The sequence below is a fragment of the Agelaius phoeniceus genome, chromosome 15, assembly GCF_051311805.1.
Source record: "Agelaius phoeniceus isolate bAgePho1 chromosome 15, bAgePho1.hap1, whole genome shotgun sequence".
NCBI lineage: Eukaryota > Metazoa > Chordata > Aves > Passeriformes > Icteridae > Agelaius > Agelaius phoeniceus.
Window position 1 is genome coordinate 17,196,713 of NC_135279.1, and position 136,622 is coordinate 17,333,334.

At 52.1% G+C, this 136,622-nt stretch overlaps 10 protein-coding genes across 16 annotated transcripts in view; 6 read left to right on the forward strand and 4 right to left on the reverse strand.

Annotated features, from left to right (window-relative positions):
• The first annotated feature begins 19,171 nt into the window (after positions 1–19,171).
• Positions 19,172–37,426, forward strand: DELE1 (DAP3 binding cell death enhancer 1). Its single transcript, XM_054643153.2, has 11 exons — positions 19,172–19,293; positions 19,378–19,474; positions 19,590–19,710; positions 20,032–20,175; positions 26,478–26,533; positions 28,246–28,339; positions 29,055–29,197; positions 30,006–30,164; positions 30,994–31,086; positions 34,364–34,520; positions 35,376–37,426. The coding sequence occupies exons 1-11, from the start codon at positions 19,187–19,189 to the stop codon at positions 35,630–35,632; spliced, it is 1,428 nt and encodes a 475-aa protein (XP_054499128.2). The 5' UTR covers positions 19,172–19,186; the 3' UTR covers positions 35,633–37,426.
• Positions 37,427–38,297: 871 nt separating this feature from the next.
• PCDH12 (protocadherin 12) lies at positions 38,298–48,497 on the reverse strand. The gene is made up of 4 exons (XM_054643083.2): positions 45,633–48,497; positions 45,113–45,207; positions 43,824–44,011; positions 38,298–39,090 (listed from the first exon to the last, which is right to left on the reverse strand). Exons 1-4 carry the CDS (start codon positions 48,495–48,497, stop codon positions 38,726–38,728), a joined length of 3,513 nt encoding a protein of 1,170 aa, XP_054499058.2. The 3' UTR covers positions 38,298–38,725.
• Positions 48,498–55,666: 7,169 nt separating this feature from the next.
• Positions 55,667–56,826, reverse strand: SMIM33 (small integral membrane protein 33). The gene is made up of 2 exons (XM_077186612.1): positions 56,748–56,826; positions 55,667–56,305 (listed from the first exon to the last, which is right to left on the reverse strand). The coding sequence occupies exon 2, from the start codon at positions 56,287–56,289 to the stop codon at positions 55,906–55,908; it is 384 nt and encodes a 127-aa protein (XP_077042727.1). The 5' UTR covers positions 56,290–56,305; positions 56,748–56,826; the 3' UTR covers positions 55,667–55,905.
• Positions 56,827–59,000: 2,174 nt separating this feature from the next.
• Positions 59,001–77,847, forward strand: ECSCR (endothelial cell surface expressed chemotaxis and apoptosis regulator). 2 transcript variants are annotated; one of them, XM_077186424.1, is made up of 11 exons: positions 59,001–59,131; positions 68,319–68,360; positions 68,891–68,941; positions 70,268–70,384; positions 70,854–70,907; positions 72,730–72,798; positions 73,330–73,431; positions 74,213–74,311; positions 74,870–74,906; positions 76,018–76,117; positions 76,656–77,847. In XM_077186424.1, the coding sequence occupies exons 1-11, from the start codon at positions 59,080–59,082 to the stop codon at positions 76,662–76,664; spliced, it is 732 nt and encodes a 243-aa protein (XP_077042539.1). In that variant the 5' UTR covers positions 59,001–59,079; the 3' UTR covers positions 76,665–77,847. The 2 variants fall into 2 exon arrangements, with proteins under 2 accessions (XP_077042539.1, XP_077042538.1); XM_077186423.1 differs by lacking the exon at positions 76,656–77,847 and having other exon boundaries at positions 76,018–76,144.
• Positions 77,848–79,054: 1,207 nt separating this feature from the next.
• Positions 79,055–93,534, forward strand: DNAJC18 (DnaJ heat shock protein family (Hsp40) member C18). Its single transcript, XM_054643043.2, has 7 exons — positions 79,055–79,209; positions 79,330–79,475; positions 80,791–80,976; positions 83,670–83,782; positions 85,560–85,669; positions 87,337–87,509; positions 90,997–93,534. Exons 1-7 carry the CDS (start codon positions 79,172–79,174, stop codon positions 91,119–91,121), a joined length of 891 nt encoding a protein of 296 aa, XP_054499018.1. The 5' UTR covers positions 79,055–79,171; the 3' UTR covers positions 91,122–93,534.
• Positions 93,535–93,625: 91 nt separating this feature from the next.
• Positions 93,626–101,573, forward strand: PROB1 (proline rich basic protein 1). Its single transcript, XM_077186606.1, has 5 exons — positions 93,626–93,789; positions 94,599–94,737; positions 95,162–95,192; positions 97,153–99,801; positions 99,943–101,573. Exons 1-5 carry the CDS (start codon positions 93,626–93,628, stop codon positions 101,571–101,573), a joined length of 4,614 nt encoding a protein of 1,537 aa, XP_077042721.1.
• Positions 101,574–102,492: 919 nt separating this feature from the next.
• Positions 102,493–103,922, forward strand: MZB1 (marginal zone B and B1 cell specific protein). Its single transcript, XM_054642925.2, has 4 exons — positions 102,493–102,742; positions 103,026–103,132; positions 103,301–103,405; positions 103,482–103,922. The coding sequence occupies exons 1-4, from the start codon at positions 102,551–102,553 to the stop codon at positions 103,654–103,656; spliced, it is 579 nt and encodes a 192-aa protein (XP_054498900.2). The 5' UTR covers positions 102,493–102,550; the 3' UTR covers positions 103,657–103,922.
• On the forward strand, positions 103,916–109,115 carry SLC23A1 (solute carrier family 23 member 1). Its single transcript, XM_054642924.2, is given in 18 exon segments — positions 103,916–103,971; positions 103,974–104,039; positions 104,042–104,062; positions 104,065–104,111; positions 104,584–104,655; positions 104,843–104,947; positions 105,037–105,194; positions 105,265–105,353; positions 105,430–105,497; positions 106,315–106,496; positions 107,064–107,184; positions 107,288–107,444; positions 107,622–107,769; positions 107,889–107,994; positions 108,078–108,207; positions 108,370–108,513; positions 108,650–108,745; positions 108,859–109,115. Coding segments are annotated over 18 exon segments (2,004 nt in total). The 5' UTR covers position 103,916; the 3' UTR covers positions 109,098–109,115.
• A 2,258-nt stretch (positions 109,116–111,373) lies between these two features.
• Positions 111,374–119,821, reverse strand: PAIP2 (poly(A) binding protein interacting protein 2). Of its 2 annotated transcripts, XM_077186339.1 has the most exons (5): positions 119,665–119,752; positions 118,145–118,318; positions 116,097–116,262; positions 113,709–113,888; positions 111,374–112,509 (listed from the first exon to the last, which is right to left on the reverse strand). In XM_077186339.1, the coding sequence occupies exons 3-5, from the start codon at positions 116,232–116,234 to the stop codon at positions 112,444–112,446; spliced, it is 384 nt and encodes a 127-aa protein (XP_077042454.1). In that variant the 5' UTR covers positions 116,235–116,262; positions 118,145–118,318; positions 119,665–119,752; the 3' UTR covers positions 111,374–112,443. The 2 variants fall into 2 exon arrangements, with proteins under 2 accessions (XP_077042454.1, XP_054498630.1); XM_054642655.2 differs by lacking the exon at positions 118,145–118,318 and having other exon boundaries at positions 119,665–119,821.
• A 2,475-nt stretch (positions 119,822–122,296) lies between these two features.
• MATR3 (matrin 3) overlaps positions 122,297–136,622 on the reverse strand; it is a 26,013-nt gene continuing 11,687 nt past the window's right edge. For 4 of the 5 annotated variants that reach the window (XM_077186493.1, XM_077186491.1, XM_077186490.1 and 1 more), the window contains 13 exons: positions 134,837–134,898; positions 134,274–134,315; positions 133,923–134,026; positions 132,691–132,743; positions 132,086–132,211; positions 131,352–131,477; positions 130,997–131,167; positions 129,660–129,791; positions 128,412–128,455; positions 127,552–127,942; positions 125,565–125,958; positions 124,859–124,980; positions 122,297–123,359 (listed from right to left, as the gene is read on the reverse strand). In XM_077186493.1, the coding sequence (XP_077042608.1) occupies positions 123,309–123,359; positions 124,859–124,980; positions 125,565–125,958; positions 127,552–127,942; positions 128,412–128,455; positions 129,660–129,791; positions 130,997–131,167; positions 131,352–131,477; positions 132,086–132,211; positions 132,691–132,743; positions 133,923–134,026; positions 134,274–134,315; positions 134,837–134,898 (1,818 nt within the window). In that variant the 3' untranslated portion in view covers positions 122,297–123,308. The remainder of the gene's footprint in view (positions 123,360–124,858; positions 124,981–125,564; positions 125,959–127,551; positions 127,943–128,411; positions 128,456–129,659; positions 129,792–130,996; positions 131,168–131,351; positions 131,478–132,085; positions 132,212–132,690; positions 132,744–133,922; positions 134,027–134,273; positions 134,316–134,836; positions 134,899–136,622) is intronic. The other variant, XM_077186492.1, reaches the window with a different exon arrangement.

Here is a 136,622-nt window from a genome sequence, read left to right on the forward strand (position 1 = left end):
CAACAGATGCACCAATTGTAAGAAAACTTTCTTCCCTAGACTTGTTTACCTACTTCAAATTACATCAGTGGCTTCAAGTGTATTTTTGACCCGTGAGTGGTTAATGACATCAATCTCTCCAATACATATTCATCCCTTTCTAAAGACCCTCTCGTTATTTCTCCCATGTAGCTTTCCTCTTTCTAGTGCTCGCTGAGCCCCAGCAGCCTCGTGGTGAGATCTTCATTAGCATTCAAATAAAAATTCATTGTTTGCCTGTGTAGTGGGGAGAGGAACCATCACAAGTGTTTACATTCCGAGCCGCGTTCCATTTGCTCCTGACAGAACACAACAAAGCACAGCAAAGGCTGCGCTGGGTCAGGGAAGGTTCCCCTGCTCCAGCAGCAGCTTTCCAATGCAGATGCTCAGGGAAGGGGTGTAAGAGCACACCAGGAATGCGGCAGCGCTTTCCTGGAATGTTATTGTGTTTCCCAACAATGTGTGTCTTGGGACTTTGCGAGTCACAATCCTTGGTTTTACTGCTGAACAGGTTCTGCTTTAACTTCCCTCCATTAACTTCTGCGGCTACCCCCGGAGCACAAGTAAACTCCGAGCATCCGTAATATCCCGAGGCAGGGGATTTTACAGCTCCATCACAAGGTTTGTCAAGAACCATCAACCACATTATGCTGATTTTCAGTTGTTGCTTTGCAAGAGACACTGAAGGGGCTCCTCAGTTGGGAGAGAGCAGGAGGATGTGAGTGAGACTTGTAAAATGATGGTGAGGCCACTCCTGTCCCGTATCCAGGTCTGGGCACCAACCTGTGAGAGAGCCCTGGAGGGGCTGGAGCGTGTCCAGGGCAGGGAACAGAGCTGGGAAGGGGCTGGAGCCCCAGGAGAGGCTGAGAGAGCTGGGCAGGGGCTCAGCCTGCAGCAAAGGAGGCTCAGGGGGCCCTTGTGGCTCTGCCCAGCTCCTGCCAGGAGGGCACAGCCGGGGGGGCCGGGCTGTGCTCCAGGGAACAGGGACAGGAGCAGAGGGAACGGCCTCAGGCTGGGCCAGGGCAGCTCAGGGTGGGCACCAGGAGGAATTTCCCCATGGAAAGGGGGCTCAGGGATTGGGAGGGGCTGCCCAGGGGGTTTGGAGTCCCAATCCCTGGAGGTGCCCAGGAAGGGCTGGAGGTGGCACTCAGAGCTCTGAGCTGGGGACAGGGTGGGGATCAGGCACAGTTTGGACTCAATCTTGGAGGGAGGCCTCTTCCAACCTCAACAGTTCTGGGATTCTCTGGTCATGTCTAGGACAGGTGGACAGTGCAGGCAGAGGAACCATGGTCTCACCCATGAAATCATTTTTTGTGTAGTTCTGAGCAGGTCCTTTAGTGCCCTTTCAGAACCTTTTCACAAACTTGTGAATTGTGGTTACTCAGTAGAAAAAAATTCCCAAATACACTGGGGCTTATCCATTTATTCTGGTTTTTTCCTTATCATTTCTCCTGCCTTGCTCAGCACAGCCTCCACCGTGCCCATCTGCAGTTCTGCATTCACTCCTGGGGACCTTCTCCAGGATTGTTGTGACATCTCCCAACTTCCATCCCTCCTGCAGGGAAACTGATTTAAGTGACAGGTTACACACTATTGTAGCTCTATAATTGCATATTTGTTTTCCTCCAGAGCTCTTGAGTGATTACCAGATGGTCTTGGTAATTTCTGACTCTTCATCTTATCAATTAGTCCTAAAATGAATTTTATTGTCATTTAATTTGAGACGGTTCCTTACACTTGTCCCCATAAGTTTGGTTCTCATGGGAGAACAACCTCCCTCAACTACAGACAGCACCAACACAAACTCACTTTGCTTTCCTCTCCTACAGGAAATGCTATTAGAGACTGCTCATCTGTTTACCCAACCTCTGGAAAAATAGGATTTGGGCAATTTTGAATATATTTTTACAATATTTTTATGATTTCTTTAGTGAGTTTGCACCTTAAGATTTTCCCTTGCCTGCCCTACAGGTTTAGCTTCACAGTTAATGGGTTTTGGTGGGGTTTTTTTTGTTTGTTTTTTTTTTTTTCTTCCCATAGTTTCTTTATTTGCTCAGAAACCCCTGGTTTTGAATACTCTCTTTCCACTCTGCTGTTAGAATATTGCCTTTTTGGTCCCTGGTAGAATTATTTCACTTAGTGATATATTGCTCTGAGCTTCAGATGGGGTGGGTTTATCTCCTTTCTCATCTCCTGCATCCTTAGAGCAGCTGCTTTTAATTTCCTTTTAGGAAGCTCCTGCACTTTTGAATAGGTCTCATTTTTAAGTTAGGTGGCACTGTGAGGGAGTTGGGGTGGAAATCAAATATTCCTCAGATAACATCACAAATCCCTCTGGAAAAAGAGAGGGGGATCCACCAGGGCTTCCAAAGGAGGGAGCTGGGCAGGAGAGGATGCTGGGCAGCAGATCAGGGAAGGGAAGGATGGGGAGGACTCTGCCCTGGCACTGCAGGGACCTGGTGCTGGGAGAGGTGGACAAAGGAGCTCCCAGCACCAACATCCAAAAGGGCCTGGTGAAAGACAGGGAGGGAACTCAGAGAAGCAATTCCCAAAGGAAAACCCCTGTTCAAAAGCAGGGATGCCCCTGTGCCAGCAGGATGCTGTGAGCTCCATGTTGAGCTGGAAGGATCTCCTGTAGCTCCAGGCTCCCTGCACTCACACAGAGGTGTCACAGAGAGGGACAGAGCTGTCACATGTGGCCTTTCCTCAGCATTCCAGGTCTGGCTTTAACAGCAGGATCTGGGGGGGGGCTGTGGGAAGCTTGGGGTGAGAGCCTGTGTGCACCCCCCACCCCAGCACTCAGGAATTAGGGTTCACAGGAACTCAGAGCTGCTGCAAAAGCACCCCTGGATCTTTTCTGGGTGATTGGCATCCAGCTGCCCTGGAAAAAGCCAATCTCCCAGCAGCACAAGAGGGGATGCAGCCTGGGCCATGCCCTGCTCTCCTGGTGCCTGGATGTGACAGCAGCTGGCCACACTCAGAGCACCTGGGATCCTGATCCTGGCACTTCTGGAGTGTTTGATGCCGTGTGGGGAGGAAGTGTGTGTATATTTAAATGGAAATACAAGAAAAGATGTGTCCAGGCAGTTTTGCCCAGCCAGGCTCCCCCCTCCTGCAGACCAGGCTCCAAGCTGCAGTGGCCATGGAATAGCAAGCAGGCAGCTGGCAGATCCCACAAACAAACCTGCCAGATGTTCAGCCCCACAAGGGAGCCACTCTCCTGTCCTGCTGCAGGGACTGTGCTGTGCCTCCTGGTGGGTTGGCTCCTTGCAAAGAACACTGGAACAGGGCTGGCTTGACAGCTCCTCAAAATTGGTGCTACCACAGGTTTGTGGAGTGAGCAAACATCAACAAGGAATAAATCAGAGCTGGGAGAAATGCTGCTCTCCACTCTCCCTCCAGCGTGGCTTGTTTACACTCTGCACTGCAATCTGAAAAATGCCATCTCTAATGAATACTAAATAGTGGGAGGCTTCTCCTCAGCAGCCTGGTGCTGAGGCTGATTGCTGTGCAGGAGAATGTGCTGCTGAGAGTGGGGGCTTGGCTGTGGCTCTGTTTCATGCAGTCATAGAAACTGTCAAGCTCAGGTGCCTCTGTGATCTGCAGACAGCCTCTCTCCCTGCACCCTTTCCTGGCTACCCATTTATTTTTAAAACGTTCCATTGTTACTGTCTCTCAGGTCTTGCAGCCAATTTTCATGTCATTATTATTTCTGTCGCTTTAAAATTTATCTACTTATGCAATTTTAATCCTTTTTTTCCCCCCCTAAACCAATTCACAGTAATATGTTAACAGCTGCCTTGTAGTGGAAGTCACTGGGAGTTAACACTCCTGAGCCCTCTCTGTAAGAACTGACTCACCTCAGTGTTATAAATCTGTTCTACACTGCCTTGTACCCCTCTTCTCAGAACATTCACATGGATCTGCTTTGTCACCAGCAACATTCCCGACCCTGCCTGTGCAGGGGACATTAAAAAACCAGAATAGCAGCAAGCAAGAACACTTCTGCACACACAAATGGCATCTAAAGTACTTCTGCAGCTCCTGAAGCTGTGAGGATGGGGAAGCAGACGGGGATCTCTATTGCAGAAGATGGGGGATACAAAAGAAAGCATCATAACAGAGCCCCTGCTCACATTTCAGTATTCCTGCATGGAATATATCTGTCTCTGTTTGGGGAGTTTGATGACACTTTTGGGTTTTCTTCTCCACCAACAATTCCATCTTCCCTGGGAGGGTGGGCAGGCACTGAGGGTGCCCAGAGCAGCTGTGGCTGCCCCTGGATCCCTGGCAGTGCCCAAGGCCAGGCTGGACATTGGGGCTTGGGGCAGCCTGGGACAGTGGGAGGTGTCCCTGCCATGGCAGGGGTGGCACTGGGTGAGGTCCCTTCCACCCCAAACCAGTCTGGCATTCTGGGCTTATTCCAAGCAAGTCAAGGCATTCCCATGGTGATAATTCCACATAACAAAAATGCAGAGCAGAAAAGGCACTGACCCAAAGGCTTGTTAATGCACACATAGCTAAGAGTTTGTTGGGTGATATTTTTTGTAAAATATCAAATTCAGGCAAAATCAGTGTTTCTGGTTAACAGCAAATCGTTCATCCCAACTGCAATGGTTATTCTTTCTTCCTGCACTCATCTGCTGGAGTGTTCACATAAATATGCATGCACTTCCCACCCACACAGTATCAAACACTCCACAAGTGCTCCAGAGCCCAGGATAATCCGTTGTTTTGGAGGGATCAAACCTGCAGCCACGTGTGTGCAGTGAGCAGGAGATTCTAAAGCCCAGCACAGGGGCACTTCTCACTGAGCTGTGCAAAGGTCACCCTGTGCTGTGATTAAGCTCCTGTCAACACTGAGCCTGTAGGAGAGTTCAGAAAACACTCTGCAAACAGGAGCCAGGCTCTCTGGGTTAAAAGGTTATGAAATTTAGTTTAATCTCTAGTTCTGTTTTCTTAGATGTTCACTACCAATCTATTATAAAAAAAGTCAGTGCACCCCAAAATTGGGTTTCATAACTTCTTCTTTCACAAATTCTTCTTTTACATGATCCTGGCCATATTAATTGTAGAGTCCCAGACCGGTTTGGGTTCAAGGAGCCTTAAAAATCACCTCATTCCTCCCCCTACCCTGGGCAGGAAAACCTTCCACTGTCCCAGGCTGCTCCAAGTCCCAATGTCCAGCCTGGCCTTGAGCACTGCCAGGGATCCAGGGGCAGCCACAGCTGCTCTGGGAAATCCATTCCAGGGTCTCACCACCCTCACAGGGAAGAATTTCTTCCAAATTCCTAATCTACCAGACAATTTCTACAAGGCTGCTCAGACTTGCAGTTCAAACTGTTCAGAATTCTCTCAAGACTCCCTTGAAATCTCTTTTTTAAGTCATGCTGATTTGCATCATCATTTCTCAGACTGAAATGAAATAATTTCTTTTTGTCAAAACATTCCTTCCACCACTCTCTTGAAAACCACTTGTGACTCTGTGAATTATCACAGGAATTTCACATTTGGCACAGCATTTCTCCCAGTGAGAGGTTTGGATCTGTTGCCTTCCCAACTGTCCACAAAGTTCTCACACTTTCAAACACTGGGAGCTGTCCACAAATCAAACAGGACAAGTAAGATATCAAAAGATTTAACACCCAGGAAAAGTAAAACAGCAGAATAATCAGAATGTTTTCCAAGTGTGCAGAAACTAACAGGGAGATGAGTCCTTGTCTACATGAATCCCTCAGGAACAAAACAAGCTGATGCAATCCAATTCTGCTCTCCAGTGGATGAGACTTGTGGATAAGGAAGAAGCAGCAGATCCCACACACCTGAGGCTCCTGACACTGTCCCACGTGACATCCACAAGTGATGAATGCCTTGGCTGGGGTCCTGACACAAATCTGGTTGGAATCTGCAGTCTGAGAGCAGTTTCCAATGGCTCACTGTGAAATGCAAAGGACAAATTGAATGGTTACTCAGCTGCTCAGAAGATCCATTCAATATTTTATTGATAGCCTCGATGAGGGAATGGACTGTGTGTTTATTAAATCTGCCAAGATTAAATCTGTGAAGAGAGGCTGCAAATACATGGGGGAGAGCAGTATTAAAAACTTTTGACAACTTGGACAAGTCTATAAATACAGAAGGCATCTCTCTGGTAAAAAGCAGAGTGGTTTCACTTGGGCAGGAGTAAAGTGCACAAATACAGGACAGACACCAGCTGGCAGAAAGCAGTCTGGAAGAACAAACAAACTGAAGGTTCTGCTGGATCACAGGCTGTCCAGGGTTATTATCCTGAGCAGAGAGAGAGGTTATTATCCTGAGCAGGTCTATAAGCAGAATTACCTGCCAGACATCTCCCAGGTCTTCTGCTGTCCTCTGAAAGAGCTGAGTGCAGAGGCATGGCCAGGTTTGGGTGCTGCTCCTCAGGAAAGGCTGACAGGCACAGCAGCAGGACAAGGAAAACACAGCCTGAATCCAGAGACTGAGAACAGGAGGTGCTCAACAGAGAGCAGAGCATGGAGAGGGGCAGGAACTGCCCTGACAGAGCAGGGCTGGTGCTGGAACAGCCCTGACAGAGCAGGTTTGGGGCAGGAACTGCCCTGACAGAGCAGGGTTGGGGCAGGAACAGCCCTGGCAGAGCAGAGCTGGTGCGGGAACAGCCCTGACAGTGAAGGGTTGGGGCAGGAACTGCCCTGACAGAGCAGGGTTGGGGCAGGAACAGCCCTGGCAGAGCAGAGCTGGTGCGGGAACAGCCCTGACAGTGAAGGGTTGGGGCAGGAACTGCCCTGACAGAGCAGGGCTGGGGCAGGAACTGCCCTGACAGAGCAGAGCTGGTGCAGGAACTGCCCTGACAGAGCAGGGCTGGTGCAGGAACTGCCCTGACAGTGAAGGATTGGGGCAGGAACTGCCCTGACAGAGCAGGGTTGGGGCAGGAACAGCCCTGACAGTGAAGGATTGGTGCAGGAACATCCCTGACAGAGCAGGGTTGGGGCACAAACAGCCCTGACAGTGAAGGATTGGTGCAGGAACAGCCCTGACAGAGCAGGGTTGGGGCACAAACAGCCCTGACAGTGAAGGACTGGTGCAGGAACAGCCCTGACAGAGCAGGGTTGGGGCAGGAACTGCCCTGACAGAGCAGGGCTGGGGCAGGAACAGCCCCGTGCCAGGTCCCAGTCTGCTAAAAATGCAACTGAAACAACTGCTGAGCACAAACAGCTCTGATCTGCTGTGGAAGGAGGAGATGGACTGAGTGATCAGCTGAGAGCTCATCCAGCTTCACTTTCCAAGGGTTCTGTGCCCAGCTGAGGCTGAACAGAGTTTGTCTGTCCCCAGTTTGCCCAGATGTACTCCAGCAGCTTCACACAGCATTTGTATCATTTCTGCATTAACATCATCATTAAGGTTAGTGGTTTATGCTCATCTTACCATCTTAGGACTCCCTGTCTCACAAACACCTTATCAAAATGCTATTTGCCAGACCAGCATGACTCACAGCTCATCCATCAAAAGCCATTTTAATAATTAGTCCTCAAATACTAATTCAATAAAATCTTTGGACCTTGATTTTCCTTCCCAAGCAGTGCAATGAGCAAAAGGGCTTGTCATCCTTGGCACTGCTTCTCTCAGACTCACAGGATGCAGATCAGAGCTGCTGGTGCCAGCCTCCCATCCCACTGACAGCCTTTTAGAAACAACTACAAATTTAGCAGACATTGTAGGCACTTGGGTGTCTCAGCTGCAGATTGTCACAGAGACACCAGGTCACTGCTGCTGCCTCCAGCACCCAGACCAATCCCTGGCACAAAGGCAGGACCAGCTCTCCCTGTGTCCATTCTGACATCAGAAAAACCTTCAAGCACTTTAATCTTCCCCTGATTACCCATTTCAGTGATTCTACATCCTACATCAGCCATGTATCCCTGTTGTGAGTGCAGTTCAGCCTGTTTTCTCCAGCCATTTTCCCATGGGAAGCAGTTTTAGCTGCATTGGCCAGGCTGACTAACACAAGACCTTCTGAGCCAGATGAATTCTCAGGGTGTCAGGGAAAGCAGTCCTGCTTTATCAAACAATTATAATCAATTACCAATATTGATCAGAAGTAGCTACAGCTGAGCATCCTGCAGGATCCATTGAACTAAATGGCTATGCTGGAGGAAGAGCAAAGATCCCTGTGAAATTGTGCAGGTTCTGAGATTTATGAAAGCACAGCTCGATTTCATTGGCATTCCATCAGTTAAATCAACATTATATAAACCCTTATATATAGGGGCTCTTATATAAAAGAAATCATGCAAGTCACAGACCTCGTTAGCTCTGTGTACCCTTCTACCACTGCTAAATTGAGTTGATATGTCAGAGAGTAGAAACCCAAAAGATTCCTGATTTATCATCTTAATTCTTTACATCTCCTCTCAAGAATTCACAGTGCTGTCATTCTCTCCTCCATTCCCATTACCTTCTTTGTAACATATTGGCCTTCTTACTTTTACTGAATAATTCCTGGTCTATTATATCTATAATTATACTAATAATTAAGCATGCCTTTTCATCAGCTAGCAGCTAATTACTTCTGTTCCTACCCAGCTTGCTCAGAAAACAGTCAATTCATCTGTATCCCCATCACTCTCACCGTTGCTAAGCACTCAGTGCCACTCAGCAGTGCCACTGTCACGGTGTGGGGTGGCTCAAGGTGCTCTGCAGCCCCTGGTGCTGCTGCCTTTCCCCCTCCCAGGGTTCTTCACCTGAGAGAAGGCTTTCCCCACCTGCCTGGCACTGCTGCTGAGCCCAAACAGCTCTGGAGCTGCCCACGAGCAGCTCCTGCTTTCTGCAAGGAGCAATCACTGCAGAGACAAAAAGAATTGGATTCCAAATCATCCTGTACCAGCCTGTGGGTCAGAGCATACCCAAGGCTCTGTTAGATGGGAACTGAAGTCATGAAGTCTAAACTCTTGATTATTTGGACTTCTGTGAAGCTTTTGGGATACTCAGAGGAATGGAGCAGTTCTCCAATGAGGAAAGGCTGAGGGATTGCTCAGCCTGGAGAGGAGAAGCTTTGGGGTGACCTCAGTGTGGCCTTGCAGTACCTGAAGGAGCTACAGGAAAAATGAAGAGAGGCAATTCCCAGGGGATGGAGGGACAGGACACAGGGAATGGCTCCCAGTGCCAGGGGGCAGGGCTGGATGGGATATTGAGAATTAGGAATTGTTCCCTGTGAGGGTGGGCAGGCCCTGGCACAGGGTGCCCAGAGCAGCTGGGGCTGCCCCTGGATCCCTGGCAGTGCCCAAGGCCAGGCTGGACATTGGGGCTGGGAGCACCTGGGACAGTGGGAGGTGTCCCTGCCATGGCAGGGGCTGGAATGGGATGGGCTTTAGGGTCCCTTCAACCTAAAGCAGTTTGGGATTCCATGGTTCTGTGATTCTCTGGTGTGAAGAATCTCTTGTTCTCACCCTGATCATTCCTGATCTGCTGGTGTGACAACTGGACATTGTCACTGTGCCTCTGCTCCTTACTCTGCCTCCCACCAACACCCTGCCCCAAATCACACCAGTTAGTATCAAACTTCAGTGATGTGATGATAAATCAGCTCAGATTGGTTTTATTTCCCCAATTTTCTGTCATTTGGTCCATTGTAGGTTCCAGACAGAAGTGGATGTTCCAGGGCAGGAATTTTCACCATCACCAGCTTTGGCAAGCTGCTTCCTTGCTTGCTCCTCAGGTAATGAAATCAGGGAAATTACCATTAGTGAAATGTTAATGGCTGGTATTTCCAGCTTTCCCAGAGACTGGGTTAGGCTAAACCCTTAATCCTTTTATCTGACTCATGACTGCATCCTCTGAAATGAAGCAATGCTGGCAAATGAAGTGGTTGTGCCTGATTCCAGCAAAAGGAAAATTGGAAAATGAGGGAATTTGTTACAGAAAACACTCAGAGTGGCAGCCAGAAAGGTAAAATGTTTTCAGATGGCAGGTAGACTATTTTAGGATTTTATATTGGAGGCTCAAAGCAAATGCATATAACCTGTCAAAAAAAAAAGACTTGAGAGGAAAACAAAAAGCTTGCATCATAAAACAGCAGGATCAGGGAGGCTCTTGGAAGTTAAAAGGTATCCTGCAAAAAGCTGAAGTTGTGTCTGAAAAAGGAAATCTAAAAAGAACATAAATTCTGGCAGACTAAATGTAAAAGTACAATAACATAGATGGAAGAAAGAGTTTAGAAGCAGTTTGCTAAAGAAATAGAAAGAATGTTATAAATCCTTCTTGAACACGTCAGGAACAAGGAGCTTGCAAGAGCCACCCAGGTGTGGAAGAAGCACTCGGAAAACACGATGCAATCACAAAAAATCCCAAAAAATCCCAAAAAATTCTTGGGGTTTTTTTCAAACCTCTGTTCACCTGGAGAATCCTGGAAACTCTACAACCAGGATCTTGTTTATAAGGCCTTCACAGAAGGCTTGTCTTAATTTAAGGGTGTTAAGTGGAGATTATAAAGCAGATAAAAAGAATAACAGCATTTCACTGGGTGCCCAATGGAATTCACCCAAGGTTTTTATAGAATGTTAAATATGAATCATCACTGAGCTAATACCCTGAGTACGTAACCTTTTGCTGAAAATTGCTGTGATTATCAAAGGACTGGAAGGTAACTAATAAGAAATCAGGCTTTTAAAATAAATCCAGTGACGATTCAAGAAGCCTCAGACCACTAAGCCCAATGTCCATATGGGTCATGTTGGCTGAAGCTCCAGTAAAGAACAGAATTAGTGAATACATGAATAAAAGTAACATGTTAAGGAAAAGTAAACATGACTTTTGTAAAAGGAATCCAAGCCTTCTAAATCTGCTGGAATTCTTTGAAGGAGTCAAAAGCATGTAAATAGCAGAGCTCCAGCTGAGAATTTTTTCCCTGCATTTCCAACTCACCCCAAGCTTCCAGAAACCTCATGCATAGAAGGTCTCATCAAAGACTTTTAAATAAACTAAAACAGCCAGGGACTACAGGTAAGGACCTCACAGAGTTACAATTTAGCATTGGAAAAAGAAGATTATCCTAAAGGATGAGTTTTCACAGTGGAAGATGATCAGCAGTGGAGTCCCATGGGGATTAAGGTCTACGGTGTTCAATGTGCTCAGAAATGATTTGACAAGTTGGGGGAAAAGTGAAGAAGTTTTCTGATAAAAACTAAATTAATTAGGATAATATTTACTGCAAAAAGTTCAAGATGCCACGACACTGAGCAAGCCTCATGACAAAGTGGAAGATAAATTTCAGCCCTGACAACTATAATCTGGTTATCCACAAAAAGCAACACTTTACATGCAGAGTGATGGGCTCTGAGCTAGTTTGCACAATTTAGGAAATGCATCTCAACATTATAACAGCTGTTCTATGAATATATGACCCCATTGCTCAAGAGCAGGCAAAAAAAAATCCCAAAGTTTCCAATTCCTAGGAGAGAAAAGTACAGCCCTGCCCCTGTTTGCATCCACCATAGCTCTGCTTCTCCAACAGCCAGCATGTCTCTGGTACCCTCACCTGAGACAAAAAGAAACTGTAACAGCAAAAAGAAAAGCTACATGGCAGGATGACAAACATGGGGAGTACCAAAGTGCTTTCATGTGAGACACAGAGTTAGCTTGAATGAGAGGCTGAGCAGGAAGGGCTGGCTTGGCATTTGTCGTTGCCAATTGTGCCGAGCAGGCCAGGTGCCAGCGAGGGGAGATGGACACCGAACACGAGCTCTGTCGTGTGCCGCTTTGTTCAGCTGCTGAAGCCTTCATATCCTGTCAGGCAACAGCTCTCAGGGCTCTGGCAGGACTGTGACAGCTCCGTTTCCTACATAATCCCAGCGTCTTTCAGGGAGATGTAAGGGGAAAGGAGGAATGAAAGGCTTGCAGTGCTTTTTGTGCCCATTACCTTGAAATCGTTGCTCATTAGAGGTCTCCACTTCCTTTCCCAGTTGTCCTCCCCCACCACAATTTCAGAATTAAAATAAATAAAAGTAACAAGCCCCCCACACACACTTAGGCTGCATTTACTAACATCTGCCTATGGTGACCCAGCTGTTTCTTGCCAGCCCCTTCAGGGATGTGTTTTAACACGGCTCCTCTCACCTTTTCACACTTCCCTCATTTCCCAGCTCCTCTGAGCACTGTGGGTTCAGGCTGTTAACTCAGCTCTGCCTTTCAGTCACTTGTGCACTGACTTGTACCAGTTGGTCCCAAACCTGGTAACAACCTCCAACTCCTGGCAAGCCATTAATAATACACCAGCAATCATTTTAATTGTAGATGGGTGTCTGGAATTTTGGAGCTGCACGCAGAGTTCCTTCTCCCCACAATATTATTGTCCCATTGTGCATTTTGGAGTTTAGCTCTCATTAAAAGTAATAGAGGGAAATAGTCTGTGGCAAAGTGAATGTGTTTGTTTTCACAGTTCACCTCCTGCTCCTCTGCACTCAAACACACTCTCGCTCAGTGACAAGACCACAGCTGCTGCCATCGTTTACTTACCTGAGGAGTGCAATATTTAGCTGGAGGGACACTGGAGTTTTCTGTTTGTTAGTTATCAGGTCAACAACTCTCACCTTATCACTTCAGTTTCCATTCTGTTGATAAAACCTGTCAGCCTTCCTTGAGTGGTTCCAGGCCCTCAGAAGAAATCACATTAAATTGGCACAACCAAGTAAATCTGTAAGAGATGTGCTCCTGCCTAACCAAAGGGAAGGGGGGAGGGCTTGGATTTCTTTCCCTCTTCCTCCTTGCACGGTTCCAATGTCCGAGTGCTTGGAGCTGTGTTGAAATCCTCCCTGAGGATTCAGCAGTTCAAGTCAGATCAGGTCTTTGACTATGGCCCAGAGGAGATGTCTGCAGAGCCGAAACTGATATGTTTAAGTGCAAGAGACAATAATCATTTCTTCAAGTAGAAACTAAAAATACCCACAAGAAAGTGGAATTCATAATGGAGATTTTAAAGATCTGTGACACACCAGAGCCTGCACAGGGGTTTTAATGAGAGAGAGGTCAATTTAATTGGTCAGGGCCAGCAGTGCTCGGCTGGGTGAGGGGCTCTGAGGTCTCACACTCGCGGTGAACGCCCGGAGCGTCACTGGACGAGCCAGTGTGACAGCACAGCCGTGTCACAGCCAGGGACAGCCTCTGTCACCAACATCACACGGCCCAGCCACGAGGACAGGGCACTAAAAAGGGGAGGCAGAAGCTGACAATGAACGTTCCTAAAGGTAATTGCAGGACTGACCATCTCCATGTGCCGTTTGTTTCATTATAGCTCTGGGAACGCAGCTAAAGCAGCCCGTTAAGTTTTAAAGTCTGTTAGGGCTGACTTAACAAGGACTTGCTGAGCACCTCAGTCTGAATTCACACCCCTCCCCTGTGCAAACTCTCCTGGAGTGTTTGTGGAAACCCAGAAATAACTTCCATGGACGATTCAATTACAGACAATCACCACCCAGAGCTCCCTGTCCTCGTGGCACGGCTCATCAATCAGGTTTGCTGTCACCGTGTCTCTTCTCATAGCAGTCACCAGAAGGCTCTGAGCTCCCTCTGAATCCATGTGACATTTACTGTCAGGGGCTGTCAACACCAAGAGATTCTCCCAGGGCCTCCGAGTTCATCACAAAGCAACGAGATCTATGCCCAAAGCTGCTCCCAGTCCCAGCTCTGGATTACAGTGACTGACTGAGGGGCTTTGCAGCACGCCAGGAACAGGGAAGCAGCAGAATGAGCCACAGCTTATGCCCAAACACCTTTATTTCTTATTCTCTTCTCTTTTCTTATTGTACAACTGCTTAAGAGAGGTCTCAGGCGTGTGATTAATTAGCCTTCCTCAAAAATATCCCTTATAAACTTATTAAGAGAAAGCTGAGATTGTTTACTTGGAAATTTTGCCTTCCCATCTTTAACATTGATCCTGCCTTCACTCTCTGTTTAACAACATACTGACCTAGTGGAAAAAATTTATAAAACTTAATAAATTGCAGTTGGCATTATTGACAGAGTGTGTATATGCACATTTGGGTTTGTATGAATGTATTATAAGAAATCTAATAAAGTAAAACAAACACATTTGCTTTGTCTGTGAGCTGTGAAACGAGATATCCCCTGTAATTACACTGTTTGAAGTATATTTGGTCAAAGGGGGATGGCGAGATTTTTGGTCATAAATTTCTGGGTTTAGTTTAAAATAACAACTATTATCTATCAAAGCTTACATGGTCCACTAAGTTACTTCGCTCAAGATGCAGAAAAATAAAAATGCAGATGAAACCTTAAGTTAGCAGGAGGCCACTATAAGACAAGAGGAACTAACTCCAGAGAATAAAGTTCCAAATGTGGTGCCAAATGTGCCTCAAAAAAATAATCAAAACCTTGGAAATACATTCATTTTTTTCTGCACTTTGAGGGGGAATGGGGATTAGTGACTGTTCAAACCAGTGACTGAAAGAGTGATTTCAACTGCAAAGGTTTTTAAAAGAACTCACAATGTGTATAACCTTCTAGAACTTCCATGTCTATTTTTAGCCTGCTTTCCACAACCAGCCTGGTTCCCTCTTCCAACCAAAATAAATATATTTCTTAAGGAGCACAGTATTTATTTCCCTCAGGAGCAAAGTATTTATTTTCCTAAAATTATCATGATAACAAGCAGAGTTTTCTCAGCCCCTTCTGGTACACTCTGTGTGCTGCTAACCCTCTGCTGACCAGCAGCTGAGCCCAGCAATCCAGGCTGCTTTCAATCCAATTTATAGCACCTTTACCCATCCACACCTTACAACTAGGCTGGTAAAATGACACCTTTGTGGTAGAGTCCAGTAAACAACACCCATTGCTCTCCCCTTATGCTCTGAGCCAATCCCATCACTGAGGCAATCAGGTTCCTTTGCCATCATTGTCCTTAAATCCATCCTGTCTGTTCCCCATCACCATCTTGCTTGAAACAGTTTCCAGAAGAAAGCTCCCCATCACCTTCTCAAGAGTCAGGTTAAATCAAATGTTTTACAATTGTCCAATCCTCCTTCTTACCCTTCTTATAAAATCCTAGAATGGTTTGTTTTGGAAGGGATCTTAAAGATCACCCAGTGCCACCCTGCCTTGGGCAGGGATACCTTCCACTGTCCCCGGCTGCTCCAAGCCCAATGTCCAACCTGGCCTGGGACACTGCCAGCCAGGGTTCAGGGGCAGCCACAGCTTCTCCAGGGCCTCACTCCCCTCCCAGGGAAGAATTCTTCACTGAGTGTTTGCTGCTTGCCCTTTCTCAGTCAGCAGAATCTCTCCTGATTGCTGTGACCTTGCCAAGGGGCCCTGCAATGACATTGGCCACGTCCCCCACCGCCCCTGGGTGCACAGAACAAAATCCCAGCACCAGCAGGCAGAAAAGCTGCAGTAAGACACTGCACCTGCAGCAGCTCCTCAGGGCTGGTCACCTCCTGCTCCTCAATGTCCTTTCCACTCTGCCTTCAAGGACACAGACTGGCTGAGCTGGGCAACCCCAGCAGCAGAACCTCAGGTGGAAGAGCCTGAACATTCTCCTGCCTCAGCCTGGGCCACTCTCTCTTCAGCATTTCCTCCTTCAGCCACGTTCCTGCAGAGCAGCCCCAGCTCTGAGCTTTGCCAGCTCAGCCTTGCCTGGCTCTGCACAGGTCCCTCCAGAATCCAGAGTGGGTCAGGCTGAGGGACCCCAGGGCTCACCTGGTGTCACCTCCCTGCTCCAGCAGGGCCATCCCAGAGCTCAGGGCACAGCAGGGTGTGCTCACAGCTCTGCCATGGCCCCAGGCAGGGACACTGCACAGCCTCTGCACCCTCTGCTCAGGGCTGGCACTGCCCAGGGCAGCAGCTCTGCCTCCTGGGCAGGGGCAGCTCCTGGGCTCAGGCCCTGCCCGTGGCTCTGGGGCCATGGCTGGGCCTGGAGCAGAGCCTGGGGCTGCCCTGAGCCCTGCACACAGGGACAGACTGGGGACACAGGGACAGACTGGGACAGACTGGGATAGACTGGGATAGACTGGGACACAGGGACAGACTGGGACAGACTGGGGACACAGGGACAGACTGGGGACACAGGGACAGACTGGGACAGACTGGGGACACAGGGGCAGACACACAGGGACACCCAGGGACACACAAGGACACCCAATGACACCCAGGGACAGCCAGGGCTGAGGCCCCTCTCTCTCCCTGGGGCTCCTCTCCAGCTGAGCAGCCCCAGCTCCCTCAGCCTTTCCTGGGCACTGAGATGCTCCAGGCCCTTGCTCAGCTCCAGGAGCTCCTGTCCCTGCTGTGCTGAGGATCCAGAGCTGGACACAGCAGCCAGAGGTGTCCCCAGGGCTGGGCACAGGGGCAGGATCACCCCAGAGGTGTCCCCAGGGCTGGGCACAGGGGAAGGATCCCTGCCTGACCTGCTGGAAAAGCACCCCAGGATCCCACTGGCCTCCTTGGCTCCTCCTTGCTCCTTCCCTGCAGAGCTGCTTCCTCATCCCTCAGCATCCCCTCACCTTCATCCCCTGACCTTCAGCTGGTGATTTTCCTTCTCCAGGGTCAGACACCAACCCACAACTGCACCATGAACACTGCAGCTCCTGTGGAATCCCCACAACAGGAGTCCAAACAGAGCAGCTCTGCTCATGCCTTGCCAGGCACAGAAAATCAGAGTATCCCTCACCACCTGGCTGGGAACTTGAAAGGAAACCAGGACCAAAGCATTAAAAATTCAGTGATCAGCTGAGAAGATTGTGGATGAACCAATACCAACAAATGCAGGTTCAGTTTTTGGAGCATTAATTAGTGGTATCAACCTGATGAGCAAGAAAATTAAGGCAAGATTATAGAGTGGAGATGCTGATATTTCTATTTTGCATGTAATTTTCATCCCCAAACAAACTGTAGTAGCTTAGCAAACACCAGTCTACTAACATGAGACAATTACAGACACATTTAGTGAAACAGGCAACTAAATGACTTTGTAATTACACTATTAAGCCAAATCTGGGGTGAAAAGGATAAAGGATTTGTGTCCCATATGACACTACCAAAAAAAAAAAAAAGGCTGTGGAACACCAAGAGAAATTTGGTAATTTAGAGCAAGTGTTTAGGTTGATGAAGGAGAGCAATTAGGGATCTTCCATAGTTGGAATTAAACCTGCAGCCATTCAAGCATAAACCACAGCTAATACTGAACAAGAATTCTGAGCTCATAACAGGAATTACCAGCACAGAAAACATCACATTCCAGAAAGAGGGACCAAGCTGGAATGACCAAGAATTTCTGTGCCTATGGAACAAATAAATAAATGAAAGTGTTTAGCTGGAATGAGCAGGGCAATATTCTTACTCCTGGTGGAAACCCAGAGTGAGGAGGACATGAAGCTGTTTTTTTCTCAAGCTGGCACGGTATGGTCTCTGTTGGGTACAGCTCTGGGTAAGGAAAAGTCACTTTATCCAGTGTTGTGGTGTGATGTAATAGCCTGTCTCCTTTATCCCGGTTCTTTCCCAGGTGTGCCAATACCCTCTCCCTTCCCTTCTCCTCCCCTGCCTCCTGCTGAGAGCTGTCCCTCAATCTCGGTGTGCCAGCAAGGGCGTTGTGTGATTGATTGGTGAAGTTCAAAAGCTGCCTCTCAGCCCTGGGGACATTGGGCCATCCAGGTGTCATTTGTCCCCTGAGACTTCCCCCCCTTACCTGGTTGGTGGCTCCCTACCCCTTCTCTCCCCCTCTCCCTGGGGTTAAAACAATCCAGTTTATAGTACACTTCAGCACTCCCCACTATTGAGGTGGTTCCTATATTTTGTCACCCCCAGGGCTCAGGGAGCACTCACACACACCCCAAAGCTGCAGGAACAACCTGGGTATGACAAGCCTGGGGTGTGTCCCTATCCATGCTCTCCTGGAAGGAGTTACCCCCACCCCACACAACAGCAGATCCCCAGGGACTCCCCTGATAGCCTAAAACAGGTTCTGTCCTCTGTGCAAGAGGCTGATCCACACGGAGCCGAGGCATTTGATTTATTTAGTTTACATTTTAGCAAACAAAGGCATCAGTGTTCACTGGCTACATGTCACCTAGTTCTCCTACTAATTAGTATTCTATCTTCTGTTGGTTAATGAGTCTCTCGCTTCTCATGCTAATTAGTCCCAGGCTCAGTCCTTCTCCTCTTTTGGGTCAGTTGTTTCTTGGGCCATGGGTCAGTGGTTGTGACCTGCCCCTGCTGGAATTACCTTCTACCCAATCGGAGCTGACTTCAGCCCAGCAGCTGAGTTGGCTTTATCACAATCTTCCTTATCTTGTGAGTTCTGCCAAATGTCCTTGTGTCTATAAATTCTGCCTTGTGTCCACCATCAGTGGTACATCCTTCTTTACAAGCTTCCTCAACCTCCCTGGGGTCATTGAAATGTGTCCAGCCCTAAACCTTAGCAAGGCAACTCCAAGTAATTTGTCCTTCTAACACTTGGACATCACTTAGAGCTTGTTAGGTGCTATTTGTTCCAGGGATTAAATCTCCTTGCTTGTTTATACGGCTTGAAAGCGTACAAAGATCAAGCACCAAAGAACATCCTTCCTTAATTTTAATTTATTCCGCATTCTGCAACAAAAAGGCAGCACCCTGTTCCATAACCCCCTTCTCATTCGGTGTTACACTCTGGACAAATTGTTAACTATGTCTGACTCTTGAAATGTCAGCGTCATTTGCAAGGTGACCCTACCAAGTAATCGGTCTTTGGAACACCTGGACATCACTTAGCGCTCGCGAGCTGCTCTTTCACTGACACAATCACCCTTCTTGCTGATTAGGCTGCAAAGCACACAGAGATCAAACCCCGGTGAACACATTTTCTTCAGAAATGTTTTACACATTCCCCATTTTGCGGAGCGGCAGCCCCCGCGCCCTCAGCGGCCTCCCGGCCGGGCGGCGCTCTGTGCGCGCTCCATGGCGCCGGGGCCGCTCTACCCGCGCTCTATGGTGCTGCCGCCGCTCTGTCCTCGCTCCGTGCTGCCCGTGCCGCTGTATCCCCTCTCCGCGGCGATGCTGCTGCTCCGCCCGCCCTCCCCGTAGCCGCCCGTGTTCCCTCTGTCCCCTGCGTGCCCGCCGTGCCCGCAGCCCCGGCCCGCCCTGCCCGGCCGCCCGCCCGTCTCTGTGGCCCGCGCGTTCCGGCGGGGCGGGCGGGATGTGGCGGCTGCTGCTGCTGCTGGGCCGGGGCCGCTGCGCGCCCACCCCCGCCCGCCCCGCCTGTGCCCCGGGGCTGGGCGGCGGCCGCGGCCGCAGCCCCGAGCGGTGAGTGCGGCTCGGGGGTCCCCCGCCCCGGGGCCGGCGGCGCGGCGCGGCCTCACGGCGCCCGTGTGTGTGCGGTTGTTGCAGGGCGCCCGCGTGTCAGGATGGCCCGGAGCGAGGAGGACGGCCGCAGCCGCTGCCCGGCCTGGTGCCCCGCTACTCCGTGCGGGAGGCCGTCACCTGGGTGAGGAGCAGCGCGGGGACACCTCGGGGGATCCCGAGCAGAGCCGGGAGGAAGGGGCCGGGCGGGAGCGGGAGAAGCAGCGGGGCAGTTCCCTGACCGTGTCCGCTCTCCGCAGGGAGCTGTGGGCGCGCTGCTGCTGCAGCTGCTCCGGCAGATCGCGGGGCTCCGCTCGCTGCAGGACGCCCGGACAGAGCGAAGGCCTCCCTGGCGCTCCTCGCTGCCCTCCCAGCCCGCAGGTCAGCGGCTGGGCCCGGGAGGGCGGCGGGGGGCGGCCGGATGGGATTCCTGCCTCGGGCTGGGATTCCTGCCTCGGGCTGTGCTCAGTGAGGCTGGGAGAGGCTGAGGGCCGCTCTCGGGCCCTGGGGAGAGTATCAGGAGAATCTCTGATTCTTTTAATGGTTTGGTGTAATCCCACTCTATGTGCCCTTACCTTTGTTTTCCGTTCTGGATTCTGCTGCACGAACTTTCCTCCTGCTACTCTGTGTGGTCAGAGGACACTGAGTACATGCACAGCCCGGTGTTGTCACCTGGAGCAGACACTGTGCTCTGTGTTACAGGGGTGACTGAAGCCTCAACCAGCGGTCCTGGCGAGCAGCTGGGCTCCCAGATCCTGCAGAAAGCAAGTCCAGAGGCTGTAGCAGAGAATTCATCCTCAGGCATCCCCTCGGGGCAAGGAGAGAGGCAGCCCTGGGCAGAAGCAGGTATGTGCCATGTGCTGCGGGACAGGATACTCTTGGCAGAGGGACCTGGGAGCTCCTCCAAGGCAAGCTCGGAGCCAAGGAGTGTGTAGTCATTTATCGACATTACAGGAGGCAGGTGAGAGTGGAAAGGCAAATTTTAGAGAGATGAATCAGAGTCCAGAGACAGGAAGAAAAAACCTCCTGAAGGCAGAGACAAGGCTGTGCTGTAACTGCAGGTGACAACAGCTTTCCCAACAGTGCTCTGCCTTAGCAGACTGATTGCAGCATCCAGTCCTGTTCTTTTACTGTGGACAGATGTTTGCAGCCAGAAGGATTCAGGAGGATGCTGCGCCATTGATCTGGGAGAGTGGCGTACATGGTGTGAAACTGGAGGAATTATTCTCTTCCTGCAAGATGAGGTTGCATTTCTGAGCTCTTATGCCATAGATAAGACAGTGGAAGGAGGTATCAAAGACATTATTAAAATGAGTTTTATAAAAATAGAAAGATAGACTCCAACAAAATTGAAGTCTCGCCCAGGAAAGCGTGTCCTACATAGGGAATTTAAAGTCACACCAAGGAAGATCAGATGAGGCCTACAGCTCTCTAGATATAGAAACATTGATAATGGCCTCAGGAAGGCTGTTGGAAGCAGGAAGCCTGCTGGAACAGGTGGCAAGGGGACAACATTCAGTAGTGGTGTAGAAGAGGCACATCAGGAAACCAACCACAGATGTTGGCTAAATCACAGGATCACAGACTGGTTTGGGTTAAAAGGGACCTGAAAGCTCTTCTTGTTCCCTGCCATGGGCAGAGACACCTTTCATTATCCCAGGCTGTTCCAAGCCCTGTCCAGCCTGGCCTTGGACACTTCCATGGATCCAGGGGCAGCCACAGCTTCTCTGTGCCAGAGCCTCAGCACCCTCACAGGGAAGAATTTAAATAATGAAGGTGCTGCAGAAAAGGTTGGAGCTGTTTCCCATTTTCTGCTTGCTTTCAAAATTTTGGCTTCCTTCGGTGCTGATTTCAGCTACTGCCCATCACTGCTTATCAAACCTTCTCCTGCCAGAGGTTACCATTCCCATCAGTTGGCAAATGGAGCATTTTGTTTCCGTGTCTCCTAATTAACTCCAGGAAAACAGCCAGGTTAATTTACCTAAACTGCCAATTAGACTGTTTAACCCATCTGCTTTAGCCTGGAGCATATTAAGAAGCACTCCAGCACTGGCAAGTGACTGGACATGGACCTCTGGGAGGAGTGGTGGGAAGAAGTGGAGACAGCAGTGCCTGCAGTTGGCACAGCTGAACGTCCTGGAGTGCCTGTGTGTCTGACAAACAGCTCCTACTGAGAGTCAACAGGAAGAGCTTTTGGGCAAACTGATGAATTGAACAGTGACAAGTCACTAAGGCCACGTGGTCTTTGTTCAGATGTTCTTCAGAAGCTGGGAGATGACTGAGCCTCCGAGGACAATCTGTAATCCCATGCTCAAACCTGCTCCGTGGCCAGGGGAATGAGCACTCACAGATTGCACAGCTTGGCTTTTAAAAAGGGGTGGGTGGCTGTTAGTTTAAGGCACAAAACTGCAAAAAAGGTGATTCTAATTTGATAGAAACTCTGTTACAGGATAGAGGTGTCAGATGCTGGGATGAGTGGGCTGTATCAAAGGTCTTGGAAGGATTTAGGAAGCCATTTCTCAGGCCAGCTTGCTCCCTTGCAGAGACTTGAGAGTTGTAAATCTATTAAGACTTCTTTGGAGAAGTCAACAGGCATGTGGAGCAAGATAATCCAGCTTTTAGCTTTCTGAAAATCATCCAGACAGGACCTAAACCAAAGCTATCTAAAGAATTAAAGCTGGTATGAGGGAATATGGAGGGGTTACACTTGGGCTGGTAACGCCTTAAAGCACAAGAAAGTTTTCACAGTGGAGAGCCATTACTGTAGGATTCCCCTGTCCTTTGTTAAACCAGTTCTGCTCAGCACAGTCAGCAGTGATTTGGAAAAAAGAGGCGATGAACGAGGCAGCAGAAGCAGCAAATGGTACAAAATTCTTCAGGACAGGCAAATCTGAAAGTCACAGGCAAAGGTTGCACAGAACCAAAGCCAGGGTAATCCCCAGGTGGGTTAAACAAGTGTGCACAGGGGAGTGTGGCTGTAAATACACACACAGAGTGAGGAGTGTCAAATTAATAATTGTCTTGCAGAGGGAACATTTAAAGTCACTGTGGATGTGCTTTTGATAAGGTTAAGTCAGTGCTCGGCAGCAGTGAGGCCAATTAAATGTTAATTATGGTGAAGGAAGGAGCTGAGGACAAGGCAGTGCTGTGGGTTCATGTGAGTCTGGGATGCAGCCATGTCTTGAGCACTTAAGGAAAAGACAGTGCCTGAAAAACAGGGACAAAACTGCAGAGAAAAGATGACAGACAATTACATCCAAACACAGACTGACTCTTCAGCTTATAAAAAAGAAGTGGCAGAGAATGTGCTGGTGCTCTGTGAAACCAAAAGTGTTGAGAGAAAGTGAATAGGGACAGGCTTTTTCGTAATGCTGATATTAAAAGGCAGCACAGAAGGGTCAGGTGGCAAGTTTGGAAAAAAGCAAAAGGCATTTTGTGTTTGGCCAGTGCCCAGGTAAATTGTGGAACTCGCTGCTACGGGCCAGAAATACAAGTGGGTTCCAAGAAGTGATTAGGTAAAATTACACATTGAAATGAGACTTAATTGGTCCAGCCAAGCCTCCTGCTCAGATCACAGAACAGCTGATTGCTGGAAAGTTCTGCCAGGGAGAGCGTGACTTTATAATCCCTGCTCCTCACCCTTTCTGCCCAAGCATCTCCAACTGTCACTTGTCAGAGATAATATATGTCAGGAATAATTTGATTTTGCTCCGTACATAAGTCCTCGGGTTACATTCCACATTTTGTTGTGCCTCCATTTTGTGGGAATTTATGGAGAAAAGTCAGAGGGAAGAGATTTGGTAATCTGCACTGAAGAGCCTGAAAAAATGCAGGGTTTTGTCATGTGAGAAGTCCTGGGAATCTTTCCATGGAAAGTGAAGCTTGATGATGCCTTTCTTTCACTACATTTTGCTTTCTACAGAAAAACCTGCCTGAGGTACAGGATTTTTTTCCCTGGTGTTTAGCTACTGAAAAAGGGTGAGGCTGGCAAAATGAGGATGCAGCAGGAAGCTGGGGAGAGCAGAAGGAGGGGAAGGACAGACGCCTGGCAGATGATGCAGGGGAATCTGGTAGCAAAGCCTTGCCATGAGAGAGCAGAGCTCAGAGTGCAGCAGAATGTACCCTGGCTGCTGCCAGCAATGGCAAGGGATCTTCTGGAGAGAATTCCATGTCCTTCGCCTTTCTCTGGGTGTTTCAGTTCATTTCCACACTTGCTGGTGCTGGTGGCCCTGTGCAGTGACAATCTGCTGTTGTTGTGGCAGAAATCTGTGGGATGGGTCCCAACATCTCAGCTTTCCACAAGAGCCACTCCAATTTTATTGCAGCACAATAGGAACAAAATCTATTCCTTTGTTTAAAAAGAAAACTTCAGAAAATTAACTTAAAACTTGCTTTAAGTAGCATTCTAGATATTGCTACCAGCAAGTCCTCGGCTCTGTGTTCACATCTTATGTTTTTCTATGCAATTTCTGCCTCACTCAGAGGCTTTTTGCTGGGAGTTAAAGGCACAGAGTGAGCAAGCAGGTGATTACAGCCAGTCTCAGTGTTACAGCAGCTGAATGATGCCCTGGGGAGTTGTATTTTACCCCTGGCAGAACTGTAAAATTCGTTATTTCAATTCTGAGATTACAGACATTGGAAAAGTGTGTTTTCATTTCAAAGCACAATGAAACCAATTGGAAACAGTGAAATTTTCCATGAGGCAGAAATGCTGGATTTTGGCCAGCTCTTGTTGTGACTTCGTTCTCCTGGATGTTTTGGGATGAGCAATCTAGGCTGTCTAGGAGAAGATTATTAATTCCTCATTTGGAGCTAGCTGTGAGCAACACTTGATTAGTCCAGGATGAACAGTGAAGAGAGATAAAAATATTTATGAACTGCTGAAGATGTGAGCATTGGGCATCCAGAACACTGAAAGCTACAAGACTGCATGGAAAAAAGAATGTGCAGTCATGTTGCATCATAGCATGGGTTTGAAGAAGTACAAATAAAGTTGCACAGAAAATTCCAGCTGTGATATTCCCATCTTTTAAACATAACCTGAAGAATAATTTAGCTTGCCCAGCCTCAAAGGTGATTCTGAGGGAATTCAGCTCCCCCAGAGCAGCTGTGGCTGCCCCTGGGTCTCTGGAAGTGTCCAGAGCCAGGTTGGACAGGGTTTGGAGCAGTCTGGGATGGTGGGAGGTGTTCCTGCCGTGGCAGGGGTGGCACTGGCTGAGTTTTAAGTTCCCTTCCAGCCCAAACCATCCTGGGACTCTCTGATCCTTTAGGACTGGGGCTGAGTGTCAGGATAGGTTGGTCCCTGTGCTTTTTTCCAGATGTTCTGTGGAATTGGTAACCCTGATCTGTGGAGATTTGAGTGAGGAGGGGTTTCCCATGGTAGAGGGGCACAAGGTGCTTCTGCAGGCTGACAGAATTCAGAATTAGTGGCTGTTTATTTTCCATGGTTCAGTGGTTTGTCCAAATTACAACATTTTCACATTAAACGAGGAGTGTCTGATTTAGGAGTAGACACCCATGCAAAATGTACAGTTTCTTTAAAGTGTGGATGTACTAATGCTGTTTAAACAAGTGGGAGAATTCTTAATACAGACCATTTTTTTTCCATGGGATTTGCAGTTGTTTGTGTGGCAAAAACCCAAATTACATCACAAGGGAGATACACGATAGAGCCTTACAGTGAGAAATATCAGATAATTTGATGCCTGCTCTGCAAAGAAACAGAAAGCACAACTAATAAATTCACAGATTATACTACTTTAGGTGGAATGCTGCGTAGAAGTCATGTTTGCCACAGTGATGTTGCTTGTTGGGTGAGTGGGGCCTGTTCAGATAACACACATTTGAATACAGCCAGGGGGGAATTGTTTGTCTGGGAATAATGAGGCTGCAGCTGGCACACAGGCCATGGCTCCCTGCATGCTGTACAGCACAGGCACTGCAAGGAGCACTCCTGCCTGCTGCACACCTCATTGCTGCTGCTCCTGGAGCCAAACAGCCCCAGGAGTCTGGGAATCAGGCTCTAAAAGGACATTTTGTTTCACTTGTATTGGCTCTCACACAGCTTGAGAGGGAGGCACAGGGAGGGCACAGCTCTGGCTCAAAGTGGTCCAGGCTCCAGCACCTGGAGTTCAATGTCCTGTGGGATCCAGCTGCTTGTGGTGACCCAGGTTAAAAATCCTTGGCCTCAGGCTGTGTCCTCTTTGTGGAGGTCATTGTTCTCTTGGCAGGAGTGATGCCACTGTGACCACTGCCAGCACAGTCCTGCACCCAGCAAGGTGCCTTAGCTCGGGCTGGAGATGCTCTGTCAGATCATTCTCATTGGAGCTGGGGACAAAGTGCTGAGCTCGTGGCTGTCCCAGGGTGCCTGAGAGGGCTGATCACCCCCTGGCACAGGAGCAGGGCTGTCCCCTGCAGGGAAATGACCTGGAGAAGGACATGGGGAGGCAGCACCTCAGCTGAGACTTGGGTGTGATGCCAAGCCTGGGTGAGCTGGGAGCTGCAGCAGTTCTGATCCAGGCAAACTGGGCAGGAGGAGGCAATGTCACCCCTCCTGTGACACTGCTGAGAGGGGCTGCACCTCAGTAACCCCGTTGGAAGTTCAGGAATAGTAGCAAAAAGTCAAAAAATTAACCAAGGCTGGCAGAAAAGTGCTGCAGTTGAAAGATGTGAATGGTGCAGTCTTTTTAGAATCACAGACAGGAATCAAGAGGGGCTGATTAGTCGTGTCAGGACTTTCAAAAGGAGAAATTGGCTTTTTAGTAAAGAAGAAAAAACCTAGAAGAGCCAGTGCCTGGAAGCAGAAACCAATAGTAGGAGTACTTTAATTTGAAATGAAGCACAGGGGTTTAAAGCAGTGATTACAAGTTACTGGAACATTTAGGAAAAGCAGAAGATTCTCTGCTTTTGGTGTCTTCAGATCAAAACCAGGGGCCTTTCTGGAGGAGCTGCAGCCACAGGGCTGGATTCCAGAGCTTGCTTTTGCTCCAAAGGTCAGATTGGTTGGGATTCCTTCTGTTCCTGATGTCCCTGACTGAATGGGAGATCAGACCTTTAGGAAAGAGTTATGGAATAGAGAGGATGAGAAAAGGCAGAGATGCAGCACTGCTAAACTTTGCTTTTTTGTTGGATTTTTTTTTTTAATGCAGGGGAGTTCCAAATCCCTGTGAGCTCCAGGGTGGGGCCAGTTCTCCATAGTGCAAAGGTAAGGTCTCATTTTCGACCCCCTGTGTCTGCACCTTCCTTGCAGGAACACATCCCAGATCTACCCTGAGCACAGCCTGAGCAACACTCACACACAAGACTGGGAAAAAAAGGGAGATGGCATATACTCACCTCTGCTATAGCCAGAAAATTCCAGGATTTACAGCCTGCCATCTCCATCCTTTGATGTATCTGTAACAGGGCTGCTGGCAGGGAAACACTGAAAGAAAATGGTGAGAAACACCAAACCAAGCAACCAAACAAAAAAATAAATTCAGCAGCACCAGTGTGTTGCTGTGTATATGCATTTTGATGCAATCTTTCACTAGGTGATTACATGCTGTTGCTATTTTGGTGTTTACCAGACAACCCATGACTGGGGAAGGTGGTGTCACTCCAAATGCTGCAAATCAGGGCTGGCTCTTGTCTGGTAAAGAGGGAAGCACTTGGGGCTTGAAGAGAGTGCATCAGCTCGAGAGTCACAAGGCCATAAATTATATTATTGTTCTTGTTGTGATTAAACCTGCCAATTTTTTGCAATTCACATCTTAGATGCAAATAATTCCTTTTTTAAGATAATCACTCGGCTGAGCAATCGCTCAAGGACATTGTGAGCAGAGTGAGGTAAATTCAGCTTTTAGCAGAGTGAGTTCCTGCAAAAGGCTCCAAGCAGGAATTTGTTTGATCTCCTGAGGGGGTGAGCATGGATCTCTCCATGCTGGGAGGTGCCCCTTGTGCAGGGCTGGAGGAAGAGCCTGCAGCTGGGTCATGGAGCAGCTCAGGGCCCTTGGACCTGTCTTGGCCCCTTGGGAGTAGCCCTGAGCCAAGGGGCATTTTCCAGATTCCCTGTGTGCACTGAGCTCTGCTGCCACTCGATGTCACAGGGGTGTGGAGCTGGGCTGAGCTTCCTCCCATGTCCCAGGCTGTTCATTGCCTAGGAGAAAAGGATTTGCTGTGCCCTGCAGGGTTTCAGCAGCACTGGGCAGTGCTCAGTGCAGCTGAGGGGGCAGCTCAGCTGGAGCTGGGTAAAGGGAAGGTGTGAGGGTGTTTTGGCTGGGACTCTGCTCTGGACACAATGTGGCAGAGGGAACAAGGGCTAATGTTATTTTTGGAGGGGGGAGTTATCTTAGAATCGTGGAATATCCTGATTTGGAAGGGATCCACGAGGATCATCAGTCCCAGCCCTGCCCAGACACCCCAACAATCCCTGGCAGTGCTGTCCAAAGGTTCCTGGAGCTCTGGCAGCCTCGGGGCTGTGCCCATTCCCTGGAGAGCCTGGGCAGTGCCCAGCACCCTGTGGGGGGAGAAGCTTCTCCCAAAATCCAGCCTGGCCCTGCCCCGGCCCAGCCCCAGCTGTTCCTGGGTGCTGTCCCTGTCCCAGAGCAGAGCTCAGAGCTGTCCCTGCGCTGCCCCTCCAGAGGAGCTGCAGACTGCTGAGTAGGATGAGGTATTTGCTGAATTCTGAAAGTCTGCTGGTGCCTGAGAGGCTGCACCAAGCTCCCTGGCCAGGGGCAGGGGAGCAGTGTCCGTGCAGCTTCCCCAGCGAGGTGGCTGTGTAGGACAGGGAGGGTTTTCTGTGTACACATGACCTCACCCTCCTGATGACTGAACTACCATACAAACAGGTCTCACTGCTTGGTTTCCAAGCCAGCATCTCCTCTAGGGTTGATATGATTTAGCTCTCTTTAATAGCTTTTTTCTCTGACTCCTCAGGGTGACCCAGCTCAGCGAGGGCATTTAGAGGAAGCCGCTTTCCAATTGCAGCAGATTTTCCGAATTGATATTTCCATTGCATTGAATATCCTTGGTAATGTGGAGTTGGTTTTGTTTTGCCCTTAAACCACAGGTTTCTCATTTTGGAGGACCTCCAAATGGTTGCAGGTCTTGTGAGAAGGCAGGGATGGCAAATACCCAAACTGAAGCCTCCTTTCAGCAATTTTAACTGTGCTTGGAGAGATTTATTGCCCTTTGTCCCATCGTGCCACCTGATTTATCTCAGCATATTTCAATCCAGGCTTGCTTGAAGCCTGCACTGTTGTCCTGACATCTGTAGCTGGAAATTAAGCCATCTCTGTCTTTTTTGCAACACAAGATGTCATATCCTTGTATCCTTCTTTTATTGTCTGAGCTCACGGTTTTCCTGGCAAGCTGAAAAAGCAATTGCAGGATTGCAACTCTAAGAAAAGCAGAAGGAAGATGCAATGAGCTAAGAAAAGTCCCTGCCCTATATACACCACTAGTTGCAGCACTGAAAAGCAAGTTGTTTCTGTGTGAGCCATACGTTGTGTTAGCCTGTGATCCCTCTCTGCCACGAGCCCAGAAAAATCCCTAAAATGCAGTGTTGCCATTTTTCTTATTGAAACTGTGGAAGGAGGGTTGGTGAGCCAGCTGGAAGTGGCCCAGAGCACTTGGTGTGAGCCAAGGAAGGCCCAGTGGCTGTGGGGGAGGTTGCTGCATTGGAGGCTGGGTTGTGGCTGTGTGCTTTTCCCTGTTTTCCATGGTTTGGACTCTGTTTTCTTCAGGGACTGAGAGCATGAGGGCGGGGCACTGCCGGGTGGCCTTCACCTGCTTCAAGCTGGCAGCAGATCGGGGCTACAGCAAAGCCCAGTTCAACGTGGGGCTGTGCTACGAGCACGGCAGGGGCACAGAAAAGGACTTGGAGAAGGTATCCAGGGCCTGCCTGGGGGTGGGGGTGGGAGCACACATCAGGAGAGGGATCTGTGCCGGGTGCTTGGAGCTTTCTTCCTTTTACATGGCTGGGAAAGTCATGGAATGTCCTGAGCTGGAGAGAACCCCCAGGGATCACTGATCCAGCTCCTGGCCCTGCACAGACACCCCAACAATCCCACCCTGTGCATCCCTGGGAGTGCTGTCCAAAGGCTCCTGGAGCTCTGGCAGCCTCAGGGCTGTGCCCTTTCCCTGGGGAGCCTGGGAGGGCCCAGGCTCTGAAGACTCAGTAGAAAATGCTGGAAATATAAAAATTGCAGCTTTGCAGAGCTGCTTTCAGTGTCACCAATCCCCTCAGAGAGGTGCTCTGAGATCCCTTTCCCACAGCTTCTGAGGGTTCTCCAGGTGCACAGGCTGTGCTACCAGCACCCAGCGGGGTTCCAAGGAGAAACCTGTCATGTCGCTGTATTTAAGACACCACTGCACATCCCAGGGCTTCTCAGATCTCTGCTTTGGCTCCTGTAACTCCAGCCTGCCACCTAGTGCAAGCTGGCCAGCAGCTGCTGGAGCTGGGAAGAGCTGCACAGGCAGCTTGGTTTGAGTCATGGTTGGCCCAGTGCCACCCCCTTCAGCTCGGGCAGGGTGGTTCCAGGGCTCGGGGGTACTCACTGTCCCACCTGACCCAGCTGATGTTCTGCTGTGGGAGGGATGCAGCTTGTGATGGGTCTACCAGAGAGGTGAAGCTTGAAGGGAGCCATGTCATGTTCAGGGCATGCATCAGCTGGCTTTCTCTCTCTCTCTCTCAGGCAGGTTTTTATTACTGCCAGGCAGCCAGCAGCCGTCACCCCATGGCCCAGTACCGCTACGCCAGGTACCTGCTCCAGCACGGCCCTGGCAGCCCCTGGGACAGGCATCACAAGGCTGTGGCACTCCTGGAGCAAGCAGCAGGGGCTGGCATCATAGAGGTTGGTGTCCATAGGTCAGAGAGCCCTGACTGAAGGGTTGGAGCCACATCTGAGACAGCACTGGGAGGGAAAGCTTTCCAATGATTTTATCCCTGCTCACAGCATGGGGGTTAGAACTAGAGGATCTTTAAGGTCCCTTCTGAGCCAAACCATTCTCTGATTCTTTGTGTATATTCCTGACAGTGTCTGGGAGACAGCCCTGCCTGCAGACACAGCCACTGTGCCACGTGTTGGTTGGCTGTTGTCAATGGGGCTCTTACATTAAACCTTTGGCTGGGAGAGCTCACCTGTTCTTGAAAACACAGCTCACTTTTCATCTCCTCTCAATTCCAAGAGTACAGGTCACTGTACTGGAGGAACTTCCAGTGCTTGAAGTAAGAACAGATCCTCATTTTGTATCTGTGACTTTCTGAGATGACTCATCTGTGCAGATCTGTCTCCTGCCCTCCTTTCCCACTCCAGGAGATGCATTTAGGCATGTGCCATCTCGCCCTGGGAATGCCAGGCTGGCAGTGCCTGTGGCCTCCTGGAGCTCACTGACCAGGAGGTGCATCTGCAGGATCTTGGGGACAGGACATGAGTGGGAACCGTTCTCTAGCTCTGACTCCCACAGGGAGTTTGAAATTATATTCTGGCTCTCAAATGTGAATTCTTTGTGTTTACCAAATCATGCTGATTTTTCTTAGGGCAGCCCTGGCTCTCCCAAGAGCCCCTGCACAGGCAGGGTCCTTACCACACTGCCACAGTAACCCCAGCAGCTTGAAAAATCAGTTAAAAAAACAGAGTAATTAAAATCCAGGCTGATCTGGACGATGTGGTTTTGTTACAGGCACAGGCTTATCTTGGAGTGTTCTACATGAGGGGGCTGAAGCCTCAGGAGAAGAGAGGTTTGAAATACCTGCTGCAGGCAGCAAACAATGGGGTAAGTAATCCTTCCTTCTGCCAGGGATTGTCCTCAGCTCGGGATCTGCAGGTGGAGGATTTCAGGGTTTCTTGGAAACAGGAGCAAATGTCAGGATTTTACTGCCCAGTGTGAAGGGACAGAGTGGAGCCTTGGTGCCTCTTGGAGAGGAGACAGCCCTGGGCACAGACCCTACAGAGACAGCCCTGTTGGGCTGGAGGAGTTCCTACAGCACCAGTGCCTGTATCCAGCTTCCAGCATTGTAGAGCTTTCCCATTATGGAGCATCTACACCCTCTTCAGTCAAAATCTTTCACTACTGCATCACTTGGAGAACTTCATTGTGTTTATCTCAAATCTGTTCTTCAAAATTGGCCCATTGTTTCTTGTCTTTTATAGAGAGGATGGAAAGACTGTTTCTGGATTTATTTTTAAATTCAGGCACCTTTAACATACTGAAACACTTGAATCTCCATTCAGCCTTCCCCCATTTTTGCTGTTTCTCTTCACAGCTCATGTTAGATCCCCAAGAATCTTATTGCATGCACTTTCCCCAAGTGGCCCAGGCTTCTCTTTCTTGAAGGGCAGTGCCACAGTGTGGGGACAGCACTCTCCTAACCCCCACCAGCATTTAGAGGAGCAGAATTATGGATCCCATGTCTTGCAGCCAGGTTTCTGCATCCCACAGTTCTGTTTCTTGCCATTGTCCCCTTGTTTTCAGCTGCATTGTAATGGCCAGGGGTTATTTTTTCCTGAAGAACTTGTTCATTTTAACTGCAGTTCCCACAGCTTTTGTGCAATGGAAAATAATGAACAGCTATTGCCTCTTCTGCTGGCTAATAGTTGTGGTTGTGGTGCCCTTTAGTGTGTCCTCTCTGAGTCATTTCTTTTGCAGGCTGCAGTGCTGGTTTAGTTTGTGCCTCCATGTAGTTAAGCTGTTCTACTTTGCTTGTCAGTCTTCTGTCTATTTTTCTAATTCTCCTTTGACCATTTTAAGATGCTTGGACTAAAAGTGGACTCAGGATGGAGGTATGCCATGGATCTCACATAATGAGCTCCTCTGCTTTGTTCTGCATTCCCTTCCAATAATTCCTAGCCCTGCTTGCCCTTTGCCTGGCACTGAGCACTGATGAGATGGTCTCAGGGAACTATCACAGTGTGATACCCAAATTTCTTCCTATCAGCACTACTTTGCATTTGGCAGTACTGTTTCCTTCATGATTTTGTTGCCCATTCCTTAGGTGTGTGAGATCTTTAATTAATTCTTTATAGTAAGTTTGACCATTTTGAATGGTCATTTTTACATCATTGTAAACTTTGTCACTTGGGTTTTCACCCTCTTTCCAGCATGGAGACACTCTCAGTCTGCTGGGACAAGGCCTGACTTGCCACAGCAGCTCAGACATCACAGTACACAGTATTTAGTTCTAAATCTGCTGAAGATCTCTCCTAAGCTTCATCCTTGGCTCCTTTTTTCCAGCCTGGAGTCAGAGGTTTTATGCTGAACAGTATCACATTGAGTTATCCCATTAAAGAGATGATTGGCATTTATTGGTAATGCCTTAACAACACAAAATCTGTCTGGTAACTGCAGGTCCTCAGCTGCACCCCTGGCATGTTTTGGCCAGAGTTTCAGACCCTGAGCATCCTTCCCCATCTCTGCTGCTCAGCAGATGCTGTGGATGCTTCAGGGGCTCACCTTGAGGGCAGGTTGATGGATGGTGGGTTCCCTGGGATGGGATGTCCCCATTTTCCTTGGAGAAGGGCTCCATGGACAGGTTCACTTCCCATTACCCTGCAGTTGGAATTGATGTTTAGTTGGCTGAAAGAACTCTTGGCATGGATGAAGCAAGGACAGCATAGTTTAGTACAACTCCAGAAAAAGGAAAACAGCACAAAAAGTCACAGATTCAGCGTTTCTCTGCTTGTTCTCTCTGCTAGAGCTGAGCTGGGAACTCTGACAAGTGTTTTTCCAACACAAGAACTGTGTTCTACTTTGTTTCCCACTTTTTATCCTCCCTGATTTCCTACATGCAGCCACAGACTATAAAACCCTAATAAAGAGTTCTGTTGGAGAACTGGGCCTGACTTGCAGATTTCCAGGGGTGTCAGTCACTCCTGCCATGCTAATTTGGGGCTCTCCCCTCACTGCAGGCTTGGCTCTGAGGTGTTCATCCTGTGAGAGATGGTGGTGCAGCTCTCCTGATTGAACCCTGTCTCTAGTCACAGCTGAAGTGCCAATTCTTCAGCGTGTTTATCTCATCTCTAAAGGAGTTTATTGCTGTCATAAGCTGAGACTTGCAACATTTTGCAAAGCACCCACTCACTGAGTTTTTCACTTGCCTCTACCAGCTACATCCTAGACAGCAACACTTGCAATATGTTCTTTTCTAGTGGCTTTATTAAAACTTGCTACTTACTTGGGTTTTTTTTCTTTTTCTTCCTTTTTTTTTTTCCAAAGCCTTGTTTAGCTCATGTTTCTGGCAGTCACACTCTTCAGGCTGTGCTGCTGGCTTTGTTGCTGGAAAGGTCTGTGTGACCACAAGTCCGTGCAGTCTTTTTAATGTCTTCAGGAGTGTCATCCTGCTTTCCTGCTCTCTGAGACCCTTTGCCTCCCATTGGATCTCAAGGATAAAATGCACAGCTGACACATAAACATGTCATGGGTTTGGATTTGGCTTCACTGCAGTGCCAACCTTTGCTTTCCAGTTTGTTCCCAGCAGTTACATATGTCTGAGTGGTTCAGGTGCTTTTTCTCTAGTGCATATTTGCTTCATTTACTTCATTTCTGTTGCCTGAGATTTCTTCTGGAATAGAATGAGGTGAGGCTGAGCAGAAGAGTGCTGCACTCTTGTGTTAAAGGGGAATTTCCCAACCCTTGGCAGCAAGTACCTCTGTGCCATTTGTGATGTTTTTACAAGACTTGGGCTTGAACTCTCTTAGGGCAGTCTCAGGGCGTGCTCGGAGTTTGGGTGGGATCAGGATGTGGCGCAGTCACAGCGGCCCAAGACACCTCAGCTCTGACCTCTGAGACAACTGGGATGCTCTGCAGAGCCAGCTGCTCCTTTGTTACTCTGCCACAGCCCTGGGTGTTGAAGGGAAATCAGTGAATTTAATTGGAAAGGGATAGGAAGGAGCAGAGCCAGACATTATGCTTCTCTCCTGGGGACTAAACTACTGAAGACAGAGCCTAAGGGATGGAGCAGTAAACTTAGCAAGGTGACCAAAGATAGAGCAGTAAACTCTGAAGAAGGTGCTAAAGAGTCTCTGTTTCCTTTGCTGTGTGATTGCTGTGCCAGGATGCCCAGAGCAGGTTCCACGTGGGCGTTTGCTACGAGCAGGGCCTGGGAGTGCAGCGGGACCTGGCGGAGGCGCTGAGGCACTACCGGCAGTCGGCAGCCATGGGGAACAGGCAGGCCCGGGACAGACTGCAGGCATGGCAGCAGGAGCTGCAAGGTACCAGGGCCAGCAGGGCACCAGGGGCTGGGGCACTGCCTGGGCAGGTGGCCCTGTGAAACTGGGGCTGTACTGCCAGAGGAGGGCTCCCACAGGACCACGGCACAAAGGAGTTCTTTGTGTGAAGGGAAGGCGCTGCTTTTCCTCCTCAGTTCTTTCCCGTCCAGCTGGAGAAGCTGTTCCCATAGTATGATGGGTTGCAGAATCACTTCTGTTGAAAAGACCAACTGTGTCCTGGGGGACACCAGGCCCAGCATCACCAGCTGGGCCAGGAGGGGATTGTCCTGTTCTGCTCTGCACTGGGGCAGCCTCACTCCAGTCCTGCGGGCAGTTTTGGGCACCACAGTATAAAAAAGGCATTGAACCATTAGAGAGTGTCCAAAGGAAGCCACAAGGATGGGGAAGGGTCTGGATGGGAAGCCTTGTGAGGAGCAGCTGAGGGCACTTGGGCATTCCTCCACTTCAGCTGGAGGAGACTGAGAGCAGAGCTCATTGTGGTTTTCAATGTCCTCCTGAGGGGCAGCACAGGGCTCCAGTGCTGAGGGAGACCTGGACAGGACCTGAGGGAATGGCTGGAGCTATGTCAGGGGAGGTTCAGGTTGGATACCAGGAAAAGGTTTTTCACCCAGAGAGTGGTTGAGCAGTGGAACAAGCTCCCCAGCAAACAAACCTGAGTTCAAGAAGCATTTAGACAATGCTCTCAGGCACAGGGTGGGATTGTTGGGGCATCTGTGCAGGAGTGGGGCTCGATGATCCTTAAGGGTCCCTTCTCACTCCGGATGTTCTGTGATTCTGTGGCTGTATGATCAAGCCTTTGCCAGTGTCATTAACACCTTGTTTTTCCTGTACTTTCAGATATGCATACAAAGCATCCATTCCCTTCAGGATTAAGAGCCTCCTCCTCCAGCCCTGATTTCTGGACTATTGAGCCTGTGTCTGCAGGTCTGTACAGCAGCCAGCCAGGACAGTGTGGCCTCACCCTGCCCCACTCCTGGAGCACAGGCACACTGCCCGTGATGCTGCTCAGCAGTGCAGGGTGGAGCTGTGCCTTCAGAGCCAGGACAGTGCCACTGGAGCTGCAGGGCTGGGAGCCCCAGCACTGCTGGCAGTGAGTGACACCAGCAGGCAGAGGACAAGGCAGCCCTTGGTGTGGGCTGGAACCAGGCTGGCAGTGAAAGGAAAGAGAAAGCTCTCTGTTCATGGAACAGGAGGCATTTTTAAATACCTGGGCTTTGAGAATAAACTTTGTGATATCTCCTGCACCACCAAGTACTCTACCTTCCACACAGGGATGTTCCTTCTGCACCTGCATTTCTGTATTAGAGCCAAGCTGTGGCTGCCCCTGGATCTCTGAAAGATCTCTCCAAGCCCTGTCCAAGGCCAGGTTGGACAGGGTTTGAAGCAATCTGGGATAGTGGAAGGTGTCCCTGCCATGGCAGGGGGTGGAACAAGATGAGCTTTAAGGTCCTTCCAGCCCAAACCATTCTGTGGTTCTGCACCACACTGGTGTGATCTGGGATTCTAATTCCAGTAGCCCTGCATGTCTTGCTCATGGTCCCCCAGGGAGGTTTACAAGCCACCATATGGGGACGTTGGCAACTAACCATGGGATTGTCCTAGCCCACACCCTCTGAGGCAATTTTCTCTCTCTCCAAAGCAAGTCCCCAGAGTGCCCCTGCTACCAGCACAGTGTAGGCTGGCTCTGTGTTGCCATTATGGCAGTTTAATCTGCTTTCAGACCTGGGCAAGCAAGAGAGTGAATTCTCATCACTGGGCAGAGTTTTTTATGGGATGTGACAGATCCACCTGTAGCAGTGAGGTGACAGCTGTCCCCGGCCATCCTGCACCATGTCAGTGTCCTTCTGTCCCCACTCCTGCTCCTGCAGCCCTGGCAGGGAGCTGCTCCCACCTCTCTGAGACACAATGAGCAAGGTTTGCTTCGAAATCCATCGTGTCCCTGTTTGCTGAGCACGCCAGCTCATTTTCAGCAGAGTGGATAAGGGATGCTCCCAGCGGGAAGGCACCGCTGGCAGGCAGCAGCAGAAGGCAGCTGGTGTGATAATTTCCTCCACTGGGGCAGCTGAATCCGGAAAAAGGCATTTGTTCACACCAGTTTAAACTGGTTCAAGGGCATCTGTGCAAGCTGCCCAGCTTCCTGTGGCCCTGGTGCTCTGTGTAGATCAGGCTCTGCAAAACAAAGGCAATGGCCCCATCCTGAACTTCTCCATGCAGCAAAGGAGGGGCACAGCCAGCCCTCAACACATCTGATTGTTCTTCTGGTCTGCTCTCTCCTTCTGCTCAGACCAAACTTTCTTAGACCATTTCCTTTATCAAGCAGGATACAAGGAGCAGGAAATGCCTGGGGTGGATTTCCTATGCTGTGATAATCCAGAGCGCGCTTACGCATCGGCCAGGATGGGAGAGGGGCTGGGGGGGCTGAAAGCAGTTTGCAGAACCAGGAAATTGCAAAGCAAGAGGGAGGAATTTGTCTCCTTTTAAACCTGCTTGTTATTAGGTATTTTTGTGTAAGGACTTTCCTCTGACAGGGACATCAAAGCAACTTTGCAGAGGGAGATGTGAGGTTGTGCTGGCTGTTTGTCCCTCTGCCTGTGCTCCCAAGGTGCAGAGGAATCCCACAGGGCTCAGTCACAAATGCCTCCCTCATGGTTTGCACAGCTGCATCTCAGTTAGAATCTGGCTCTCTGACATTGTTTTGGTGCAAGAACCTGTTTTGTTTGTAAAACAAACCAGCAAGAGATTTGTGTTAGCAGACCAGCAGCACGAGCAGGCCAGGCCAAACCCATCCATGGATGGATGCCAGACATGGGCTCATCTGTACAAGCATTTTGGAGACTGGAAATAAAACAACATTTTGGATATTAAAAAGCCCACCTGGGGAAATCTCACTCTATTGTTCTTGTCATTTAGCCCCAAGAGCAACAGAAAGAGGTAACTTTCTCATTTGCTCTGCTTTAAATGGTCTGTGTGATTGTGTGGTGCTGCGGCTCGGGTGTGTACACACACAGCTGAAGCTGGGAATGTCACCTCCAGGTACATGGAAAAGCACAGGGGTAGGGTACCTGAGATGGTCCAGGAGAGCCCAGAAGCCCTTACCTGCCATGCCCACACTGCTGCACGAGCCCATGGGTCAGCACCACCCTTCCCTTCTCCAGGAGTGCAGAGACAAACACCTGTGTGCTTCTTCCTTTGTCACCAATACCTTGGTTTCCCCACCCATGCTATTATCCCAAAACTGTCTTACAGCTCCCAGACTGACAGATCAAAGTGAAAACCCATAAAAAGGGTGAAGCTTGTGACTGAATATTTCAAAACAGTGTTTTCACACTTCCTTTTTCCCAGGTTACCTTTGGCAGACTCCAGCCATCTGGTGTCTGCTTTTGGATAAGGACTGTGCTCCAAAATCCAATGGCCTCAAAGGAGAGAACAGAATAGAATGGAATCATTAAGGCTGGAAAAGACCTCTGAGAACATCAAGTCCAACCTGTGATTGATCCTCACCTTGTCACCCAGCTCAGAGCACTGAGTGCCACATCCAGTCCTTATGGAGAAGGAAGTGGTGGGCCTTGGAGCAGCCATAGGAGAGATGCCAGTGCTGATTTTGGGGGCTTTTAAAAAATGCCAACTTCCCAGTGGCAGAACCACAGGAGCTGGAAGGACCTGTGGGAGACAACAGGCTCATCTCCCCTTCCCCAGCTGCCACTTCAGGCTTTCTGCACATATATTATGTCAGCTCCACTGCTGACAGAGAGGGTAGTGTTAGAAAAAAACAGTTTTATTTAAATAACTGAAACCCTGGAGCCCAGCTGCAGCAGTGTCCGTGACAGGTATTTTCACAGTCTCTGATCACATGGATGTATCTCACTGTGCTGTGGTTGTTCTCACAACCCCCTTGCCTGGGCCTGTCCTGGGAGGAAAGGCCCTCCTGCTGCTGGGTGGGATGGGAGGCTGGCAGAGCACTGGGAGAGCAGGGTGGGAGAGGAGGAAGGCAAGGACAGGCAGCTGGAGGGGAACTAAAGGTGAAATCAGTTGTGGAGAAATTCAGTGGGGCGAGACAAAGGAAGGAATACACCTGGAAGGAATACACCTGTCTGGGGCATGGGTCATACAGTGACCCTGCTGGGGCTGGGGATAGGGCTGGGCACCCCAAATCTGATTGTTCTCTCCCTGCCACAGCCACTGAGCTGCTACAGCCCTGGAGCAGCATCCCCCAGGCCCAGGCTGTGCCCGCGGGCTGAGAGCTGCCGCAGCAGCCCCGCGCCCGCCTCGCTGTGCACCTGCACCTTCTGGGACAGGATCATCTCAAACAGGGTGCTCATCTCCGACAGGAAGGTGCTGGCCAGCCTCGTCCCACTGCCACCAGGGTCAGCCCCAGCACCTTTGCCAAAGGTCTCAAAGGTCCTCGGTTTCTCCTGCCTTGCAGCTTCCTCATCCTCGGGGGAGCGCGGCGAGTCGGGGCAGAAGACGTTGTCCTTGTAGCTGCTGGTGAGGGGCAGGGACAGCCGGGCCACCCACTCTGGGTCTGCAGCTGTCAGCCTCTTGAGAGCCAGCTCTGGGGAGGGACAGCACAGCAGAGAACAGCAGGGGAGATAGATTGATAAAAATATTGATAAATGAAAATATCTAAAATCAGCTGAGAGACATGACTGAAAACAGATCACCAGTGACACTATGCAAACCAGCAGCTTAAAAAAGCCACAATAGAACTGGTTTGAACTACTGGGGGTTTTGTTTTGTTTTGTTTTTAATATAATAGCCATTAGAATCACTGTGCATTCTCATTTGTTGCAGTCTCAATTGGCACTTCACTAAATTGTTAGCAAAGCCTGAGAGAGGGAGGGTTCAGGACTGGCTGAAGGGGAGCAGACAATGCAAAGCTTTCCAGGGGGAAGTGTTGGACACAAAGATAGTGGACTTCCCTTCAGGGTCACTCCAGGGTGGGAATTTGCTGCTAAGGAGGCAGATTGAGACCGAAAAGAAATAGGTTACTGTGAAAACAATAACACCAGAATGAAATTCTGGATTATAAAATGCACAGCTGGATGGCTGGAGACTGGGACTGAACAATTGAGCTCTAAAGTAGTTGTTCCTCGATTGGAAACAGCTGAGGAGCAGGGGGCGCCTGGGCTGGGGGCTGGGGCAGGCTCGTTAGTGCAGCAGTAATTTGATTGTGGCCCGCAATGGGCAACTGGAATCATACAGAGGACTCAGAGTATTCCCTGCTGACAGGGAGGCACAGCCAGGGTGGATTGTTATGGGTCTGATTAGGGGAATTACACACAAATCTGATTATCCATCTGTGGGAGAGGGAGCTGAAACCACACCAGCAGGGAAAACTCTGGAGATGAAACCAGGAGTGATCCAGGCTAACACAATGGAGACCCCAAGAGCTGGGGGTTGCTGCTCCTAAGGAAGCAAGTGCTCTCCAGGGATCTGACTGCAACCTGTCATTAGTCTGAGGAGATATGCGCCAGCAGAGGAAATCTTTATGCTTAAAATAGTGTTGGCAAGAGAAGAAGTGATTATAGATGTCCATGAATAAACATCTCCTGGAAAATAAAGGAAGGACCCCATAGCAGGGAGAGCCTGGAATAGCTTCCTCGTCAGACAGCAGGAAGGGGAATAGGGATTCTTGTTTTTTGAGGTAGCTGGTAAACAAGAGGCCGTGCTGTGGTGCACAGAGGCTGCATTCCAGCCCCTCATTGTTCCTTCCCAAAGCACATCCCAGAACCTCAGGGGAGTTCAGAGCAACCAGCCAGTTTAGGAAAGGGGTTGGGAGCCCCAAAACCTCACTGGTAACAAAACTCAGCAGTCCCAAGGTGGCAAGGGCTGGTGTCACTGTGGTAATAATAATTGTGTGGCTCTGACTAAAAAGTGGCATCTGAAAAGGAGGGTCCCCATTCCAATGCTCTTATCCTGCTAATTCCAGGGGGTGGTCAATACCCTGCCATAGCTGGGACCTGGGATCTGCAGTCAGTGACTGAGACAAGGCTCCTCCCCCAGCCAGCCAAGCAATTGCTCCTTTTTCTCTGGAAAACAACTGCCCTGACATGGGCTGGGGGAGTGAGCTGGGACTCCAGCCTGGTAAGGAGAGAAGGGCAGGTACATCCCTTAGATTTTTGTTTCAGCTGGAGCCCCAAAATTCTTTTGTGTTGCTTCACATCCAGGGCTTCTTTCTGCAATCTCAGTATTTGAGTTGCAGTGATTGTTCCTTGAGACATCACCCAAGTGTGCTGCAGGTTTTGCTGTAAAATATGCAGTTTTCTCCTCCCCAGTCTGCAAGAAGCCACCTCATTCCCTGAATATTTGGCTGCCTCAGCTCTGGAGCAGGGTACAACTGGTCTGCTCTCTGCAGGGAGAGCTGGGCTGACGGTCCCATGGCCATGAAAACCTCATAATTAGGTATGTTTAATTTGACCAATAACTCTTTACTGCCTTGTTTTAATGGTGTTTGGGGAGCAGGGGTTGTTTTTATCATCCATAAAGTTCTATCTCTCATCTGCTGCTGGGAGTGCTGTGCTGGGCTGCTGGGGGATCAGAGCTAACAGACGGTGCTGCGAGTTCATCCCACAACATCAACAATCCCAGAGCTGCCCGGGATTGCAGTCCCCCGCTGGGAACAGCACAAAGGCCCAGCCAGCCTCAGCCAGCTGTTAGGATGCTCCTGAGCACCAGCAGTGCTTCCTTCCTCCCTCTCAGGATGCAAGTCCACAGCTCTGTTTGTGTCTGGGAGAGGAGGAAGGAGCCCGGCAGCTCTGGTGGCTGCGCTCGGCCGCCTCTGCGGGCAGCTCTGGGCTCCTGGGGCAGCTCTGGGCCCCTGAGGAAGGTGTGGCAGGTCTGGGCTCCTGAAGAAGGTTTGCAGGTCTGGAACAGATCAGCCTCTGGGCATGGCCAGCAGGAATCCACACAGCCTCAGGATTCCCTGCTGGCATGGAGCTGCCCAGGGAAGTGGTGGAATCATCACCCCGGGAATGGGGATGTGGCACTGGGGACATGGGTCACTGGTGGACATGGCAGTGCTGGGGAACAATGGTCTGGGAGGGCTTTTCCAGCCCTAATGATCCTATGGAATCCCAGGACTTTGGCCAAAAGGATGATTTTCCTGTCAGATCCAAGGATCATGGGAGATGGCACTTCATGGATCAGCCTCGCCACAGCTCTGATTTTCTATCCTTGCGTGGGCAGGACTGGATTCAGAGCTGCTGGGCAGCTCCCCCAGTCCCCTTTCTGGGAGCAGGGCATGTCAGTGCACCTGGGATGGAGCTGGGCTCCTCTTGGCTCCCTGCTCTTGGCTGCACGACCTCAGAATCCAAGGAAACTTTTAGGTCTCAGCCTTTCCTTTGTTTGCTCCTTACTGGAATAAAAGAGCAGGGAGGCAAAGGGGGAGAAGCAGCAGGTTCTGCCTCAAAGGAAGAGCACCAAAAATGCCCAGCTCTGGAATTCAAACCACCCCAGCAGCAAAGCTCAATGAGTTTCTCTTCTGTGGAGGAGCACAGAGGCTCCACAATGAAATTTCTGCTACAGGACATGAGTCAGCCCAACTCTTTCAAATTGAAATGCCAAGAGAGGAGATTTTTAGAACAAATCAATAAAAGGAACATGTAGAAAATGTCAGGCCCAGATGGTATTCACCCCGGAGTGCCAGAGGAACTCAGTTATGAAATTGCCTGGTTTATTAGCTGCTGTTCATTAACTACTGCTTCAAATGAATGCAGGATCAGAGGGAGGGGAGGTGGAAATGGTGACAGGAGTTTTTAAGTACGTGAAGGTGAACCCAGCCCAGGCAGATTCAGAGAAATCCTTCTGTGCAAGGCTCAGCAGAGAGAGCCATGGAGCTGCTGCTCCCAGAGGAACCACCTGACATTGTCACATGGGGAATTGTGTTCTGGAAATTTGGAAGGGCTGCATGGAGAGTCCTGGATGACTTTGGACAAGGGTCTGGAGTGCCAGGACAAGGGAATGGCTTCCCAAAGCCAGAGGGCAGTGCTGGATGGGATGCTGGGTGGGAATTGTTCCCTGGGAGGGTGGGCATGCCCTGGCACAGGGTGCCCAGAGCAGCTTTGGCTGCCCCTGGATCCCTGGCAGTGCCTAAGGTCAGGCTGGACACTGGGGCTGGGAGCACCTGGGACAGTGGGAGGTGTCCCTGCCATGGCAGGGGGCGGGATGAGAGGAGTTTAAAGGTCCCTTCCAACCCAAACTGTTCCAGAATTCAATTCTGTGAAGGCAGAGGTCACCTGAGCTGATGGAACAGCACCAGCCAGGCTTGCAGAGGATCTGAGCTGTGCCTGAATTTACAGCCAGGTTCTGTAGGGACTAATATGTGTTAAAAGCTGGGAAGTGAGGGTAGGAATAATTAATCTTCCTCACCAAGGGAGGTCATTAGCAGAGTCCCAGAGTATCTGCTCAACACAGTGATAAATGATATGGCAAGGGGACAATGTTGGTGTTGACTCCACTAAAACACCCAAAAGCAGAGGGTTGCTGAAGGACCTGATAATGCTGACTGCCATGAGCAAAATGTGGCTGGTGAATTTCTGTGTCCCCAGCTGTCAGATAATTGTCACAGGGAACAACAACCTGTCATGTGTTGATGGCTCTCCCTCCACGCAGAGGAGAGATTTGGGAGCCACAACAAACAGGGCTCAGCGTGGAGCTTGGGCAGGACAGGAATGAGGAACACACCAGAAATCCTCCTTGTACCCCCAGTGGATCCTAAACACTGCACAACAATTCTGGTCACACATCTCAAAAAAGATAAAATTAGCAGCAGGTTGGTCACAAGAGATGAGGAGGAAGGAGGACCCAGTGGGGCTCTGAGGGTAGATAACATCTTGAGGGGTTTAACAAGGACAAGTGTCCACCTTTTTCACTCTGCATGGACCAGGAGACCACGAAGGGAGGGCTCAGGCCAGCGTGGGAAGCAGCTCACCAGCTGCAATGTGCAACTGGACCTCACCCCTCAGCAATGACAGAGGCCAAGCTCACACATCACTAAACCCTAAACCTCAGCAGACACGTCCATGGGAGGGAAGAGCAGCCATAAACACATGGAAAGATCCAATGTGAAGCTCAGCAAATCCCTTGGCTGCTACCAAAAGCCTGGGATGGTCCAGACATGCTGCCCCAAGCACTGCTCCTGCCAGAGCCACTCTGGGAGGTGCGACGTGCCCTGGCTGCTGCAGGCCAGCAGGACCTCCTGGATGGGGTCAGTGTGGGTTACCTGAGGAGATCCCACTGCTGCAGCCCCCCCAGCCCCAGCCTGTCCCAGCAGCGAGGTCACCTCACCTGCCTGTGGCTCCAGGAGGGTCTCCAGCTCCTCTCCCACGAGCTGCTGCACGGAGAGCTCGAAGGCGCTGTCGCAGTCGCGGTCCCCGGCCTCGCTCTCGCCGTGCCCGCTGTCCTTGGTGCTCAGGCAGTCCATGTCCAGCCCTGTGTCCAGCCCCGTGTCCAGCCCCGTGTCCAGCCCTGCAGCCCTGCCAGAGGTCACAACACCTAGGTCACTTCAGCCCCAATGAGCCCTTGGAAGGGTCTCTATCTCCCCAAAATGCCCCAGAGAGGGGCTCCAGGCACCCTCCCCGTGCACCACCCACAGAACCAAAGACATTTCGAGTGCCCATCAGTTAATGAGGTTTGGGGGGTTGCTCCACATTGCTTGCCTGAAAGGGTTTTTATCTTTCTGCAGCAAGATCAGAGAACCACAGAAGGGTTGGAAGGGACCTTAAAGCCCATCTCATTCCACCCCCTGCCATGGCAGGGACACCCTCTATAATCCCAGGTTGCTCCAAGCCCCACCCAACCTCGTCTGGAACATTTCCAGGGATCTAGGGGCATATCCTGAGCAAACAGGGACTTGCTGGCTCCTCCCCATTAATTCAGAGGAGCTTCCCCCTTGCAGGACCAGGTGAGGAGCACCCCAGATACCCTGAAGCTGCTCTCCCTCCCTCTCCATCCTCTGCAGCTGCAGGTGAGAAAGGTGGAGAAAGCTGTGTCTGCCTATGGCCTGGCCAGGTGGGGACAGAGGGACGTGGCAAGGCAATGATGAAGACTCAGCATCCTCAGGAGTGTGCACCCAGAGCACACAGCATAATTTAATGTTTGGGGATATCTTTAGCACATAGCTGGGATATCTCAGTGCCTCCAGCCCTGCTGCAGTTCCTCACTCATCTGCCCCCTGGCACAGGGTCAGGTGTCCCAAACTCATGTTGACAGGCACTAAGTGTCCAGAGCCTTGAGAACATTCATCCTTGTGCTGCTGCCTCCAGAGCTGGGCCCCTCTGTGCTCCTGAGCACCCAGAACCATCGGAGTTCTTGGCAAGGGATGGCCCATGTCCATGGAAGAGCTTCGGTGAGTATGGAGGGACCTGACAAAGGTACCCCAGGAAGGAGGCAAAGAGCAGCTGGACACCACTGGGAGCCAGGACCAGAGGAGCACAACCTGTCGTTTAAGGGAGAACCTCCAAACTCAGGAGATGAGGCTTTTCTTTGTGTGTCTCTGCCCCCGGAGGTTTTGGCTTGGTGGGGCTGGGGCAGGGGAAGGGGGCGTGGGGAAAGGAAATGCTGGGAGCCAGCCTTACCTGCTGCCGTTCTTGGCCGTGTACTTGTTTCCCCTGTAGTTTGTTTTGGGCTGGAACTGGCCCTGGTGCAGCAGGGAGAGCAGCTGGGAGATTTGCTGCAAGGCAGGAAAAGCCTGTTGAGCCCCGGGCTGGCCACTCAAGCTGCTTCCTGCCAGGACGTCCCTCCGAATCCCCCGGCCTTTTTATAGCGTTTCCTCCTCCCGCAGATGGCTCAGCATCCCCACACCGGGGGAAAAACAAGCGCTGGGCAGCCCACCTGGGCCCGAGCTTCCCCTGCAGCCCTCCTGCTGCTCCTGTCCCTGGGATTGTCCCCTTGTCACACCCTGTGACAGCCCCACTCCCGCCTGTCCTGCTGGGGTGACCCTGCTGGGTGGGGGGGTGTTCATCCTACCCAGGCCTGGGGAAGAGACCAAGCAAAGACCCTCAGGCTGCACATTCCCACCTCGCCAGGGTGGGCACGGCCCAGGCAAGGAAGGGCTGGAGGTGCCCACACTCCGGGAGCGCCCGGAGCGGCTCCTACCTGCACTGGGGGCGACTCCATGGCGAACTCCCCGGTCGGGCTCTGCTCCGCCAGGGCCACCAGCGACAGCCGGACCAGGCTCCTGAGGATCTGCTGGTGCGGCTGGGGCTGCCCGGGTCCCCCCGCACCCACGGGCTGCTCGGCTGGCACTCGGGGCTCTCCCATGGGTGGCTTCACCAAGCTCTTGCCGTGCGGCGGCGCCTCCGCGGGGGCCGCAGCCTCCCTCACGGCTTGCTTGGCTCTGTGGGGCGGGCAGGGCCGGCGCTGCAGGACGGGCAGCTCCAAGGTGCCCTGCTGCTCCTCCGAGCCCTTTTGTGTCCTCTGATTCCTCAGGGTCCTGTAGAGAGTGGGGGTGAGGTGCAGGGGAGCCTGCGGGGACCCCCCGGCCGCAGGGGTGGCTGTGTCGGGCTGCTCCTCCTGGCAGGCCCGGGGGGGCTCGGGCTCCCGGGGGCGGCCCCGGAGCAGCGGCACCAGGTGGATGTCGGCCTTCTGGATCTGCCTGTGCGGCTTCTTGAGCTGCTGCTGCCTGCGGGCGTCCTCTGCCTCCCGGCAGTTGTAGGCCATGCCGTCCTTCTTGTCCTTCTTGCGCAGGGACAGGGTCAGCGCCAGCAGCAGCAGGCAGCCGCCCAGCAGAGCGGCCAGGCAGATGAGCAGCAGCACGGAGAGGCTGGGCCAGCCGGGATCCCGCGCTGACATCTTGGAGAAGGCCCCGTGCCGCCGGAACAGCAAGCGGAGCCGGGCCAGGGTGTGCAGGGGGGTGTCCCCCTGGTCACTCACCCGCACCAGCAGCTCCCGCTGGCTGCCGGCCAGGCTGCTGGCATTGCTGGCATTGAGGGACACCTGCCCCAGGAGCGGGTCCAGGATGAAGAGCCCGGCATCATCCCCACCCACCAGATCATACCGGAGAGCCCCGTTGGTGCCGGAGTCCACATCCCTAGCTACGATGGTGAAGAGGAAAGGGTTGGCAGGGCACGACATGAGTGTGGAATTGGTCACTGCCGCAGCCCCCTGGGTGCTCCCATTCCCAGGGACCACCCAGCAGCAGCCGGTGTCCACATTGACCAGGACAGAGAGCATGGCCACCCCTCCCACCAGCGCTGGCGTGGTGATGATGGGTGCGTTGTCGTTCCGGTCAAGCACAGCCAGCCTGATGGAGATGTTGGATGCCAGCTTGGGATGCCCTCCATCCTCCGCTGTCACCAGGAACTCCAGGCTCCTCATCTGCTCATAATCAAAAGCTTGGAGGGCAAAAATGTCTCCAGTGATGGGGTCGACTGAGATCAACCCCAAAGCAGAGGGGTCCAGGATCCTGTAGGTGACTTTCCCGTTGGAGCCCAGGTCAGGGTCAGTGGCACGGACAGTGAGCAGGAAGGCAGGTGCTTCACCGTTCTCAGCAACAGCAGCCTCGTAGGCAGCCTTCTCAAAGGCTGGGGCATTGTCATTGACGTCGCTGATGCAGATGGTGAGGTGTTTCAGCACGGCCAGGGACAGGTCCCCCATGTCCCGCACCACCAGCGTCAGGTTGTACTCGGCACGCCGCTCGCGGTCCAGCGAGGCGTTGGTCAGCAGCGCAAAGCTGTGGCTGTTGGTCCTCTTCAGCCTGAAGTGCTCGTAGCCCTGGCTGAGGGAGCAGAGCACTTGCCCGTTACTTCCCGAGTCAGGGTCACTGGCTGTCACCAGGGCCACAAAGCTGTCCTTGGGAAGGGCCTCGGACAGCACGGGCTCCCGTGCGGCCCAGGTGACGTGGACATCGGGAGCGTTGTCGTTGACATCCAGGACCTTGACCAAGACCTTGCAGTGTGCCGGGATGGGGTTGGCGCCCAGGTCCCGCGCCTGCACGTCCAGCTCATAGGCATGGGTCTCCTCGTAGTCCAGAGGGAGCCTCAGGAGGATGCTGCCCGTGTGAGCATCAATGCTGAAGGTGCTCAGCACCTCAGGGGGTGCGTGCCTGCTCAGGCTGTACTCAATCTCCCCGTTGGGACCCTGGTCAGGGTCAGTGGCCGTGACCGTCACAAGGAGGGTCCCGGGCTGGGCATCCTCCCGAACCTCCACCGTCAGGGAGCTCTCTGCAAACACAGGGCTGTTGTCATTGGAGTCGAGGACAATGACTTTAATCAAAGCAGTACCTGATTTTGGTGGCTCCCCGTGATCAGTGGCCGTCAGCACAAGGTCAAAGGAGGAGTGCAGCTCTCGGTCCACCTCCTTAACCACGACGAGCTCCGCGTGCCTTGTCCCATCGGAGCTGGAGACGACCTCCAGAGCAAAGTGCTCGCTGGGGGAGAGGGCATAGGAACAGCGGGCGTTGGGCCCAGCGTCAGCATCCAGAGCTCGATCCAGCGGGATCCGTGTCCGTAGGGATGCGCTCTCCGAGATCTCCAGCTCCAGCTTGGGCATGGGGAACCGTGGTGCATTGTCGTTGACGTCCATCACCTGCACCTCCACGTGGATCAGGGCCGGGTTCTGGGCGGCCAGCACGTCGAAGGACACCCAGCAGGGATCACTGTGGCGGCACAGCTGCTCCCTGTCCACCCGCCCGGCCGTGCTGAGCACCCCATCCCCGCTGCCCACATGCAGCGGGAACCTCCCGGGGGTCTCCATCAGCTGGAAGGTCTCGGCCGCCTCGCCGCTCTCGCCGCCCTCAAAGTGCTCAGCCAGGCTCCCTATGACAGTTCCCGGGGGCACCTCCTCCAGCACCCGGTACTGCACCGTGAACGTGGCCACCTCCTGGGCATCGGCGCTCAGGAACAGGTACCACCACCAGAGCGCCGGCAGCCGCAGCGCCGAGCGGCTCAGCCCCAGCACGCTGCTGGCAGAGCCCCCGCGGCCCCGCCGCGCTGCCATGGGCTGTCCCGCCGGCCACCGCATCCCCGGAGAGTCCTCAGGGCCACCGCAGGGCCTCGGCATCCTCTCCCATCTCCGAGGGCCGTGGGCTCCAGCCAGAGCTTGGAAAGGAGGGGAAAGCACAAGCAGGGCTGGTGGTTGTTCCCCGCGCTGCCATCACCGGGGCTCCCCGGGCCGGGACAGCCCGGAGCGGAGGGACCGTCCCCGGAGCAGCCACCGGCCGGCTGGCCGGGCTGGGGATGGAGCGGCAGACATCCTATGGAAACCCCACCTACAGGAAAAGGGAGGACCGGGCTGGTACAATGCCGGGGCGGGGTGGGGGCTCGTGGGGCGGCACGGGCCCGGCAGCGAGAAGGTGTGGAAGTGCCCTCCGATCCCAGCCTGGGGGCACCGTCACCTGCAGAGCACAGTGCCCAGAAGGTGGGATTCCTGCAGGCCCTGACCCACCACAAACCTCTTGTGCTTCCGGAAGAGGTGATGGACTCCTGCTTCTTCATTGACCCAAAGCCTTGTTCTCCACACTTCTACATCTCAGACTTTGACATTTTCTCATTTTGTCTAAATCCAAGTGCAATCCCTGCTCCTTGCTCTGCCTTTGGAGGGCGATGAGCCCAAGTCACCTTTCCCAGTACAAAGGTGATGATGTCACCAGTTCCAGCTGGACACACCAAAATGAGCTGATGAATCAGCAGGAGCATGGCCACACCAAACACAGCCGGGAGGGCATGAGGGAAGGAGGGAGGTGCTGGCAGACACAGCCTGTGTCCATTCAGTCCTCTCCCTGTCCCTGCATCCGGCTGTCCTGGCTGCTCCCTCTCTTGGCACGTGCTCCATCCCAGCTTGGCTCAGCACTGATTTCCCTGGCGTCACTCCTGCACCATCAAATCCCTTCTTGGCCTTATTTCAGCACCTCACCCTGAGCCCCTACCTTCAGGCTGCCCAGTTGTTGCACTGGTATCACCACATCTGGCCAGCTGTGCACACACAGGTAGCACAGCCTGAAGGTGTTCCACATATTCTTCCTGAGCCTGCAGAGCCCCCAGACCCCAGGCTGGGTTTGCTTTGGTCTCAAGGCAATAGAAGAAGGCATTCAGGACAGGGAAGGTCGTGTGGAACTTTCCTTGGCTGTTCTGGAGCATCCTCAAGGTGTAGTTGGAGCCCCACCAGCCACATCATCTTTGTGTCTCCACACCTTCCAGGCATCCTCCAGCAGCCTTTGGTGTCCTGTGCCCACCTCGCCCTCTCCTCTTGCTTTTCCAGCCTTGATGGGCACCCCTGTCCCCCCCAGCCTATTCCCATCCCTCCCAGCTCCCCTCACCACTCTGGATTCCCCAGGTGAGGCTCCACTGTCATCACTTTTCTTTGCCGTGGTGAATTCTGGTGCCCCAAAGAGCAGCAAAGCCAAAGCCACCCCAGTGCCAGGAGCTGTGCCCTCAGCACAGCGGGAGGAAGGGACGGTGCTGCGGGGGGTGGCCGGAGCCCGGTGCTATTCCTGGGCTCGGCCCCAGCTCCAGGTGACCTTTGCCAAGTCATTTCCCTGCTTTGTGCTCGCGCTTCCTCCTGCGCAGCCCGGGGCTCTCCCGGAGGGATGATCCCGCCTGCTCCCGCCCTCGCCCGCTGCCCGCGGAGCTCGGGCTAGAGAAGCGGATGTCTCACAGCCCGTGCCCGATTTTGGGAGGGGAGGTGGGAAAGCTGCTTCCTTCTGCTGGGACTGTTATCCCTCCACCTCGCGGTTTTTAATGTCTTTCCTTTTCAGGGATGGAGCAGAACAGAAGAACCACGCTGGAACATCACAAGGGAAAGGAAATAAATATGACACCCCAGGACTGTGAGAGTTCCCCGAGGAGCCCTGCCTGGAGTTTCCTTCCCCCATCACCTCCCAGAACCAGTCACTCCCCCCAGTGCCCGAGTTTAACCCATCACTGCCACCACAGGAGGTGAATTCCCCCCGACTCCAGCACCCACCTGCCAGACCCCACTTGCTGCCATGCCCCCCCCCTCAGCTGGGAAGATTCCAAACCTCCAAACCACTCATTTTTCTCCCCAAAGACAGGCACCAGGTGGAATTTTGAGTACCAGTTTGTTCAGGGAAAGGCTGGGAGGAGAAGTTACTGTCACCAGGCTTTGAGCCCCCTGAGCACTGTCCCCAGCCTGGCCGTACAGATCCCAGCACTGGTGACAGGTCTGGCCTGCCCAGGAGGAGCTGGAGGAGCTCCTGCATGAATTATTGATGATTCTTCAGGAATAAACCCCTACAGACCAGGCCTGTGACCCTCAGCTAGCAGAACATTCCCAGCTGGCAGGAGGATGCTGCAAAAGCATGGCTGAGCTGCAAATCAGTGCTGTGGAGGGAGATGGACAGAAAGCTGCAAGAAAATAGGAAAGAAAAACGGGGTCGAGCTGAGACTTGCCAGAAGCACAGGCAGGGAAATGAGATCTGGTGCTAAAAACAAAACGTGTCTCCTCCTGTTTCCTGTTCACACCCCAGCAGGCTCCCGACGTGCTTCAGGACCTCCGTGGCCACTGTGGTGGCTACAAACACAAAAATCCTCCTCTAAGGTTTAGACTGCACCTGAACCCTTTCATTTAAAGCTCAGGAAGAGCCTCAGCTACACTGAATTCTTACAGCACTTCGTGCATTCACTGTGTGCAATGCTTCCTTCAGCTCCTGCCCGAGGCTGTCCGTGCCCAGAGCAGCTGGAAATGCCATTTTCAGGAGTGCCAACCTGGCTCTCTGCAGCTCAGCTGCTCTCCAGGCTCCAGAGCAGGGCACGGGCACACCCTGAGCTCCCAGGGGTGCAGAGCTGTGCTGGAGGCACCACTCTCCCTGTCCATCACCTGGCAGAGAGCAGCACCACCAGGTTATTTCAAGCTCCACTGCGCAGCTGGAGATCTTCAAACTTTGTCATTTTGGGCTGACACGGTGCTAGCCTGGGACCAGGAGCTGTGCCATAACACAGCAGGGAGCAGAGGGCAGCTCGAAATGAGAGTGAAGAGGCTTTTTCACATCTAATAATTTTCTCTGATGAAGACAGGCTGAGAGCTGTGGATGTTCGCCTGGACAAGTGGAGGCTCCAGGCAGACTTTGAAGCCCCTTCCAATGCCCAAGGCCTCCAGAGTTCCAGGAGGGTTTGGGCACCTCTCCCAGGGATGCCCAGGGTAGGATTGTTGGGGTGTCTGTGCAGGGCCAGGAGCTGGACAGGATGATCCTTGTGGGCCCCTTCCAACTATGGATATTCCGTGACTCTGTGAATTTTCAGCCCTTCAAAGACAGCCTTTGCTCCTCTAGAAGTGTCACTCCCTTTTCAGTGGGCCAGCAATCCCTCCCTGAGCATGAGGTGTGTGAGGAGCAGCTGCACAAGGGAGCCCAGAACCTCCCCCGTCCCCAGCTGCCTGCAGGGACCTGCGAGGCTCCTGGGGGCCCTTTCTCAGGAGGAAGGACGTGATTCCCCCTCTCACTCCAGGTACGGAGCTCTGCAAGAGCTTCCCTCGGGGTGGCCCGGCTCTCCTTGAGCTCATCTCTGTACAATCAGCCGGTGACTGACACCGGCTGCAGGTGACTGACACTGGCTGAAGATGACACCGGCTGCAGGTGACACCGGCTGAAGATGACACCGGCTGCAGGTGACACCGGCTGCAGGTGACCTCCCCGTGCCACCCGCTCCAGCCTGGGCAGGGCTGCTCATCCTCCCCGTCCATCACCAACCACCCGGGGGTCCTTGCGGGCTCCTGCAGCGCTGCCTGCCCGGGGCTCCCGGTGCCTGCCGAGGCCGGGGCGGGCCGGGAAGGCGCAGCCCCGGCGGTGCCTGCGCTGTGCAGTTGGATCGCTCCACCACGAGAGCCCACTGCTGCTCCGCGCTGGGCTCCGCCGCTGTCCCCGCCTGTCCCCGGCGCCGCCCGAGGGGCTGGGGGTGCTGAGCCCCCCAAACTCTCCCCACAGCGGGGCTGCGATCACCCTTCCCCCGATGGTCCTGGGGGGCTCCGCCGCCCCCAGCCCTGCAGGGAGCCTTGGGCGATGCTGCAGCTGCCTCCCCTCCATCCTCAGCAGGAGCTCTGGGTGCCTCCCTGTTTGGCACGGGTTTCGGGTGTTTCCCTCCGTTTCACAAAATTTTAGGGTGTTTCCCCCGGTTTTGCACAATTTAGGGTGTTTCCCTCGCTTTCACACGATTTTAGGGCGCTTCCCTGGGTTTTACACGGTTTTAGGCAACGCTGCAGTATCACAGCAGAGTCTCCCCCAAGCCCTGCTGTACCCCCACTAAATCCTCCTTTGGGGGGATTATAGAGGTGCCTCCCCTCCTGCAGGGCAACACCTTAATTAGGGGGGAAATAAAAGGGGGTGCGGGCGATCCCTGGTGAGGACAGAGTTAATTACGGATGTAGCAACTCCTGAAAGCTTCCCCAGGCAAAAACCTGGTTTTGAGCAAAGCAGCTCCTGCCTGCTGGGCTCCAGGAGCTGCCCTGCACAGAGGGGACAATAAGGAGAGTTATTGTTGCTCCATGCTCATAAAAGAATTATTATTAAGGAGGGGAAGAAAGTTGTAAGTGAAGTAAATTGGGCCAGGCTGGGTGTTTGAATAGACAGGAATAATGTTATGGTAATGTCATGCACGGCTCTGCTGCTCCAGGACCCTGACGTGTTTTATAAAGCCCAGTGCTACAAAAAGAAATTCTGTGAGCAGAGAGAGGGAGAGCTGGCCAAAGAGAAATGAGGAGAAGCTGTAAAAATGATGTTTTATTGTGTGGGAGAAAGCAATGAGTTGAGATCTAACCCTTGATGTCCTTCTGGAGGAGAAGGCTGGCAGCATATTGTCGCTCGCTTGTATGATTTAATTTGCTATTCTAAGTCTTACAATAATTTCTTTCCTGTGCTCCAAAAGCTTGTATCTAAATTTCTGTTTGCAAATGAAACACATGGAAGAGCTCCCCAAGGCTGGGACTTCAGAGCTGGATCTTCCCAGAGTGCAGGGGGCTGCTGACAGGACAGGGCAGGGGGCACCCAGCAGCACCACCTTCCACGGCCACTTTGATTTGATTTTCGTTTGACAACCCAAAACACCTGAACACCAGCCCGGGGTGGGCTCCCTGTGCTGCACAGGGTAAGTGATGGATCTGGGCTGTGACATCAATCAGACCTTTACGAGTCCCCAGCGGCTGCAAATCAATAAGTGCCAGCAATAATTACCCATTTTGTCTTTCTCTTTATTAATATTTAGACGTTTTTAATCTTTTCTCTCTAAACATGACATTTCCCTGCTGTGGGTGTCCTTCAGAGGGAGCTGTCAGGAAAGCTCCTGTTCCTCTAATTACAGGCTTTGTGCTGGATGGAGCTGCTCCCTGAGCAGGAATGAGACAGCCACCAAAGCTGGGGACGACGCTGCTGCCTCAGCCTGGGCAGGTGACAGTGCCTGATGTCCCCAGGAGGAGGGTGCAGCCTCTCTGGGTGTCACAGTGCAGATCTTGTGATGGTCACAAGGGGTCATCTTGTGATGGTCTCCAGCTCTTGGTGGGGGTGACCACAACCCACAGATGTCATTTAAAGAGATCATGGAATGGTTTTGGTTGGAAAGGACCTTTAATCCCATCCAGTGCCACCCCCTGCCATGCCAGGGACACCTCCCACTGTCCCAGGCTGCTCCAAGCCCTGTCCAGCCTGGCCTTGGGCACTGCCAGGGATCCAGGGGCAGCCACAGCTGCTCTGGGCACCCTGTGCCAGGGCTCCCCACCCTTACAGAGGATTTCTTAATTAGGAGAAGTCCCTAGAGGTGATCATCTCCTCAGGGGTGATGTTAGGGATGTAGCCATTGCAAACAAAGCCCTCTTTTGACATGGAAAGGGGAGCAGGACTCCACGATTTTCAATGGAAATGACAGCCCTTATCTCCTCTAACACGGGTGTGAGAGAGCTGATAATACCCTATCAGCCCTGGAAAACAAATGGGAACAAATTCGAAACAGAAAACAACCCTCCCGAAAAGTAATATAAATTATGTTTTTTGTGGAGACAAAAAGTTTCCAGCAAGTCAGCTTTAAAGCAAAAGAAGGGCTGGAAATAAGTGAGAGGAGGGATCCTGGAGCATCCAACAGTTGGGAATACCTCCAGCTCCTGGAGGAACAGGTAAAGCCCATCTCTTGTCCAGCTGTGCCCACAGGGATCTGTGCCAGGGATCTGAGGGCAGACACAGACCTGGCTTTTCCAGCGTGGGAGGTGAAGCTCTATCCTGACTTCTGGGGCTGTCCAGCAGAATAAATCCTCAGAGGGATCTCAGAGGCTGCTCCCTCCCCAGGCACTGCAGACACCACAGGAGGAGAAACTGGGACTGCAGAGATCCCAGTGCCTCCAGCAGCAGAGACCCCAGGGCTGAACAGGGACCGTGCTCTGACAGCCCCAGGAGCCTGCAGGACTCTGGTTTCACCTCTCCTGATCCCTCTGTGCCACCTCAACGAGGTTCTCCCCAGGGTGACAGAGCCACCTCAGCATCATCCCACTGAGGGTGACAGTGCCAACCCCACCACTGCTCCCTCCTTGGGACAGCACTCAGGGATGGGGACAGGGAGATGACCACAGTGAGGGTGACCACAGTGGGGGTGACCTCAGGTCTCCCCATCCCTTTGCACAGAGATGCTGCAGGCTCTGCCCAGAGTCATTGTGAGCTTTCCCTCTGGTGCCAGCACCTCCAGATGTTCAGCCAGCTGTGATGTGCCATTATCACCTCTTGCCTCTGCTGTGTCACTGCTCTTCTCTCACCCACGTCCACTGGGGGCAGGACACGTGTCCCCTGTCACTGGCTCCACCCAACACGGAATCAGGAGCTGCATCCTCTGCCCTCCTCTCCCCTGGCTGTTTGCCCGAGGGGCTGGGGGGGCTGGCAGGGGCAGGACCGTGTTCCAGCCCCCCCAGTGTGGGAAAAGGGGCTGTGGCATGAGGCAAAGAGCAGCTGGAAGCTCCTCTGTGCCATATAAACAGTGTAATGAGGACACCATGAGTGTGGAAATATCTTTCACTGGAAAACAATTCCAGATGATGCAACTTCCAGCTACTGCCAGGGGACTGAGCACAGCCCCAGAGTTCCCCAGCTGGGGCAAGGACCCAGGCAGCTCTACTGGCCACTCCCAGGCAGTGTGGGACAGGTAAAACCAGGGCAGGTAAAACCAGAAAAGATGCTAAAGCTGTCCCACACAGGCTGAGCCAGCCCCAGAGTCCAGGCTGGGACCCAGCTCCTGCCTGGGGACAGTGACACCCCTGAGCTGGACTTCTGGGGGCTGGAGATGGGTCTTGAACCTCCTGGCTGATCATTCCTGGGCCAGACACGGGTCTGGGGAGGTGCAGCCTCTGTGAGTGGGCAGCGGCGAGTCCTGGGGTACCCGAACATCCCACCCCAGCTTTTCCAGTGGGACACGTCCCTCGAGCCCTGCCAGGGTGGCCCTGGGCCGTGTCACAGGTAGGTGATCTCGATGACATTGGGCTCAGCACTCCCGAGGGGAAGGTGGTGGCTGCAGGAGCAGTGGCAGGTCACTCCAGCCGAGCCCATCTTGCCGTGGGGATCCAGGCACCTCCAGTGGGTGAGGAGCACGCTGTCCATGTGCTGGGCCATGGGCTCGTGGTGCAGCGTGACCTGCACCGTGCGCAGCTGGGGGCCGTAGTGCACCAGCAGCACGATGAACACGGCCAGCAGCACGAAGAGCACCACGATCACCGAGATCACCGGCAGCGCGTCTGATTTCTTGGTCACACTCCTGACGATGGACACGGGGGTGAAGGCGGCCCCGTCCTGGGGCTCGGGCTGTCTCAGCTGGCTGCCGGCCACCGAGGCGTTCATGGCTCAGCGGGGTGACCTGCCACGGGGACAGGGCGGTGACCACCGAGCCCAGCCCGTCCCTGTCCTCATCTCCTGCCCTCGAGCCCGCAGCTCCTGCTGCACGTGCAGCTGCCAGGGAATGGGACGATCCCATGAGTGTCCCCTCCCTCGGGCTCACAGCACAGGTTTTGGTGAAGTCTGGGGCTCGCAGGATGAAGCAATCCCCACATCCCCCTGTCCTGGGCGCCTTTGGACACCACACCTGGCTCTTGTGGGGAGCCCTCTGCCCGCCCCTCTCCGCCCCCAGCCCCACGGTGCTGATCCGGGACCAAACCCCACGGGGACCTCCCGGGGGACCCAACCCTGTCAGTCGCCCCCTGCCAGAGACAAGATCCCCTGGAGCCAGCACGGGTGGGAGCAGGGGGCAATGGGGAAGGAAGGAAAGAAGGAAGGAGAGCCCTGCCAGCCCCCCGGGGTACCTGGGCGTCCCTGCTGCCTGGGGATCATCATCTCCGGCGGCGGGGCTGGGAATGCTGCCGGCGGGGCGGGCAGGAGGAGCTGCGGGCTGGTTCTCGGGGAAGGTGCAGCCGGACTCACCTCGGAAGTTGCCACGTCACGGCCCGGCCCCGCCGCCGCCGGGACTCCCCGGGGCACTCGGGGAGCGCCCGCTCATCCCGCGGGCAGCGCTGCCCCGGCCCCGCCGCTGCCACATCAGCGCTGCGACCCTCCTGTCCCCGCGGCGGGACAAGGGCCCTTTGTCTGGGGACAAGCACCCTCCCTTCCCCCTTCGGCTGCAGGAAACCTCCCTGCTGCCACCGGCGGGGCGTGAAAATTGAATGAGGTGAAGGAATGGGTGTAAAAAATCCCCTTGGGCATGCGAGCTGTTTGCACAGCCCGGCACACCCACGCTGTGCTCCGGGCTGGAAGGGCCCTGTCCCCAGGGATGGCACAGCCCCGGGGATGATGGTCCCTGCCGGGGGTCCCACTGCTGCAGAATTTGCCCATTTGCCAGCACGGCTCTGGGGTGAGTCCATGGGAAGCTCTGGATGCTTTGGGCCTCCAGTTCAATTGTTGAACTCACTGATTTTGGAGGCTTTTCCAACCTAAAGGATTGTGTGAGCTGCTGGGGGTCACAGGCAGGAGCCAGAGCCAGGTCAGGGCTGGCACATCCCTCCCCTCACACATGTCCCCACTCTGCACACAGGTACATCCCCTGGCCCAGGGGTGCTGTGTCACAGCCTCTGCCCTAGCAGTGACCTTGAGCACATCACAGAGCAGAAAATACGGATCCCTCGGAGTTTCAGCCATTACAAAACGCATCTTCCCATCCTTCCACCCCAAAACACCACTGCTCTTACCTGCAGGCTCTCAGCAGACAGGCTGGGGTGAATATTTGGGTTCTGTCCTTCCTGCACGTGGGGAGGACACGGTGGGAAATGCCTTTTCCCATCCAGCCAAGCGCCCAGAAGAGATTCAACTGCGTGTGAGCTTCTGGGTATTTGCACTCATTTCAGGATTCAGTAAAACCTTAATCTACAGCATAATCTCTGAGCATCACATCTGTGCAAGGGACAAAAGGATGGGGGGGCTGCTGGCAGGGGGTTTGTCCCAGCCAGGCTGCTGTGGAGGCCTCCAGCCTTGGGCCTGCTGGTTTTCCTGAGGGGTTGGAGGGCATGGAAGAGACCCACGGACTGTGAGGAGCTGTGCCATGCACAGGGGATGATTCCCTCCAGTGCTGCTGCTGTCTGCCAGCTGTGGGAACCAGGATCCTGCTGGCAGCATAAGACACCCTTGATGCTCTCCATGCAGTGAAGGAGAATCTCCTTGGCCTTTGGCTGAGGCTCTGTGGCTTTTGGGAGCTGTGGGAGGGGGCTGGAGCAGCCCCTCAGACCAGCAGACAGAATCCTCTGGCTTTGCATCCTGAACACCCACACAGACCCCTGAGAAGGACACAGGAGCCTTTCCTAGGTGGGAACACTAAAATGCTTCTCCTCCTGCAAACACCACTGACATCCAGCACAGGATAAACCAGAACCTCTGGGGTTCCCACTGTGACAGGCAGGACCTGCACGGAGCAGCACAACACAAGGTCAGGGCCAAGAAACCAAATGCCTGAGCCCCTTGGGCTGGATGGGGCCCAGTTTTCCAGTTCCTGCCCTTCTCCAGGAACTGGGAATGGGGTAGATCCAAGCCCAGCATGTGCTGTGTGTCCTGCAAGGTGCTGCTTGAAGCATCCCAAAGCCACCATGCCAAAGTCACCGTGCCAAGGCCACCATGCCAAAGCTGGCATGTCCCAGTACCCAGACTCGCTGGAGCTGCCCGGGGAGGCACAGGGCACAGGGAAGGCCCAGCTGCTGAGCCACCCGGGCCCCACGAGGAGCAGTTATCCCTAAATTCCCCACGGATGTGTAAGAACCCCCCTCTCAGGTGCCGGGGAGGCTCCTCCAGCAGCTCTGACCCCAGGGAGGCAGATGTGGGGGGAAGAGACCTGGGGCACCTCGCCCCATACACAAAACACTTCCCAAAAAGCCCCGGCACCGCACGGGAGCCCCGAGGCCCGGAGCGGAGCATCCCTCCGAGCGGGACCGAACCCCGGCAAAGCCCGGCGAGGTTTCCTCCGCCGCCGGTGAGCGATGGCTCACATCCTCCCCGGCCATAATGGGCTGAAAAACACAGTTCCCCTGTGGATTGAGCCCGTTTCCTCCTATTCTTTAACAGGAAGCTGAGCGAGAGTCAGCCCAGGCAGGCGAATCGCTGCTGCGGTCCCTCCCGGGATGGCCAGAGCTCCGCCAGGCTCAGAGCAGCGCGGAGATGCCGCTCCCGTCCCTCCGCGCTCTGCTCGGGCTCCTCCTGCTGCTCCCAGGTGAGCTGCTCCGCACCCGCGAGAACCGGGCTCGGACGGGGGGGATTGGGGGTCCGGCTTCACGGGGGGCTCCAAAGGCAGCCGGGCAGAGGCTGGGAGCTGCCACTGCAGCCCTGCAGCTCAGGGGTGGCAGCCGGGCTGCTGGGGAAATCGTGGCTTTGTCAGGTGTACAGGGTTTGTTTGGCACTGATAGAATACAAGGATTTGCTTGCAGCTTAATGAAAGGAGTGTTTCTGCTGAGGCGTTTGGAGTAAGTGACTCTTGTCAAGTAAGAGTCAAGGTGGAATGTTTCAATGTACAGGACATTGTTTTCCTCAAAAATACTTTTTATTTGCACTTTTTGCTCTCATTAGTATCAATACAAAGCCCACGTGCAAGGCTCATGCAGAGCACATCTCGTCCTTGCTGTAATAATTCTGCTGCTTTGGGGTAATTATTCTTTAACTTCTCTTTCCCATCTGAGTTGAGGTGTGGGATGAAGGAGCTGGTTTCCTGCTCCAAAGGATGACAGGTTGCTTTTCCCTGCATTGTCAGGCCCCTCTTCCCTTGCTGACAGCTGTAGTAGCTGGGAGCTGGAATACATTCAAAGGAATATAAAATAATGTGTCTCCAACTCGAGGTTTTATCATTAAACCATAGAAGCTGCCTCAGGTTACAGCCACTGTGCTGGTAATAATGGGATTTTTAAAAGGCAGAGAATCATAGAATGGTTTGTGTTGGAAAGGAAAGATCATCTCATTCTGCAGAATATAGAAAGCAATTCGGTTTGTAGCTGTATAATTCCAAGAAATAAGAGCACATGGATTGGAAATTTTCTCTCTTCATTAGAGGCCAACACTGCTGCCTTCAGCAGAGGGGGGATTTGAGCCTGGGATCAGAGCAAGGATCACACCAGGGGGCTCTGAGCGCCTTGGCCTCCCTGTGACACTCCTTAATGCCCACCCAGAACGCTGCTTTTCCTTTTAAAACTGCTTGGAAGGGCTTTTATGGTACAGCAATGGCACAGAGGGGGTCAGGCCCCTTCCCTGGCTGGGCTGCACCACGCCAAGGTCCATGGAGTGGGAATCCCAGAGGCACTGCCCAGAATGCCAGAATCCCAGAATCCCAGCTCCCAGGAGCACCTAATGCTGCAGCACAGGTGGAAGGGATGCCACTCTCCATCCTTCAGTCTCGACAGCATCACTGTCCTCTCAAAGCCACCAGCCTAAAACCAGGGGCAGGGACTGTCCCCCTGCATGGTCACAGCACTGTCACACCTCTCCCACCAAAGCAGCCTTCCCTGGAATGTCCTGCCTCCCTCTTCTGCTCTGATCCAACAGCCCCAACATGGCTTTTTAATTTCATTTTTAATTTTACGGCAAGTCCCAGAGGTGGTGCAACCCCTGGGGAAGCTTCTGCACAAGGCAAAGCAGCAGCTTGGGAGAGGGCAGTCGGGCTCCATGGTGCTGCTGGTTTCCTGGCACACCAGCAGCTGGAAAAGGGAATTAGGGGCTCTGGAACACGGCTCCCTGCCCTGGGGGAGATGGATGTAACCTTGAGGAGACACAGAATCAGCTTAGGCTGGACACTAACACCTGCCTGGTCCCACACAGGCCTTTCTTGCTTTTGCTTGGTGCAAATTCAGTATTTTATTAATTTAGCATTTCCTAAATTAAATTTCTCCATTCTCATGGTTATTTCCAAAGGGAGGTTCAAATAAGGGAATTTCAAACTGTTATTTTGAAATTGCTGAGTTGGGAAGGTCTGGCACATTTCCAATTTGGTTTTCCTCCCCCTAGAAACACTTAGCAGAAAATTTGTCCAAACAAACCTCTTCCTATAGACCCTTTCCATTACAATGGGCAGGCATTTCCCAGACAAAAGATTTCCACTGCAAAAATTCCTCCTCAAAGCTGATGAAAACCCAGCAGGATTTCCCACTGTTGTTGTTCCATCCACTGCTCTCCTTATCTGTGCCACAGCCTGTGGATGGATAATGCCATGAGAAATGTGGTATTTCAAAAGCAGACACGTGTTTTGAGATATATTTTTGATATAATCAAAAAGATGAGGTGCAGCCATAGGACAGGCACCCAGATTCCAGACTTTCATCCTCAACCCAGAGCATCCTAAAGCAGATTTCTCAGCCAAGGGCGAGGCCAGCCCAGCCCTGAGGTGCTGAAACAAGGAAGAGAAAGCAGGAGGTGGTTTGGAGAAATGTTTGCTCACACAACAAACTGCTCCCTTCAGTAACATGAAACCCCTCTGCAGCTCTGACTGCAGCAGCTTCCAGGAATTCTGTCCCATTTACAATAGGTGAGTCAACAACAGGTGTCCTTGCAGGAGGTGCTGCTGGTGTCCCAAAGGCTGGAACGTTCCTGCTGGGAAGCCAGGCTGCAGAAGGGAGCTGGGGCTTCTGCAGCAGCAGCAAAGTCCCAGCTGGGAGCTCTCCTGGCCCCAGTTGCCAGAGGAGCCCACCCAGCACCACCCAACCACCTCAACAGGGGGGAAGCTCCCATCTGAGTCCAGAGCAGGCACCAGGATGGGCAGAGGGATGGAGCAGCTCTGCCATGGAGCCAGGCTGGGAGAGCTGGGGTGGTGCTCACCTGGAGAAGGAAAAGCTCCAGCGAGAGCTCAGAGCCCCTTCCAGGGCCTAAAGGGGCTCCAGGAGAGCTGGAGAGGGACTGGGGACAAGGGATGGAGGGACAGGACACAGGGGAATGTCCTTGAGCTGAAGGAGGGCAGCTCTGCAGGTGGGGTCTCAGCTGAGCAGGGCAGAGGGGCAGAACCCCCCCTGCCCTGCTGCCCACACTGTGGGGATATGAGATGTGGGGGATACATGAAGAGTTAGGAAATGTGGGAGCAAAATCTGGACTCAGATGAATTGTCAGGCCAAGATGCTTTACCTGGCCTGTAGCTGTTGCTTCTGTGAGACTGGAATCTCTTCCAGGCAGGGTTATCCTTCAAGTGCTCCCCTGGCACTCAAGCCAGGACACTCAAGAAAAGCAGGTGGAAAGAACAGGAATGATGAATTTTTATTCTCTCTCAACAATGTCTGTCCTATTCCATAGCATTTCTAAGTCAGCATTTCTTATCTCAAAGTTTACGTGCAGATCCATACTATGTAAACCTTTTATCAAGCTTTGAAAATTCTCTACAAATCCATTTCCTACAAAATCCCTTAGCCACCAACCCCTTTCACACCTTGTCTCCTGAACCAGTTCCAGCAGATCACATTCCTGCTTGGTGGTTCATAAACACCAGAGAGCAGCATTCAAACAAATCTAGGGAATCTCAGGATCATTGGAAAGAATAATCAGTTTGGGAAGAAACTTGGAAAGTCTCCTCTGTAAAGTGCTTTGAGCTCTGCTAATAAATAATATTATTAAAAAATTGTAGGTAGGCAGAAAGCACAGGCTGGGCTCTGGGTCCCATCAAGCCTGGATTGGTGGTGCCCCCATTTTTCATTTGCACTGGGCATGGAGTGATTTCCCCTCCAAAATCCCAGACCCAGCTCCAAACCTGAGGAGCAGCAGGGCCAGGAGAAGGACAGGACCCATATCACCAGGAGCAAACCCAGAGCCCTAAAATAAACAGCTGGGAGGGTGATGGAGCAGCAGCCTGGTGGAGCAGGGGTGGTGCAGCCAGGAGAAAAGAAAGCCAGGCTGCTTTTCCTTCCCTTCACATGGAAAAGGCAGCCCTGGGCAGCACAGGGGTGCAGCAGAGCCGCTCCGTGCTCACAGCTTCCCCACATTGTTTGTCTCCCAGGTTGTTTCTACATCCAAGTGGGTTTTAATTGCCTCCCACTAAGATCTGCTTCCAGACTGGCTCACCAGAGAGGAGCAGGGAATGTGGTGCTTGGAGAGGATGCCCAGGCCCAGTCCTTGAGGACGGGCAGAGGAAGGCAACGATTAATTTTAATTGCTGATGAGATCCGGGATTAATTCCCGGCTCTCTAAACTTTCCATAACACTTTGACTGAGTCATTGCAATTCAGAACAACTTGGCAGCCAGTTGCCAACCCCCCCATGCCATTTGGGAATTAGGCACTTGAACACTTCTGTGGATCTGGCCCTGATTTGGGCTGTCAGTTATCCACCAGATAACTGACAGAATAACACTTTTCTGTTGAACAGAAACAGAACAACACTTTTCCCCTCTCTCCTCAATTCCCACCCCACCTGTTCTGCTGTGAGACCCTCAAGGCAGAGACACCTTATTTAGGCACTTAATAAAACAGGACTTAGGCTTTGGAAGGACTCTCTGCTTTCCAGGTTTCCTAAAAGAGGATTTTTTTCCATGTGGAAGTCCTAAGAACTGGGTCTTGCTCACTGCTGCTTTCACCCAGAAACCAGCTGCACCTGTGTTAAGTGGTTGGTATTTTTTTCTGTTTTGGGTCATCTGACAGAAGTGCCAATACCTGAGTTGCAAAGCCTATTTTTAGCTTGCTGGATCTCTTTTCTGAAAGTGTTTTCAAGCACAGGGTGACACAGAGGTGCAGCCCTGCCCTGTGGGCTCTGCGGGTGGGACATCCCCCAAAACTGCCAGGGAAGGGACGAGTCCAGGGTTCCTTGTCACTGGGAATAGATGCTCCCTCCCCATCAGCAGTTCTGAGTGGACAGGAGCAGTCCCTGTGACTCCACACCACTGCCAGAGATCCTCCCCAGTGACTCCAGCCCTCCATGAACACAGATTGGACACCACAAGCCTGCCTTGAGCCTGATCTAAACCCTGCTGAAACCTTTCCAAGAACTGGCTCAGGTCTCTATAGGAAACCCTGGCAAAGTATGGGGGTTTAAAGTAGTCCCTCTCTTTGGTCAGCAGCTGGAAAAACCATGCTTTAAATGTCTACAATTGCCAAAAACAATACTAAAGCATAAATACCTAAAATTCACCTGTCTTTTGGTTGGCATCACCCTCTTTGTGCTGAGGAGTGAGTGGGGTGAGCTGCTGGCTTTGGGAATATCTCAGCTGCCATGAGAGAAGACTCCATCCAGGTCAGTCTAGATACACCTAGCCCCACAGAAAAACAACTGCCAAGAACAGAAATCCAAAATTCTCCTGTTTACCCTTTGGAAAAATTACCGGGAAAGCAGCGAGCACTGCGAGCAAAGTGCAGCTGCAGCCCCGACCTGCAGCTCCCGTGGCTAACTGGGACTTTCCCATGACAGCACGAGCACAAAGCCCTATTTCCCATGGTAAATCCCTCAGCCAGCTCCCAGTCTCCACCCAGGACTGCACAATCCAGCTGTAAATCCTTTGCACCCAAACACACAAGGAACTCCTTGGCAGTGCTTGCCCTTGTGGAGGGGCTTTGATGTTTATTGCACTTCCAGCTGCGCCAGCCGTGTCCTGATTATTGCTGGGAGCTGTTTCTGCAGCCAGGGCTCTCTGTGCTGGCAGCAGCCCTGGGAGGGAATTGTTTCCAGCTCCAGGATCCCCTGGGATATCTGCAGGGAGCTGTGACACGTGGCGCGTTGTGTTCACCCCATCCTGCGGCCGGGCCCCGCAATGGGAGCTCGGTCTCATCCTGCCTTGCACAGATCCATCCTGCTCCTGCGGGACCAGGGATGCTGAGCACCCTCCCCAAAAGAAAACACCCAACAGAACAGGGCTTTTGCTTATTTGAGTTGGCAGGGAAGGCACAACAAGCAGCAGCAGCCAGAGGCCGGAGCCAGGCCGGCTGCGCTTTGCAGTGAGTGTGGATGTGTTTAGAGAGGGCCCCGCCGTTTATTCCGGAGCATGGTGCCAGAAGGGATCTCCAGCCCTCAGCCTCTCCAGAGCAGGGCAAGCATCAGCTCAGCCACAGGAACTCTGGGAACTGAGCAGTGGGAAAAATCTGCTTTTTCATCTTTTTTACAATAACCACGAGGTTTAGGTTTGCAGAGAACTTCAGAAGGTCTCCAGTGTGACCCTCAATGACAGGATGAGCTGCAGTGAAGAAACTGTTGAGTACAATAATTGCCTCCTGTCCAAGGGATGCTGGAGCTGGCCCATGGATTGTCCCATCAGGGAGGGCAGAGCAGGGCAATGTCACCTCCCTTGCCCTCAGCTTCCTCCCATCCCCAGAGGCTCTGTTCAAGCTCTCAGATTTCTCCTCATCTGCACCAAAAATTGTGGAATAAATGTCCAGCTGAGCATCTTCATTTTCCCTTTCCCTTTAGCAAAGGCTGAGTGCAGACAGCAGCTCTTTCTCCAGCGATTCTGGGTGCTTCCACCATGTCCATGAAAAAGTACCTGGGAGCATTTCCATAAGTGTGCCACAGCTACTTCTCCCCTCAGGAAAACATGGCAATAGGTCCTGCAAGGGAATTTTGGAGAAAGGGGAGCTGTGTGAGCCTGGCAGCTGCTGGAGGTTTTTGACCCCCAGGACAATCTCAGCACTTTACTTTTTGTGCTGAATGTATAGAGCATCTTAAGGCATTTGCAAACTAATGTCCAGAATCATCCTCCTTCCTCAAAAGAAGCATCTCTGCCTCTTGAGGAAGGGAAAACATGTGTCTAAAACATTCTTTTTTCCCCATTATATTAATTGATTTAGTAGGTGATGGTTCAGCTGCCCATAACCCTGTCTCTTACTGCCCTGATGCCTTGTGAAGGCTGACCTAGAACAGAGGCTGGATAGAATTAAAGAATAAAGTAGAGATTTATTAGGAGGCCTCAATGGATCCACCTTGAGCAGCACAAGAGCCCAGCCAGGGCTGCACCCAAGATGAACCAAAATGGTCACAAAATGCACAACAGGATGGGATTTCACACTTTTATCAGTTCTGCTCCATTGGCATCCTTCAGTTCATTGTCCAATTCCAGCTTTAGCCCATGCAGTCCCATCCTTCTTGTTTTTCTCTCCTCAGCCCACGTTGTTTGTACTCTTGGGCCTGAGGTTTGGATCATTTGTCCTTGGTCCCCAGCTAGAGCAGGAATTGTTTTGTCTCCCTGCTCTGTGCACAGAGCTCACCATGCCCTGATATGAAGCCCAGGCCCACACACTAAAGCAGCATCTTTAGAATCTAAAAATATAAAAGCTGAAACCTGAGGCATCACCCTGATGCTCCTTTAAGTTGCTCTTCCAAACCCCCAGGGAAGGATATCCCATAAATTCTCCAACACAATCACTCCTAGCACCTCACTAGCCCTGTGCTAAGGCAGGTTCCTATTTCCCAGCCTCCCTTTTCCTTGCTGCACATAAAGGTCCTTAGTTCCTGATCCTGCTCCAAATGGAGTTAGAAAATCAACCAGTCCCTTCCTCTCTGTGTGATTAAAGACCTGATCCTATCTTCTGTTTCATGGATTGAACAGGACAGTTTTCTCAGCCTGCTGCCCACTAAATTAGAAGAGAAAAACATGGAAAAGGTCTGAAAAGTCCAGTCTGATTTTCACAGCCAAGCCATGTCTGGGAATAAACCACATTTTATTATGTGTTCACCGTGGTTTACACACTTCCTGTCTGGCTGGGATCATTGTCATAAAGCCTCAGACACAAAAACAATTATGGCTCCAGAGCAATTCCATGAGGAAAATGAGATCAATCAGGAACTCGCTACACCCAGAGGGTGCTGAGGGTGAGCTCTGAGCCAGAACCACACTCAGTGCTCAGAGTCTCCCTCCAGACACCCCTCCCTGCCCAGGCCCTCAGCCTCCCCAGGCACCAGCAGCTCATGGACCTGCCCCTGAGCTCATCTACACCACCCCTACAGCTCCTGGCATCAAATCCTGGAATCACAGAGTGGCTTGGGCTGGGAGCGACCCTAAAGCTCATCTCATTCCACCCCTGCCATGCCAGGGACACCTCCCACTGTCCCAGGCTGCTCCAATCCCTGTCCAGCCTGGCCTTGGGCACTGCCAGGGATCCAGGGGCAGCCCCAGCTGCTCTGGGCACCCTGTGCCAGGGCCTGCCCACCCTCCCAGGGAGAATTTCCCTCCAGGAGAGCAGGTTCTGGCTGAAACGGGCACTGTTGTGCCCTGGCTGGTGCTGCCCTGGCTGGACCCCCCCTGCACCCCCTGGAAAGGCACTGCTCCTACCACAGAGCCCTGAGGCATCATGAGGGGACAGTGTGCTGGAAGGATTCAACCTTCCCTGCTGTCCCTTTCTCCCCAAATCCCTTTTCTCCCGTGGGACTCTGGTGAGATGGATCACCAGGGCAGTCAGATTCAGCTGCTTTCTGTAGCTGTAGTGTCATTTCTGTCATTAAACTTAACCACAGAGAGCACCAGGGTCACCAGCAATAACCATTTGAAAATCCCAATTAGGATGAGCATTCCAGCAATGACAGACTCAAAGTCACCTTCCCAAAGTTAAACCAGCTGGGTTGGATTTGAGCATTTAAAGTGTATTTACATTTTTCAGGTCTTGTCCTCAAGTGTGGGACATTTCTTTCTCCCATTTTCAAGGGCAGCATTTTTAATTGCCATCTCATCTAACCCTTGGGGTTGGACTAGATGACCTTGAAAGTTCCATTCCAAACTAAACTACTCTGCTCTGTGACTCCATGACCACAGGACCCCAGGAGTTGGGGATTTACAGGAAAACATCACGGATGCTGAGAGTAGGAAATGTGAGGGATTGAAGCAGGGATGCTTTGTCATGAATGCAAAAGAAAAACAAACAAATAAACCAAACAAAGGCCCCTTTCAGCTGAGCAACTGGGGACACAGTGAACACCTACAGCCTTGTATGGACCTGCAGGACTAGCCAGCCCTACAGGGAAGGCAGCTCCTGAGGGCTGCAGCTCCCTCCAGCCTCATTTTCCCAGGACACACAGGATAGGAAGGAGAACAGTCCCACCAGCTCCTGGAAGCCTTTACAAACCTCATCCATCCATTCTTAAAGTCTCAAGGGAACAAAGTGTTCAGAAGGGTGTCTTACCTCTGAACAGCTCCAGAACACAGGTCACACACCCTGCTCTGCCAGGGCTGGGCTCAAAGGCAGGGAATGACCCCATGGATTTCTGTGGCCCCTCAAAGTAGAGGAGGACATTTATCCTGGCTGGATAAACTCCACTACTAATTTACTCAGAGCCTGATAGTTTTACACTCAGTAAAACTTCTTTGCTATTACTTCTCTGCTAAAGCTTTTGGGGCAATCCCACATTTCCAAGTCATTCCTACAGAAGAGGGGGAAAACCCAAACCCCACAAGGAACAAGAACAGCAGTGTGTTAGTGACCACCACAGATCAGCACCACTCACCCTCTGCTCTTCCCTTTCAGGTTCCACAGCTCCCACAAACTCCTCCACCCCTGCTGGAACAGGTACCTCTGCTTGTGATGTGCTTTATGTGTCTGTTTGGATGTGGATGCATCCAAATGTGGAAATGGGGGGATGCAGATTTGGGAAGAAGCCCCAAATGGGACCCTGATCCCAAACTCCCATCTGTTGAGGGATCTTCTCCCAGGATCCTGCCTCTGCCTGCCCCATCCATCAGCAGCCACCCCCAGACCTCCAGGGGACATGGAGGGCACTGTGCCCCAGGGGTGACCTGCCTTGGCTCCCTTTGTTCCAGCAGGGAGTGAGGCTGTGTCCCAGGAAGCCTGGGGAAAGCAGAGGGATCCTGCCTGCTCTTTGCTCCCTGCTCCCCAGCTGTTCCCTAGCAGCAGTGGATCCATGGAGCTGGTCCCTACAGCCACGCCAGGGACAAACCCTCTCCTCAGCATCTCTTGTTCCCCTCACCCTTTCTGCTCTCCTTGGCAACCATGGCCCCTTTCTGGCCCATCCTCCAACCCTCCCTGTGGGATCCCACCAGCCTGCAAATGTCACCTCTGTGCCTCTGCTTGTGTTCCAGGTCCATCCCCACCAACAACACCCAGCCCTGAAGCCAAGAACCACGGCTCAGGTAATGCTCAGCTGGAGACTGGCCTGGGGACATCCCAGAGGGGAACTGGTCTGACCTCAGCCCAGCTGGGCCACCCCACAGTAACTGGGGCTGTGCAGGGGACAGTGGTGAGGAGGAAGGAGATTTTGTGGTGTCAGGGCTTCTGATCCTGCCAACTCACCCCACAGGGATCAAGGCACAGGTGTGAGCAAAACCAGGGGCAAAGAAATCACTAAATTGCATAGGGAGAGTGAGATGATCACAGAGTGAAATCCCAGAATGGTTTGGGTTGGAAGAGACCTTAAAGCTCCTCCCATTCCCCATGGGCAGGGACACCTTCCACTATCCCAGGCTGCTCCAAGGCCTGTCCAAGCTGGCTGATCTTTAAGATCCCTTCCAACACAAGCCTTCCTACATTTTTCTATATGTACAGAAAACCAATTACACAAGAAATTATCTCTGCAGCTCCATGTCTGTTAGTGTCCACTTGTATCTTTGGAGACAGATCTCTTCCTGCTATGTGTCAGGAAAAAAAAAATCTAAGCATAGCTACCCTTCCAGGAGGATCCCAAAAATATCAAGGAATAAGATCTCAAAAAGATCTCTGCTTCTGCCTCCAAGCCTTGCAAAAAAAAAAAAAAAAAAAAAAAAAAAGAGAAGCTTAAACTTTATCCCAAATTCTAATATTTCACTGAAACATTTAGATAAAGTGGAAAAAAACCCCACCACACTAACCTTGAAACCATTTCACCATTTTCTCAATTTATTGGAAAGCCAAGAGCAGTCTCGGCAAGGAAGTTTCCTATCAATTCCCAGCTGGTGATCCACTGTTCCTTGCAGAGGGATTATTGAAAGCTTTCCCCCTCACATCTTGCTCTGGATCAGGGGCAGTTTGGAGCAGGCTGAGGCAGAGGATGGAGCCTGCAGACCACTTCAAGAGCTGAATTATTTGTGCTTGGAGACTCTCAGTGAAATGAAAGGGGGAAGTTGGCATTTCAGAGCACAAGGAAATGATCACGTGGTGCCAGGCAGCTCCAGGCAGGTCAAGTGTCTGGTGACAAGAACCTTCACTTTTCACAGCAGGGAAAGAAGCTGTGGCAGACCCTGACTTTCTCCTCATGTTTGCTGAGCTCTGCCAGCTCAGCATCTCCTCACAGTGAAAAGAGCAAAAGGAAATTCCAAAGTACAAGAGCTCCTTGACTCTGAGCAGAATGAAGGCTATTTCCATGCTTCCCCTAGCAGATGATTCCTAACTCTCAAGAAATTTGAGGGCTCTGCAATAGCTGTGCCCTCTCCAAGCTGTTTCTGAGCTGAACCTTTTGAAGTAACACCACAATTTTTCTACAGAGCCATCAGTAAAAGCAACACCACTGACGAACCTGAGCCTCACCTCTGTGAGTCAAACTACTACAGCCAAACCCTCCCCCAGCACTACAACACCCCTGACAGCAATCACTGAGAGAGGTAAGGATGGAAAACTCAAATATTTGCTCAGGCAGGACCTGTTTGTGCCTCCCTCCTTATCCAAGCCAAACTGCAGGCATCAGAATATTAGGCCTAGTCCACACTGTGCTGGTTATTCAGCAATTCTGCAAATCTTGAATTTCTCAGAGGTTTTTTTGCTGAGAGAGCAGCTCATTCCAGCTCCCCAGATGGACAAAGCCAGGCCAAGCCCATATGAGAAAATCCAGATCATGATTTATCCAATATTGGAGCAGCTCCAGTGTCCCCAGGCTCCCTCTCCCAAGCTCACCCATCAGGTACACTCTGAGCTGACTCCACACCTGGCTACCTGGGCATCCTGATGTCTGTCTGGAGGGAAAGCAGCATGCAAATAAAGATTTTTACTCCATGGACACCCAGCAGCTCTCCACAGTGGAATCTGGAGTGGCTTCCCAAGTTAATTGTCCTTTCCCATGTTTTCTTTATCTAGATGATAAGTCCAGTGGAAACAGAAGCACAGCAGCTCCTTCTCCAGCACCTCAAGGTACTTTGTCCTTTTAGAGGTTAACAATAAGATCAGATAATTTGATGGTAATCAATGGCACAGGTTCTCTAAGCATGAGTCTTTTTTGGGGGGTGAGCCATCCAAAATCACACCTGGTGTCTTTATACGCAGTGATAACACATGAGATAAATGCTCTTAACATCTTCTGCTGGGATGGACATGAACAGCCAAACAATGGATCTATGTTTAGGAGAGGGGAGTCCTTTGAAAATCTTTTAAAATAAATATAATTTTGCTTTTGACAGTTTTCTTAACCTAACCTGTAAGTAAAATTTAGAGAATTCAGTAAGAGTTTTCTCAGAATAAGGGCAGAATCCAAGTGACTGGAAGACTGAAATCTGACAGCTGAGCTGACTCTCCATTAAAAATTCAACCCCAAAAATCTGCAGTGGTCAAGAAAGTGCTCTGCCTCTCCAAGTACCTCTCAGATCTCCAAACAGAAGCAAGGTGAGGAAGCTGTGGTCAGCTGTGCCCACACAGATGCCCACCCAGCATGGCTGTGCCCACCTAAGGCAGGAGCCCTTTGCTCAGAGCAGATTGCTGTCCATCCCAGCCCTGATTTACCACTGAGAAGCTCCACACATCTTTGAATAAAGATGCTGATGCTTCCAAAAGCCAGGTCTCCCATTGTGTGAGACCCAACATTTCCCAGGGATGGGGTATCCGTGCCAGGCTCAGCAAACCACAGCTTCTGCCTGTGGCTAGAAGAACAATTTCAGAATTAAACAAAGAATTTGATGAGTGGGCAAAAAATTGTACAGCAGCAGACTCTGCTTCTCCAGACTTTCTGCTCCTTGTGAAATGGCTAGATTCATTATTTCGTGCCTTTTCCCCTTTTCCTGGCTTTTGGCAAAATGCCATTCCAAATCAGGGATGTTTGCTGTGGGACAGGACCTGGGTTCAGCAGCTCCCCAGGCAGTGCCAGGAGCTGTGCACACCCCTCCAGGCACCACAAACCCTTGGCCAGCACTGCTGCTGGGAGCCTGGACATGGGAAAGAAGGGAAGAAGATCCTGCTTGACCTACAGATGATCTTGTGAAGCTCTGAAGTATCACTTTGAGTCTCCTGACAGGACCTGTAGCTGCTCATTAAGGTTGATGCAGACACTCTGGCTGTTCAACAACAGCCTGGAGGCAGCAAAGGATGTTTTTTCTCTGTACAAGTAAAACACATGGGCTGGCTTCACATTTCCTTGCTCAGGCACTGGAAGCAGCTGTCACAAATGAAGCAGCTTCACACAAGCCAGTTTATCCCACTGAGAACTGGAGTCCTTGCTTGGACAATCCTCTGTGCTGCCACAGCTAGACTACATATAGTGTACAAGTTAGCCCAACTCAAACAGATTTAATTACTTCTAGATAACCCAGCATAGCAAATCCACTTATTTCAAGTCCAGGGACAAGCCAAACACTCAATCTGCACCCAAATACTGCATTATTTTTTCCCCTAATCAGACTTATTTTAAAGTCTCAATGTTTATGACCTACAGCATATCTATAACCTTCCCAGCTCAGTCTTCCAGCCCTGCCTTGCCTTTCTGCCCCAAACCTGTAACTGGGACTGCAGACCCTAAAGAGTTCACAAAAGGGGATTTGAATTTTGGTGCCCTAGGTTTTCATTTAGACATGGAAAACAGGACAAAATATGTTTGGTGGGAAGCTATTAGTATAGAGGTGGGAGCATTAATTCCAGGTTTCCCTAGATGTCATTGGCACTTCTGTGAATCCATTCTCCTCCCCATCAGTTTGGTTCTTGAATGTCACTGGAGGTCAATGCTCACATTCTGTGTCTCTCTGTGCAGGTCAGGATCACATGAGGAATGAGAGCACCACAACATCAGTGACTCAAGGTGCTTCCTCCTCACAGACAGGTGATTCCTGCTCCATATTTTATATTCCTCTGCACAGCCAGCAGCAAGGCCATCACACAGCTGTCTTCAAGGCAGCATGGACACCAAGGATTTCCTGAGGGATGATGAACATCCCATCCAGCCCTTGAAAAGCCTGTAAAGCTCTGCAGAACAGCACTTCAGGGCAACCTCTTGAGCCTGGGAACAGCAGGAAAGGTGCCATTATGGCAAAAGGTTGTAAAAGCAGGAAGGCTGGACAAATTCCCTCCTCAAACACAATGCCAGTGCTGACTTTGACCTTTCCCCACTGGGGTCCCAGAAGGAAACCCTGTGGGTGCTCTCAGCTTGTCCATAAAAGGGGCCCCACCAAGTCAATGATTCCGCACAGGTCTCACTCACTTTGCTCTTAATATTGATGGGCCTGGCCAGGATCCAAACTTGGTTTCTTCATGAAGTGCAAGTGAGAGTAAGGGCCTCTAGGATTGCTAGGAATCCTCTTCCCAGCCGTGGAAGAATGACTTTTATGTAAATCTACCTTTCTCCCCTCTGTAGGCACCTCAAAACCCATCACCCCAGCACCCAACTCCTCCAGCCAATGGCCTGAGTCCACCACCCCGACAGACGAGAAATCACCACTGACAGTGGCAGCTTTTGGTAAGGTCTTGTGCCACCTGGAGGGAGGAGGGGTTCTTTTTCACCAGGTGTCCTGGTTTAGGGCAGTTTTAGGAGAAAAAAATGCTGGTTTGGACACTCAACTCCATGAGGCTTTGGCACAGGGTGCCCAGAGCAGCTGTGGCTGCCCCTGGATCCCTGGCAGTGCCCAAGGCCAGGTTGGACACTGGGGCTTGGAGCAGCCTGGGACAGTGGGAGATGTCCCTGCTCATGGCGGGGGTGGGAGAGGATGAGCTTTAAGGTCCCTCCCAACCCAAACCATTCCATGATTCCAGGATTCTAAGTCCGAGGGATTCTTAGCAGGACAAATTTCCTGTGCAAAGAATTGAATTATTGAGGCCTGATGTCAGTATCAAATCCACACTTGATTTAAAGTGTCTAAAGATGGTTTATGGGACAGATAACATCACCCACAGCTCTATGTTGTCTCTCCCTCTTACATTACTTATTTATCTGGCTTTACACACTTTTGGGATAAGATTTACCGACTGTAGCAGGAACATACGGACTCTTATCAATCCCCAGTGTAATCAGCTGACTCCTGCCTTCCTGGCACTGCCTTACCAATTAATTATTTATTGATTAAGTATTCATAGCAGCCCTTTGAGGTTAAAACACAGGAGGATAAAGCTATTTGTTCTAACAACTGTTTGCTTCTCTGCCTATTACGAGCCATGCTCACATTAATGAAAATATTGATTTCCTAGCCAAGTTTTGATGTCAGTCTCTCTGCTGCTCAGACAGTTCTTTCCTCCATCCCCAGGTGTCATCAGCTTTGTCGTTATCCTGATAGTGGTGGTCATCATCCTGGTCAGTGTGGTCAGCCTGAGGTTCAAGTGCAACCACTCCAAGGACCCTGAAGGTATCTGTCTGGGGAATCTGTCCTTCCCTAATTAACAAACCACCAGTTTCCGTGTGGATCTGGCAATTCCTAAAAGATGCATTTGAAAAGCTTACAGCGTGGTGGGGAGGTTTGGAAGCCAGACTGGAACATAGATTGAGCAGTTAGGAATGCAGTGTGACCTCCTCACTACAGCCCCAGCCCAGCCTCATCTAGATGTGGTCTCAAATTTCCTGCAGCTCAAATTCCAAGAGATGGGCAGCTCTTCCAGCAAAAATCGTAGAGTTTGACACTCCTTTTCCTTAGGAATCCCATTTTCCACGAAGCAGTGCCCAGCAGAGGGCAAGGCTGCTCTGTAGCAAGGCAGAATCCTTCCTAAACCCCAGCAGGGCCAGCAGTTCCTGCCTGTACATCCCCTTAGCTGAAGGGTTTTCTCTAATCAACTCCCAAGTTTCCCCCACAGTGTCTCCAAGCTCATTCAGATTTCATTTATACCCCTGCACAAAGTAATTCAGAATAGAGCTGACTTATTTTATGACTTCTCACCTCTACATCACCACCTGCTTTTCTTCCCCCCAGACAAACAGAAACCAGGAAGCTCCATGGTATCAGAGAGGTAAGACTGCTCCTGCCACCCACATCTGATTGAGAGTGCCTGTTTTATCCCAGAGCTAATTTTAGCAAGGAAAAGAATCTGCTTTGGTTATTTCAGGTGGAAGGAAGCTTGTCAAGATATCTTTGAGAGAGTTAGAAAAGCAAAATCAGCTTTGATAACACCTCATCCTCTGATAGAGACATAAATAGATCAATATTTAGGGGGCTCATCTCAAAGCTGCACTAAGAGAAGACTCCCCACCTTCCCAAAGCAGATTGTCTTTCTTGCCTAGCTAGAGCCTTGAGGTCTAAATCGAGTTTCTGGATCTCAGAGCAGTCTCAGATATCTCCCAAGATGCCCATTACTGTTTCCCAGTGAGAGCAGGACAAAGGAGCCCCAGTTCTGAGACTTTTGGAAGAGAAGCATCAAGCAGAGAATGGTCCATAAGAACCCCATGGTCCATCACTGCTATTCCAGAGGAGAGGCTGAATATGGGAAAACAGCAAGAAACAAGAGCTGGAAGGGACTAAAACATATTGCTGCTATTTTTCCATCTGATAGTTTCCTAAACCCTGGAAAAGGACACAGGGAGCAAAGTCTGTGAGTATTTAGGTGCCAAATTTGCATCAGCATCAGTGGTCACTAAATACCCTTAACAATGGTGATCCAAGGGATCTGAAGCCACTGAGGCAGAACATGCCAGAAAATAGGGCAGTGCCTAAGGTTTCCTGATCCCAAAGCCATCCAGCCTCCACTGGCAAGGAATGCACATCCCAGCCCTCAAGGTAGGAAAAAAGGGGGAATTCCACCTTCCCAAGCCTTGTAACTCCCTATAGATGCGCCTGAATCAGGACAGCAGCTCAGTGGGTGGTGGAAACCAAACCTGGTCCCCCACACCAGCCTCGGCCTTGCCTGTTTGTCTCCAGCTCTCTGCAAAGAAATTTTGTCCCTGGAGGTGTCCAAGGAACACCTGGACGTGGCACTCAGTGCTCTGGTCTGCTTGACCAGGTGGTGATTACTCAAAGGCTGGACTCGATGATCTTGGAGCTCTTTTCCAACCTCAGTGACTCTGTGATTCTGTGATTCCCTCTCTTGTTTCCCAGAGTAATTAATTATCTCCTTTCCTTGGCAGCTGCTCGGCAGACATGAGCCAGAAGGGGAACAGCATCACTCTGATCTCCATGAAGAACATCAACACCAACAACAGCATGAGCTATCCCCCGTCAGAAAAGGTTTCCCTCTTCAGCCTTGCTTTTTAGGGAATCAGCTGGGGATCATTTCTCTGGCTGGATAAGAGCAAAAGGCATAAGAGCATGCCTTGAGGTATTTCTTTGCTCTTTTATTCCTTAAGAAATATGACAAAAACCAGCTGCCACCAAATTTCTAATGGTCCAAACTGCTTCCAGTGAGCCTGAAAAGTTTGAGTGCCCATCTCAAGTTTACCTGGGCTGGCTGAACCTGAGGTGCCAAGTTTACCTCATGTACACAGGTGACATCACCTGTGGCCAGCTGCAAAGCTGGAGGGGTTTGCCATTAAATGGACATGTCTGTGAGAAATTGAGGTCTCACCCTCCAGCCCAGCTTATCCACTCCTGCCCCTCAGGTGGCAGAAGCACATTCCCATCAGGGCTCTCAGGTCCATCCCACATGAGGAATTCTAATCATTTTCAGTTGTTTTAAAGCTGGGACTGAGTTTGGGAGAACACACTGCTCTACTGCTTTTGTCAGTCCAGCCAGGCCACTGATGACCACGTTCTGTTCTTTTGGCAGGTGCTATGAAGCCAAGAGCCCAGAGCTTGAAGCTGACATGTGACAACCAGCAGTGGCTTTCTAGGTTCTTTTTATTTTTCCTTCGGGGAAAGAGCAAGGGTGGACTTTATATATAAATTATTGTGTCCTTTCTGATCAGTACATTTACAGTAGTGTCCTACATAGCTTCCCCATCTGGGGCCTAAGGGCTTTCTCCAGTTACAGCCTGCCACACTCGGTGGTTGATATCTAACTCTATTTTTGATATGCCTTCAAACACTCAGATAATTCCAGCAGCAAGAAGCACCAAGGCACCATCCACTGCACTAATAAACCTCTGCCTTAGATGAATGGCCTTTATAGTCTGTGCCAGGCAGTCACGGGCTCGTTAATCAGCATAGCCCCACGTGGAGCCAGACCCGTGCTTGGGAAAGCCTGATCCGAAGCTGAAGGCCTGATGGGACTGAAATGTCCAAGTTCTGGGTCAAATCCCAGCACGACTGCTCCAAGCCCCTTATCCCTGGTGCCCTCATTGTCCCCACAGCAGTGGGATGGTCACATCACATCCCCCTACCTCACAGGGTTGTTGTGAGGCCTCGTTAATCCCTGTCTGTAAAGCATTTTGAAAGCCATGAATTAAAGGTGCTGCTGAAATGCAAATTGCCATCTTAAACACTTTATTATTTATGATTATTATTCATAACAACAGAGCTTCAGGAAGGCAGATCATTATCTCCCCACGTGCTCAGCTGATGTAAGGAACAAAGTCTCTGCATAGATCAGGCTTTATCTCAGTGTAAAACGAATGGCCACAAGCAAAATGCTGAGCTCCTCCAGCTCCTGGAGTGTGGCAGCCCAAGTTTGCCAGGAGAGCTTCTAAGGGAAATATAGGTTGGATATTAGGAAAAAGCTTTTCTTATCAAGAGTGATAAAGTTCTGGAATGGCTGCCTGGGAAGGTGGTGGAATCACCATCCCTGGATGTGTTTAAAAAAAGCCTGGATGTGGCACTCAGTGCCATGGTCTAGCTGAGGTGTTGGGGCTGGGTTGGACTCGGTGATCTTGAAGGTCTCTTCCAACCCAGTGATTCTGTGAATTCTGTGTGATCTCCACCACTGCTTCCCCAAAGCTTCCTGGGACCAGGAAGAGCAGCATCCCCTTGTGCAATGCAAGAGGCAGCTGTGCTTTGCAACTGGCAAGAAAATGTTCAGCAAAAAAAAAAAAAGCAACATTTTCAAAGCTCCTGGTAAGAGCCAACACACTTTTAACCTCTGACATCTTCACTGGGTAGTTTGATAAGTTGTTTCTTAATAAATTAAGCTTTTCTGGTAACATTCATGAAAAGTAAAATGGTGTTACTCAGTCAGGCTCCACCAGACTGGTGAATTTCTTTAACACAGAGTACCAGGTAATTCCCAATTAGATGGACCCAGACAGCTCCAGTTGCCAGACACCTGGGACTCCACACATCAGGTAGAACAAATAGACTTTTAGTGGAAGTAAAGCTTTAACAAATCTCCCCAGACCTCTGAGATTCCATAGGATCTCACCACTGCTTTAGTTTTTCTTCCTTTGACCTCATTCTTCCCAGAGGCCCTTGAAGGTCTTAAAATGAGGGTGGGCAGGCCCTGGCACAGGGCGTCCAGAGCAGCTGGGGATGCCCCTGGATCCCTGGCAGTGCCCAAGGCCAGGCTGGACACTGGGGCTTGGAGCAGCCTGGGACAGTGGGAGGTGACCCTGGCAGGTGGGATGAGGTCTCACCAACAGCATTAGCAGTAATGGAGGCAATCAGGAAATGTCTTGTAGTGAGGGGCCAGAACAGGACACAGCCCTGAGGTGCCCAGCAGTGCCAGCACAGGGGACAGGCACTGCCCTGGCCCTGCTGCCACCCCAGGGCTCGCATAGCCCAGCAGCCTTTGGCCTCTTGCCCACCTTGGGCTCACGTTCAGCTGCTGTCACCGGTGTCCCCAAGGCCTTTCTGAAGCTGTTCCAGAGTGCCCAAAGGAGGGGCCGAGGCTGGGGAAGGCTCTGCAGGAGCCACCCGAGGAGGGCTGAGGGCACTGGGCTGGTGCAGCTGCAGAGAGGAACCCAGGGCAGAGCTCAGGGAAGGAGGGAACGGCTGCAGGGGAGCTTTGGGATGGACACCAGGGAAAGGTTCCTCCCCCAGAGGGTGCTGGGCACTGCCCAGGCTGCCCAGGGAATGGGCACAGCCCCGAGGCTGCCAGAGCTCCAGGAGCCTTTGGACACCAGGGATGCACAGGGGGGATTGCTGGGGGGTCTGGGCAGGGACAGGAGCTGGACTGGGTGATCCTGGTGGATCCCTTCCTGCTCGGGACATTCCACAATTCCATAACATTCCACCATTCCACCATTCCATGACCTCGCGCTCCCCTCAGAGCCCTCCATGACGTCACAGCCTTTGCCCGTGACGTCACGCCCCGCCGGCGCCGCCGGGCCCGCTCCCAGCAGCCCCCGCGCACAAGATGGCGGCGCGGGGCGGCGGGCGGTGAGCGAGGGGCGGCAGCGGCCGCGGGCCGACATGACCTACACGGCCGAGCAGCTGGACGGGGTGCAGCGGTGAGCGGCACCGCGGGGCCCGCGGGAGACCGGGGGGCGGCGGGGAGGGGCAGGGTGAGCCCGGGGAAAGGCGGGGAGCGGGCCCGGGGCGCCCCGGGATAACCCCGTGTGCGCCCTCAGGATCAAGCGGTGCCGCGATTACTACGAGATCCTGGGCGTGAGCCGGGACGCCGGCGAGGAGGAGCTGAAGCGGGCGTACCGCAGGCTGGCCCTCAAGTTCCACCCCGACAAGAACCGCGCGCCCGGAGCCACTGAGGCCTTCAAAGGTGAGGGGGCCCGGGGGGAGCCGTGAGGGCAGCGCCGGTGCAGAGCGGCCCGCGGAGCTCAGCGGGGTTACGGACACAGCGGCGGCCTCACAGAACCCTGCTGCGGCTCGGCAGGGTTTGCATTTCTGTCTGCAAAATACACGTCTCCCATAGAAACGATGGGAAATGCATCCCAGGTGTCATTCCCAGATACTTCTGAGGAGCTTTACAAGGGTCTGGAGGGACAGGACACAGGGAACGGCCTCTACACTGTCAGAGGGCAGGGATGGATGGGATATTAGGAAGAAATTCTTCTCTGTGAGGATGCTGAGGCCCTGGCACAGGGTGCCCAGAGCAGATGTGGCTGCCCCTGGATTGCTGCAAGTGTCCAAGGCCAACTTGGATGGGGCTTGAAACAACCTCATCAAGTGGGAGCTGTCCCTGCTGATGGCAGGGGATTGGAATGAGATGATCTTCGTGGGTACTTCCAACCCAAACCGTTCTGGGATTCCATGATACTGAAGAAGGTTCAGGACTTGGAACTGACACTGGCCATGCAGGAGAATTGGGTGCTTGTCATCAGTAATTGCACCTTGTCATGACTAAATTTTTATATATATGTATGGGAATATGAAATTTAATCCAGTGTGCTGTGTCTGGAGTTCTCAGTTATGCTGCAGTGTTACTGTCTAAACTCATACATATTTCCCCTTTCCATGCAGCCCAGCATGAGGAAAGATTCATTCAGTCTGTTAAAACCAGGAACTTCTGGAGAGCTGTCCTTTATTTGTGTTTGGGTTGTATTTGTCTATGAACTTGTTCTGTCAGAGATCAAAGAAGAAGATGAGCCAAACTAACCCTCCTGAGTGGTTGGATGTGAGGTGTGAAATAGATGTGCCACACAGCTTCAGGAGTATCTCAGGCAGCAGGAGAAACTTGGGAGTGCCCTATGCATTTTAATTGGTGCCTGCAGTTATTAACTTTGTGTTAATTGTCTGTGGGATATGGAGGTGCACTCAGACCAAACTTGCATTTGGCTTGAGCTGATAAAATGCTCCATTCTCACCAATTTCTTGGCTGAAGTGAACTCTCATGTCAGTTTTACAAATATTTCAAGTCTCTCATATACCTGGACACTTGTGTTTCTACTGGCATCAGTGACAGCAGGAAGTGGTTTCCATCACAGGTAATGGCAGGGCTGTTACACATCTTTTGTAGAAGTAGCTCAATCTTTGGTCAAGCACAAGTTTCCTAGGCTTGTTTGGGCTTTTTTTGCTGCTCCACTTCCAAAATGTGAGCTCTGGGAGTGTAACACTGGTTTTAATTCCCTCTCCAGCAATAGGCAATGCTTTTGCAGTTCTGAGCAACCCTGAGAAACGGCTCCGCTACGATGAACTCGGGAGTGACCACGAGCACGTCAGCTCTGGCCAGGCCAGGCACTACAATTACTACACAGAGTTTGAAGCAGACATCACACCAGAAGAAATATTTAATGTGTTTTTTGGTGGGCACTTCCCTACAGGTCAGTACCTGGCTGTAATGGTTTCAAAGGGCAGTGGACTGACTAAGCCTGAGGGAATGGCTGGGGCTGGGCCAGGGCAGGGCCAGGCTGGATTTTGGGAGAAGTTTCTCCCCCCAGAGGGTGCTGGGCACTGCCCAGGCTGCCCAGGGAATGGGCACAGCCCCGAGGCTGCCAGAGCTCCAGGAGCCTTTGGACACCAGGGATGCACAGGGGGGATTGCTGGGGGGTCTGGGCAGGGACAGGGGCTGGACTGATCCTTGTGGATCCCTTCCAACTCAGCAGATTCTGTGATTCTGTAAACCATGAGGAAGTTCAGCTTCCCTTGGGACTGCTCAGGGAGGTGATGACACATCTGAAAAGAGCAGAAACCTTTCCACATTGGATTTCTGCCTCTCTTTTATTCCCTCCATCATCTGAAGCCAGTAATGCTATGGGAGGTAACACAGGGTGTGAATGAGAAGGGATCAGAGTTGTTTTCCATGATGGTTGGACTCAGTGACCTCAGAGGTCTTTTCCAACACGAGCAGTTCCATGCCTGGGTTGTACTAGAGGCACCTGACAGCATTCCAGGCCAGCAGGGCCCAGCTCCTGCAGCTGTGCTCTCAGGGGAAGCAGGAGCTCCTGTGCCTCACAGCAGCCTGTGCTGTAATGGAATCACAGCCTGGGAGCTCAGCAAGGGCTGCCTGCCAGGAAAGGAGCATTGGGGGCTGTGCAGGGTCCCAGGGGCTGTGCAGGGTCAGTGACACAGCAATGGGAGCTGCACCTGGAGTAGCTCTGTGCATGTCTCAGCCCAGCCTTGGCATAGGAAAAATAGAAAGATCCTGCAAGATCAGTGGATTAAAAGGAAATCTGAAAGTTTTGAGGACTTCAAGGGCCTTCCTGGCAGCATCTAAGGAGTTGCTTTAGCACTCCTGGGAACTTTTCACTTGCAAGGTGTCACAAAAAGTGATGTACACACCAGTTATTACAGCCTGAAGACACACAGACAAGTAGTTACTTATTAAAGCTTGCTGTGAGTGGTGCATCCTGCAGCTAAGGGGACCTCAGATCCCAGGCTTGCACCAGTGGATATGTAAAGCCAACCCCAGCATGGTGTAATTCCAGCTGGAGTCTGCAAGTTTTCCATCTCTGACTGTGCAAGGAATTGCACCTGGATGTGCCCTGTGTGGGACATCACCCTTGTGGAGTGGGCTGGGGGGGACAGGAGTTGAGGACAGAAAATTGAGGAGCTGTGGGAGGAGTTTGGGTACAGGGCATGGCAGGTTTATCAGGGAGACTGGCATGAAGGAGAAAATGGGAATTTTGGCGAAGCAGCAAAGAGTAAGAAGATAAAAATATAATTCTGTAGTCGTGGGTGTTGGTAGTAAGCAAGAGTTTCCTCACTGGGCTTTTGAGGGCAGGTCTGTGGCTTTATTTTTACTGAGCAATTTTCCTCTATGGATATTCCATGGAAAAATAGTTAGATTTAAAATGTTAAATGTGATAAAACTCAAAGGAGACTCCACTTGGCAGAGTGTTGCAGTTGTAATGAAGAGAGGCTACAAGTTCTTCACATAAAAAATAAATGCACGTGGAACAAATGAAACTGCTGCCAGAAATCCTTGGAGAAACTTAACATTTGGGAGAACTTTTTTTCTAGGCACCCCTATAAAAACCATTCTTCTTTTCCCACATTGGCTGCTTCTTTTCACAGCTTGAAAAAATTTTGTCTGAGCAATGTCGAAGGATGGAAATAAACTTTCTTTTTTCCCAAAAGAAACTTTCCTCCTTGGAGCCAGCCTGGCTTGGCTCACTGTTGGAGCTCTGACTGCACACATGCCTGGAGCTTGGAAAATCTTTGAACAAGCAGTGGAACTGAGGTTTTGACACAATAGCAGAGATCACCTTTGCCCAGGTTTCTTGCAGAATTCTCTGGGAAACTCAAAAAAAGAACAGGATAAGAGTATAAAATAATGTGACATCTTTCCCAGGGCTTAAAAATAGTTTTGCATTTCTGTTGTGATGATAAGCCACAGATTTCAATTCTCTAACACAAAGATATTCTGAATTTCAAAAGAGGAGAGCACAGCTATTATTAAGATATTCATATGGTGATAAAATCAGATCCTGAGCTTCAAATTGAAGCAGCAAATGCAATTCTTCCCTCATTTTAGATTTTTTAAAAATAAATCAACCACATTCCGTGTGCAAGAAAGAAAATCCTGAATGGTTCTACTTTTTTACTCTTTTTAAAATCTCTTTCTTTATTATAAAATAATTAAGTGAAATTATTAATGGCTTGAAGGCAGAGGAATTAGAAATGAGGGTAGAAGACCACATTCAGTAATTATGGGAGACCATAATTCACAGCCTGAGCCTGGTGAAGCAAATTCATTTTCCTGCCACAGCCTTGCAAGTGAATGTGACACGAACAGCATTAAAATATGAGATACAATCATACAAATCAGAACATGTTTCTGCAGCTTGATTCAAATTAAGATGGACTGGAGCACACTACAATTTCTCTGGTAGGCTTTTTGGAATAACATTGTGATGGTGTTTAATTCTGAGGTAGTTTGTGCTTTTCACTCTGAGATCTCCCAGCTGTAATTCAGGCTGTGGAGTATAAGCCTGGAGAATTCAGTAGAAGCTGAGGAATGCAGGTGAGTAGCAGCAGCTGGGTGAGACATGAGTGTGTGCTGGTTTCTTTGCAGGGAATATCCACATGTTCTCCAATGTAGCCAGAGATGCTCACTACTACCCACGGAGGCACCGGGCCGAGAGGGCGTGGACACAGGAGCCAGAGGAGGAGGAGCACAGGCCACAGGTAGCCAGAAGCAGAGATCTCCTCAGCTTAAATAATTAAACAGTTCAGCAGGGTGAGGGATCCTCTTCCAAAGCCAGGACAAACCCTCCCATGCTGGAGTGCTCAGAGTTTATCCTCAAGGGCCACAGCCACAGTGGATATTTTCTTTGTCACTGGTTGGCTTTTATGAACCACTGCTGTAAAGATCCATTACATTTGCAGCATCTCAGGCCCTCCAGTTTCTGTCACTGAGGTTTTGCTGCTGCTTGCTTTTTGCAAGCTCCAGTGCTTGGTAATCCAGCAACAATGAGTCCAAATGGGAGCTGGTGATGGATGTGGAAGCAGTGGCTTGTCCTCAAGGTGTATTTAATCCTTCAGTAAATGAGCACCCAGGGGCTGCACAGGCCTCTTCCAGCTGGGGACAGGGTGGGCCTGGGACACACTTCTGCCTACTGAGACTTCCAGATGAGACACAAGGTGTCCTTTGTTGTCAGTGCACATACACACCTGCCACCTGCCTTAGCAAGATCTTCCTCTGGAGACAGTCTGTTAACCTCCAGGGATCATTCTCCAAGGAAGATGAGTTCTGCCTTGTGAATCTCCTGCTCAGGAAAAAAAACTGGTACAGCTGACAGACAGCTAAGCTGGGGGAAGTGAATCCAGCCCCTCCTATCAGGGAAGACACTGAGGGGCTGGAGCGTGTCCAGGGCAGGGAACAGAACTGGGAAGGGGCAGGAGCCCCAGGAGAGGCTGAGGGAGCTGGGCAGGGGCTCAGCCTGCAGCAAAGGAGGCTCAGGGGGCCCTTGTGGCTCTGCCCAGCTCCTGCCAGGAGGGCACAGCCGGGGGGGCCGGGCTGTGCTCCAGGGAACAGGGACAGGAGCAGAGGGAACGGCCTCAGGCTGGGCCAGGGCAGGCTCAGGGTGGGCACCAGGAGGAATTTCCCCATGGAAAGGGGGCTCAGGGATTGGGAGGGGCTGCCCAGGGGGGTTTGGAGTCCCCATCCCTGGAGGTGCCCAGGAAGGGCTGGAGGTGGCACTCAGAGCTCTGGGCTGGTGACAGGGTGGGGATCAGGCACAGTTTGGACTCCATGGTCTGGGACAGCTTTTCCAACCTCAGTGATCCTGGGAATCCCACCTACTGCTGCATCAGGAGTCCTTCTTGCTATCCCAGGCCAGAGAGCAAAGCCTAAAGAGCTGCATATTTTATTTTCCTCTGCATAAGAAAAGGCATTTTAGAAGCCAGTTTAGAAAGAAATTGAAGAAAAGAAGGAAGCATCAGTGTTTTCTCTTTGATAGCATTTCCACTCTTTTGTTTTGCCAGATGAATCCAATCAAAAGCCCCAGTGCTTGCATCCTGTCTGAAGTTACACTGCATGGGAGCTCTTAACCCTTTACTGCTCAGGCATTAAATGCAGGGCTTGGGCAGAGGCTGAGATCTTTACAAAGGGGAGCAAATTCAGAGGCTGCAGGAAAGCTGTAGGCACACAGGAATTGCAGGGTGTTCCTGCAGGCTGGATTGGTCACTGACAGGTACAGTAGTGCTGTGGGCACTGTGAAGGAAGGGGCAGGGGAAAAGATCATGGAAAGAAAATTGTGTTCAAGAGTGTTCTGATATTATTAATAAAGGTTATTTAGATATTACAATGTCTCCCCTCTCAAAATCCCAAAGTACTTCCTCTTTTTTCTTCAAAGTTTACATGGAACACGTTGTTGATCTGTGATTGATAGCCTGGCTTCTCTGAACAGATGCCTTTTTCCATCTCTGTATTTTCTTGACTGCTAATCCTTGTACTTTTCAGAATTCATACTCTGCATTTATCCAGCTGATGCCAGTTTTCATCATCATAATAGTGTCAGTTATAACCCAGCTGATGGCCACCAACCCACCCTACAGCTTATTCTACAAATCGTAAGTCCTTTAAAACCACATTTTTCTGCTGCTGCTGTTTGCAGTATGGAGGCTGATGGAAGTTGGGTTTGATAGCAAAATGCACGTTAATGTTCTGCTCTTTATAGAAAATGTTACCAGTTTGTAAATAAGGAAATACCACCAGCCTGCAGTGGTGAGTTCTGAGCACTGTGAAGTTACCTGTGGGGAGCTTCAGTGCACAGGGTGCTGAACTGTGAGGGTCAGAAACCTTCCTCAGCTGGTGTGGGATGGTTTTGCACATTGATAGAGGATGGGGAGTGTGGATGTAGATCAGCTTCTCACCTGACCAGCCCCCAGGATCTGTGGATCACCCTTGAGGTTCCTCTGGAAAGCAGCTAAAAAATAAACCTATGGTTTGCAGTATAAATCCAAATCTTTTCTGGAGCACGAATTCCACTGGAAGCTGAACAAATCATTGAAGCCTTGAAATGCCCTGGTTTAACCTCTCCAGAGAAGCAGGGCCCTGGGGGCTGGTGGGCTCTGGGAGCAGCAGGACCCCACCAGAGCTGCTGTCCTGGGAGCTTGTGGGGCAGAGGAAAAGCCACGTGCTGCTCTCAGCTTCTGGGGCTGGAGGAGGGAAAGAGCTGACCTGGGCTGGCCCTTACTGAGAGAAGAGTGGGATTGGCAGGTTTGGGGCAGCCAGCAGAGTGCTCCAAATAGTCCCCTTGTTCCCTTCTGGGAGTAGAACTGCTCAGGTCCAGCCTTCCCCTGCTCTCCTCTGCCAGAGCAGCCCAGCACCCCTCATCGTTTTACCACACGATGTCAGTGTGAGGCCCTCAGAAAAGAGCAGGAGGGTGGATGTTTTTAGGGTGGCTTTTTTTTCCCAGGGAGTGTTTTTGTTATCTGCCAGTCCCATGTGAAACCTCCCACGCTGCCCCCACAGCAGCTGAGCTGCTTTTCTTCACCACCTCCCCTTCTCCTGGTGATGGGAGATTGTCAGGCCTGAGCCTGGTTCACAGTTAGGCTGTTTATTTAATCATAGCCTTAAAACACTGAACAGCCTAAAAACCAAAAGAAACTGGGGACACCTCTGAGACACAGGGAGGAGAAGGAAAAGAGTCCAGGAAAAAGGGGCAAACAGGATTCTTTTGAGTGTAACTTTTGTGTTTTGGCTGCCTGCCTCTCTCTGTGGGCAGTGATTTGAGCAGAGGCCTTGGGTATCTGCTCAAATAAGGAAATTCACTCCACGAGTGTGGTTTAACCCAGTGACTGTGTCAGAGGGGCTGATTCTTCCTACAGGGTATTTTCCAGCCTGTTCCATGCCTCACTTTGCTTACTTACATTATAAAACCCTGAAGAAAAGTGTAACTAGAATCCCCCCTGCTAAGTTTTATTTCTACTAAAGGATCCAAAAAAATGGGAAAATCCAGATCCAACTGCATTGTTGCCTAAGTTTTTATAGACTCAGGGATATTTTCCTATGTTCGTAGCAGGAGGGTGGATTCTGTTTGTACTGCACAGCTTGCTGTCCCTTAGATTGTAATTTCCTGACTGGATGGGTGAGGGAGCCATAATCCTGCAGAAATGAACTGTACAAATATTGCTGTAAATATTTTCCTCTGGAAATGCTAATATGGAGAAATAGCTCTTGATTTTTTGAGGTCTGAACTGCTGAAACGTGTGATTTCTCCCTGCTGCTCACACAGGTCCATAGGCCACGTTGTGAGCAGAGAAACAGAGAACTTGCAGGTGCCTTACTATGTTGATAAAAACTTTGAAAAGAATTATCAAGGAGCAGAACTTCAAGAGCTTGAGAAAACAGTTGAGAAAGATTACATAGACTATATTCAGACCAGCTGCTGGAAGGAGAAACAGCAAAGTAAGTTATTTCTGTCCCTGGGGTGTTTCAGGGGCTGAGGGGTGGCTGTGCTCCACAAAGCTCTGCTGGTTTTAGCCTCAGTTTCCAATCCTTGTAACATCTCAGACTTGCACTGGTTTAAAGTGCCTCACATCTGCTCTTAACACTGAATTTGCTATTCTTGAGATCTGTCAAAATTCATTTTAAGTGATTCTGAAAGATGAGTGGAAAGTAGACTTCACCATTTGAGACACTTTTTTCCACTCAGGTTTTATGCTTGAATAACCCTTAGTGATGGTTTAAACATACAACCCACCACATTTATCTAGCCCTGACAGATTGCTAGGCTGGAAAAATCTTGAAACATCACCTATTGCATGTTTCCTTTGCTGGAGCAGAATCAGTTTTGCTTTGACTGTCTCCACAAGAAGTTTCTGTAACTTTTTCCTTAAAAATTCTCCAAGAGAGTCCAGAGTGTGTCCAGGTGCTCTTGGCTTCCTTGCAGTGGGCTGTGTTCCTGGTATCAGTTTTCAGAGCATGCTTCCGTGGTTTGGGTGTTATTTGCATTTTCTATCTTTAGCTGAGTTGGAGATCATGTTTTTCACCATTTTCAAGTCTTTCAAAAGCAAGAATTGAATGCAGAAAGGAAGAACACAGATGTGAGCATTCAAAATCGTTATTCTCACTCAGCCCTGAGTGGATCAGTGGCACAAATAAAGGCATGTTAGCCCCATATTTTATTGCTTGTTAATTGCTACTAATCTGGTTTGTTGAAGAGACAGCAAATTCCTGCTGTTTGCACAATGGTAAGAAGTAACAAATCAAATCCCAAGGAGTAGCTTAGGCTGGGATGTTTTGACTGATTTTATTCACCTAAAGAGCTCATCACCTTCAAGTGAGTCAACATCGAGTAGTGCTGTGTGTAAAGGAAGCTGGAACAAGTTGTGTGAGTGTTCAGTAGCAGCAGCCAAGCTGCTTTCACACCCTGGTGGGGGCTTTTAATTGCTCTCTGCAGAACAGTCCTCAGCACACTGCTAAAAGGTGCCTTTGCCCTTGTTTTCAGTTTCTTTACCAATTTATCTAAAGAGGACTCGTGTAATCCTAAAGGAGAGGAACAGTAGTGTTGCTGACTCCAGGCTCTTTACAGGTGTTTGATGGGAAGGCTTATTTTGGCTTATTTTACATAAAAGTTACCAATCCTGCTTTTAAAGAGAAATGAAAAGATGTAGGCTCTGAAGTGAAAAAGGAAAAGAACATATAATATAAGACCATAAAAGCCCTGAAGTTTTTGGTGTGTTTCATTTGTGAGTTTTGAATGTCTGTGGCTGGCAGGAGCAGCCTCCAGGGATAATGTGGATGTTCATACTCATAAATGTACACTTGCTAAAGGGGAGAGTTTCCTTCCTACAGAAAAATCCCTTTAATTGACCTCGTGCAGCTGAGAGTCACCACATTGTCTCTACCACAGAGAGCTGGAGCTGAGGAGAGCCCAGCCCCAAATAGGGGACAGGGTTTGTGAGTCTGAGGGAGCCCAGGAGCCAGAGAGGGGAGATGATCCAGCCTGGAATGCCAAGTGCCTGCCAAGCTGTGCTCCTCCAGAGCTTTGTGCACTCAGGGGCTGTGTTAGTCACCAGCTGCAAATACATTCACAGCAGCCACAGTTAGCACAGCCTCAGGCCACTACTGTCATTAAAAACTCACCGTTTTCAGAGTGCTTCCCATCCTGGCCATAGCTGAGACTGGGCTGACCTTAGGACAGTCATGTTTGTAAAAATAAACTCTGAATACAGGATGGAGTGCTGGGGGAAAGTTCTGCAGATGCTGAGGCAGTTCTTAGTCAGCTGTTGCTGCACAGTGTTGGTCCCTTAATCCTTGCTGAAGTGTTGGAATTGGTGTGATGAGCTTCTTGTCAGTTGAATGTCTATTTATAGTACATTTGTTGTGTTTACTGAGTGCACGTTTCCCTTGAGCACCAGCAAAACAGACATGAGTAGTTCAGGAACAGCTTGGGTTTTAAAGTCCTTGATTTTAAGACTTGAAAAGCATTACCTGGTGTCCAACAACCTTAAGGAAAACATTTAAAATAATGGATTGGTTGTACATTGTTCAGCCAGTCAGTTTTACAGTGCTGCAGCAGACTCTCAGCAGAGCAGTGTGTGAAAGTTGGGTGTGCTGGGGGTTTGGGTCTTGTGAAATCTGGGGCACAGTTGGGTTCAAAAAGCACGTGCCAGGTTTTACAGGAGATGGTTCAGCTGGGATGGCTCAGTTGTAAAGTGAGGCTGCAGAGAGCTTAGGGTCACAAAGAGGCAACTGAAAACCAAGTCAAGATAAGTATCACAGAATCATGGAATGGTTTGGGTTGGAAAGGGCCTTAAAGCTCATCCAGCTCCACCCCTTGCCATGAGTAGGGACACTTCCCACTGTCCCAGGCTGCTCCAGGCCCCATCCAGCCTGGCCTTGGGCACTGCCAGGGATCCAGGGACAGCCCCAGCTGCTCTGGGCACCCTGTGCCAGGGCCTGCCCACCCTCACAGGGGGGAATTTCTTTTGTATATCCAATCGTATATCCAATGGAAATATAGTTGGAATTCAATATTTTAGAATCTCCTTGAAGAAAAGGCTTCAGAAGAGCCACTCTGTGACGGATTGAAACCCACAAGGAGCAAATGTGATGGAATGAACGCTGTCAAAAGTGCAGGGAATAATTTTCCTCAATTGGATAAGTGTAAACTGAGATTCTCCACTGCACAACTCCAGGGACTCTGGGCTCAGAGACAATTACCTGAGCCTGGTTTTTACTGGAGGCTTGACAAGGCTGTGCCCAGCACTGCTTGAGTGGCATTTTGGTTATAAACCTGTAAATGGATTCCTGCTCTAAAATGAGCTGTTCCTACCTGTCAGTTTGTGAAGCTTTCCAGTGAGTGGGAGGAGGGTTAAATGGCTTTAAATTTCAGTGGGACAGGGACAGAGGACGTAAGGCATGAAAGGATCTATTGAAGTTCTTTCCACTCTGAATAATTTTGTAAAATGAGGGGCTTGTAAGGTGTATAAAAGCTCTTTGAAAAATGGAGTGTCATCAGGTAGCCTGTGCTTACGGAGATGTTGACCTTTTCAGAAGTAAATTACTGCTGTTCTCCTCGGTGCATCTAATCCTGCAGCCAAATTATTCTGCAGGGAAAAACCTATATTAAGACTTCCTCAGCTAATCAGCAAAAGCAACTTCTCTGAATTACTGGGAGGAAATAATTTAAACAATGGGATTATTTCAGTTTTATGTGGCTTTTGAGAAGAAGGGGAACAAAATGCAAAGTACATTTGAGATTGTTAATGAAAGGGCAGGGAGGCCTTTCAAACGAGTCCCTTGGGTCGCTGTTCACCTCCCTGGCTTCAATACCCACCAAAATTAAAATTTAAAAGTGCCACAAGAATAACGGAGCACTTAGAAGCAGTTCTTTAAAGGAGGCTCAGGACTTCATCCTAATACTTTTTTTTTTTTTTTCATCTTTCAGAGTCTGATTTGTCCAATTTGGCCAAGCTCTACAGAGATGAGCGGTTAAAACAGAAAGCAGAGTCCCTGAAACTTGAGCACTGTGAGAAGCTCTCCAGTCTGATTGGGATGCACAAAGGGGGCTGACCAGGACGCACATGTTCCATACTTTTATTTATTGCTGGTTTAACTTATGTTTTTATTTTCCTCCATGTGAAAAGGAAGGAGTCTGTTGTAAAGAGTGTGAATATTGGAGTCCTTCTGCAGGCAGTGCAGAGAGGGGCTGGCAAAAGCTGCAGGGCTGCTGTTTGCTGTAATATATCCTGTACATTAGATTTGGGTCCAAGGACCGGTGGCACTTTGTAAATTCATTCCCCAAGACACGCTCTGAGCTCAGACCCCAGCTGCCTGGGTGGTTTGCCTTCCAGGCTGTGTGTGCTTCCCAGGAGAGCAGGCTCCCCTCTGCTTCCCGTGTTTCCTATGGATCTGCAGCTCCCTGGATCCCCAGACAGCGCCGTGCTCTGGGTGTCACCTCCCCCTGTCCCTCCTGGCTGTGCCACAGAGCTGGGGTGGTTCCAGTGCAGGAGGGACAGTAGGAGGGACAGTCCCTGCCTGAGGGCAGCCCCTGAGCACATTCCCAGCTCTCCTGTGCCCGTGCTGCTCCAAGGGAGGGCTGTGCCCATCCTGACACCAGCATGGGAGTCTGGGAATTGCATCCATTCCAGTGTCTACCAGACTGCTGGGAAAGCAGAACTGTGGTCATTCCCTCCTCTGTTTCCAGTGGCATATTTTGAAGCTGGCTATTCCATTCTGGTTTTTATCTGCACACTCCCCCAGCTCTCCCAAGATCCTGCATTTTCCAGTACAGTTCTCATGTAGCATATTTTTACTCTGTTGAGCAGCTATGAATGTTTCACTGTAGACATGATATTGCAAAGAGAAAAATCCATGTGGCAATGTCCTGTTTTTTTCTTGATCCTCCTTCACACGGCCAGGCCTTGAAATGCAGGTTGATGCTGGGTTGTCCTGGTGAGCAGCAGACCAGTGTTAGAGCAGTGTTGCTCCAGTTGGGCACCATGAACCCCCTGAGGCAGTCTGGTGTGTGCCCTGCATGGAATGAGCTGCTCTTCCAGGGAATTCCTGCCCAGGGTGGGGGCTCACAGAGCAGCACTGCTCCCCTCTGACCCTGGGAGTGGGAGTCAGTGACACCTGAGCAAGGCTCTGCTGTTGCCACATGCCTGAAACTCGAGTCACACAGGATGCACAGGTGGCCTTGGCTGAAACCTAAGGAGTAACTGCTCAGAAGCTTGGGAAACGCCAGGATTAAGCCTGCCTTTAAAGCTCAGACTGTTTGTGTGCTAGGCACTGGTGCAGTGGTGTAGGAGTCCCACTGGATGGAACTGGGGATGTTGGTGCCACAGTGTGTCCCCTCCATGTCCCTGTTCCATCCATACACCCCTGGGAGGTTTGGCAGGAAAGGAAGCTGGAAAAAAACCCTTTTCTGGGTTTTCTGGGGTCTGCACAAGGATGAGGGGTTGGTTTGAGGCCTGGTGCTTCTGTACACAACCCCTAAACATCCCAGGAGAGGAGGAGGAGAACAGTCCGGGGACAGCAGCAGTGCTGTGGTTGGATGTCATGAAAAGGAAAAAAAAATGACACAGTGACTCTAAATTTCATTTTTATGCCCCATTTGTAGGAAACCTTGTAGGAATATGGGGAAGTTGAGTTAAAATTTTGGGGCACCTGGAACAGGAAAAGCACCGGTAAAAAGGGCATTTGGGGGGGGTTGGTGTGGAACATTCTTAGTGCCAGGGTTTAAGGGCAGGAATGGGTGATTATTCCAGGTTGGTGGCTGGCACAGCAGGCAGCCTTAATGCTGATATTTCCCACTTTTCAGCACATGAGTGTACAAAACTGAAAATAATGTTGCTTTTTATATAGTAAATAGCTTGTAGAATATATTAGGAATCTATTTAAGTGGTTGGACTTTGTTCCAGGGTTGGAATCTTCCCTGCCATTCCTGTGTGACTGTAGAGGCATGCAGGTAGGGAGACCAAATCTGGCAATTTCTTGGACTCACAGTGTCCTGCACGGAGCTTGAACTCCTCCACAGCATTTTGCACTGAAACTGGATTGTACCTTTCATCCAAAGACCTCGAGTACTTGATGGAGACCTCCTGTGGGAAGCACAATCAGCTGGGAAACGCAGGAGGGAGGTAAAAACATCCCCAAAAGCAATAAGTGTTCTGTTCCTAGCCAGGATCAGGGTGCTGGTCCTGGTGCGTGCTGTGAGGGAGGGCGTGTGGCTTGGGACCTCTGCGGTGACAAACAGGACAAGTTGTGTTTGTTGGTGCTCCTCAGGGAAAAGGAGAATCCTCTCTGGAGCCCCGGTGTGGAAATGCATCGCTGTCCTTCTCCAGGGGGTACTTGGGGTTCTTTGTGGGGCTCTGACGGGAGGAGAGGGTGTTCCTGGGTGCACCAAGCGCTTGAACATGGGTTTGTGTGTGTGTATATATATTTATTTATTTTTAAATAAAGACGTGACATCGCTGTGCCTGTCCATGTTGGTCTGAGCCTGGTGCCGGGAGGGTTGCAGGGGATGACGGGGCCGGGGAGGAGAGGCGGCCGCCATTTGCCGCGGGGTGCGGGACATGGCCGAGGGCTTGGGATGGGGATCGGGGCTGGGATCAGGATCGGGGCCTGAGCCCTGCCCGCGTGTGAGGGACCGGAGGGCCCGTGTGGGCGGGGCCTGCGCTCCCGCCCTCATGGCAGGGGCGGGGTCTGTGCGGGCCCCGCCCCAGGGCCTGCACGTGACGTGGGCTCGGCGGGAACGGAATGGGGAACGGGACTGAGGGCTGGGAATGGACACGGGACTGGGAACGGGACTGAGGGCTGGGAACGGGACACGGGACTGGGAATGGGACACAGGACTGGGAACGGAACTGAGGGCTGGGAATGGGACACGGGACTGGGAATGGGACACGGGACTGGGAACGGGACTGAGGGCTGGGAATGGGACACGGGACTGAGGGCTGGGAATGGGACACGGGACTGTGAACGGGACTGAGGGCTGGGAATGGACACGGGACTGGGTACGGGACACGGGACTGGGAACGGAACTGAGGGCTGGGAATGGGACACGGGACTGAGGGCTGGGAATGGGACACGGGACTGGGAACGGGACACGGGACTGGGAACGGGACACGGGACTGGGAACGGGTCACGGGACTGGGAATGGGACTGAGGGCTGGGAATGGGACACGGGACTGGGAACGGGACTGAGGGCTGGGAACGAGACTGAGGGCTGGGAATGGGACACAGCATTGGGAACGGGACACGGGACTGGGAATGGGACTGAGGGCTGGGAACGGGACACGGGACTGGGAATGGGACACGGGATCGAGAACGGGACAAGGGATTGGTAACGGGACAAGGGACTGAGAAGGGAGCAGGGAGCGGAACAGGGAATGGGGCAGGGAACAGGACAGGGGGCTGGGAACGGGGCTTGGAACGGGACAGGGAGCTGAAACGGGACAAGGGGGCTGGGAACAGGACAGGGGGCTGGGAACAGGACAGGGGGCTGGGAGCGGGGCTGGCCCCTGACACGGGGCCGTGTGGCCGCAGGTCCCCCCTGCCCCGCCTGTCCCAGCCCGGCCCCGCTCTCTGGCCCGCGGCTCTGGGCTCGCAGCCCTGCCCGGGCATCGCCCCTGTGCCCCAGCCCCGGCAGAGCGGGGCCGCCCTGGGACAGCCTGGCACGGGGCCGGTGGGTCCCTCCTGTCACACCGCGCCCGGGGCTGTCCCAGTGCTCCCGGGGCTGCTGCCGTGTCCCGGATGCCCCGGTCCCTCCTGAACGGAGGCGGCTCTGAAAACCCCTGCCAAGCTGGGCCGGTGTTTCCTGCTCCTCCGGAGCTGCAAAAAGTAGCTCCAGCGTGGGAGAGGCACATCCTGCTTTCAGCAGCTACCAGCAGCCTTCCTCCTCCTCCTCCTCCTCCTCACTGCTCGTGCCAGGCTTGCCAGCACTGAGGTGAGCACACACCGAGCTGGCACGAAATCCAGGTTAATAAGCAAATGCAGTGGTGAGGCTTCAGGCAGTATCACGCTGGCTTAAACATAAATGAGCATTTAATTAGCAAGTGTGGCTCAGCCGGGGTCCACCCGCTGTTCTGTAACGTGTTTGTGCCCCACAGGCACAGCCCAGCCTGCTCTGGGTGCTGGGAGGTGCTGGTTGGGTTTCGTCTGGCAGGAGGAGCCCAAGGGTCTCTGCATGGCCTCCACACCGAGGGACAAACCCGGGAGCAGCAGGAGGAGGTGCAGGTGTGCAGCGTGCCCTGGGCTGGTGGCAGCCTGGGGCTGCAGCCAGGGCAGTGACAGCAATGCCCGGCCAGTTCTGCTGCTCCCACAGCACCCCCAGAGGGGCTGCTCACAGCATCCTCAGGATCCCAGAATCACAGCCTGGTGTGGGTTGGAAAGAACCCCAAAGGCCACTCCCTTCCATCCCCTGCCATGGCAGGGACACCTTCCACTGTCCCAGGTGCTCCAAGCCCCAATGTCCAGCCTGGCCTGCCAGGGATCCAGGGGCAGCCACAGCTGCTCTGGGCACCCTGTGCCAGGGCCTGCCCACCCTCACAGGGAACAATTCCCAATTCCCAATATCCCACCTAATTCTGCCCTGTACCAGTATGAAGCCATTCCCTGTGTCCTGTCCCTCCATCCCTTGTCCCCAGTCCCCTCTCCAGCTCTCCTGGAGCCCCTTCAGGCCCTGGAAGGGGCTCTGAGCTCTCCCTGGATCCTTCTCTGGTCCAGGTGAGCACCCCCAGCTCTCCCAGCCTTTCCCCTGCCTCACTCCAAAAGTGCTCAGCACAGTCCTTGCTGCTGCTGCTGCTGCTGTGACACCCAGGTCCTGCTAAGACCACAATGGTCACAGTGACAACAGCTGTGACAAGTGACACAGCCGGAGGCTGCGAGGGTGGCAGGAGAGCAGCACCTGACACCCGGCTGTGCTGTCCACCCCACTGTCCATCCTCTGTCCACTCACTGTCCACCCCACTGTCCATCCCCTGTCCATCCCCTGTCCATGTGCTCCCTGGCACTCACTGTGGGAGCTGTGGGAGGTGGGCTGGCCCCAGACACCTCCTGGAGCCCTGTGGAGAAGCAGGGCCAGGAATGGCAACCCCAGCACCACCCTGGCAGTCCGTGCCTGTGCCTGACCATGAAGAAAGGGATTTGGGGGTTTGAAATCCCACATACACACTCCTTCTTGCACAAGGCCACCGCACCAGTGAGCGCTGCCCACGGCAGGTCCCCTGCAGTCCCTGTGGGCACAAATGCCACCTGCAAGCCCAGCCCAGCTCAGCAGGGAAGGGTTAAGTGCCAGCCCAGCTCTACGGGAAGCTTTCCTCTCCTCCTTGCCAAGGTTTAATTTTAGTCCCTGCATGAACCCAGAGGACGTGGGCATCGGGTTGCTCTGGGACTGGCAGCACTGGGGAGCACCTGCTGCTGCTGTTTCATGGCAAAAATTCCCCCAAAAGCTGGGACTGGGCTGCACCAGCAGCACTTGGGGTGGGCAAGCTGCAGAGATCCTCATGTCACCCCAGCCACCCCACCACTGGCATGGGGTGTCCCCAAAAACGACACATGGTTGCAGTCCTTTGGTCAGCTCCTGTGAATCCCAGCGCTGCTCCATGCCCGGGTTGATCCCAAGCCTTGAGTTTGCTCCTGGCGGCTTGGATTGGCTGTGGGGGAGCTCCTGCTTGGGGCAGGGTGTGTTTAGGGGAAAGCCCAGCTGGACACACCATTGCTGTGGCGAGGTGGGCAATGGCACCGGGAAGGGAGCCGTGGTGGGGATGGAGCTGCAGCTCGGGGTCCTGCCGTGCCCTCAGCACCGCGGATGGGACATCCCCAGAGGGGTCTGCGGGTCCCCCCGCCCCGGGGCAGCCCAGCCGTTCCATGGGGTCACACCCAGGAGCTGTATGGGGTATCCTGGGACCTGTGTGGGGTGCCCTGGGACCTGTCCTGCGGTCTGGCTCCACAGCGGGGCGGGATGAGGGGCAGGGATGAGCCGGCGGCCCCCGGCAGGTCCCCGAGGCTGGGGGCGGCGGTGGCATCCCTGCAATGCGCTTGGCATCGGCTGCCCCGGCTGGCGCTGACCGAGTCCATGTGATCCGGGGCTTGCTCTGAGTCGCCGCCGGGTCCAGCCGCCGGGACGGCGAGGGAGGCAGAAGGTCGAGCCAGCGGCCCCGGCAGAGCGGCCCCGGCCCCGAGCAGGGCTCCCCGGCACCGGCCGAAGCCCCCGCGCTGCTCGCTGCCACCATGCCCCGCGGGAAGAGGGAGCCGGTGCTGCTGTCCCCCGCCGAGCTGCCCGGCCCCCAGGGCGAGGGTCCCCGCGCGGCTGGGGACGGCCGGCGCTCCGCGGAGGAGGAAGAGGAGGAGGACGGACACCTCCCGGGGCTGCCCCGCGACGACCTCACCAAGAGCATGTCGAGCTCCTCCTTGTCCTCCTACCACTCCGCCCTGTGCTCGGACGGCACGGAGACCTTCAAGGACTGCCTGGAGTTCCTGGACGAGGAGGGATCGCCCGGCCGGGCTGTCCCGGCCCGCTGGGCTCCGGCGGGGGCCCCCGGCGCGCCCCCACCGCCCGGCCCCCTCTCCCGCCCGCAGCGGGCTCAGCTGTCCAGCGCGGCTAAGAATAGCCCAGCGCCGGGCCAGGGGGGCAGGATGGGTCCCCTCGGTGGGGACCGGCAGCCTGTGCCGGCCGCGGCCGCCGCCGGGGAGCCGGCCGTGCCCCGGCAGCCCGGGGCGATGCTCGCCGCGGCTCCCAGCGACTCCGACGAGGTGGACGGCGAGGTGCAGGCGCTGACGGCCAGGGCTTTCCGCAGCCTCTCGGGGCTCCCCGGAGCTCGACTCGACATGTGCAGCTCCCACACCTCCTCCAGCCTCTCCAACTCGCTGTCGGAGGACGGCGGGCGGCCGCGGCGGTGGCCGGCGGGGGCCGGGGAGCCCCGGGGCGCGGCGACAGCTCTGCACGGCAGGGTGGGATGGCCTTTCCCCGCCGGCGTGGACGGGGAGCTGCTGGGCAAGGAGCAGTTCGAGTGCGTGGATGTGGAGCTGGAGAACGGCGAGGCCAGGAAGGGCCACGGCAAGAAGAGGACGGTGCCCAAGCGCCAGATCCTGCTGAAGAGGAAGGAGAGGAAGGAGACGGGCTTTGGCCCGCGGGGGGATGGCCCAGCGCCCCAGCCCCCTGCCAGGAAGGAGCCCCCCAGCAAGGGCAGAGCCGTCGGCGAGGACTTCAGGTTCAACTACCAGCAGTTCATGAAGGCGGCGTCCCTGGAGGCCGGCACCGACAGGACCAGGGCGGCCTCGTGCCTGGTGAAAAACGTCCTGGCCAAGAAGATGCAGTACGAGCAGCGCATCAAGATGGAGCAGAAGGGGCTGCGGGGCAGCTCGACCTCCTCGGGGCCGTCCTCCGCCGGCACCGACCTGCTGGGGGACGGTCTGGAGGGCAAGTCCAGCTCGCTGTCCCGCTCGGACTGCAGCTTCTCGGCCGAGGACCTGCGGGGCGGCGGGATGCCGGTGGCCACGGTGGCCGCGGGGAGCACCGCCACCACCACCCATCCCACCAAGGGCGTGGTGCTCAGCGAGGCGACGAGGGAGACCGTCTGCAACCTGAGGAAGACGTTCAACGAGCTCAACCAGAGGATGAAGTACCAGGAGGTGCTGGAGGGCCGCTGGCTGCCCGCGGCCGCGGAGGAGCACACGTCGGAGAGGATCTGCTACCAGCGCGCCCGCGCCTTGTTCGAAGCCCAGCCCGGGGTGGGGAAGGTGCTGGATGTCGCCCCCCGGTTTGCGAGGGCGCCGAGGCCGTGGCCCAGCTTGAAGGAGCGAGCCATCGGCCCCATCCATTCCCAAAGCCTCCCCTTCAAGGCCGAGAGCCGGGCGCTCCCCGCCACCCCGCCGCGCCGCCCCTTCGCCTCCTCCCGGGCGCAGGGGGCGAGGCCGCTGCCCCAGAGCCAGCCGGAGAAGCCACCGGCAGTGCCCCGCCGGCCGCCCAGCCCCGGCACCCCCCCGGAACCCCGGGGGTCCCCGCCAGCCGCGCCCCCCAAGCCGCAGGAGAAGGGGAAGGGGCGCGTCCCGCAGCCCCGGGACGTGCGCAAGCTGGTGAAGAGCAGCTACAGCCTCAAGTTCGGGACTGCCGGCGGCTCCCGCGGCACCGTGGCACCGGCGAGCAGCGGGGAGCCGCCGCCAGCCACCCCTCTGGTCATCCACTGCACCTCGGTCCGCCGGGAGCCGCCGCCGGAGCCGGCGGGGGAGGAGATGCCGGCAGCCCCCGCCGAGGGGCCCGCAAGGCCCCCGGGCAGCCCCGCCAAGCCCCCCCACAGCTCCCCCATCAACATCACGAGGGTCCAGGCCACGCGGAGGGGAGCGGCACCCCCGGAGGAGCCGCCGGCGTCGCCCCCGCGCCGGGAGCGGAGCGAGCTCCGGCTGCCCCCGCGGGCCCCGGCGGCCGAGCGGGTGCCGCACGTGGAGACCCATCTGCACGTCCTGGTGGGCCGGCCGGGCCGGGAGAGCTCCCCGGCCCAGAGCAGCGCGGTGCTGCGGGCAGAGAAGACCGTTCTGCTGCCGCCGCCGCCGCCGAGTCCCGCCGAGGGGAAGGAGGTGCGCGGCCGCGGCGGCAGCGGAGCGCTCCCCGCTGCCGAAGGGCCGGAGTCGCTGGGACAGCGGCCCCGCAGCGGGGACAGCCGGGACCCCCGAGCCGGAGCCCCGGGCGGCAGCAGCGCTCGGCCGCGGCCGGCGGAGCCGGGGACGAGGAGCGCGGCAGAGCCCGGGGCCGGCGAGCAGAGGCAGCAGCAGCCCGGTGGCTCCGGCCCCGCCGCGCCGCTCCGAGCCGGGGACAGCGGCGAAGGCTCCCCTGGGCGGCTGCCGGAGCACAGGGAGGCCTGGGAGCACTCGCCGCTGTGGCCGGCGGCTACAGAGCCCTACCCGCCCGCTGCCCCGGCAGAGAACTCCAACTACTTGGCAATCCCCGAGAGAGCCCCCAAATCCACGCTTATGCCAAAGCTGTCCTCGGTCCCCAACCCAGGCAGTGCATCCTTTGGGACCCCCTTTGTCCCCATCCCGGCCAGTGCCTCTTTTGGGGCTCCCTCAGCCCCCAACCCAGCCAGTGCCTCTTTTGGGACCTCCATGGTCACCAACGTGACCAGCTCATCCTTTGGCTTCCCATCAGCCTCCAGTCTGGCCAGTACGTCATTTGGGGCCCCCTTGGTTTCCAACTCCAACAAGTCTTTTGGGGCCCCTCTGGTGCCCAACCTGTGCAGCACATCCTTTGGGAATCCCTTGGTCCCAAATCCATCCAGTGCATCCTTTGGGAATCCCGTGGTCCCCAATCCATCCAGTGCATCCTTTGGGAACCCCTTGGTCCCAAATCCATCCAGTGCATCCTTTGGGTCCCCACTGGCCCCCAATCCATCCAGTGCATCCTTTGGGAACCCTTTGATCCCCAATCCATCCAGTGCATCCTTTGGGAACCCCTTGGTCCCCAATCCATCCAGTGCATCCTTTGGGTCCCCACTGGCCCCCAATCCATCCAGTGCATCCTTTGGGAACCCTTTGATCCCCAATCCATCCAGTGCATCCTTTGGGAACCCCTTGGTCCCCAATCCATCCAGTGCATCCTTTGGGTCCCCTTTGGTCCCCAATCCATCCAGTGCATCCTTTGGGAACCCCTTGGTCCCCAATCCATCCAGTGCATCCTTTGGGAACCCCTTGATCCCCAACCCAGGCAGCTCATCCTTTGGGTCCCCCTTGGTCAGCAACCCAGTCCCCACTTCCCTTGGGCATCCATCAATCTCCAACGTGGCCGGCTCTTTCTTTGGATCCCCTTTTGTCCCCAGTCCTGCCAGCGCTCCGCTGGGAACCGGTGCCTATGCCCTTCCTGGTGGGGAAGTGCCCTGGAGCAAGCCCAGCCCTGAGCCCCTCCTGCCCCGACCCCCCGAGGGCTCGGCTGCTATGGACCCCCCAGCCCAGCCCCACCTGGAGGATGCTCCTCCTTTCCTCAGGAGGAGCGATGGTCCCTCGCCGAGCGGGAGGAGCAGGCAAAGCCCCCCCAAGCCCTTCCCCGCCGCCGTGCCCGCCCAGCGGAGGATGCTCGTGGATCCCAGCAGCGGGAAGTGCTACTACATGGAGCCGCCGCGGCAGCCCCAGATGAAAACACTCTACGACCCCGAGACCGGGCAGTACCTGGAGGTGCTGGTCCCACCGGTGGCATCACACACCGGGCTCTACCAGGCACCTTTCAACCCGCTGGTCATGGCCCCGGGGGTCTACGGCCCATCCTACGCACCCTACGGCGGCTTCCCGGGGCTCCCGGCACCGCCGCCCTCCGCCCCCTCTCCGCCGCACCCCTCGCTGCCGGCTGCCGACAACCCCGGGAGCCCCGGCTCCGCTCCCAAGGGCGAGGGGTCGTCCCCTGCCGGGGGTCCCGACTGCGGCTACCTGGAGAGCCTGTACTACATCCCCACGGGCATGCGGGCCAGCCCCGGCCCCGAGCAGCCCCCGGCCCGCGCCAGCCCTGCCGCGCCCGAGGGATCGCTGCTCCGGATGTGACGGGACGGAGCCGCCGGGATGTCCCTTCCCTTGGCCCGGTTTAGCCCAAAGTCAGCATCACCCCTGGCACGGGAGAGCCTCCCTGCCCACGGCTGAGCTGGCAGAGCGCCGAGGGGTAGCGGGCACTGGCTGGACTTCCCTGGCTTCTCATGGAAACGGGGACAGAAAGGGTGTGTTCGGTGTCTGCAGCTGGCAGCCCTCCCTAGGGGGACATGGAGGTGTGGCCCCGGCCAGCAAAGGGACCACAGAGGCCCCGCTTCCCCCTGTCCTGCCAGTCCCATCCCAAGGATGACCCGGGCTGGTTTGCACAGGGGGTGATGGCCTGGCCACCCCCAGCTCCCCCAACCACAGCTGCAGCACAGACACCCCAAAATAGTAATAAAAATGCTGAAAGAGCTTTAAATCTGCTTCTTCATGCTGTGCTTGTGTGGTCTGTAAAGGGAGGCGAGGGGCACTTGGAACCTGCAATCCTTTTGTCTGTCTTGGAGTGTCCACCAGATAAATCCCAGTGCCGAGGAGCAGGAGGGGACTCTGCAGCCATCAGTGAGCCCTAAACCCCAAACCCCAGCCCTGAGCGCCAAACCAGAACCATGAACCACAACCACAACCATGAGGCCAAACCACAACCATGAGCCTCAAACCCCAGTCCTTAACCCCAAATCCCAGCTCTGAACCCTAAATCCTCACCCAGCCCCTGCCCCTGTAAGTCCACACCATCCCAGGAAGGACTGAGGTTGAGGGGAAGGGATCAGGCTGAGTTTTACAGGACTGAATTGCAGCAAAAACCTCCTGGAGAGGGGGCACCCCCTGCACACCCCCCCTTCCTGCCGCGACGCCCGGGTCGGACGGGCCGCCCCAGCCGGATGCAGGTGTGTGCTGGCCGCGCCTCGGGGCCGCTCGCCAGTCCCGGGGGGTTTGTAGCCCGCCCCGGGGGTTTGTAGCCACCCCACGCCTCCGCCCCGCGCTGTCGGAGCAGGATGCGGGCGGCGCTGGCAGCGTGGCTGGTGCTGAGCCTGCTGGGGGGGACAGGGGCCGAGGACACGTGCGGGGACCCCCCCGCAGCCGCGTCCCGCTCGGTGCCCGCGCCCCAGCTCAGCCCCGAGGAGCGGCTCTCGCCCCACATGCCCGAATCCCTGCGCTGTGACGCCTGCCACGCCATCGCCTTCCAGGTGGGGACCGGGGACACGGCACCCCAAAAGCGGCAGTGAGAACCCCTGTGGGGAAGCTTTAGCGTGGGGAGATGCTGCTGCTCCTCTGGGGCACGCCCCTGCTGGAGATTCTCATCGGCACCTTAAAAAAGCCTTTTGGGGCTCCTCATGGACCCTCTGACCCAGATGTGCTTCAACTGCTGGGGCTGCACAGAAGGGGGTGCAGAGCGCAGCCCCGCGCGGGAGCGGGGTCACGGACAGGCTGCCACCCTCAGTGCCCCGATTCTGCCTTTTCTCACCCCAGATTGAGGAGCAGCTGCGCAAGGCAGAGGGGAAGGTGGGCAAGAAGACTCTGAAGGAGTCGGACTACATAGAGGTGCTGGAGAGGACCTGCTCACAGGACTGGGAGAGGTGAGCAGGGTGTCCCTGGGATGGGGGTGTCCCTGGGATCTGGGTGATCCCAGCTACAGGCGAGTCCCCAGGGGTCAGAATGTCCCCGAGGACGGCGGTGCCCGAGGGATCAGAGTGCCCCGGGGTGTCCCCAGCGACCATTTTGCCTCCAACCCCCTCTCCCCGCAGTTACGGGGTGCTGGAGCTGGACGGGGAGAAGCGGCTGTCGGGGCCGGGGCTGCCGAGCCAGCAGTCCCTGAGCGTGCTGGTGTCGGGGGGACCGTGGCCGGGCAGGTGAGTCGGGGTTTGGCGGTGCAGGGGGGTCGGGCACCGTCCCCTCGCCTCCAGGTGACCCCGCGGCTCCTCGCAGGCTCTCCAAGCTGTGCCACGGCTACGTGGGCGAGCGCGGCGAGGCGCAGATTTACGGCGCGCACCGGCGGGGCCCGGCCGCGCTGCGGCAGCTGCTGTGCCACGGCGACAAGGGACCGTGCGCCGGCCGCAAGGAGCGCCCGGACCCCCGCAAGGCGCTGCAGAACGAGCTGTAGCCCGGCGTGGTTAATGCTTAATGCCCCGGCGACCTTCGGAGCCGACTTCGTCCCCAGCGGGAGCCGACACGTGCCGGGGGTGGGCGCCTTGCGGGTGTCGCTTGTCACCGATGTCGCCGCTGTCGCTCGAGGCGCGGCCCGGCCGTGCCCGCAGCAGCGCGGACTCCGTTCCGGCGAGCGGGGAATTACTCTGTAACCACGGGCTCTAATGTTTCACCGGGCCCTGCTCCGGGCGGGGGCAGCCCCAATTAAAGGAGTTAATGGCTGATCCGTGCCGGGGCTGCGCTCGCCGCTTTCACAACCCCCAGCCAATGGCCGCCCTCCCCCCGCCGCCGCCACCGCCCGGCCGGGGACTAAAGTCCTTCCCACGGCCATAAAACCCCCCGAGCAGCGACAGCGCCGCCGGGAATCGTCGGAGAATGGGGACCCGCTCGGGAGACCTGGCTCAGCCCCAGGTGAATGCAGGCGCCGTCCCTGTCCCCATCCCATCCCTTCCTCGGTGTCATCCCAGGGCGGTGGGGAGGGAGGTGGTGGCCAGGCACACCCACGCCAGCGATGGCCAGCTCAGGGTCAGGATGCCCTGCTGGGGCTGGCAAAGGCCAGGGGGAGCGTGGGGACTGCGGTGAATCGCGGGACCAAGGGGCCACGCTGGAATGCTGCGGCTGGGACTGACCGTGCCACCTTTCCCATCACCGGCGGGGGGATCCCCCTCCAGACTTTCCAGGAACAAAATACAACGCAGGGATCGGTGGGTTTGGGAGCCCAGGCTCCTCCTGGAGGTCAGAGCGGGCACCGGGTGGGACTGACAGGAAACACGCTGGGCCACGGCCCGGTGTCACCCGCGTCCCTCAGAGCAGAGCCCAGCCCCTCTCCCGAGGGACACCCGGGTCCACACTGACCCAGCTCCTCCCTCGTCCCCACTGCCAGAATGGGAACTTGGCTCTGGCCCCCGCGGGCTCCCCGCACGCCCCTGGGAAGGAGCTGCCTGTGGCGGGCAGGGTGAGTACCGGGGCACCCCGTGGGCAGCACCACACCCCAAATCCATCTGTGACACACCTGCGGATGGAGCCCGGCCAGCCGGGACCCCTCCCATCCCTGCGGGCACAGGGGCTCCCGTGGGGCACGGTGGGGTGCCCGTCCCTGCACGGAGCCCCAGGGTGAGACAGGCTGAGCTGTGCCCCCCCAGCAGGACCCCGGGGCGGGCACCAGGCCCCCCCGGCCGGAGGTGGACATGCTCTACAGGATCGAGGACGTGCCCCCCTGGTACCTCTGCATCCTGCTCGGCTTCCAGGTACGGCCTGGAAAGTGTCAGACCCCAAATCCCCGTTCCCCATGTTGTGGGGCACCCCCAGCCCCGCTGAGCCCCCCCTCGCCCCCCAGCACTACCTGACCTGCTTCAGCGGGACCATCGCCGTCCCCTTCCTGCTGGCCGAGAGCCTGTGCGTGGGCAAGGACCAGCTGACCGTCAGCTACCTCATCGGCACCATCTTCACCTGCGTGGGCATCACCACCCTCATCCAGACCACCGTGGGCATCAGGTAGAGCCGCGGCCCCGCGGGCCCCCTGCCCAGCCCCGGGCCCGGGCGCAGGATCCCTCTGTCCCCCCAGGCTGCCGCTCTTCCAGGCCAGCGCCCTGGCCTTCCTCGTCCCCGCCAAGTCTATCCTGGCCCTGGACAAGTGGCGATGCCCACCTGAAGGTGAGGGCAGGGGGGTGCAGGGGGTGTCCGGCTGCTCCCCGACCCCCAGGACCACCTCACCGCCCTTCATCCCCAGAGGAGATCTATGGCAACTGGTCCCTGCCGCTCAACACGTCCCACATCTGGCAGCCCCGCATGCGAGAGGTACATCCTGCACCATCCTGCCACCCCCTGCCACCATCCTGCCACCACCTTGCCACCCCCTGCCACAATCCTGCCACCACCCTGCCACCACCCTGCCACCACACTGCCACCACCACACTGCCACTCCCTGCCACCACCCTGCCACGACCCTGCCACCAACCTGCCACAATCCTGCCACCACACTGCCACCACCCTGCCACCACCCTGCCACCAACCTGCCACAATCCTGCCACCATCCTGCCACCACACTGCCACCACCCTGCACCACACTGCCACAATCCTGCCACCATCCTGCACCATCCTGCCACCCCCTGCCACCCCCTGCCACAATTCTGCCACCACCCTGCCACCACCCTGCCACAATCCTGCCATCACCCTGTCACCACCCTGCCACAATCCTGCCACCACACTGCCACCACACTGCCACCCCCTGCCACCACACTGCCACCACACTGCCACCACACTGCCACCCCCTGCCACCACACTGCCACCACACTGCCACCAACCGGCCACCAACCTGCCACAATCCTGCCACCATCCTGCACCATCCTGCCACCCCCTGCCACCCCCTGCCATCCCCTGCCACAATCCTGCCATCACCCTGTCACCACCCTGTCACCACCCTGCACCACCCTGCCACCCCCTGCCACAATCCTGCCACCACCCTGCCACCACCCTGCCACAATCCTGCCATCACCCTGTCACCACCCTGCACCACCCTGCCACCACCCTGCCACCATCCTGCCACCACCCCGTGGCACCCTGACTCCCTGGCAGGCTGCTGACGCCCTCTCCTGTGCCTCTCCATGTCCTGCAGATCCAGGGGGCCATCATGGTGTCCAGTCTGGTGGAAGTGGTCATCGGGCTGCTGGGGCTCCCTGGGGCACTGCTCAGCTACATCGGGCCGCTGACCGTCACCCCCACCGTGTCCCTCATCGGACTCTCCGTTTTCCAGGCAGCCGGAGACCGGGCTGGCTCCCACTGGGGCATCTCTGTGCTGTATGGCATGGGGACAGGGGGAACATGGGGACAGGGGGGAGGCTTGTCCAACACAGAGCCAGGAAGGTGTCAGGGGTATGAGGTGATGCCTTGTGAAGGCTGCCCTAGAACAGAGACTAGAGAGTTAAAGAATAAAGCAGGGATTTATTAGGAGGCCTCAATGGATCCACCTTGGGCAGCACAAGAGCCCAGCCAGGGCTGCACCCAAGATGAACCAAAATGGTCACAAAATGCATGACCGGTCACGGGGTCTCACACTTTTATAAGTTCTGCTCCATTTGCACCTTGCAGTTCATTGTCCAATTCCAGCTTTAGCCCATGCAGTCCCATCCTTCTTGTTTTTCTCTCCTCAGCCCACGGTTTTTTTTGCTCTTGGGCCTGAGGTTTGGATCATTTGTCCTTGGTCCCCAGCTAGAGAAGGAATTGTTTTGTCTCCCTGCTCTGTGCACAGAGCTCACCATCCCATAATATGAAGCTCAGACCGACACACTAAAGCAGCACAGAATGTGAAAAATATAAAAGCTGAAACCTGAGGCATCAGAGGGATCCCATCTATCTCTTCCCCAGGACCATTTTCCTGATTGTCCTGTTTGCCCAGTACCTGCGGCAGGTCGCCATCTGCCTGCCCGGCTACCGGCGGGGCCACGGCTTTGTCCTGCTCCGCATCCAGATCTTCAAGATGTTCCCGGTAGGGACTGGCTGAGAGCATCCTGGGGCGGCCCCACATTCCCCCGTTTGCCCCCAGGCGGGCTCGGGAGCGGTGCGGGAGGGTGCCGGTGTGTGCCCTGCAGATCATCCTGGCCATCATGCTGGTGTGGCTGATCTGCTACGTGCTGACCCGCACCGGAGTCTTCCCCAGCCGGCCCGAGGAGTACGGCTACAAGGCCAGGACGGACGCCCGCGGGGAGATCCTGTCCGTGGCACCCTGGTTCCGTGTCCCTTACCCCTGTGAGTGCCCGGCGGCGCCCTGGGGCCCCGATACCCCTTTGCCCTGGGGATGCGGGGACCTGGTGCAGCATCACCGGGGCTGGGGAACACCCGGGGGGGTTCAAAGTGGCACCGGTGAGCACCGGTGGGGGGGTCCTGGGCTGTCCCCAACCCTGAGCTGTTCTGCCCCCCGGGCAGGCCAGTGGGGGCTGCCCACGGTGACCTCAGCAGCCGTGCTGGGCATGTTCAGTGCCACGCTGGCGGGCATCATCGAGTCCATCGGGGACTACTACTCCTGTGCCCGGCTGGCAGGAGCGCCCCCGCCCCCTGTGCACGCCATTAACAGGTACAGCCGGCTGCTCCCCCCTCCACGGCACCTCACTCGCACGGCGGCATCCCTGGACACCGGTCAGGGATGCTGCAGGACAGTGGAATGGGCACCAGCCCCACCGTGTTGTTCCCCAGGGGCATTTTCACCGAGGGCATCTCCTGCATCATCGCGGGGCTCTTGGGAACCGGCAATGGCTCCACGTCCTCAAGCCCCAACATCGGAGTCCTGGGCATCACCAAGGTACCGGGGCCGGGGAGGGTCCCGGCTCGGCCGGGGGGCGCAGGCACCGTCACCCGTCACCTGCTGCCGGTGTCCGTGTGCAGGTGGGGAGCAGGAGGGTGATCCAGTACGGCGCCGGGATCATGCTCCTGCTGGGCACCATCGGCAAATTCACGGCGCTCTTCGCCTCCCTGCCCGACCCCGTGCTCGGCGGGATGTTCTGCACCTTATTCGGTAACTGTCTGCCCCAAACGCAGCCCTGGGCCACGTCCCGGCAGCCTCGGGGGCTGGTGAGCCCAAGGCCGGGTTTGGGAGGAACGGGGGCCCCTCGCAGCCTCCCCGCGGCTGGGGCAGCCCCCGGCACCTCCGCCTGCATCGCCGCGTCTCTGCCGGCAGGAATGATCACGGCCGTCGGCCTCTCCAACCTGCAGTTCGTCGACATGAACTCCTCCCGAAACCTCTTCGTGCTGGGTTTTGCCATGTTTTTCGGGCTGACGCTGCCAAACTACCTGGATTCCCACCCCGGGGCCATTAACACAGGTACCGCCCCACAGGGAGCCGCAGTTTGGGAGTTTGGGGAGAGAGGAGGGCAGATCTGCCGGCGCTCGCCCACCCGGGGAGCAGCGGGGAAATCCGGCTCCTCACAGCACCCCGGCTCCGTCCCACGCTGCCGCAGGTGTCCCCGAGCTGGACCAGATCCTGACGGTGCTGCTGACCACGGAGATGTTCGTCGGGGGCACCATCGCCTTCGTCCTGGACAACACCATCCCGGGTAACCAAGCACACGGGCGGGCAGGGGGAAGCAGCGGGGCTGGGGCAGGTTCCTGTCGACTTAGAGCTGCCAAGGGGGATGGCAGGGCCGGGGTGACACCGGACACCCCGCAGGGACGCAGGAGGAACGAGGGCTGGTGCAGTGGAAGGCAGGAGCGCACTCGGACAGCTCGAGCAGCGCCAGCCTGAGGAGCTACGACTTCCCCTTCGGCATGGGCGCGGTGCGGAGCAGCCGCTGGCTCCGGAACGTGCCCATCTGCCCGGTGTTCACCGGGTTCAGGGCCCGGCCGGGGGGCAGCGGCGCGGCGGCCGCAGAGGGCCCGGACGGGGGCTCGGTGTGCACCAAGGTCTGAGCCAGGGGAGGCTCCCGGCAGGTCCCGCCCCAGCGCCGGAGGAGCCGAGCCGAGCTCCCGGGGGAGCTCCCGGGGGGCTCTCGGGGTTCGGTAGCGCCCACCAAGGCCGCAGCCAAGGCTGCCGGCGCTCGGCTCGAACGCAGGGCTAGGGAAACACAACGCTGCTCTTGGGGCACAGCCTGGGGACCGCCACCCCGTGCCATGCTCCACCCGAAGCTTCAGCTGGCTGAGACTCGTCCAGCGCTTGCTGAAGCCCGTCAGCCGCATCGGAGCCAGCCAGAGCCCCGGGGCCACCGACTCCCACCCGGGGCTACGGATTTTCACCGTGCTGTGCCCTCGGCTCCGGCACGGTGAGCCAGCAGCTGGCACGGGCTCTGCGTGGGGCAGTGTCCAGACCAGCCTTAGGATGCCTAACTTAAGATGATACATTAAAAACGATAATATATTCAAGTGCACGTGCCCCACCGGTGTCTGTGCTGCCTCCTGCACTGTTTCCTCGTTCTTTGTGCACCTTTGACCGTGCTCCTCCTGGGCTGCCAGGCACTCGGACACCCTGGAGTTCTTCCAGGTGGGCTCTGCCTGAACCCGGGGCTGTGGGAGACGCAGCTCAGCACAAGCCCTCGGCAAACCCTTCCTGGCCCGGGAGCTCTGGAGCGCTGGCCCTGTCCTGGCTGTGCTGGTGACACTGCCCCATGCCCCAGGCTGCTCTCAGCCGCAGGCACGGAGGTGGCTGACCCACACCACAGCGGGGTCAGGCCAGTCCTTGGCCTGGATTTAGCACCAAAGTTGAGCTGAGGCAAAATTGCACAACCCTGTCACAGCCCGGGGTGGCACTGTCACACACTCACTCCCAAGCCTGAGCAGGGAAAGAAGTGAGAAAATCTGTTAAAAGTGAAGATGAGGGAAAAAAACCACCCCAAGTTAAAATAACCCCCAAGGGATGCAAATACAATCACTCCCCACCTCCCAGAGCACCAGCCAGGCTCTGAGCCCCTCTCTGGCTGCTGTCCTGGTGCTGGTGCTGAGGAGAGTGTCACAGTGTGTGACACTGCTCTGGCCAGCGGGGTCCCCTCCCATTTCCTTGTGCTCCCAGCCCACCCGCTGGGGCTGGAGCAGGACTGAGAGGGGTCTGGGGACAGTGCCAGTGCTGCTCAGGGCTGGGTGCCACTCCTGTGCTGCAGTCACACCCCAAACCCAGCATGGACAGGGCAGCTCCTCCCCAATGAACATCGCAGTGCTACAGGACACAGCAGAGGGATAAACCCAGCTCCAGGAGGGCAGCCACGGCCAGCCTGGCTGCTCCACGTGCTGGCTCCTGGCTGCTGCACTCAGCTGCCACCACCCCGAGGTGACAGGGGCCAGGCCAAAGCTCGTGGACAAACTGCAGCCACGCAGGACTCGCTGGTGGAACTCCCACTGCAGACAGAAACCAGCTGTGTGTTATTTGCTGACCTTTTCCTTTAGGTGCTCAAGTCTAAACTCTCCCCAGGCCAGTGGAAATCCTGCAGAAGTTTTGCCAGCTCTGTGCATGGGAAGGGAAGGCAGTGCCCAGCACGGAGCTGGGGTAGCTCCATTACCATTCTGCAGAGCAGAGCAGAAGGGGTTGGTGCAGTGCAGCTCCCCCAGCAGGGAGAGGCTCTCCTGGCACAGGCGGGTGGTTCTGCTGCAGGGCAGCACCTGCGGGAAGGCCCCACCTCACCCTGCCCGTCCTGCAGAGCTGCAGCCTCAGCTGGGTCCCTCCGCTTTAATCCGAGCTTAAAAAGGAGATACAGCAGGGCTGGGCTGTCCTGAGCAGGGTCTGGGCTTGATCCTTGTGAGTCCAACTCAGGAGATTCCGTGAAGCAAGAGTGGATGGGGCTGGAGAAACTGTTGCAGCCAGCACTCGACTGCAGCTCTGGGGCTCCAGTGCCAAGCACCAGCAGCAGCTTCTGAGAGCCCTCAGCGGCTCCCGGGGCTGCCAGCAGGGCCAGCCTGGGAGCAGCCACAGGGAAAACGATGGGAGAGCATGGAGTGGGAGGAGAGGAACAAATCCCATCCCCAGAAGCAGCTGAGGCCAGGCTGGACAGGGCTTGGAGCAGCCTGGAACAGTGGAAGGCATCCCTGCCCATGGAACTGGGTCTCTCAAGTCTCTTCCAACCCAGAGCACTCTGATTCCATGAAGAGTCCAGCTTCAGCCAGGATCCAGGGCCACGGGGTTCCACAGTGCCAGCCCTGTCCTCCACACGCTGCCAAGTGAGTTCCCGTGCCAGATGCCCAGTTATGAGACAGCCACCACATCAGTTCTACTATTATTTATTTTTTTAAATATTTTTGAAAAAATATAATTTTTTTACAATATTTTCAACTTAAACACTATTCACACTGAACACGTATGGCAGCTTAACCTACCCAAATATGAAGTTTAAGAAGCCAAAACTGTTCTAGCTTTATTAAAAGAAAAAAAAAACAACAACCAAAAAACAAAACAAAACAAAAAAAAACCAAAAACAACCCCAAAAAGTCATTGTGCTGTAGACTATTGTGTAGTGATGATTAAACAAAGCAAGGGAAAAGCACCACTCAAATCACTAATGCTGGGGTTTGCCTGGTTAAATCCAGCTGTGGGAAGTTGGATGCTAAGGGTTCCATAGGCAGTGCTGTGTGGGATGCCTGTTCTTGGCAGGAACTGTGATGGATCTCGCACCTCCCTGAACAGCACGGGAAGGGAAGGTTTCTAACATGATCACACACTGCAAAGGACAGGGAACTGCTTCCTCCCAAATGCCTGGATGTTAGTTCAGGAGCTGAGATCTACGACTCTGTACAGGTCTGTGAGATTTGGGTTAAGCTCACGCTGCTTCCCAGGATCACGATGTTTTGTAAGGGGGGAAATTAACATTAGTAACAACACTGATACCTCAAAGGAAAGTTAGCTAATTTGCATAACAATCAGATCTCCTCACTTTCACTTGGAAGTTAAGGCATTATCAGGTGCAAGCTAGCACCAGTTAACACATCTTTAGTTAAAAACAGACCATTCACCGCAAATTCCAAGTCCTGTTTAAAAAGTCAGAGTCTGCAGAAGGTTTTATTAACGTGGTACTTTGTCTCAACTTGACTGGTGCTTCTTACCTCACTGCCTCCTTCGCACAGAGCCAGGGCCCAATTATGTTTCCATTAAACTTTTGACAGATTTACTTAATAACAGTCTCAGCACTTTTATTGAGCATGCAAGACTAACAAAACTTTGGCAATGCATAAGTGTAACACAGTGACAAGAAGAGAGAGCTTTTACAATTAAATCTTCTAATACTGGCTTCACAGTGTGGAAATTGTGCTACATCCACCAAAAGAGGGCCCAGTCTACTCAAATGTTTAAGTACTTCACCCCAGGAACAAACTCCTTTGCGTTTGGATTCAGATTACTCTTGACCTGAGGAAGGGAAGAACAGAAATCGAGGTGAATTGTTATTTTCAGCTTCTATTTTCAAGCTGAACACAATGAGAGGCAAAGGTTTATGGATTTAGAGGAACAATCAGGTATACAATAGGCTTCTTACACTTAGCAGCAGTCTATAATCCCCAGAAAAGCCCATTCCTCTCCCTGAGTGCTACTCCCTGAGTTATCCAACCTTCCTTAGCTCCACCTGAAGTTTCAGCTGGATGAGGGCTCAGGGAATAAGCAGCAAACCACAGGCATTAACCAAACACAGCAGCTTCCCCTCATGCTGAAATAGCCTTTTCTCAAGTTGAGCTGTTAAAACGTGCCATGAGGTTTTTAAATTTTGCTTATTTAAGCAAGAGGTGACTTGTTCCAGGAATTTCAGCCACTTCTGGGAATTTCATGTGTATGAGCACTGTATTGATTTTTTACATGTCTCTGTCTGTGACTCCCCTGTCCTGCCCCCTGGCAAGCTGCTGCTGCTCCATGTCCTGCAGTTCAAGGGGGGCACCAGCACCTTCAAAAGGAGCTCTTTATCACAAAGAAACGGAGGATTAGGCTTTTCTGATCTTCACTGAGGCTGAAACTGCTGCCTGCAGCTGCTTCAGCTTGGGAAAGTCACGGTCTGCATCTGAATCTCAGAGCAGTTGTGTGACAGGATGGTGTGGGGTCTGTGCTCTGTACGAGCAACTGTGGATTCTCTGAGGGAAAATAAGCACATGCTGCCCTTTCCTTTGGGTTGAGCTCTGCACAGAAGTCAGACAGCAAAAAGAGGGAAATAGTCACAGTTTGGCTGCTTTCCCCTTCCCTAGAATCGTTCCAGGGATCTGCTGTGGCTCTCCCAGTCCCAATCAGACCCTGGGACAGGGCCCAGACCAGCCCAACGTGTCAATGCTGGCAAATGCCCAGTGACCCTTTCCCAGCCCTGGCTCCACTCAGTGCCCTTCTTTCATAACATCCCACCCACTCCTGGAGTTGTGCCATGGGAAAGGCTCCACGTGGCTATGAAGAAAGCCACCAAACAGGTCACATCCCATGGAGACACCTCCTTCCCACCTACTCTGCACAGCCAGGCAGGGTTTAGCAGGCTCCTTTCTGCTGGAAGGACTTTCTCCTGCCATAAGCAGCTATAAGCCCCAGCCTTGCACAAAGACTTGAGCTTTAGAAATAGAATGAGAAGCTGAGCTTACCACCAGATCCTCCAGCGATGAGCTGTCACTGATAACAAGGTCATTGAACTGGTCCTGGATTTGATCCATTGTTTGTGGGAGATCACGGGCTGGAATAAACCACTCGTGCTCCTCCTCCTCTTCCAGCATCTCCTGGAAACAGCGCTCGATAAATTCTTCTTCCCACAACTCCTCTTCGATCTGTGCAATGAAAAGAAACTGCTTCAGCAAGAGATCTATTGTGAGCTTGTGGGGGGGTTCATTCCCAGGTGTGTGCACCCAGCTGACCTTCCCAGCTGTCAGCAGCACCCCAGCCCAGCACCACGTCCATGCAGCAAGGACATCAGTGCTTTATCCAAGGGATTGGGGCTGCAGCTGAAAGGGAGAGGCAGGAGAAGCCCCCAACCCCAGCTGTTTTGTTTGCAGCTTGTTACGACCTGAAGGAGAAGGAAAATGTAGGTCCCAAGCAAAAATTTCAGCTGTACCAACTAGTCCGGACTGAGCTCACTGCAAGTATGAGGAAGGGAGCTGTGCCAAGACACAGAGCCAGGAAACACTCCCCAGGAAAGTGTCCTGTGGGACTCCTGGGGAAAAAATAACCCCTGCCTGTCACCTGGAACAAGCAGCCTCTCCTCACTGCCAGTGTGTGCTCACCCACTGTGCTCTCCTGGGGAACCCCACCTGATGCCAGCAGCTGTGAGGAATGCAGCCCTGCTGTCCTGGGAGCAGGACAAACCAACCCAGGCAGAACTGACACGCAGTGCAGAGATTAAAGCAGTTTTCCTTGGCTGTTCAGTAAATGAGCTTTGGAGCGAGATCATCCTACAAATTTTCCATGTCCTGAATCAGAGTGTGTAAGAGAGGAAAGCAGGGAAACAGAAGCTGGTGTGAAGGACTTGCCCAGACACGAGGGAATGGAAAATTGATTCAGGACAGATTTAGAAGTTCACTCAGTGGAAGCTCAAACAAATTTTCCCATCTCTACCCTTTGCTCTGAAATCAAACACCTCCTCAATCCTGGAGTGGAAATTTAGTTACCACAAACACCAAATCAAAAACATTAACGCAAGATTATCAGGACTGCTGTGCAATCTGGGTCCTTGCCCTTGGGGCAAACACACCCACAGCTCACCTGGTGCTCTGGGGAACAGGGACTCATTCCCACATGCTCAGAGCCACCGCCCAGGCACTCCAGAGGCACCGAAGGCTGACTCAGTGATTCCCCAGAGCAGCACTCCAGCCTGGGTGGCACTCCAGGGCCACTGCCTCCCTCCTGCTGTGGGCACATGGCCACAGGCTCCTGTTACACGGGGCTTGCCCAGCTCCAGGGGCTTGGTTACAGGCCTGCACCCCTACAGGTGCCTCCATGGCAGCTCCAGCAGTACTAAATAACATTTAATTCCTCAAAGAGCTGGAAATTAGGACTGCCTGTTTTTATTTTCCAGCTCCAGTTTAACTTGCTCAGGCTCCCAGAGGGCTGTGTCTGCAGCAGGTGACCAGGCTGCCCCAATTGTGTCTGAGCATGACCTTTCTCCCCTCAGACTCCCACCTTTCCTCTGCTCTGACAATGGAATCTGTGCCTGAAAAATCATGGCACAACTCAGTTCCTTCCCAGAGAACTACACCCCCTGTACGCTAACTGTGGGACAGTTCCCAGGGGGAAAAAGCCACCAAACAGGAAACAATGCACAAGAGAACAGAGGTTTTGTGGGCAAACCCGACTCTGAGTGAGCTCAGAGCTGGCACCCTGAGGATCCTGTGCTGGTAACTCAGCACCCAGCACAGCCACAGCTGCTGGAGCACAGGCAGCAGCTATGGAGAGCACAGAGCAAGCTGGGAATGGGAAAGGGCTGTGGAAAGAGGTGGGCTGTCCTCAGTCTCCAGAGCAGGAGAGAAAAGGGTGACAGAGGCAAGGTGGCAGAGGAAGGTAAGGCTTCCTTCCCACAGGATGGAAAAGGGAGCTGTAAGATTCAAGTATTAAAATGAGCAGCTGCCACCAGCACCCTGTGGAGCAGCAGTGCTGTTCCCAAGGCAGGTGTGCACCTGGAATTCCCCAGCTCAGCACTGGGGCACTCAGCACGTCCACACACGAACGCCTCCCGGGCCAGCCCTTCCCAAGTGCCACGTACTCCTGACAACTCTCTGTTCTCCCCTCCCTCCTGCAGAAGTAGGGAATTAATTAATGGATGCATTGGAATGTGCTGCACTTCCTGTATTTTCCACCAGGACTACAGAAGATCAGCATTTACTGCCAGAGCAAGGGAGACCTGTTTGTTCCCCAGGATCACTCCAGAGAGCCCATCTGGAACTTCCTCTCCAAAGGAGGGTCAGTGATGGACCCCAGCCCTGTCCCTTCAGCTGGGAAGGGACAAAGGACAGACAGGCCATGGAAAGCAGGGAGTTACTTGCCTGCCTGTTAAACTCCTCCTCGTTCTCCATCCACATGTACTCAGCAAAGGGGTTGTCATCCTCGTGGGAGTGCCCGTTGATGATCACATCCTCGCTGATGATGCTGGGGCTGGTACTGCTGCGACTCGGGTCCTTCATGGCTGCCACTCCGATCCCAAACCTGCAACTGAGGGAGGGCAGCATGAAACACCTGCAGGCTCCTCATTCCCTGCCTGCACAAGCCCAGCCCAAGGGAACAGAGGCTGCACCTGCATTCAGAGGCTCCAGGCAGCCTTGCCCTGACTGCAGCAGAGCTGTGAGATCACAGCAAGGAGCGGCATCACAAACACCGTTCCCATTGTGTGCGGATTCCAGGGACAAATTAATTTCCCAAACTGAACCTCACCGAAGCCAAGCACCACAGCCAATGAAAAGTGACAGGAAAAAACAGTAGGAAACTTGCCAGTAGGAAAATATTTAAACACTCAAAAGGAGAATTTGTTTTCCAAAGCACTTTTAAGTGTTGTGTGTGATGGCACGAGCCAGGTTTCACAGCCCTTTCCTGCTTGGAAACCTTGCAGTGAGCAGAAACCACGAGGAACTGACCCTGCACAGGGCCACCTGGAAATCTGTGTGTTCTGAGGTGACACAACATTGCTGCCCTTCTGTACCATGCCCAAATAAACAGATGAACACTGGAAAAGCTCAGTATTTGTTGGATACTAACACTGGTAGTATCAATTTTCTTTAAACAGTACACAAAGTGAGGCAATGTCATAAAAAAGACCTAAAAAAAAACCTGACCAAAAATCCATGACTCAAGTCAAATTCTAATGTTTTTCTCATGTTAAAATTCACAATGAAAGCTTCAGCAGCAAGTGAAAATATTTTTATTTTCTTAACAAAACTTCGTTGTCTGCATATCAAAGAGTGACTTCTTCAGAGAGAAGAAGCCAGCCTTGTTGTTATTAGAGTACAAGGGCTTATCACCCAGCACCTCACATTTTCTCTTTGCATTCCAGTCAGTTCTGTTATCTAAGGAATTAATGCAAGTTTTGGTTCAAAACTCTTGATGATACCAGCTAAAAACCTGCCACACCTGAGTGACCAATAAAGAAAAGCACAAAGAAGAAGGAACCTGCCTGGCTTGCTGTGTTCCACGTTTCTCTATCAAAGGCAAACCCCAGCACAGAAGTCACTGCAGCTGCCTGGGAAGTGCCACAACTGGGAGCAGATGCCTGTATTCCACTGTGTATTCCACAAGGGAAAACAGGTTCTTTTTGATGTTCTTTCAAAACAAACTTGCTGAGGATTACTGGCAGCATTTACATAAAACAGGAAAGGACTTTGTATTTAACACCCCAATTCAAGCTTGAAATTGCTTTAAGCCACTTCAGCTGTCCCCAAACCAACACATGGGATGGAGTACAGGAAGAAAAGCCTAAAAAACCAAATTTCTTTCCCCCCCGCTTTTTACTGGCATGTCTTTTCACCTTCTCTTTTGTGGAGCTAGTTTTGATATTATTATTTTCCTGAAAGTAACTACCTCAGCAGTGAGGAACTCAGGCAGCTTCTACACAAAGGTGACTGTACCCAGACAAGTCCAGAATGGTAAAAATAATTAAAAAAAACAACCCAAACTCAACAAACCAACCCTACTTGTTTGTGTAAAAGCTTGGAAGGTTAATTTGTTGAATCACAGGCCAGCTTTCCCATTTCTGAAGCATTCCCACGAGACAGGAGCTCCAGCTTTAGGAGAGAGGGAGGGAAGCCCAGCTTGGACCAAACCAGCTTTGTCCACCACTGCCCAAGGATGATGGGGATGATCTTCAAGGCTGATCTTCTCAGCCTGAACATTTGAATTTTATCTGATGAAGCCCTCAGACCATTCATGCCTTTCCCACAGGGAAACATGCCCACACTCACTTATCCTGCAGGAACTCTGAGGAAGCCCCAGGCTGGTTCCTCACTTGCAGCACCCCTGATTTAATTTTCTGCAGCTTCCAACAGAACAAATAAACCTTCCAGAACAAATAAACCTTCCCATTTCTCCACTTCAAGATACAAACCAGGTTTCTGTGCTCACGTGTGGGGACAAGCTCAGTCTTGTTCCACCAGTACTGGTACAACCTTTTCAGTCAGGGAATTCTGAGGGGGAGAGCCAAATGCCACTTCAGTCTTGCAAAAAGTCCCAATCCAAGCAGGCTGCTGGAGGAAACAAGCCCCAGTGCCAGGCTACACTGCTGCTGGGAATAAAAATAACCCATTTTCCATCTGGGAGTAGGTGGGAAGCAGAGGAGCTCAAAGCTTCTCACTGTAGAAGAGGAAATGTAACACTGGCAGTGCTAAAGAACAGAAAACAGGGAGAATTCTGCCACAGTGACACGCTGTGAGGTTCTGACCCGAGTTCCTCTGGGATTTTGGTGTGGAGTGGGGGTGGTGGAGCAAGCACACTGCAAATGCATAAGGAAAGACGCTAATAAAAAATAGTACTTGTATCTTAGGAATGAAGACAGAAATAAAAAAATCCTGTAACAACAGACTTTCAGCTAACCCTGAGTTGTTTTCTGTATGCAGTGTGCAGTTTGTTACTCCAGAACATCACTAAGGCCAATTAATTCACCCATTTCCCTGAATTTTGCTGCAGTTACAGCCATGAAGAGCCCTTGACCGACCATCATTAAAATTCAGAGCTTTGTGACTGAAGAGGCTGCATTTAAAACCCAGTCACGAAAGAAGATTATCCACTGCCTTCTCCAGAGGTGAGGTCAGGCCTAATTCCATGCAGAAACCACAGCTCCTTACCCGCCACAGAAAAAGAGAGAATAATTAAGTAAAAACCCTACGATATTTGCTTTAAGCACCCCAAAACATCATGGTTTTAGTCGGAGCCGAAGATTAAAGGAAGGTGTTTTAGCGCAGCTGGGGCAGAAGTCAGCGACTTGTTTATCAGCCGGTGATTGCTCCCGCGAGTCGGCAGCACCGGCCCAGCTCCTCCTTATCTATCAAGATTAGCACACGGCTCTTATCGAGGGAGCTGATTATAACCGTCTAATAATTATACCCGCCCAATAAACAGATTTCTTAATCAAATCCACGCGGGACGCCAGCGCTATCTGATATAAACGCCTTGGAGCGCCGCGCTGGAGGTTACCGAACGCAGCCGCCTCCCCCGCGCGGGGCTCAGCCGGGGGTTGTGGGAGCAGCGCCCCGGCAGGGACGGGGCCCCTCGGCGGCCGGGCGGACCCGCTCCGGGGCCACGTTTCGGTAGCAGCGGGGCCGCGGCCGCGAGCCGGTGTTGTCGGTACCCGGGTGCCGGTAACCCCGGGCCGCGCCGCTCGCTGCCCCGGCCCCACGCTCGGCCCCGCGCGGGCGGTAACGCCGCGGGGCCGCCGCCCCCCGGCCCCGCTTTGTTCGGCACTAGCCGCCCCCGCAGGCCCCGGATGGCGCCGCAGACAATACCGAGGGGCGGCCCCGCCGCGGGGGGTGGAGGCCGCGGCCCGGCGCCGCCTCAGGGGAGGGGGCGGCGCCCTCGAGCCCCCGCGGCGGCGCTGGCGGTGCGTGGCCGGGACCGTCCCCCGACTCTCACCTGCGGTGCGCAGAGGAGCCGCCGCTCCGCCGTGACCCGCCCGGACCCCACCGGACCCACCGGCCCCGCTCCGCTCCGCCCGGTCCGCGCTCGGCCCGGCCCGCCCCACTCCGCCACACACCGCCGGACCTGACGTCACTTCCGCCAACGCCGGGCCCCCGCCGGCTCCGCCCCCTCTCCCCCGGAAGCCGCGGCGGCGGCCGCGCGGCAGGCCGCAGGATCGGCGGGGGGGCGGCGCACTGCACACCGGGACTCGTAGTCTTTTCCCCACCCTCCTCCCGGCGCGCGGCATGCTGGGAGCTGTAGTCCTGCACGGCACCTGGCGGCCATTTCGCGTGGCGGCGCGGGGCACGCCGGGAAGCGCAGTCCGGCGGAGCGGCCGCCATCTTGTGGCAGCGGCGGTGAGGGGGCGGGGGCCGAACAGCCCCGGGACTCACGGAGGATCGCCAAACGGCCCCGGGGCTCTCACAGGGGGGTGCCAACACTCCCCGTTACTGGGCAACCCCCGAGGCTCCCCCAGCCTCGCTCGGGACAGCGGCTGACCCGGGAGGCGCAGACGCCTTGCCTCACTGAGGGAGAGGATAATGGAACACGGAGGGAACAACGCTCCGGTTCGCAGTGCTGTTTCTGCCCGGGCTCGTGCGTTTTAAGGCGCTGTATCAGGAAACGGCACATAGTAGAGATTCCTTTCCGAGTACGTGGCGAGGCTTCAGCCCCATTTACAAAATGGGTTCAAAAGCCATTTTTATTCTCTTTTGTTTCTCCTCTCCCTTTTCCTCAGGGGAAGGTGGGAATGCCTCTCTGGCCCATTCACAGCCTCACAAGAGGCACAAAAACCAGCAACAATCTGGAGCCACAAACCCTCCGTGAGCCGGCTGCCCCAGCTGCAGCCACACGTGGCACACAAAGCAGCTGGAAATACCCAAGTGTATGTTAGTTTATACTGATTTTACCAGCCACCATTACCAACTTGCTCCCAGGGCCCAAGGGTTTCCTCACAGTCCATCAAACACTACAAAATACCTCTGCAAGCATCATATTTAAAAAAACAACACTGTGCTCTTGCTACTGTTATTTCCACAATTTCCAACTCTACAAATCCAGCAGGATGTGGTTTTCTCACCTGGAATAAGTTCTCTCTCTACTCACTCCCCACAGCAATGGGACAGCAGGCTCCAGGTTACTCCTTACAGCTGAAAATTGTACCTGAAGCAGAGCCTAACATTTTACAGTCACTCTTGTGCTCTGGGATTTCTCTCACCCTCCACAGTGCAGTTATTCCCAAATAAGCAGCTCATGACACCAACGTGTGCGTCTGGAATCTGTCCTCAAGATCAGGTTTTTCTGGCACCTTTTCCTCACAAATTACCCTAACGGCTCTATTCTTCCTGACCTCTGCATGGGAACAGAAGGCACTCTGCAGAAGCAGTGGGTTTGATTTAACTTCTGACATGTAAAAACATCCTAAAATCACTCACACCTGGGAATGCTTTATGTTTAAACACTAAACATGATATACATGTTTACCTGTACATAGGTCAGCACTCACACAAGTTAGAATATCAGCACGGGTATTAGCTAACAAAAGGCTACTTTAAAAACTGAATGTAGTATTTTGATTCATTAACCTTAAATGAACATTGTAAGGAAACTTAGAGGACCTTGGAAATAAATTATCTGCCCCCCTCAGAGAGAAGGGGGGCCTGGTCTACAGCCAAGGCAGATGGACGCAACAGCCTCTCAGGACAGATGAGTGACAAATGCCATCTGACTGGGGCTCCAAGCCCATCCTTGTGACTTAGTTCTGCTCTAAGTGCAGGGCTGCTGGTGCCTGTGATTTCTTTCAGGGGCATCAGAAAGCTTTAAGATTCTATCGGTGCCTGACATTTAATCCATTTCCTACAAACCCAAACATCACTTTGCATACTAATGAGTGTCATGTACAGTGCAGTAACTGCTCTCTGTACAGGGATGAGTCACTGCATGGTAAAACTTTAATTTGGATGTGCTATTTCAACAAACCCTGCACTGGAGCTGCTCCTCAGCACTTCTCCCCTCTCCAGGCCCCCACAGAACCTGCTGCCCTTGCTGGAGGTGGCTCAAGCTCCGTGAGGGACTGCACCCCTCAGGTGAGGGTGCAACACAAAGTCACAGCTGGAAAAACAAGTTCTCGAGGCTTGACTTGCACACAAAGTCCTGTGTCTGCTGGGTGTGCCTGCTTAACGAAGGACATTTTAACTTCAGCAGCACTCAGCCTCCTGCATGGCAAACCCCTTCCAAGCCCCAGATCCTCACTGGTGGAGGCTCAGGCTGGAAGAATGGGCCCCAGTCTGTTTTGTCTGCATGAATGGGATGTGGCTTCAGCTTTGATGAGAACACCCCAAATCTTCAGAAATAAAAGTGTCAGCAGAATATACCTACCAGGGTTTTAACAAGTGATATTTTAATTTGTTTGGAAATGCAAGAGGGTTTAGGGAAGAGAAAGAAGAGTTATGCAGGAAGCTGCTGAAGCAAAGGTGTTAAAAACATGCACATTTTAAAAAGAGAGCTTGAGTTTTGGTGTGGTGACATGACATAGGATAGAGTTCAGCAGACACACTGGTTAACATGCCAAACATCTCTAACAAATCACTGTGGTCTAGCTTTGTTTATTGGGAATCACTTTAGTAACCTGAAGTCACAAATAAGCAGTAAATAACAAAAACTACAGATAAACACAGGTTACACATGCAAATTCCTGTTCACATCTCACATGTGCAGGTACATTAAATGCACAGTTCTAAAGAGTCTTGACAAAACCAGGTTTTAACAAAAAAATGGTGTTAAAATGCAGGTATGAAAACTTCCATGTGAAGAATATAAAGATACCTCTGTCCCTTTTGGGACTCCAATGCTGCTTTTGATATACCAGAGATGTACGACAGCGACGAGATTCAAGTAAAAGCAGGAAGAGCTCGAGGAAATAATACTGGTCAGAGAATGGGCATTTACTTCTCACTAAAAATACACGGAATAGCTGAATAGGAAAGTCTAGCAAGAGCTTAGGAAAAAAATCACAAAGTTGTAAAAGCTGACTAATCACTAATTTTCCTATTTGCTATAGATAACAGCAGTGACATTGAAAGAAACTGCAATTCAACATTTAAAAATGCAACTTACATTTAACGACTTTTTCAAAGTGAAATGCAATGACAGCCTTACACTCAAAATTAAACAGCTGCTAGGCTCAGACCAAAATACGGAATGTTCTAGATAAAATAAAAATACAGTATTACTTTTCATTTTTTATTCAGAATGGAATTGAAAGACAATTTCTGAAGCTTGAAAGTAATAAGTTTCATTTAAACGCAGTTTTCTTCTCATAGATGAGCTTTCCACAAGGGTGCAAGATTTCTTTTTCTGTAATAGCTTGAAGTGTCAAATGAAAAGTTGTTGCCATTCTCACATTAAGAACAAACTGTTGTCATTAACTTAACTGCATATGCTTTTTGCTACAACATTTAACACATGAACAGACCTATAATGCCTACTGTATCTCACTAAAACAAAAAAGAATACAGTATTTCCATCTACTACTTGTACTGCTTTTAAAAAAGATTAACATTAAAAACAAAGCCACGTTTTCCTTACATCCTTCCTTCTTTTTAACCTTCTTTCTTTTGCCTGAAGTCTTCTGCCATTTTATCCAGAATTTTCTGTTGAAAGAAACCAGTTATATTGGGGATATATTTAAAGAGTTTCTCACAGGCACAACATAAAGAACGGAAACATAAATCCAATTTCCAAGTTTAAAATCTGTGAGCATCAATTGCAATTGCAAAGGTCATAACTAACGAGGCTGGCACTTCTCCTCACCCTGGAGTGGAGCTCTCCTTGACAAGCCAAGGGAATTCCTTCCCCTTTTCTCATGGACTTGTGACATGACTGAGCCACTTACCTGGGTGGAATCTGCCCTCTAGAGAGGCAGGGACACAATTGCTCAGTATCTCCCCTCCCTGAAGAAGGGTTAATTTGGAAGTCTGAGGAATTTGGAACCACTTTGATGACATTTGGCAGCAAGATCAATTCACCTATTTCATTCTCCCCGCTCTCCAAGCAAAGGAGACTTCCATCTCCAAGCAAGTGTCACTGTGAAACAAAAGCTGCATTCCCCCTTCCCTCCCCAATTCCAAACCCCGCTACAGTCACACCATCACCCACAAGCAGCTCACTGATCATTTCTGCCATGGAAAAAGCAAAGCAAATCATGTTTCATTCAAGTAATAAAGCTCACAAATTAGCATTTTCCCCCCTTCCCTTTTTACATCAAGGCTTTAATGTCCCATAAGCAGGTACCTCAATGGAAAAAAAAAAACAAGGAAAAAAAAGAAAAAAACACTATGGTGATGGATGAGGTGAATTTTCTTCCTACAAGATCCTGCATGGGAATTGATTTTCTGATCTACTCCTTCTTTCACGGTATTGTTTGGTGACAATTTTTGTGCCATCTGCCTTCCTGGGTCCTTTGTTTATTTAGAGGGTTCCCTGTTACTCCAAGAAGGCAAATGTTTGAATTATGAGGTGCCAAATTCTCCTTCTCTGTGGAGCCCCTGGGGTTTGCTTTCAGCTCAGGGATCAACTGCCCTGAAATGCATTAATGTGACACTGCAGGACTATCAGAATTCCTTTGGGATTGCCCTTTCCTGGAGGTCATGTTTGCAGCTCACGGTATGAGGTTACAGCAGCAGCATTGTCACTCATGCCATGCAATCATGTGATACCTCATCCAGTTAGAAAATGGAAAAAGTGCTCACAAAATCAGAAGTTGCAAAGGTTTTTCCTTTTTTAAACATATAAAAACTTCATCTTAAGCTTTGTTGATTGGTTGAAAGCACTCTCAAAGGGACAACTGGAAGGGATCTGGGCCATCTGTATTTACTCTGCATCACTACTTCTAGGCCTGGCCTTATTCCAATTGGAATTCCCTCTTGAATCCAAATTTACAAGATAAAAAAAATGCTGGAGCCACTCTTTAAACTGTGTATTCTGCATATTGTTTTCACAAGATGACGTTTTGGAGAGGTCTATCTAGAGTTAAAAGTGAGTAAGCCAATTTCCACTGCCTGAAAGGTATTTTTATTCTCAGTCCGGTCTCATTGAGCTCTATTCCCCAGAAAGAATCAAGCCATTTAAAATGAACAAGTTTTTGCCTTACCTTCAACTTTTGATAATGAGGAAGGCTGCTGCAATGGGTCTTTTTTGCAACATCTTCATTTGTGTAGAACAGGGAACACAATTTGCAATAAAACCCTGTTTTGGGTACCACATAATTCACACCTAGAGGAGTAAACACCACAAAATAAACTAAGAGATCTACTCTACATCATTTCTTTTAATGTCATATGTCATTTCAGCTAAATCTTAATACCATAATTCACTTTACATTAAAAGCTGCTTTATCTTTAAAAGTCTCTGTTTTAGTTTAGTCAAGGAGGGGCCTAGTAGTAACTAAATATGTGCAGTTTTTTTTTTTTTTTATTTAAAAATCAACCTTTTGGATTAAGGGTCCATTTTATTAGGTCCTTCAAGATCTCACAACGTTTTGTGATCAGTTTTGGAGTATTTGATATGACTGAACTATTACCACTATTGTGCTTTGTGCTAGCAATTGAATTTGTGTTGCTAAAAGATACCTCTGTCAATTTCTGCCTAAGGAAGGGGTTATGAAAAACTCTATGAAAAGAAGGAAAAAAGGAAGAAAATACTGGGTTTAGGGCAGGAGTGAAGAAGGGGAAGGAGGGGAAAGCCCTAAAATGAAAGGCTATGGGGCAATGTATTGCCAAAAATAAAAGTCAGATGAAATGAGAAATGCTACTGCGATGCACAGAGACATTTTGGAAAAGAAATGGAAACAGCCTTACCAACAGGAATGTTTGGCTGGTATGGCCCAATCCTAAACTCATCTGGGACAAGAGGTTTCTCCAGAACACTCTTTGTTTCCTGCTCGCCCTGGGGGTCTGTGTTTTCCTGGGTGCTTTTCTCAGTATCCTGTGCTGTCGTGGCATCAGAAGCTTCAACACTTTCAGCCTTGGCGTTCTCTTCGCTTTTCGTTCCGTTTTCTAACGTTTCACTCTCCTGCTCTGGCTCCTCAATCTTGTCCACCTTGATCTCTGCCAGGCTGTCCTCGCTCTTGCCCGCAGCCTTGGCTGCCAGCCCGGACTTGCGCAGCTTCTGGTGGTCGGAGTCCTCCTCGTCGCCCACCTCGTCCAGGGTGACAAAGCCCTCCATGCTGCGCGGGAAGCCGCCCACGTAGCGCTGCGGGGACAAGGGGCTGGGTCAGCTCAGCCTGAGGGCTCCCCTCAAACCCCCTGAGCTTTACAGCACAAATACTCCTCCTACGAGAGCTGCCTCGCTCACTCACACTGTCACTCAAGGTTTAACCAGCTCTTTTTGTACCCCACTGCTCCCAAATCAAGGGTTCCCTTCCACAATAGTTTTTTTTTTTTTTGCATCAGGGGTGGCCACTGCTTCAGCACAGCAACATGATTTCAACTTAAGAACAGAGCCAAAACCATTTAAATTCTCAAGATGAAAGTTCTTTTAACATGAGTACCTTAAGTGAAAGTAATTTTGGAGTGCACAAATTTTGTTTCTATTTGAGAATCTCATAAGATCCTTGAATTCATGGCCTGAACAGAAGGCAAAACCTTAGCAGAACTATTCTGTCTCCACTAATGATATGAAAGTTCATCAAAAATAATTAAAAGCTCTTTTCAACCAGTAGAAAGCTTGGAGCATCCCCATTAAAACAACCACTAAAACACAAACAAAACCAAACAAAACCCAACCCAAAGCCACCAACCACCCAAACTGTGAAAGCCTCTGAAAATCCAGGTTTCATTCCCTCTTCTGAAGGACTCTCTGAATTCGGAATTTTTGGAAATGCTCCTGCTGATATGGAGATATCACTATTCCACATACTTAACAGCAACTGAGAGCAGGACTGAGGCAGCATCACCTTTGTGAATGTGGGTCTTCAAGGAATGAAGTCTGGCTCTGAAGCAGTTTATCACAGCCAATGCCCACATACCAATAAGGAACACTAAGAAAACTGGGAAATGCCATTTGCATGGCCAGTATCCATCTCAGCACCATTAACCAGGCTCCTGACAAGGATCCCCCAAAACTCAGATCCATGCATATCTCATTCACTAATTAGGAACATGCCTTTCTTGCAAAACAACATTCCAAGTCAACAAATTACTACAACTTTGCACACTACTCCACAGAACTGAGTGTGATTAACAAAGCAGGTAGGACATAAAAACCACAGAAGTGTGGGATGATGTGAGAAAAAGGGAATTCACAGCAAGTAGCCTGTGACTGGAAACATCTTGAAAACATTTCTTGTCTTTCTCCAGTGGGAAAGGGGCCCTGGCTAACTGCAGATGGCCCTACCTGCCCCTCATTTTAAGGTGTAGCTGTACATGCAATTCTGTCCAAGCCCAGATTAGCCTCAAGTCCCCAGTCCATTGGTTTCTGAACATCATCTCTGGCTCATGGGTAACTACAGACAGTTTGCTGAGGAACTGCTTGAGAGAACACAGTTCCTGGCTAAGTATTAATCAAAAAGAGGGTGAAAAGCAAGCAAATCCCCAGCAAGCAACAAGGGTAGAAGCCCCAGAATCAAAGTTTCTGTCAAAACAGAATCAGGGACCTATAACTGAATCCATGTGCAAGTCACACCCAGTGAGATCTTCCATTTTCTTCACAGGAGCCCTAACACCTGTTCCTCTCCAGACAGGTGTTTTAAAGACCCACAGAGGAAGGTCTGCACCAGAATGTACATGGTGTGCTACCTAAGTTAGCCTGTGCTTCCCCCACTCAGCAGCTCACTGTGTGAGTTACCTTTTTAAGCTTTTTCTTGGCTGCTGGAGTGGCTGCAGCATTCCCCTCAGTTTTTACAGTCGCATCATCAGGTGTGTCCTTTTTTTCCTCAGTAGCCACATCAGCTAAATTGGCAACATCTGCATCCTCTCCTGCTGAGCTGCCACTTTCTAACAGTGCTGCTGCCTCCTCCTCATCCACCAGCAGCTCATCTTCAGACTCCAGGAGTAAACTGGGCTCATCTTGCTCTGTCTGTTCCCCACTTTTGGCACCTGAAGGCTCAGCAGCATCCTCCTGTTTCTCCTCTTTCGCTTTTTCTTCTGTATTGCCACTTTCAGGTTTCTGAGCAGGTTCTGTTTTGGACTTCTTATCACTGGGAGAATCTTTGCTGTCTGGGGAATATGTTCTCTTTCTGTAAAGAACAAAGAACATTGCTGCTTGTAAACCTGGAGACAGCCCAGAAATTACTAAAGAAAAAGATCATATTTCTTTAGACAAGCCTGGAAACTATTGTGTTTCAGTTCAGAAAATGGAAAGCTGAGGGAAACCCTGAAGGACATCATTCTTCAAATATACAAAAGGCTGCTCCAAGGAGGAATTATCCTTACAAGACAGGACAACTGCTTGTGGGTTTAAATTGCAGGAAGGCATGGCTAATTAGGGACTGCAAAAGATTTCCTGAGGAGCCTGAAGAGGCTGTGAAATCTCCATCATTAGAGGAAGAGGGTGGGTAGCATATTTGAAACAGTTAATCTCTGGACACAAGCTCCAGCCATTTGATCTCAAAGCTTGCCTGACTCTTTGGTATTGTTTCTATACTCTGCATAAGGTATTTTCATATTTCCTTTGAACAACATCATGCTTTAACAATAAGAAATTACCTGGTTTTATCCTTTTTCAGCAGTTCAACTCCTTTGTTGGGAATCTAAAATAAAATTTTAAAAATCTGTGAGTCACAGCAGACTATGACTTCCACAACTGCTGCAGCATTAATTCAGACTAGAATCCAATCCAGCCAAGTGCTTCCAGCTACATGAACCGCCAGGAACTCTGTCCATGCCACCCACAAACTGATCAGTAAACCTTTATTTCATGTCAGACAGGATCTGACCAACCTAGAAATCCCCTGCCTTTATTCACAGTAATTATTCAATACAAAACAAATGGGACATCCTGCTCCAGAAAATTCACATACATACAATTCCTGGTTTGTTTATGAACCGACAGCATGTAGTGCAGGCAGTGGCACAGATCAGTCCTAAGCTGTACTTTTCTCCATCATTAGTGGAAACCTTTAGCAGACTCCCATCACTTCACTTGTTTATGAATTACTGAACAGGAAATGTCACTTGTAGGCAGTAACAAGGAAATCTATTCAAATTGCCACTAAGTGCTCATTTTGCTGCACTACCATGTGCATCAGTAAGATTTCTTCAAGCTCCAGAACAAAGCTGATGTTTCTAGGAGACAGCCTGACAGTTGAGATTTCTCCTACTTTCATTATCACAGGACTTTATTATTATCACAGAATATTCTGAGTTGGAAGGAAACCATAGGATCATCAAGTCCAGCTCTCCAGTGAATGGCCCAAAAGGGTTGAACCCACAATCTTGGCATTATCAGCACCATGCTCTGACCAGCTGACCTCCTCTCAGTTTTCTACCTACTGTCACAGTCTGATGAAGAACCACCTATAATTGCATGAATATTACTCTGGTGTTATGTAAAAAACCCCTTCAGTCAACCTTTCCCTCCTTTATATCAGCTGCACAGGCAGAGGTGCAGTTCTAATACATTTTAACTTTTCACAAACCTTCTTCATTTTCAAAGATGAAGGGGAAAGAAAAAGGATCCCACATTAGAGAATGTTCTAAATGGAGTAATTTTAATTAAAATCTACATAATTTACTCTAAAATCTGAATTATAGTAACTGGGTTTTGTTTAATCTGAAAGGAATATCCTTTAACTTGTCTCATAACACCACACTCATGCCAAGTAAATGCACTTGAGGAGCCAGAAAATATCACAGCCAACTGTTCAATTTTACATGCAACACTGAGTTTTCAATAAGGAATGGCTGTCATCTACTTCCCTTTATATCTTCAACTACAATTAAAAAAGTCCTTACTCTTAACACCAGTTTCTTGTATTTTTCAGATAAATCCACTTTCACACATCTGCCTTGGAACCAAAGCGCTTTGTTGGCACAATGCTCAACCATGGCCAAAGCATCTTCTCTGGTCTCCATCTCAATAAAGGCCTGAAAAGATTAAAAGACACATTAAAAAGGACTCTGAAGCTCACAACACTTTTCCAGGCAGTGATTTAACTTAAAATACAGCATTTCCAAATACTGAAACAAAATCACGAGGTTCAACTACATCCATCCTCACCAAACACTTTAACATTTACCCAAGCGCTCTACAAACCCCAGCTTTTCCACTCAGAACTCTGAAATTAAACAGGCATTCAAATAATCTGCCAAAAGTCACCATAAAGTAAAATATGATTTAAATAAAAAAGTATCAGGACAACAAAACTCTTATTTAGTGCTTATGTACCTGGGAATTTCAGGGAAGCTGTGAGATTACCTCAGTATTTTGTTTTTGGTTTTTGAGAGAAGGCTGAAACAGAAAGGCAGCAACTGCTGCTCCCTCCAGCCTTGTGAGGAGATCTCATGAGGCTGCTGAATGAGCTTTAAACAAACACATCTGGGTTGGAGTATCCTTGCCAAAAAACTGAAAGCTGTTTCAGCAGCCAACTTAGACAGCAAAGGGATTTTGTTTTTCCAGTGAAATAAGGTCAGGGAGGACTTCCTAGGGGTCACACAATAGTTTAGTAATATTTCACTTCTCAAGTGTGGCATTAGGGGATTCAGGCACCCATCTCTTTGGAAGAGCAGTAGAACTTTCTTTTTTACTCAAGAGAGCAATGAACTGGGACATTAAAGCTTAAAAAAAATTAGAGCTAAATAGTTTAAACTCCTGTATATTTATAGAAATCATGTCCATGCACATCCAAAGCATTTCACTATACACATGCAATGGTCTGTCTTCAAACCTTTCTCTTCCAAGCTAGAAAAGCACAGTGGGACTGCTTTTGTTTAGTTTTAAAGAATGAAAAATAAGGGTAAATAAAAGAAACATGTAACAGTGGAATATATTTATGTTTCATAGGTAATGGTTTTTCAGCCCTAAGAAAACAATCCCAAGGCTCTGTGAAGGAATCTGCATAATCCAGTAATTAAACCTCCATGCTGAAATACATTTTTTCTGTTTTTAAAGCAGCTCATATTCCAGGGACATCTCACAGGAAGCTCCAAAGCAAACCCCTGACCTAGACAGACCCTGGCTCATTTCCAAACCTATGCCAGAGCACAAAGCCCACACATGCCCCAGGTGAAGGTGTAATTTCTTCCCAGTTAACCCCCCTTCAAGGCCTGCCCCAGGGTTGCCCTGCAGTCACCTGGCTTTTCATTCTCATGAGGATGTAGTTCTTGATCTTCCCGTAGGGCTCGGCCAGCTTGAGCACGGCGTTGTCAGAGTAGCCCGAGTGGGGCAAGTTGCTCAGGTGGATCACACGGCCAAGTTCTGGCTTTGGTGGCTCAGTCTTTTGGTCAGGTTTACCCTCAGGTTTCTAAGATTAAAAGGGAAAGACATTTTTAAGACCTATATAAAAAATATACGTTAGTGACTGTTCCTTGATTAATCTGATGAACTGAAAAATACAGAAATTAGGAATAACTAAAATGCAGCAGCCTCATAACAGTGACTGCCCAGATTAAAGTAAGGCAATGCTCAAAAAAGCAGAAGTGTTTTACCTTTATTCTCTTGTATTTCTGTGACAAGTGGACTCTGACTGGTTTACCAAACACCAGGGCAGGTGTTGTTGAATAATATTCCACTGCAGCCTGGGCATCTTCAGTGGTTGACATTTCAATAAATGCCTGAAATCATACAAAAATCGAATTAAGTGCTGCTCTTTCAGGAATCTAATTTTGTTTCAAATTTTCAAGCTCTTCCATGCTTCCTTTTAAAAGTAACTGCATCAGAAATGAAAACTGCTTTTTGGTTACAACATGAACTGACCTGCAGAACTTGGCAGACACTTTATTTAGGTGCACAAACAGAACTATTTTGTTTGTTTACATTCCACCTAGATTTGGATTCAAAACATTCAATTGCTTCCTGCTTTTTCCACTTCTGCGGTATTCTTTTTTTTCACACCTCAAAATAAGACACACTCCATAATACAAACTAACATCAAATAAGTTTTCAGATAGTTTTCAAACAAGAGCAGAATGTGGTGTTGTTGAGAAAGCAATGAACAACCAACCAGGAGGATTTTCCAATATAGAAGTGAAAATGCAGAAATGAGCATTGCTGGAAACACACTCCTCCTTCCTTTCCTTTCCCACATGCCCCTGATGACAGATGTGGCATCTCAGTGGGTGGCTGAGCAAGTCCTTTTCCAAAAACAAAGCTCAGACAATGACAGGAAGCCCATCAGACACACCAGCCAGCCCCCCAGCAGTGCCCTGGGACCCAACCGTACCTCATTGATTTTGTTTAGAATCAGGTGATTTGTGATTATCCCAAAGGGTTCAACGAGCTGCAGCAGCTGATATCTCAGGTTCTTTCCCCTCTGGAAATCCATGATGTGCACAACTCTGCTTGTTTCCTGTTGAACACAAAGCATGGGCACACAGCATGAGAAATCCTGAGTACCAGCAAACCTAAAATTCTGCCAAGGCTTTGCTCTGCTGGTGTAACTATTACAGTTTTAAAAACTATTTTTATCTATCTTAACTAGTGACCAAAAGATGCAACCAGAAAAGGCACAGAATTCCTATGGATTTCCAGAGCAAGATGCCTGCCATGCCAAAGCTGCCTTTCCTTCAGTTCACTTCCCACAGCTTCATCATGAAGAGAACCTCCAAAGAAGTTCTGTACAGTTTTGGAATAAATATTTTGTAGAGTACTCAACACAACAAACTCCCAGTCTCAAGCCAAAGTTTCAGAACTTCCACACAAATTTAAAAATCTCACTTCTAAAGATAATCAATAATTTAAACAAACAAAATCCACACCTTAAGCAAACACATAAATATTATACAACAAAAACATGAGTTAAAAAAAAGAAAAAATTTCAATACTAACCACTCTGCCCTTCTGCATGTGTCTGGGTCCTTGCATATTTCCATTTCCAGCTCCTTTAAGAAATTAAAAGAATGAACAAGCTTAGTTCAACCTGTAAGACTGGGATTAACATGTCTCATCACGAGTTCTTAAAAGATATGTCACTTGTAATACCAGAGTGAGATTAAGTTCTGAAATCTAATTATTTCATTGCACTCTAAAAAGGTTTTTTATTTATTTCAGAGCTCTTGTAACTTGGGGTCCCAAGTCCTGCTCCTTCTCTTCACTCTAACATTAGAGAAAGAGCTGCATTTATTGCTGTTCAGGAACAGCAGAGAGTAAGTACAGCCCATTGGAAAAAAATATCTCCTGTTTAAGTAAGATTTGCCAGAGGAAACTTCTTTATACACAAAGGATGTAAAATTTCTTTAAGACACTCTTTATACAATTAAGGATTCAGGTTCTAAAACATCACCAATTCAATCACAATATCCCTTAAAAAAATCCAAAAAACCAAACACAAACAAAACCCCCTTTCAAATAGTTTGGCCTACAGTTAAATCTGAGATATTCTGAAAAATTAATGTTGTTATCATGTAATAAGGTATGAATGCATCTATAATCTAAAAAGTGTAATATTTGTAAAAAATTGTGTAAAAAATGTTGTAAGTATTTGTATTTGTAAGTAAACAAGTAAAATATTTGTATTCTGTCAGGATATCCAGGTAAATTAATTAGTTTTGCTCTTTTAGTTATTTGAACTATCTAAAAGGTAGGAAGAATCTGATTCTTAGCCTCCTTTCCTGAGAGGAAGAGGCTTGCATCATCCATCTTCCCACTTCTCACTTCTATTCCAATTTATTTCTCATGTTCACTTGAAAATAGGGGGAAAAAACACTTAGGACACTGAATTCTTACCAGAAAACTGCACCAACATGTAGCTACTCAGAAGACAGATAGAAAAATCTCCTACATAGGAAAAAAAAATCCAAGTGCTCAACACATGTAGATTAATCTCAGTTAAAAATCAACAGCCATAGGGAGTTGGCAGTTGGCAAAAAGGTGAAGTGTGGGAACTCAGTACCACTCTAGTCCCACCACAGCCAAAGCATTTTAGCTCTAGTGCTGAGAAAAAACATTTTCCTTTGCTGTTTTAGAACACCGGTGACAAATTAAAACAAGAGTTAAAAAAACCCCACAAAAAGCCTAGCTAGAAATTAAGCCTGGTGAAGGTAGGTGCCTGCTGAGGTTACCTCTGGGCCCAACAGGAGGTCCTCCAAGGTGGAATGGAGGTGGTGGTGGTCCCAAAATTCCCGGTGCAGGGTTTGTAGATTGCTGCAACATAAAGGGATCACCCCTAGAAAGAGGAGAAAACACACTGTCATTTTAAACCAAGAAACTGTGACGCTTTCATTGATAAAACAGCCTAATTTCTGCACAGCTTCTATGCACACAACTCAGGCTACTTTTACTGCTGCCCATCAGCTGGACAACAAAGGGAGGAATCCATTTGAACCAAATGAAATGTGTTGTTTCACATAAAATGTTAGGAACTCCGTCTGCTTCAAATAATTATAAATACTTCAAAATTAATTACTACTTACATTCCATGTCCTGAATCACTGTCAGGATTCCATTCTGGGTATCTTAAAAGAAACAAAATTAAAAGAAAATGTAAGAAACATGCAATCTTCTCTAGCTGTGTAACACAAGCAGCGGTACCTGGAGGTGTAAGACAGCTGCAGCACAGGCAACACTCCAGGCCCACTGCCAGAGCCATGACAGCCCTGACAGAAATGCTGCTCTTCAGGACAAGCTCCCTACTCTGCTTGCAGAACTGCTGGTTTTACAACAAAAATGTACAAGTGGTATCAACAACTACAATTACAACAGATTCTCAACTGCTACATATACATCAGTAGGATTTCAAAGCTATGAACCAGGATCCCTTTTTGTCCTGAAGATGCTCCAAGTTGAAGCAAGTTTTCTAAACTTGCTTTGTGCAGCAGTAATTTATAATCAGGGAACATCTTGAGCTGAAAGGACCCACAAGGATCATCCAGTCCAGCTCCTGGCCCTGCACAGGACAGCCAGGAATGGCAGGCTGTGCCTGAGTGCTGTCCCAGGCTGAGCCCTCCTCCCCAGTTACTGTACTTCCAGTTCATACATTTCGAGCAGCAGCTGACAGCGGCGGCTGTGAGTCGCTCCATTGATGTGATGGTTCCACTCCTGCAGCAAAGTAAACAAGGCACAATTAGCAGCCACACAGGGCAGTCCTTCCCACAAAGTCATGGTCTACAGCAGTGTCTTCTCTGCTAAGCTGCAGTTTTGCAGATGCATACAGAATGGAATCTGTGGTGGTGCTCTGAGGAGACACTGACACTGGACCTACCTCTTCCCTGCTAACCTGGCTAAAAAGGTGCCTGATGGGAACAGGGCTGCTCCTGCCTGCAAAGCTCCCTGGAAAACTCCAGCCCAGGCACAGAGGGCCATGGCAGCCTTTGGAACTGAAGGCTCTTTGTATGTCTTCAGGCATTGCAGAATTTCCTCTACTCTGCTTCATTCCTCAGATTTCTACAGATTAATATGAAGTAAGACTCCAATTTTTAGAACCATAAAGAGGCCAAGAAATTGCACGGAATTCAGAAAGGAAAGACTAAAAGAAACCTAAGTGCATAGCTAGGACAAACTACAAATATATAGGTGAAATATAAAATATATGACCACTCAAGGGGAATAATAAAGGAAAAAAGCAGATCTAAACCAAGATGGTACAAAGGAGAAGTAATGAAATTGAACCATATCATCCAGGTAAAACTCCTCCTGGTTCTGGTTTAAGCACTAGAAAGGAATGAGGCATTTCTACTTTTTCTCTGCAGACCATTTTAACTACAAAGGGAGTTGCTTATTTTAGTGCCTGATCTCTGTATCTTTATACTCTTACAAGTAAGAGCACAAATCTGTGCTTTATTCACATTTGTGAAGTGACAGAAGCTCTGGAGTTTCCCTGCTGCACATATGGGAGCCACAGCCTGACCTTCACTCTGCTGCTCCTCAGGGAAGAAAAGGACCAGCAGAGATAAACAGGGGGGAGAGTTATTCAAGAACCTTGGGGCTGAAGGTTTTCTCCAACTGAAGGTTTTTTCTTATCAGCCACATTTTCAACTATGAACACAAAGTGCACTGGCAACTGCTTTATGTGGCTCTTCTTAAATGTCTGCTTCTGCTCAGCACCCACAAAGGATTTTTGCCTAATCCCTTATCTTTCCAGATTTTTGGTCTCTGCCACACTACAGCAGTCCTGGATACAATGAGACATTCCCAAAGCTCACTGTAGTGTTTCCATATGTTAAATGCCTACCCCGAACTTCTTACAAAGGAGAAAAATCTGGATTTAAAGTCTCTCATAAAGTACTACAATATTACTCCATGATGCTCCTGACATGGAGCAAGATGAAGTCATCCCTTTTAGCAAGATGTAAAATGAGAGCACCACTTTTTCTTGTTAACTGCACAAGATGTAGGCTCTGCAACTATAAATAGGCTGGCAATTAGGATGAAAAATACCCACAAAAAATATAAAATCTATGAACCATTCAATACAAAGTTTCTTCAGTTCAGTACCTGCTACCAAGTGTTAGCATTACACTCTTGAAAATAGTCCTTTAAACCTCAAACCCCTCTAAATTCAGGGGCATAGTCAGTAAAGCCTCAGTGACTGGTTCCACCAGACATAACATGCTTTGAATCTGTCTCAACACAAAACTGATGTAGAAGTTATCTGCAAACCACAGGCAAAGTTTGGGAGATTTAATTCTATTAAAATGCTTTTAAATTGGCAGAAAAGGGGGATGTGATTGTAACTTCAGATTTTTCTTCTCCCCCAGGGAACAATGGCAGCTCATCTACATTAACTTTTTATTACACAATTCTTAATCTGGATTCCCTTTGCT

What these genes read in the sequence shown, in the direction of transcription:
- DELE1 (XM_054643153.2), top strand. Translation starts at nt 19,187, where the DNA reads ATGTGGCGGCTGCTGCTGCTGCTGGGCCGGGGCCGCTGCGCGCCCACC. An exon ending in GCTGCCCTCCCAGCCCGCAG is followed by an intron (nt 19,711 to 20,031) that starts GTCAGCGGCTGG and finishes TCTGTGTTACAG; the next exon opens with GGGTGACTGAAGCCTCAACC. An exon ending in GCAGCCCTGGGCAGAAGCAG is followed by an intron (nt 20,176 to 26,477) that starts GTATGTGCCATG and finishes TTTTTAATGCAG; the next exon opens with GGGAGTTCCAAATCCCTGTG.
- PCDH12 (XM_054643083.2), bottom strand. Translation starts at nt 48,497, where the DNA reads ATGCGGTGGCCGGCGGGACAGCCCATGGCAGCGCGGCGGGGCCGCGGG. An exon ending in TGGAGTCGCCCCCAGTGCAG is followed by an intron (nt 45,208 to 45,632) that starts GTAGGAGCCGCT and finishes CCTGCCTTGCAG; the next exon opens with CAAATCTCCCAGCTGCTCTC. An exon ending in CCTCCTGGAGCCACAGGCAG is followed by an intron (nt 39,091 to 43,823) that starts GTGAGGTGACCT and finishes GTCCCTCCCCAG; the next exon opens with AGCTGGCTCTCAAGAGGCTG.
- SMIM33 (XM_077186612.1), bottom strand. Translation starts at nt 56,289, where the DNA reads ATGAACGCCTCGGTGGCCGGCAGCCAGCTGAGACAGCCCGAGCCCCAG.
- ECSCR (XM_077186423.1), top strand. Translation starts at nt 59,080, where the DNA reads ATGCCGCTCCCGTCCCTCCGCGCTCTGCTCGGGCTCCTCCTGCTGCTC. An exon ending in ACTGACAGTGGCAGCTTTTG is followed by an intron (nt 73,432 to 74,212) that starts GTAAGGTCTTGT and finishes CTCCATCCCCAG; the next exon opens with GTGTCATCAGCTTTGTCGTT. An exon ending in CCACTCCAAGGACCCTGAAG is followed by an intron (nt 74,312 to 74,869) that starts GTATCTGTCTGG and finishes TCTTCCCCCCAG; the next exon opens with ACAAACAGAAACCAGGAAGC.
- DNAJC18 (XM_054643043.2), top strand. Translation starts at nt 79,172, where the DNA reads ATGACCTACACGGCCGAGCAGCTGGACGGGGTGCAGCG. An exon ending in TGGTGGGCACTTCCCTACAG is followed by an intron (nt 80,977 to 83,669) that starts GTCAGTACCTGG and finishes GTTTCTTTGCAG; the next exon opens with GGAATATCCACATGTTCTCC. An exon ending in TACAGCTTATTCTACAAATC is followed by an intron (nt 85,670 to 87,336) that starts GTAAGTCCTTTA and finishes CTGCTCACACAG; the next exon opens with GTCCATAGGCCACGTTGTGA.
- PROB1 (XM_077186606.1), top strand. Translation starts at nt 93,626, where the DNA reads ATGGCCGAGGGCTTGGGATGGGGATCGGGGCTGGGATCAGGATCGGGG. An exon ending in GACAGCCTGGCACGGGGCCG is followed by an intron (nt 94,738 to 95,161) that starts GTGGGTCCCTCC and finishes TGTGCCCCACAG; the next exon opens with GCACAGCCCAGCCTGCTCTG. An exon ending in CGCGGCAGAGCCCGGGGCCG is followed by an intron (nt 99,802 to 99,942) that starts GCGAGCAGAGGC and finishes CGGCGGCTACAG; the next exon opens with AGCCCTACCCGCCCGCTGCC.
- MZB1 (XM_054642925.2), top strand. Translation starts at nt 102,551, where the DNA reads ATGCGGGCGGCGCTGGCAGCGTGGCTGGTGCTGAGCCTGCTGGGGGGG. An exon ending in GCCACGCCATCGCCTTCCAG is followed by an intron (nt 102,743 to 103,025) that starts GTGGGGACCGGG and finishes TTCTCACCCCAG; the next exon opens with ATTGAGGAGCAGCTGCGCAA. An exon ending in TGCTCACAGGACTGGGAGAG is followed by an intron (nt 103,133 to 103,300) that starts GTGAGCAGGGTG and finishes CTCTCCCCGCAG; the next exon opens with TTACGGGGTGCTGGAGCTGG.
- PAIP2 (XM_054642655.2), bottom strand. Translation starts at nt 116,234, where the DNA reads ATGAAGGACCCGAGTCGCAGCAGTACCAGCCCCAGCATCATCAGCGAG. An exon ending in AGGAGGAGTTTAACAGGCAG is followed by an intron (nt 113,889 to 116,096) that starts GCAAGTAACTCC and finishes TTCATTGCACAG; the next exon opens with ATCGAAGAGGAGTTGTGGGA. An exon ending in CATCGCTGGAGGATCTGGTG is followed by an intron (nt 112,510 to 113,708) that starts GTAAGCTCAGCT and finishes TCCCTTCCTCAG; the next exon opens with GTCAAGAGTAATCTGAATCC.